This window comes from Dipteris shenzhenensis, chromosome 14 (genome assembly GCF_047967505.1).
Source record: "Dipteris shenzhenensis isolate YYH24624 ecotype China chromosome 14, Dip_SZ_1.0, whole genome shotgun sequence".
NCBI classification, from domain to species: Eukaryota; Viridiplantae; Streptophyta; class Polypodiopsida; order Gleicheniales; family Dipteridaceae; genus Dipteris; species Dipteris shenzhenensis.
The window spans coordinates 23,674,785-23,818,963 of record NC_141609.1 but is presented as its reverse complement, the minus strand read 5'-3'; the positions used below and the strand labels follow the sequence as shown (position 1 = coordinate 23,818,963).

The window sequence follows — 144,179 nt, the reverse complement described above, 5'->3', positions numbered from 1 at the left end:
AAGGAGATTGGATGAAAGTCTATGGATGGCAACAAGTAGGATGCATCCTTAAATGTGCAAAGGGGTAGATCACAGTTCAAGGGGAAGTACCAAGAAAGAGGGAAGTCTTGTAGCAAATCCAGGGCATGGAACATTGAGTGTTACCATTGTGGCAAGAAGGGCCACATGAAAAAGGATTGCTACAAACTAAAAAGAGAGCAAAAGGATAATAAAAAGAATTGGGGTGCAAATAAGAAGGAAGAGAATCCAAGGGAGAACAAAGGAAAAGTGAAGATCGAGGAGATCAATGTAGTCCACCACTGATGAATGACATTCTCTTCATGTCTAGTCTACTTGTAGAGTTTCTTACCACTTCAGATGATGCATATTGCCAGGATTAGATTTTGGATTTTGGTGCTTCATTCCATGTTACTCTGCATAAGGAATGGTTCTCCACTTATGACAATGGAAATATAGGTTGTGTGCATCTTGGAAATAACTATGCATGTGACATAGTGGGAGCAGGTGACATAAAATTTTGTTTTGCAAATGGGTCTACATTTGTTTGGAAAAATGTGATACATGTGGCTAAGCTGACCGAGAGTCTCATTTCATCAGGTTAGCTAGATGATGCTGGTTATCAAACCACCTTTGGTTTTGAGAGTTGGAAAATTCAGAAGGGCTCTATGGTTTTTGCAAGGGGTGCCAAGTGTGGGACTATGTATCCCTTACACGTATCGAGGGTGTATGATCATGTTGTTGCAATAATTGAATAGCCAAGTACTTCTTTGTGGCATTGCTGGTTGAGTCGTATGAGCCAAAATGGAATGAAACTCTTATGTTGTTTGGGTTATCGACTGCATTTGTTTTTTTTTAACTTTGAATTTTGTGAGCATTGTCTCTATGGGAAGCAGACTAAATAAGCCCATAAAATAAGGGGAAAGAAAGAGCTTGAAAAGCTTGATTTGGTGCATTCAGACGTATGTGGTCCCATGCCTACACAGTCATATGTGGGGCTGAATACCATGTGGCATTCATTGATGATGCAACGAGGAAAGTGTGGGCTTATGCTATGGCTCGAAAGAGAGATGTGTTCCAGGTATTTAAAAAATGGTTGGCTTTGGTTCAAAATTAGTGAGGTGGAATGTTTAAATGCCCATGGACTGATAATGGTGGAGAGTATCTCTCTCATGGCTTTCAACATTTCTGTGATACATGTGGGACCAAGAGGGAGCTCATGTCCCCTCGTACTCCAAAGAAAATACCAATTCCAAAAAAGATGAACTGCACCATTTAGGAAAGGTTACAATGTATGCTTTCCAATGCAAGTCTTTCTGGTGGTTTTTGGGCTGAGGCAATGAAGACTGCAGTGCATGTGATACATAGATCACCTAGTAAGATTTTGGATGGTGGTATTCCTGAAGTCATGGAGTGGCAAGAAGCCCTCTTACTTTCATTTGTTTATATTTGGGTGTCAGGCATATGCACATGTGCCAAAAGAGCTTCGGAAGAAGCTAGATCTTGAGTCTAGGAAATGGGCATAAGAAATCAATAGGTATTTCTTTCAATGACATGGGATCAAAGCCAGTAACCTGTGGTAGAATAAACTGTAGTTATAACTATGTGCCCTAGGTAAGGCCCACAGGTTACCAATTATCGAAGTAATACTCAAAGTAATGGAAGGCTGACCACACTCTTTTCCATGTTTTTCTTTCTTTGATTTCCTACTTATATGATCCAATATGATTTCCTACTATCGTGGTCCATCAATATGTTGACAAGCCTGAACAACACAAGGGTCCTCAAAGGGATGTGTGTGTGTGTGTGTGCACGCGCGCGCACATGCATGGCCCGTGCCCACGTGTGTGTCTGAGAGAGAGAGAGAGAGAGAGAGAGAGAGATGAATTGGAATTGCTCTTCTCCTATTACTTAGCCAAAATGGTGCTTAAGATACAATTAACTTAGAGGCTACAATCTACAAGCATAGACCTAGCTCTTGTAATAAGCCAACTTGAACTCCTAGGACTCAAACTTTATATACACGACTCTCTACTAACATTGGTAGTGGTTACTTTGTATACACGACTCTCTACTAACATTGCTAGTGGGTACTTACCACGGCATTTAAACCATTTGTAGTAGCTATCCATCAAAAGGGTAGGTGCCATTACATAGTGGCTTAGTCTATCACCCTTAACATCTTAGATTGTATGTTCACTGGATTCTCTAACATCCATCAAAGTCATTTGATAGTCAAGGGCCCTTGTTGCCTTGCTGTTTTCATGTAGTGCAATGGCTATCTTGGGTTAGGAATTCTATACATGATGTTGATGTGTGGGAAGGAGCTTCTCCACACTTTTCCCTACCCTTTGTCCATATTCTCTTTGGTCAAACATTCACTTTGCTTGCCCAATTCTTTTGTTCTAGGCCTTAGTTGAATCTCTAATACATCAATTTCAAAACTCAAAATTCTCCCTAAATCTTGCTCAAGCCAATTCCTCCTAGCTTGGATCTCCCTTTGTTTCCCATGGTCTCAGTGTGATGAGTGTTGCTCATCCACTGTGGTGCTGATGACTTGCTACATTTGCACATGAGATTAAAGATTGTATGGCCTCTAGTTCTAATACTTGATGCATCTTATAGTATTGGTCCTTCGCAATATTTAAGGCAAGGATCAATTTGATGGCTCCACGTGCCTTTTGAGTTCGCTACTACCTCCTAAATATTCTTTGCTTTGTTGACCCATAACTTCATGGCTTTTGCCATGCCTAATTTATGTTAAGTGGAGTGGAAAGGGAGTTGGGATAAATGAATCCCCTTATTTTCACTCTCCCCTAATTGGCTCATGTTTATTGGTGAGTCCTTGGTGTGGTGGGAATTTCTAATGGTCTCAAACCCTATGGATCCTCATTAGAAGATACCAGAGCTCTCTCCTTGAGGATATCATAGGATCTCTCCTACTCTTGGAGCTCCTTGATTCACATTGCTCCATTCATAGCTCAGTTTCCCATTCAACCTTTCATTTTTCTTTATGTTGTGCCCTTTTTGGGCCCCATCCTCCACCTTGGTTTGGTTTGGTACTTGGTATCTTTTCATTGGGGCTTCCTTTGAAGGGTCTCTTAATGTCGTCAATGCATATGACCCTATTTCACCCTCATAGACTTCACCTTCATCATCTTCATTTGTTTGTGGCTTTGGCTTCTATAGCTCCTACTTTCGAGTAGGGGAGTTGATTTGATCCTACAGCTCATCCCTTTGGCAAAGAAGTCCATCAAAGTTACTAGAGTTATCATTTGTTAACTTGGCCCAGACTTTCATAATCTTTTCCTTTGATATAGGCACTTTATCTTTGGTTGGTTCAACTCTTTTCTCAAGCATGCCGATGATTTAGGGCTTAAATTTTATGCTTTCCTAATCTACCTAGTCACTACATGCTTTGGATTCCTTGGCTTGGTTCTTCTTGTCTTGATGTTTAATTTTGTTTCATTTCTTCCCTTAGTGCTACCTATGCCTCTCTGTTTGCTTCAATTGCTTTGTGAAATGATATTGCATGCTCCTCTATTGCCCTTGTAGCTTTGCTTTATCATTGTTTTTTATCATGCATGCATTGCTAATAGCCTTTCATTTTCCCTTTTAGTTTCCTCGCCTTGTGTTTCACAACCCCTTGGCAACATGGCACATGAGCTTGATGGATAACGAAATAGAAAGTGCAAAAGCATAGTGGTATTTGCTGAGCTTCCCTTGTGTGGCAATCATTGTAACATCAATTCTAGGTAGTGGCGCATTGACAAATTGTAGGCAACCATTCTTCCATGGGGAAGAAAGTAGAGGGTCCCACTCTAGTGGCTTTATTTGCTGGTCCACTCTACTCCAAATGGATTTCTTTTTCTTTGCTCTGCTAGGATGTTGTGGCTCAGTTGGGCTTTTCCCTTATCCTCTAGATTTGGTGGCTAGGGTTTCTCTTGAGTTAATTGGGCTTTTTTTGGTTGTGGCTATTGTTCCTTGCTACTTACTCTGATTATTTGAGCAATTCATTAAACAACCCTTCAAGGATGTTTATTGCTAAGGGTGGTGGTTGGCTTCAAACCTCTTCACCAGTCCATGCCAAAAGGCATAATTGTTCTTGACTTATCTTGATTTCTAATTCCCAAACTTGAGCTTTGCTACCTTGTCGTTTATTTGCAAATTTATTAGCTTCGCCCAATTGGCCCTCCACACTAGTATTTGGGGCACATAGGTGTCTAGTATCTTGAGTTATGTTCTTTTGGACAAGAAAGAAAAGAAATCATTTTCCATTGCATCCTTGACTTTGTTGTTGACATGCCCATATCCTTACAACCATGCATCTTGATCTCATTACACTTGATTGTAGAAGGGTCAATGGAGTGTTCGCCATCACCTATGAGTCCACCAGCACATAGGCCAAATACACTAGTCCACCTAATGGCACAATTGTAGGTATCAAGTTTGAAATGCAAATTTTAAAGATCCAAATAGTCATGTTGCGCAATTCGAAACTCGATGGCGAGCCAATTTTTTGACACCTTGTTTGGAGATTTGCAACAATTCATGGGCACACTAGCTGGAAAGGCTATGCGATGGTTGGAGGGAGAAAAAACAGAGGGGCATGAGCGACCACTACAAAAGGTATTGTAGCTAGGAATGGAGGGAGAAAGACAATTTTTGGAGAGGTTTCGAAAATAGAAAACCCCCAATGATGTTAAAAGAAAGATAAGACAATTGAAACAAATGAAATTATCTATAGAAGACTATACCCAACAATTTTTGAACCTGAATGCATGATTGGATGCAGTAGAAAACTCATCCGCTTCCTCTAGGTGCCCCACAAACATCCCAACAACCTGCTTCCCAGACAGCCACATTCTAATGATGGAGTTGATGGACAAACTAGAGAGCTCAAACAATTAGTTCTGAGTGAGCGGGCAAGTACCGCAGGCAACATTCCTCAACCAAGGGGAAGACGACACAAACAAAGGGGCCAAAAGGTTTCACGGTCCAAACTTTATTGATGTTGCAAGTAACATATATTGAGCAGGTGATACAAATGGATTGCAATTTTGATGCGTCAATGTAGATCCGAGTTTTGGCCGAGGTGTCAGATTAGGAGGTGCAGACTTCTCCTATCCACTAAGTTTAGCCTCTATTCTAAGACATGTCTAGTGACTCTAACTTCTTGTAAGGCTAGCAAAGTTGGAGAGAGAGAATTGGACCTTAGCTGGGATTACTTAACCATTTTTGTTCTTCACCTTTTTAGCCTTTTGGGTAGGGCTCTTAGGTGAAATAGTTGCTCCCCTGACTTTAGAAATCCTTCTTTTACTTTGAATGGTGGCAAGAGCACCGTAAAGTCCTTCTCTCATGTCTTCGAAGCAGAAACCTCCTCTTCTTTCTAGCTCTTCATCATTTGCACAATTAGCAACCATGGCATCCCTATTATTGCATCCTCAAACTCATTTGACCAACCTTGTTTGACCTGAGTCAACCTCATCAAGATTTTCTTGAATCCAATTTTTAGTTTCTATATCAACCAAAGTCCCAAAGGCATTCTAAGAAAGAACTAAAGTTGGCTTTGGCTTAGGTTTTCTTAGTGCAGAAGGATTCTTAGCTTTCCTCCCCTCAGCTTTTGAAGGATCTCAACTAGAAGAGGCATGATCCTTTTTCTCCTTAACAGTCCACTTGGTTTTGCATGCAAGTCCAAGAGGCTAAGGATCTTTTCCTAGTTTCTTCTTTCCCTTTCTATGAGGACAATCCTTCACAATGTGGGTGGCTAGACCATAAAAGAAGCAAGAATTAGGGAGATTTTTGGAAACTAGAGGCCTTGTAGCTTTCCCCATGTCTAGTCATCATCACTAGTCTAGCGTCAAGAAATTCCTCAGCTAGATCCATCTAGACACAAACTTAGGAGTACCCCGAGAGTAAATAAATTGCTCTTTTTGAACCCCTACAACTTCAGTCAAGCTACCACATAGCTTGGCTTGCAGAGGGAGAACGGAAAGTCAAGGAGTTTCACCCACACATGAATTTTAGTGGATCTGGGTTTATCTTGGGAGAAATTTGGAGTCTACATTTCAAAATATAAAGGATAATTTCTCCAAGTCCACAAAACTTGGTGCATGGCTCTATAAGCCATATCCTACTTATCAAAAAGGAAAACATAATAGCCATTTCATATCTTGTCTAACACTGGTGACAATCAAACCCTTTCTTATCCAATTGGTATGGACATAATTTTCAATATAGGTAGTAGAGGATCTAGAACCTAGAAAATTCCTATCAAATCATGTGTCCTAAGCCATTCTATGGACTCACAATATAGATCCTCATCAAGGTAAGCAGTGGCACACTTACCTTCATCTCCATAGCATGCCTCCTTTTAAGATTGCATGCTCGAAGCTCAAAATCGGCATGTATTTGATAAAGTGGGGGGGGGGGAGAGAGAGAGAGAGAGAGAGAGAGAGAGAGAGAGAGAGAGAGAGGAGTGCACACGATATAGCTACCTATACACTATGTTGTATTGAACATAATCATGAGTATATACATGAGAATCCCTTAGGGATAGGGTTATGGTTAGGGTTAGGGTTTGCCCCCCCTAATGTCCTCTCTAGATGGTGCAATTTACACCATCCTTAACACCCCCTCTTAAATTGCATTGGGTAAGTAGAGGGTGCATGTACAAGACCTTTTTTATGGATTTTGCTTGGAGGATATGATAGCATCCAAAACTAAAAAGAATAAGAGTAGATGTGCATGTGTGAGCATAGTGACTACATAATGTAAGCCTGTATAATGAGTACAACTTATGTGATCCTATACAAGATGTGCATTTCCCCCTCTTAAGTTATATGTCATCCTTCACCTTTGGGAACAAAGCCTAAAAAATAAGCTGAAGGAAATCCAAAAAGTAAGATGCCCACATGGACCAAAAAAAGATGATTGCATGAAGAACAGTGTTGCATGCCGAACATGTCAAAGTTGAAAATGTCATGTCATCGTGGATTGTGCAGCTGCTCTGTAGAAGAGGCATTTGGATGTGAAGCTAGTCGATGTAGCTATGGAGAAGGAATTCGGTGGGTTGTGAGAAACAAGGGTGTCACCAACCCAAAAGAACTGATAGCAATATGTAAGGTATGATGCAATATAACTATAATCTCTGTCAAATGATGCAGGGTGAAAGAAGACTGCATAGTCGTTGTGGACAAAGTGATCCAAGGGCTGAAAAAAAGATAGGGTTGATGGTGCAAGTGTGATACTCTGCTCTAATAAAGAAGAGGCCCGTACAAATGACAAGGTATAGGAACCTGTCAAACCTGCATGCTCAACTGTCATGAGCTTAAGGTGAACATCCATCGGCATGGGATGTAGCATCTGTTAAAGACTCAAGGTATGCCTAACAATATAAAGGCCTAGAAGCCTGAAATATCATTGAAAATGCATAAGATGTCCCTGAGGCATATGAGGAGCCGAATGTTGATGTCGGGATACATCTATAGTCCTGGATCCCACCACTAATCTATATCAAGTAAGGACTATACGCTACAGCCATAAGTGCATATGCTGAAACACTAAGGCTCCCCAGGTTGTGCTATGGCTAAACCTGATGATATCCACTGCAGTGGGGTAAGAATGCATTGACACATAAATGTCCTCGTGCTGAGGAATGATCTACTGATGTGAGGTGGTGGTGATAACTAGATCCAAGTATGGTGCAATGTGGCATGACTGAGCTAATGCTAGAATGTCCTAAAGACTGATATGCCGATCTGAACTACTAGTAGAAACCGTGTCCATAGCCAATGCACTATGACATATGTGAGCGGAATATGATGTAAAAACATCCTGGTGATTGATCTGATGATCATTGCTGGTAGAGATTGTGTCCAAGGTATGCTTCGTCTCAGAGGTGAAAGCATCAATGATGGATGATGGAATGGAAGCACCTATGGAGTGAATGCATTATGGCATGTATCTCTGCATGCTCTGAGAGATATGAGTGCCTCATACTGAGGACTCAATTGCTGAAAGACTGTATGACCATAACTGAACTCCTGCTATGTATCTAAATCTGGTGTCACAGTAGATGGAGTAGGATCCATGCATGAATGTGATGGTTGTACATCACTCATATTAGACTATGCTAATGTAGATGGAAGTGCCTCATGCTAAGGCTTACAGTCAAATGTGCCTCGTGCTGAGAGCTTACCATCAAATGTACATGATCAGAAACTATGGGCTGATCCATGCTAACATATGATACATCCGCATCTGATCTATCAAGACCAATGAGGCTCGAGTCACCATCGTAAATAGGTACATACCCTTTGGCAACGAAACGTCGAAGAAGATTCTCTTTCTGGTTCTTATCCAAAGTCATGACTGAACTATGTGATGTGGATAACTCGATGCTGGAGGTGGTCTGGTGCTTTGTGCAAGAGGCTTACTAGTGTACCAACGAGAGTATCTACCCATGAGAACACTGTATGAAAGCTACCACTGGGGTGTTATGCTAAACTATTAAAACCAAGTCATGGTGGAAGAACTGTTGTGTGCCAAAGATACAATGATGACAATAGTGTGTTGGACGTAGCCAAGAGGTTGTACAAGGTTGATGTATGTGTGCAAGAACCAATGCAAAAATAGTCAATAAGTATGATTGTGCATGGGTGGCATGTGTGCATGCAAGATGAATAACAATCCTGACCCAAGGAGGAGAACTCTGTCAAGTGTCACACTCATGTGTTACAGTGCCAAATACCAAGAGACTGAGCTGGTGTCAAATGTGTGAATGTGTATACCGATGATAGATCCGAAGAGGCTGAGACCACTGGGAACTAATAGAGTCATATGGCAATGTCTTACTTGGCTTGGTGGAGTTTAATCTCCTCTAAGGATGTAGTAGTCTACAGCTAGACTAGCATTAGCTCGTGACACATTTATTGATATATGCAATTGGATACACACTCTTGTTACAATGGATAACTATAAAACTCAACACCTAGTACTTCTAGATGTAAGCACTAAAATTGTACAACCAAGCCTGCCCAGTTAAGATGTAGCTGAAAGAACTAGAGATAAACATGGAAGTTGGATAGGATAGTGACCTAATAGAGGCCATCATAGACAATACAGAGTAAATTTGATATGGGATTAGGAAAGTGAAGCTAATAATGCTCAAATGGAAGGACAAGTATGGAAAAATGGCCTAGTCATAGTACAAGCTCATGGCATTAGAATTCCAATCCTGGATCCACGAAAACTGATTAATAGTATGAGATCCAAAAGTAAGAAAGGAGGACAAACCCACATGGATGTACAAGGCCTTGAAGGATTCTGCACTGTAGATTTCCTTAAAGATCCTCCAATAATTATCTATTTTTTGTGCATGCCAATTCGCAACTAACCTCGCCATGTATGTGTCCACACTTTCATTAGCCTTGTGACCTTGTACACTTTTTTGTAGCATATAACATTCTTGCCTTTGGGTGTTTCAATCAAATCTAGAGCATTGTCCTTCAGCATGCCATTTTATTCTTCCATAGAAAGATAAAGGAGGACAACCCTCGCAGTGTGCTCATTACCTTTCACAAGACTTTCCAAACATGAATGCATAGGATCCTCTAAAAATAAAAAGGAGGAAGTGGAGTACGGGGTGGTGGGTGTTCTTGGTTGTCCAATCACCACGCTTTTGTTTTTGGTAGCGAGGATTGTTAGAACTAGCGTGCTTAACACAAATATGATAAGGCAACCAAGACGATTAGGCTAGTTGAGTCAATCCCAACTCTAGCCGACTAAATGTTGTTTGATATCTAGCCAACTAGATCTGTATGTGGCCAACCTACTACTGCATATAATGGCCTGCTATTGTGATTTGTTGTTGTAAGCCACCCTAGGCAACTGCAGGTAGATGCTCATGGATTTAAACATCTATTAACATCTTGTTGTAACTGGAACTATATGGAGGAACATAAGCTATGTAGGGTTAACACTAATTGACATCCCACTGAAGCTGGAAAACCAGTTGTATTAGTAGGGTTAGCACTTGAGGTAGCATGACGGAGAGAGAAAGATGGCAAGAGAAGGTGCAAAAGACTTTATAATAAATGAAGATTCTTAAAGTTTTAATTTACAAAATAAAGAGAAAAGTACAAATGATGGTTTCTTCCACCTGTACGCTCTAGTGTAGAGCTTAGATGGCAATCTAGACCAACTCTAGATGGAGGATATACTAAGAGCAGAAGGTATGCGTGTTCACAAGCATTCGATACATTGGGAGCTGCCCAACAAGCCTATATGTAGTAGTTAGGCAGTGATCAATCCTCAATCAACCCCATTGTCAATTATGACTAAACAAGTCAAAATCGGGCCGAGAACTCCCACTACAAACCCCTTGCCCCCCCCCTTTCTTGCATTGCCCTAGGCCCCAATTAATGCTTTAGGCCTACATCATGACCTTGACTCAATTTTTCCCACTTAGAAGTGACCTATGTCTTCACAAGGTACTCCCTTGGTCACAACAACCCTTCGGCGTCCAAGCTGATGTTCCCAACAAAATCACGTGCACCAATGGCTAACTCATAATGGTAGCTCACAATTGTGCACAATACACCAATGATAGATACATACTGAGAGGTGGGCATCAAGTGTACACTAATAGCATGATCTCGAGGAGTACAACATAAGCCTCACCTCCACCTCAAATACTCATGATGTGATTTGACATCTCACTCCAATGCTAATCTACTCTAGTGCTTTGCTCTCCCCTTCCAACCTCTCTCTTTCTCTCTCTCTCTCTCTCTCTCTCTCTCACACACACACATTCATTTGTCCAACACAAAGCCATAGCTAGGAGAACACAATGGACCACACAAACAGACCCCCATCAGGTGCTCTATCATGGTACACCACAACTCCCATCCTCTGCATGGACTCAAACACTTTGTACTAGTGTTTCTGTTTACATTGAATTTGTCTTGGGTGCAAATGCCCGCTTAAAGGCTCCACCCATTAAGCTCATTGCATCTGGTCTTTTCAATATCGTAGACCCTTTGGTCTTTCGAAGACTTTAATAATCTCTCTCTCTCTCTCTCACACACACACTCACACACTCCCCTCTGCTACATTAATGTTCAAGTTTGAATCTACTTCCAAAGCAATCGTTTTTCTGGTCATTTTTCAGGAAACTCAACAAACATACTCGTTTCTACTCACATTTAAACAAGCTTTTCATTACAAAGTCATGATCTGCTCTGATCTCAGGAGTACAATTCAAAAGAAACTATTTCAAAGAAAGACATAGATTAAAAGACAACTTCCATAATAAAGAAGCATCAACCAACACCATCACCTTCAAGACAAACTGAGCATGTTCATGTCTGGTAAGCCATGACTAAAAAAATCCTATGTCAAAATCCAGAAATCTTAACAGATCAAACAGTGAGTATTGAATATACAGGAGACGCACAGAAGACATCATGGCTAAATCTACCATAGTATCATATCTAATCCTACTGTTGTTACGACAATATACCCATCAATGCTATACTAAAAAACATGCCAAGCTGCAAAAACTGGAGAGCATGGTAGGTTACCTATTCAGCACAAATCACTCGATTCCTTAGCATAGATGATAACAAATCCTAAGCCTTGCCAGAAAAACAGGCAATCAGGAAATCTGAAACTATAGCGGGAACGTCTTTGACAAAGTTCAATTGAAAAGATGGGGCCAAGTGATGAGGTCAATTAATGTGAAAATCCTCCGCCACAAAGCACAATGCTCCATAAAACCTTTTCCAGAGGGCCATGACTACAAAATAGTACATGCACAGAAGGCATTATATAAGTACCAATAAAGAAAGCCCAGAAACAAGGGTAACATATGCATCAAGTACAAAACTTTGGCTACCAGCTCCTGTTGCTTTCATGGAGGACTTGGGGAATAGGTCGCTGCATAGGATCCACACTTGTGATCTCTACTGAACCTCCTGTTTTCTTACCATCTTCAAACAACCTAGACTTGCGAGCTGCTGGAGTACTTTCAGATGGCAAAAATGAAGGGGGAGAGGAAGATAAAAATATGGGCGAAGATGCCTCTGGTTCAAAAGGGTATGCACCAGGTGATGTCCAACCTGAGGAGAGGGACAATCCTGATGACACTTCACTTGAAGCCTTGCGCTCATAGAATTTATGTTCCCGAATTTTGTAATACTCTGATGTGCGCACTTCCTGGCAAAGTGAGCATGGTGCACAGAAGAGCCACTGGGTGCAATCAGTGAGGATAGGTTTCCCAAAGCACCAGTATCGTGCAGGTAATCCATAAGTCTTGCGCATTTTAACCCTCCAAAAGCCTCCATAAAGAAGCCCAAAGATAGATAAAATAATCCCTAAAACACCAAGACCCCTTCGGACATGCGAATTGTCTATGTTGATGGCTGCCAAGTTAAAGATCCAGTATGGAGCTGTGCATAAAAGTATGAACGTCACTATATGAACATATCGATTGCCAAACCCTAGCCTTTCCATGTTCCAACCGAATACACAAAAGGCACACACTGTAGACAAGACTGCAACTGGAGGATCACCACAACAGTCAAAGAGACCTCCTCTCCATTGAGGTTCTTGTACAAGAGCACCAACATCTCTAGAGGCAGAATACACTTCTCCACAACAGACCTTGGGCGCTCTTCCAATCCTCAAAGATGGCGTGTGATCAAGTTTTTGTTTCTGGGCAAATGCTATCTCCTGCATTTGCAGTTCATCTTCTTCGTCCAGTTTTAAATCTTTTCCCAAGGGACTCAGGATACTGTAGATACCAGCCACAGCAGGAGCACCAATAGCAACTGCAAGACACAAGCCAACTCCAACAGCGGGTCTTTGTGATCGCTTGAAACCCCAATTAAGGCCACATAAGGCATATTGAGCCAAGCAATTGACATGCAGAAGCAACACCACCACCAACATATGAGCCCACTCATGCGGTTTATAAGTTCCGTTTTTGCAGTATATTTCCCGAAGCTTACTGATATCTTCCTGTCCCCATCTGAGAAGCATCACCAGATGCAGACAACGCTGGGGATGGAGGTAAAGACACATCAAAGTGAATAAAGCATTCAAGATTTGATTATTCACTTCAAACCATGCATCTCTCTGGCTCTTGTGGGGAAGTTGTTTATCAAGAAGACCAACCATCACCAAGAATAGCAGAGCCCCTGAAACTCCTACAGCTAAGCTCCATATCATTAATGCCAAATTCTTAGGGTTTTTCAGCCAGTCTTTTACCGCAGCCCTAAGCACGTGCCAGCTTACTTCTCCTAGAAGGGGCAGGTTGAAGCCCTCTGCAGGGTTGCTGGGAGGGTTGGAAGGTGTCACGAGGGATACTTCTTCCTTTTCCTGCTTCAACTTGTGGAAGGCCTCGACAGGGGCAAAGAGTCTATATCTCCATGACAATGAACCAGGTGATGAGGACGATGCCTGAAATTTTTCCTGAAGATCTGGGGAGCCTACTTCTACCAGGACGGCAGAGCTATCCGTCGAAACTTCACCAGATGTTTCGCTTTCTTCATCCTGTGATTGCTGTTGGAAGGCGTTTAGCGAGCGACGCAGCTGGGGCGAATCGTTCCTGGAGCTACTATCCGGAGGCATCGGAAGCTCAATGAAACCCGATCAAAAACTCCCAAATCACGCGCAAGCGTCTGCCCACGACGCGACTTCGCTGTTGGATAGAATGGGCGGAACCATTGTACTACTGCAGAGGCAGAAGATGCACAAAGAAAGGTGTTAACCGCGAGCTTCCTGGATCTTTCAGACGCGCACATAACATTACAATTCCTGGATCCGTCGGACGCGCACAGCACTCGATACGCAATGGGGCGAACAGAAAAGTTACCGAGGATTGTGAAGCGGGAAGGAAAGATGGGTTCTGTGCAAGAAACCAGTTTGCCGAGCTGTTGGCGGAATAGATCAAAGTCTAAATCCGAGGGGCGATGCTGTGAATAGGGTGAGCCGATTCAAATCCAGAGTGAGCTACAAGGATGAATGGCGAAATGAAGCATAGCCGTTATTGTTGAACAAGAGGGAGATCTGTGAGGAAGAAGACGACGGCAGCGAGCTACAACCAATTAATCCACCATAGACATGAAAGCACAAGAACAGGTCGAAACTTTGAATAGGAAGAAGAAGAAGAAGGACGGCATGCAAAAGACGCCACGCCCTTCCACCCTGTCCTGCTCCCCCCCTCTTTTACGATTCATTTGTGGGGTGTTTCCTCTTTTCAAATCAGCATTTTGAATTGCTCCCATGTTCAATCATTGGTTCTTGGATGTGTCCCTCCACTCCACATGGGAGCACTTTGTTTTTGTGTGTGTGTGTGTGTGTGTCTATGTGTGTATGTAATTCCACAAAAAGTGTGTGTGTCTATGTGTGTCTCTCTTGACAGAGAACATTTTTGTCAACAAATCAAAGAGCACCTCCCTCTGAGTGTGTGCGTGTGTGTGTGTGTGTGTGTTGAGAGAGAACTTTTTTATCAACAACCTTGGGCAAGTTCTCGTTGAGAATCTGCAAGTTCTTTTAGCTAAAAATATAACTAAATGGCCTAAAATTTTGCATATTTTACAAAATATTCTACAAGTGAAAATCAAAATGTTGCAAGTTCTCTCTCTCTCTCGTGTGTGTCTGTGTGTGTGTGTGTAAGTAGAGTTTTTACAAAAAGCATGCGTGCATGCTCATGCTCGTGTGTGCGTGCGTGCGTGTGTGCATGTGTGTGTGTGTGTGTGTATTCACTCTTACTAAGAAAGTCTTTAGAGTGTTCTTGAAAAACCAGCCCTTCTTTATTGTTTTTGCAACTTGGATTTTGTAAAAAAGTAGGGCTCTAGGAGAATTGCAAATTTAAAACTTTCAACTTCAATGTCTTTGTCTAATGTTTTCTATGAACACTCGTGTGCACGTTGGTCATTCACCCAAAATTTAAAAAAAGTGTTTATGTTTGTCAACATTTGTGCACAAGTGCTCATGTGTATGCACTTGTGCTTGCACGCATCCTTGGGCATGCATGTGTATACACCCAGGTAAATTACCAGCCTTGTGAATGGAAAGTTCTCGGAGGCTCAACTTGGCATAATTGCAAGGTATTTGCTAGCAAAGTCACTGAGTAATTGCGGGTGGATAGGCAATTCTAGCTTTGCACGGCACTTGCATTGAAAGCCCCCAATCTAACCTATGTGAAAGAAAGTGCAAGTTTAGTGGTTTAGACCCCTCACATGTAACCATTAAAATATTGTGTGGACTAAAACCAAGGGATGATTTGACTTTTAATCACGTCATTTGGACCCTTTTGAGAGCCTTGCGTGAACATGTTCTCACTAAAGACCACTTGAGAAAGGGGGAGGGAGGCATCATCCTGAAATATCCACTTTAAGTTCCCTTTCATGCATTTTGAATGTACGTCCCACATACTCTTTGATGTCCTTGTTTTGCCCTCTCTACAAGGGCGGTGGGCCAACATATCGTGGCATCTTAAGGAATTTTCAATTGCACAATGATAAAATATTTTTCCCAAGTTGAAAGCCATGTGACCATGACATAATTATATAAAACTAAAAGCATGTAATAAAAAGATTTTTGCATGGATTGCATCCATTACTAATAAGTGATATTTCTAGAGATAAGGGAGAGTGCAAGATACGATGACGTCTTCAAAGCATTGCAAGTTTCTTGAGTGTGAGCAACCTACAAAGGTGAGAAAGAGCCATAACCCAACTTAAGCATTCATTCACCCCTTTACCTTGAGGCTTAGAGGAGGGCTATTATGCATTATCTATCGTGTTCCAAAATTGTATGTGCTAGTGCGCATCTACCTTTCATGGAGGCACATGTGTAAAGGGTGAGGACATGTACCTTACGAGACTCGTGCCTCTTGATTGCTTCCTTTAATCAATATTCCTACTCTTATGTCCTCGTCATGGTTCTTAGTAGTAGTTGTTGGTTGCACACTCATGTGCCCTTATTCCATGAAGCTTCAACATCACAAACTTCATGGTTGATGATTCCATATATACTCTCATTTCCCAGGTCAACAGCATTCCTAGTCAATATATGACTACTTATAGTCTAGTTATTACTCTCCATGTACGTTGTTCTTTCCATATATATGGGCCTTCGACTCATTGCTGTATTATTTTAAGCTTCCCTTTGCAATGGATGCTACACATTACCAATTTCATTCAAACTGGCTTCTACACCTTGAAGCATGTATAGTAGGTAAAGGGCAATATCGAGAATGCACTTCACAATTGTTATGTGAATCCATGTTTGCATCCATTTTCCATAGCCCACCTTATGTAGTGATGCTTTTTGGCAAATCAATGTTAAATTGCAAAGCCTGCAATTTCCCCATCAATATGTAAATGCATTATTTGCATCCATTTTCCATAGCCCACCTTCTCTAGTGATGCTTTTTGGCAAATCAATGTTAAATTGTAAAGCCCTCAATTTCCTCATCAATATGTCATGGTCATGGAATTCATGTCTACAGGGACTCCATTGCATCGTCTTCGGCATGGAAGAGTATCCATTGTAAGTTTGATGGACAACACCATTGCATTTCAATTAAGAGAACGTTGATCCGTGCTTTCCATCTCCTTTCATCAATGTGACCATGTCATGCAGCTAAATATCAGTCCTTGGCGAATCATGAGCCAACACCCTCTAGCTCAACACGGTGAAAATATCCTTCACCAAGCATTGAAAGACTTCTGATGCATTGGTTACATCGGACATCATCGATGTCTCCATGAAGAAGAAGTTCTTCAATTGTGCCAAGGATGGTCCTTCATCCAATAACACTTGCCTCATTGGTACGAGATGACAGTTGTTCCCCACCAGCATCATCACAACTGCAGCATCTACGTGCACTATTTATAAAAAATTTATTGGGTTTTGTTTCGGCTTTGAATTTTGTCTCACATATTAACTTTCATGTGAGCCTAGATCGCACAACAATATGTGCATGCAACAAGCAAAATGGAATTCAAGCTAGAACAAAGGATGAACATGCAATTCACAAGCTACGGATTGGATCGCGATGAATCAAGATCATATTGCTTGCATAACACTAGGTGCAGGCAATCGAATTAGCTCAGAGTGCAATTCACAATGCATAGTCCGTTGGAAAGCATTCAAAATGGAGATCGAAAGGAAATTTTAGGCAAATTATGAACAACAGTCAAAACTAGGAGCATAGGAATAATTCCAAACAGACTTATGTTGCCTTGAATCAAAGGCAAACTGATGCCTCCAATGTGATAATCAAACTGATGTGGAAGTCTAAGGTTTCTACATCCCAACAATTTTGCAAGGTGAGAATTTTGAGGAGAACCCTAGCGAGTTTGGTGGAGGCCTTTTGAGCCCATGTTTACAACGTAGAGTGGAGATAGATCCTTTTTTAGAGCCATTGGTGGGTAGTAAGCCTTAAGGTTAGGAACGCCACCTCTACAATATTTTAAAAGATGAGCTATTCGGTAAGTGTGCAGGTCAGATGGGGCTGGATTACAAGGCAAGGTGAAAAAGGATGCACACCCTTGAATTGAACTCAATGAAAGCTGAACGATTGCCCAAGTCAATATTTTCAAGCATGGCAAGGAATTAGACAAAAATGTCACAACGCACTATGAAGAGTTTGCATAGGTAATACCCTTATCTACCATGATCTTCTCTCAGAGCATGGATTCACCAATCAAGACCATGAATCTCCAAATTGGAAAATTATACATTTTTGTCAAGTCCCCAAAGTGGTATGTTCCTCAAGTCGCTAGTAAGCTCAAGGTGCAATGGAGTGTGATAGGATAGATAATTGTTGGTAAACATTAATGGATCTTTCTTTTTGGAGGGAGTGGTGGTGTCTACTTAGCCCGTGGCAATAATTCATGATGGGGGAGGATGATTGAGTTCGATGAAGAGTAGAGATTGATCAGAGAAGGGAATGTTTGCTGACCGAATCTCTCATGTCGAGGAAAATCCAAAGTAGCCCTCCTATTTAATATACAAGGCAAGCCCTTGTCTGGACCTAGGAAAAGTGACTATTTTTCATTAAAGAACTATTGATATCCATGCTTCTAAAATGTGTAGCATTCCTATGAGACTAAGAGAAAAATTGATGCAATGAGGGGATAACAAATGCAAAACTCAACCGACTTCTCTGGCATTATCCTCGAGGTTCACATGTTAGAGAACCAATGATAACTAAATGTGAAACCAATGATCAAAGACAATACAATGTAAAGATGGGATAACATGTCTCCATTTCTCTCTCATGCAAATTTCCTCTAGCTCATCGATATAAATATGGAAGCTATAAAACATGAGCCATAGATTGTGAGAATAATGGTTCTCATTAATGGTGCAACTTTCTGGTGCCTGGAATGGTTATGACTTTGTAGGAGTAGTAAATCTTCTTGGTACCTTTGGCACATTCATGTAGTGGTGGTTGAACATACATGGCTTCATCCCCACCAAGTGATTCACTCTTGTAATCCTTTTCTTTTTTCAAATTGATTACATCCTTAAGTTAGTATCAATGTGGTTCGCATTGTTTGAAATGCAATAGCATAGGCGCGCATGAAGTTTGAATAATTCACTTGCATGTTAAAGGTCTACATGGTACAAATATTTAGACTTTTTAGTCCTAACCATATTCACATCTCTTGGCCATGTCACTTTGAGAAGAGGTAGCCTCTCCTCTTTGAACAACTTTCATGAGAGAACTTGTGACAATAGTGGCTTGAAATGATGCTTCACTGGTAAATTATTGTTACCTTAGAAAATGTCATTATAGTTTAACTATGTCATTGAGACTCTCTCTCTCTCTCTCTCTCTGTCTCTCTCTGTCTCTCTCTCTCTCTCTCTCTCTCTCCCCCTCCTTCCTCCCTCCCTCCGTCCCTCCCTCTCTCTCTCTCTCTCTCTCTCTCTCTCTCTCTCTCTCTCTCAAGCAAATTAAATAACTACCTTAAGATGTGCATAAGAATTCGTTGGAGCAAAACTTCATGTTATCATTGTAGGCCACTGAGTATACAAACTTGAGGACATTTTTGGAAACTGATGGTCTTGCAGAAAGTGAATGCGGATGTGGTGCTCTTATAGGAGCTTAAGTGTGGAGACGATGATCTATTCTAGTTTGTTGTTAGGAAGCTGGGGTACGATGCTTTTGAGAATTGCCCAAGAAGGAGTAGGGGTGGATGTGTTGTGTTGGCTAGCATGTCTTTGGGAGCGAAGGAGTTGTTTCATCATCCTAAGGGGTGGTTTGTTGCTATCTCAGTGGCAGTTGAGGAGTTTATGTTTAATGTTGTCAGTCTGTATGTGTCTCATGCGCAGTTGGAGAGGGGAGAGTGTTGGTCAGCCCTTAGTTCTTTGATCTCGGGTGAGCGTTGGCTTTTGGGTGGTGACTAGAATTTGGGGTTGGTTGATTGCCTTGAGTTGGTTGGACCAGGATGGTCTTGATGGTTTGTCGTGGGGTAATAGAAGGAGGGAAGAGAATTTTAGGGCAAGAAGGTTGGATAGGATTTATTCTTCTGATGAGGGGTGGTGGATGAGAGCTCCTATGAAAGGAGAGTCCCTTTTGAGAACCTCAGTTTCGGACCATGTGGCTATGATCTGGAGATTCAGTTTGCCGATGTTTCATGGGCAATCATTTGACTCTCGTTAAGTTTAATAAGAAATTCCTAGCTTCTAAGAAATTTTACAGGTGGATTTGGGAGATTTGGTGCGAGTCTAGAAGTCTTTTGGATGACCCACGTGATCTGTGGGACGTGGCTATAAGGACAGTAGTGAAGGAGGCTATTGCCTGTGGGCCAGGTTGGAGAAGGTATCTAAGTGGAAGTTTGAGGGTCTGGTCTCGCTTACAAAGTCGTTGAGATTGGCTCTCAATAACTCTCCTAAGGATCAATGTTTAGCCACTTTGGTTACTGAAGTAGAGCAGGAATATATGTCCCGAGAAATGGAGGAGGCTAGTTTGCCTAGAGTTCACAGTAGACAAGTGTAGTGGAACTTGGGGATTGCTCATCTAAAATTTTCATTTAGGCACTTAAACGTAAACATCATAGGGAGATTGTTGACAGGGTACTTGACACTAATGGAAGGGTTGAGACAGAGTTTTGGCACATTCCTGGCATTTTTTAGGCACACTTACAATAAGATTGTTGGGGCTCCGATGCACCTTTTTGACTTGAATAAGAAATGGGGTCTTAGGCGCTCACCGGTAAAGAGATTAAGCATGGTTATAGGTGGGAAAGCTGAGTTTTATACTGTGAAAAATTATGCATTAGTGGCTTCCTCTTTGGCAAAGAGAGTCCATGTAAATCCTGCATGCTCGTTGTGTGGGAATTCTGTTGAACGTATTCAGCATTTGTTTTGGCACTGTCCTACCTCTAGGGGAGTGTGGCTACCGATTGAGGCGACAGTGCGAAAAGTTGGTTTGATGGTGAGATAATTTGTAGATGGCGTTCCTAGGATGTGTTACAGGGTGTCCGTCAATGCTTTAGGCGTGCTAGCCATATGTGTGGGGAGCGGTTTGTGAAGCAATGTGGATGGTGCGTAATCAGTGGATGGTGGAGGGGTTGGCTACAAGGACTCTCTTGTGACTCTTGCTTGGGGGATATTATCTCTAAGATTGTCTAGATGTGCTGTCTCAACATAGGCCTAGGGCAACTAGCCCACCTTTGGGCAATTTTTCTATAAGGTTGGTTTGTGAAGCAATGTGGATGGTGTGTGATCAGTGGATGGTGGAGGGGTTGGCTACAGGGACTCTCTTGTGACTCTTTGCTTTGGGGATATTGTCTTTGAGATAATAAGTTACCTTTTATGGTGTCCAGATGTGCTGTCACAACGTAGGCCTAGGGCAACTAACCCACCTTTGGGCATAAGGTTGGTTTTCCCCCTCTAACGGCACCAAATTTTAAAAAACATATGAGCCACTCATGCAGGTTATAAGTTCCATTTTCGCAGTATATTACTGATATCTTGCTGTTCCTATCTGCGAAGCATCAGACAACACTGGGGATGGAGGTAAAGACACATCAAAGTGAACCATATCACCAAACTCCTAGAGCTAAGCCCCATGGCAATAATGCCAAATTCTCAAGGTTTTTCAGCGAGTCTTTTACGACAGGCATGCTAGTGGGGCGGGCTAGCACACAAGGCTCACATCCCCACGGAGAGCTACGGCTGGCTGAGAATGCTGGGCTAGCAATAGAGCTCTAGCCCAAGATCCTGAAATTTCATGATGTTGGCTGAGCCTTGAAATGCCAAAAGCCCCTCATTGGCCCAAATCGTCTCATGGCTACATCAACGAAACGTTAAAAAAACATCGGAACCTTCATGGAGGGGAAATGGCCTGCTAAGATTTCAGCACTCCCACCAGCCCCGGAGAGCACCTCCCAGCAGATTGAAGCTATCGGCAGGGTTGGAAGGCGTCAGGAGGGATACTTCTTCCTTGGCCTGCTTCGACTTGTGGAAGGCCTCGACAAGGGCAAAGAGTCTGTATCTCCATGCAGACAATGAACCAGGTGATGAGGACGATGAAGATCTGAGGAGCCTAGTTCTACTTCACCAGATGTTTCGCTTTCTTCATCCTGTAATTGCTGTTGGAAGCCGTTTAGCAATCGACGCAGCTGGAGTGAATCGTGCCTAGAGCTACCATCCGGAGGCATCGGTGGCTCAACGAGACCAATCAAAAATTCCCAAATCACGCGCAGACGACGCGACTTCGCTGTCGGACAGAATCAGCGGAGCCATTGTACTACTGCAGAGGGAGAAGATGCACAAGAAAGCTGTTAAAACCGCCAGCTTCCTAGATCTTTCAGACGCGCATAACATTATAATTCCTAGATTTTAAGACACTCATGACAGTAGTTTCGGAGGTATTCTCGAAATGGGCCAAGGTCTAAGTCGCACTAGCGAAAGCGGATGGTTCTGAGAGGCGATTCAAATCCTTAGTGCGCTGTAAGGTAGCCGTTTATCTTGACCAAGAGCATGCGTCCTCTGGAGTGGCTGAAGAGGACACAGGCTGTGGTTCTCGAAATGGATGAGCGCCTCTTTTATCTGCTAACTCGTTGTTGCCTATTTCAAATTCGCATTTTGAATTCTAGACTCTAGTCATGTTCAATCATTGGTTTCTTCCGGGTGTGCCTGCACTCCAAATAGGAGCACCTGGGCGTGTGTGTGTGTGTCTATGTGTGTGTTTTTCCTCACAAGAACACATTTTGCTCAACAAATCACAAAACTTGGGCGCGTGTGTGTGTGTTTTTTTTTTTCACATTTTCACTATTAAAAAAAAAGCGTGTTTTTTCACAAGAACACATTGTGCTCAACAAATCACAAAACTTGGGGCTTTGGATTTTCTAAGGACTTTTTAGCTAAAATTTTGCAAACTTTATAAAATTCAGAAAATGTGTTTTACAACTAAAAATAAGAGGACACAATTTGTGTGCCCGACACAACATTCCCCATTATCTATGATCTATAATAAATCGTGGAAGCTTGGAAATTATCTATGACCTATAATGAATGGTGGAAGCTTGGAAATTATATATGATCAATAGGGGGGCTATGAAGACGAGATAAAGTGGAGGAAGGTGCATGAGGAAGGTTGCATGCCACAACTTCCAGAAAACTTGAGACTTAGTAGGTACATGGCTAACAAGTGTTACATAACCCGATTTCAAAGGGAAATTGAAACGATGCTATAGCTTGCCCCTAAAAGGGGCACTGCTAACAAAACATGTGAGTTTTTGTGAACACTTGTGTGTGTGTGCATGCACGTGCACACGCATGTGTGTGTGGTTTTTTACAGAATGTGTGTGTGTATAAAATGTTTTTTACAAGTGAATGAAAACTGTGCGAGTTTTTTGTAACACTGGTATGTGTGGATTTTTTACAAAAAGCATGTGTGTGTGTGTGTGTGTGGTGTTCACTCTTACCAAGAAAGAGTGTAGAGGGTTCTCGAAAACTGGCCTTTCTCTATTTTTTTCGACCTTGGATTTGTAAAAAAAAGTAGGATAAGGAGAATGGCAAATTTTGAAAATCAACATAACCTTTAAAATTTTCAACTTCAAGGTCTTTGTATAATGTTTTCTATGAACACTGTGTGTCCGTTGGTCGTTCACTCAAAATTTTAAAAAGTGTGTGTGTTGGTCAACATGTGTGCGCGATTGCTCATGTGTATGTATTTGTGCTGGCATGCATCCTTGGTGTGTGCACGCCTAGGAAAATTAGTGACCTTGCGAATTAAAGTTCTTGAGGCTCCACTTGGCATCATTGCAAGGTAATTGCAAGCAAAGACACTGAGCAATTCTGGGTGGATAGGCAGTTCTACGTTTGCATAGCTCTTGCACCGAAAGTCCCCAATCTAACCCATGTCACCCCCCATCAGAAGGAGGTGCAAGTATGATAGTTTGACCTCTCACATGTAGGCATTAAAATTTTTTGTGGCCCAAAACCAAGGGATGGTTTTAATCCTAAACACATCATTTGGACCCTTTTGAGAGTCTTGCATGAACATGTTCTCAAAAAAGACCATTTGAAAAGGGGGGAGGGAGGCATCATCCTCAAATATCCACTTTTAAAGTCCCTTTCATCAAGACGTCCCACATACTCTATGATGTCCTTGTTTTGCCCTCTCTTCGTAAAGGGGCCAATATCGTGGCATCTTAAGGAATTTTTAATTGCACAATAATATACAAATTTTCCCAAATTGAAAGCCATGTGACCATGACATAAATATATAAAACCAAAAGCACATAATAAAAAGATTTTTGCATGGGCTTGCATCTATTAGTAATGTTTCTAGTGTTTCTAGAAACAAGGGAGAGTGCAAGATACAACAATCTCTTCAGAGCATTGCAAGGTTTTTGAGTACAAGCAATCTATAAAGGCGAGAAAGAGGGCGGGGACTCAATCTATTTCCACAAAACAACTTAATCTTTCATTGACCCCTTTACCTTGAATATGCGACACATTCTCTTATTTAAGCTTATGGGTTGACTCGTAACATCATTGCCAAGGGTCTAAGGTTGGCTAGATGGTTAAATCTTATTGGCAAGGCCTTTTGTGCATTATGTCATGACACGATTTTTTAGCCTAGAATGTATTAGGCTAGAATGATAAAATGTAATAATTAGGAGGTAGGCTAGGTGGGTTTAAATGGCTAAATGCCATATTGATAATGTATTGGATATGTTAATTGATTAATATAAATGGTGCACACACACATTTAGGTCCTAGGATAGGAATGGGTAGGAATGCATTAATAAATGGTAGGCATAAAAGAGTCATAGTCTAAGGGTAGAATAATGGGGCATGTCCAAGGGATGGATCCCAAGAGGCATGAGAGGTTGTGACCTCTCATATGCATGGAATGTGTGTGTGAGCCATCATGCATTCATATGTGGTATGTGGATTGCATCAGCATTCTAGGAGTTGTCAATAGCAAAAGTACACTCACGTGGGTACTCCTTCCACCCCATTTGGAGGGCCAATGCTTCCCAATTTATGCATCATTCATACATGTGCATCCTCCAACCGGTACATGACAAGTGGTATTCGAGCAGTGATCCTCTGCTTGTGTGAACCGCCATGTGGAAGCTGTTGCATGGGTCAACATCAGGGGACCATCAAGAGCAGAACTAGTGGGTCCCTCCTTCCATTTTCCTCGTTAACTGTTACAATATTGTTTCTCTTCTGCTGTATGTTGCACAGTTTGCGAGTTCCTCAGGGTGGCGTCAGCACACTATCCCTCCCCCTTCCATTAAAGGAACCGTCGCCTCCAAACGCCCATGTGGGGCTTGCTTTCTAAAGCTGTGCCCTATAGGTAGCGAGCCTTCTGAGCCTTTAATTAAGGCTGCGGTAGCCGCATGTAGTAGCACATCAAACAGCCCTAGCACTCGGCCCCTCGTTATTAATTACTTCCCCCCGTCGAGCAGTTTTATGCTCTTTTGCTGTCTCGAGCTATGCCTACTGGCTCTACGCAGTGTGCAATGTTGCACATGGTACAGTGTGATACCACTAGCCGGCCTCTCTCTTGAAGCCCAACCACGTGTTGACGTCGCCAATCGCCTCTACCACGTTAGCCTCCCATCCGTTGCCGACTGCCACCTCTACCCACTACCTCTGCAGCCTCTGCCCCGCCAGTATTAATGTCCCTCCCCTCCTTTATTATTTTACTATTCAAACCCCCCCCCCCCTCTCACCTTTATCGAAATTTCAAACTTCCCACCCCTTTCCTTAGTTCCCTCTTAGTTTTCTTTCCCCTCCCCCCCCCTTATTAAAGACGGCATGAAAAAAAAAGAAAAAGATAAAAGATGAATTAAAAAAAAAAAAGAGGAAAAGATAGAATAAAAAGGAGTTAAAACAAAGAGCTTAAAGGAAAATTGAGGATTAAAATAATATAAAAGAATAGAGATTAGATAATATTTAAAAGAAAAATAAGAAAGCAAAAGATTGATGAGAAAAAAAAAAGGGGGGGTTAGACATATTTGAACTAGATTGACGAAGCATGGTAGCTTTGCAAAAGAAAAGGGAGAGAAAAGGCAATATAATACTACTATTAAAAAATTTGGTAGACACTAGGAAAGGATACAAATCAAAATCTTGGGCTAACCTAGGTGTTGGACTAGGTGGTGGATATGTAAGCGCTTAGTAAGGTCTGGTGACCTTAGAGGGATCTCAAGTAATTGGTAAGTCATGGACGCATGACTATGGGTGGATCCACAATTAGACCTGGTGGTCTAGAATGAGTACTCAAGCAAGATCTGGTGATCTTGATCTAGTAAGTTTAGGCCGATCTTATAAGTTTTTGTTTTGATCAACCTAAAACTAATGGTTCCAAGCTGGTCACTTGGAACTTGGACCAATGCATGCATATGAGAGAGATAGATTAGGAAATGGTATCCTATTGAAAAGGAAAAGTAGAACGCCAATGGATAAAGTTGAATTAGTCTTTGTAGGAATGTCCAAGCAAAGGAGTACATGGACAACACAACATGAAAGATAAGTACTATGTCTTTCTTACTGATTTATTTAGAAATTTGATTTAAAGGAACATGCTAATGTTGGACTTGTTTGGTAGGAGTACGAAACATGAAGATGAAAGATTGAAGTTGTTGTATAGAAGTTTATACAGGAACCTAAAGAGTGCTAAAAACCATGAAGTCAAAGAAGAGTACCTAATAGATGAGGACATCAATGTCCCAAGCAAGAGGGCATGTCATGACATGATTTTGTAGCCTAGAATGTATTAGGCTAGAATGATCAAATGTAATAATTAGAAGGTAGGCTAGGTAGGTTTAAATGGCTAAATGCCATATTGATAATGTATTGGATATGTTAATTGATTAATATAAATGGTGCACTCACGCATGTAGGTCCTAGGATAGGAATGGGTAGGAATGCATGGGTATGCATTAATAAATGGTAGGCATAAAAGAGTCATATGCTAAGGGTAGAATAATGGGGTATTCCCAAGGGATGGATCCCATGAGGCATGAGAGGTTGTGACCTCTCATATGCATGGAATGTGTGGATGAGCCATTATGCATTCATATGTGGTATGTGGATTGCATGAGCATTCTAGGAGTTGTCAATAGCAAAAGTACACTCACGTGGGCACTCCTTCCACCCCATTTGGAGGGCCAATGCTTCCCAATTTATGCATCATTCCTTCATACATGTGCATTCTCCAACCGATACATGACAAGAGGGCGGGGGCTCAAGGTTTTTGAGTGTAAGCAACCTATAAAGGTGAGAAAGAGGGCGGGGACTCAATCTATTTCCACAAAACAACTTAATCTTTCATTGACCCCTGTACCTTGAATGTGTGATACATTCTCTTAGTTAAGCTTATGGGTTGACTCGTAACATCATTGCCAAGGGTCTAAGGTTGGGGTCTAAGGTTGGCCAGATGGTTAAATCTTATTGGCAAGGCCTTTTGTACATTGTCTATATGTTCAAAAATTACATCTTCTCATCTTCCCACCCTCTCTTTTCCTCCAAAAAAGATAGGTGCACCTTCAAAAGCATGCTAACATTTCCTACCTTATCTACACAACTAGGTCACAACACCTCCGATCATTGAAGAATCAATCTCTTACAAAAGCATGATAACATTTCCTACCTTATATGCACAACAAGGTCACAAGACCACTAGTCATTGTTGCAGAATCGATCTCGACCAACCAAATCTCCTAGCTTTTTCACATACCTAGTAATTGTCTCGTAATTGGTAGTGCCATTTTATACCCCTCACTCTTCAAAAATCTCTTTACACCTTTCCAAAATCCCCATTCCTAGCCTTGCACTCTATACACTTTTTACCTCATATCATGGTCCCTTGCTTATTCCATGAAGCTTCAACATCACACATTTCATGGTTGATGATTCCATATATACTCTCATTTCCTAGTGCAACAATCTTTTTAGTCAAGATATGCCGACCTTTATTCTAGCTATCACTCTCCATGTACTTTGTTCTTTCTATAACTAAGGCCCTCAAATTCATTGTTGTATTGTTTTAAGATTCCATTTGCATTACACATTACCACTTTCATACAAAATGTCTTCTACACCTCAAAGCATGTATTGGACATAAAGGGCAATGTCAAGAATGCAAATTCATAATAATGTGAATCCATTATTTGTGTCATTTTCCACAGCCACATTATTTAGTGATGTTTTTTGGCAAATTGATGTTTAATTGTAGATCCCTCAATTTCCCCAATTCAGTATGTCACTAGTGTCAAGACTTCTATATAAACATGATCCAAGATTAGCAATCATACAATGGAACCTTTCTATAGTAAATTTTAAAAGATGGTCATGGCATTTATGTCAATGGGGACTCCATTGCATCTTCTTCCTCATGGAAGGGTACCCATTATAAGTTCGATGAACATCATCTTTGTATTTCAATTAAGGAGAAGTTATTAAATTTTGTTCCTTTTAATTTTTTAAAAGACGAACAAGAGATAGTACTATATTTGAAAACTTACAAGAAGGGATAGACTCATTACCCAAAAATTAGACTCAAAGAGGAACCTTGAGAGAATTATTAAAATAATAAAGGGATAAATGAGACAATGTGGAACCCTCCAATGAGATTGAAGCATGCGGAGACGTCTATAAGAGGCTCCCCAATTCTAGGAAAAATAAGTTTATTCATAAAATCCCTGAAAAATCACAATAAAAAATCATTTTGATAAGTTTGACTTGACCACCTAGATCTCCTCTTTTTCCGCACCCACAAACCATCCCCAAACTAGAACCATACTCACATTTTCCTTTGGTTGGACCTTTTGGATCAAAACTTTGAATCCAACCAAATCTTTTCGAGTTTCCCTCCATGTCTACAAGTTTTTGTATTTCTCTTGCAGCAAATGCAAGCTCCTTCCTTACCTTTGTAGCCACTTTCAAAATAAGCTCAAACTACTTCTCATTCATGGTTTTTCTTTGTCATTCTTCCTATTTCTCTATCATCTCTTAGTCTCTTTGTAAGAAAGTTTGTATCCAAGCTCCATGCATGCCTCTCCCTTGTTTCTTATTATACCATCTTCTAGTTTCATCAATCTCTTTAAGAGATTAAGGGTTGCAAAACTTTGGATAAGATTGTAATAAGGAAGCACCATCAAGTCATGTGAGCTTCTTGCAAAGAGCATGATAATCAATAGTTAGGAATCATGGATTGATGATATTGCACTTCAAGAACCAAGTACATATGAAATTCCACTACCAACTACAACTCTCTCACAAGATATGGGACAAGAGAAATACTGATGAATTGCCAACAACCATCCGTATAGGTCCATATCTATATCAAATATCAAAAGAATATCTAGAATATTATCTAGCCTTATGCAAAGGGAGTAGAATTTCTAGAAAATAAAGTGTTTTCAAAAGAGATAATCAATCCTAAAGCACAATAATGGATTTGATTTAAATAGTTTAGATGAACACAAGCAAAAGCAGTCACCAACATTACACTAGCACGCAACAATCAATTAGATTTTTCAACTTAAATCATGAAGCTCTCAAAGCAATAGATGATATTTTGTTGAAAATGTTGATCCTCAGCTATAACCCCTCATCCACCCCAATCGATGATAATTTAGAAAGTTCAACCTTTGAAATTTGCAATGACTACAAAGATGAAATCCATGCGATGCAAACAACCATTCAACTTATGATTTAGAACCAATAGTAGTGCAATCAATTTTTAGGGGGTCTTGAAAAAATTCTAAGAGGTAGTCCTCCATCCTTTCTGATACCCAAAATACTCTACCAGTCTTGAGAGAGGCCTACGCTAAAGCTACTAAAGAATTTCAAGAGTTGTAATTGTACCTTGTACAATCAAATAGAGTTCTTTCCACTAGTGAGAACCAAGTGTAGGACTAAAGGAGAATGTCAAACTCTCAAGATAAGGTAGGAAGAAATCAAGTATTTGAAAACTCCTCTTTGGATTAATGTCTTCAAATTCCAATGTCAATGAGATCCATGAAGTCACATTCACTCACCTATAGAAGGCCTCATCCTCTTACAACGTTATCTCATAGATTGGAGACTAGTAGCCTCCAAAAAATCGTATTATGTGGACCTAAAGTGAGGGAATTTGAAAGGGGAAAGTCCTTAACTCTACATTACATGACTCTCCTATGTATACTTGTCTCTTTTTCTCTCATTTCCAAATTTTGAGGCTTTGGTCACATTGTAATAGAGTGATCATAACTATAGCAAAAGGCCTCAAATCATATTCCAATTAGAAATGTAGCCTTACATGTAAAACTATCCTCACCCTTATCATGGGTGACAAAGAATGGTTGTTCATGAAGGTTGATGGAGGTTCTCATTTCCTTCAAGATTTTTAAGGGTAAGGAGTTGTAGGATTCAAGAAAAGGTTATAGGGCTTAGAAAATGTTGAGAAGTTTTGAGAAGGGGATAAGGGTGAGGGGATAAAGGTTTTAGGGCTTAGAAAAAGGTTGCAAATTTTGGGAAGGGACAAGGGTGAGGAGTGGAGATCTTCTCTCATTGATCAAAAGGGTTAACGGTTGAGAAGTATAATCTAGTAGTTTAAGGGTTGCAAGGGTAGAATAGGACTAGAGAGAAGGATTGTGAAAGTAGAAAGAGGTTTGGATTTAAGGGGAATAGTAGATCAAAGAAATGGAGAGAAGGATAATGATAAAGTTCATTGACCTATGCCACACAACACCCAAAAAAGCTTATGGAATTAGAGGATTCTGATGACTCCTTGTTTTATTGCCATTGGGAAACACTCACCCCTTGGACACCCACATCCTATCTTACAATGGGACACTAATTCTATACATGAAGATCTCGTTAACATTGACCAACCCATGCCTAGGTTTGCCTTCTTCAAAGAGGATGCCGACTTTGAAGGTGGTGTCTCTAGGACAAACCCTTATCAAGATTTCAGGCTTGTGTCAAAGAATATTCAGAAGATCTTGACATAGCAATATCATTTACCAATTGTGGGGTAGCAGTTGGGTGCATCAACAAAAATGTAGGAACATGCATGATGCAAGTGTCGAAGATGGAAGCTCCCCCTACCTCACATGCTGGTTAAAGCCAATTATGTTGGAGCGGTTCAAGGGAGGTGATCTTCCTTCAAAGGGTGAAGATATCAAAAGGAAGTGAGTCAGAGAGTGGCTCTCCAGTTACCTTATACAGGGAGATAGTACTACAGATGGAAGTAACCCAAACAAGAAATTTCAAGTACTCTTGAGGAAGAAGGAAGCAATTTACAAGTAAATTCTTGACTATTAAGATTCACACCGATCATCTCAATTAAATGATGAAGCGGTTAAACTCACATGTAGGTACATCCATAGAATCCTTCTGCTTAGCTTCTTCTCTTGAGGGATGGGTTAGAACGTGATGGGTGAAGAAAGGGATTAACTTATTGATTCATAAGGAGTGACATTATGGCTTTTATCTTAATAACTAGAGACAGCTAGGATGATAGTCAAGAATGGCACCTAGACTATTAGAAACTAGCCTCTGTCTGTACAAAATGTGGGATCTAGGATTTAGCCTCAACATGCCATCTCCCTCAAAATCCCTAACTTGGGTAGAGCTTTCTAACCACACTTTAGCTTTGTTTCTTCAAATGGAAGCAATGTGTGGCCCCTTAAGGTCAATAGGGTTAGAGCAAGAGACGTTTAATGGCCCCTAGAGGCAATCCACAAGCATGAATCCTTATAAATTTGGAAATTGATCCACCATGTGGGTTTGTGTTTGAAGATGAAAAAATGGGAAATTTGCTCCATAAAATATTTTATTAAAACATTCAAATCTCTTTCTTTTTGTGTGGTATGGGAGGCCATTTTACAAGAGTTTGCCCACAAAGTGTGAAAACGAGGGATGCTAGGTGTAGGGAGAAGGGGGAGAGAAAGAAATCAAGGGAGTAGAGGATTAAGGTAGAGAGACCCAATAGAGAAGAACAACTAAGGCAAGCAAAAGGAATTGGACACTAGGAGAACCACAATGTATAGAAAGAGGTAAAATAGACATGATCACGTGGTAAACAACAAAGGTTCTTAAGAAGGTTATGGTAATGGAAGCAGTGGAAAAAGAGTCAAATAACCCACTTGATGTCCTCCAAGATCAAGAAATGGACTCAAGGTTAGAAGATAACATTGAGCTCCCCCCTAATTCACAATCCTTCAAACAAAAATTAGAGGCAATGGACAAGACAAGGTAAACATGCCCCCTTTATAGAAGTAAAGGGGAAGAAAGTTAGACCCCAAGGGGAGAAGTTGGTTTCAAAAGAGCTTAATGGGAAAGATGGAAGGAATAGGCCCAAATGAGTCTACTAGACAAGTATTGCAAAACCCTATGGAGGCTCTGCATTGGGGGTAGCCCTTCCTTATGAGTGAGAAGCCTTTGAGAAAATCCAATTGTAGGATTGTTGCCACCATCCTCTCATGTTGGGGATGTTCTTAAAGCTTCCAGGGGCCTTGTATGACTAGTTTGCCCAAAAGGGCTCTACTTTGTAGCTTTGGGTCAATGATGCCAAGTCCACCAAGCTAGTTTTTCTTCTATTTTAAGTCTAGTTAATCTATGGTGGAAAATCAAACAATTTTTCCTTTCCTCAGTGTAAACATACATGGTTTGTCAAATGACTTTAGACCTACAATTTAAAAGAGATGGTCAAAGTTTGTAGGGTTAAGATAGGATCTCTTAGGACTAGTTTTTAAAAGTGGGATTTATGGCAATTGAAGAAAGTGGATAGGGGAAAAGTCTTGTCACAAATAAAATGTTTGGAAGGTGGCCAGCCCTAGAAGTAAAGAAGAGCTTACCCAATTCTATAGGCTGGGTCCTACCCTTTCTAGGATAATGGGATTAGCATAGAATCTAGGCACAAAGGGTTGAATTGTGACATTATGGTCCACATTTACAATTAATTAAAGCGCACCACAATGACACCCATTTATTGTTAGCGCTTTGCATGCACATAACACATTGTGGACTAAATCTAGTTATGATGGGCATCCCCACTGAACACATGTGCACACATAACAAATATAATAAATATATTTATTCTCTGGTTGACCGAAGTCAACACTCTTGATCATAATTAAGAGGCTTTAACCAAGGATCGAGGCGCCTTAATTATAATCAAGTCTCTCCAACCGAAGTTGGCACAACTCTCCAACTGAAGTTGGCACATCTTGGTTAACTGTGGTTAACCCTCTTGGTGCATGCCAAGTCTCATTGACCAAAGTCAACACTCTCTTACCGTAGTCAGCTCTGTGGTTCTCTGGTTAACCGCAGATAACCCTCTAGGTAATAAACCAAGTCTCCCTGACCGATGTCAAGTTTACTTGGCTAGAGTCAAGTATCTTTACTTGACCGATGTCAGGTTTACTTGGCTAGAGTCAAGTATCTTTGACCGTAGTCAATTCTTTGACCATTAAAAGATTTCTTTGACCATAATTAATACATATGAAAACTCTTTAATTATGATCAAATAAATGGCAACTGTACTTTGACTTAGGATATTTACATGATGATGACAATGAGGGATACGAAATCAGACTTTGGCAACTTTGGAGGAATTGTGAGTGGTCCAAGGTTACAAAGAAGGTGCTTAAGGAGTTACAAACTAGAAACCTTTGTCATATACATATATTGGATGGGCACCATCAGATTGGCTTTGCAAGAAATTATGATTGCTATCCTGAAAGCTTGAATGAGGAAATCCTTGTTTAGTTCTTAGAGTGAGCGTATGCATTAGTAGCATGGATATCTGGATAATAAATTTCTGAATAACCTTCTTAAAATGTATGGAAAATGTGAAAGCTTTGAGTATGCACAAGCTGTTTTCAACAAAATACTCCTAGAGTATTATGATCGCTACGTAAGCCCAGAATGAATTTGGCAAAGAAGATTTACAATTGTTTAAAGAAATTCAAATACAAGTCTAGAAAAACAAGATAACTTTTACTTGTGTATTAGATGCATGTGCTAGTGTAGCTGTTAGAAATTACCCAACAGAGGATGCGCACAGTGGAAGACTGATAGTAATGCCCAGGAGCTCACACACTGTGGTGTGGGGTGTGGAATCACAAACTTCTTAACTTATGTACATAAAATAGATGTGCAGACTCATCAAAAGACAATGAACCAGCCAGATAGAGAAACCACCAAAATAATATATTTCTGTCCAAAGCTATGGACACAATACAAAAGAGATAGATCCAGAGTCCCACCAATGGTGTGGTCCCCTGATCTTACCACAAGGTCCTTCTCCTATCTACCAGTTATCTCTAGACTCGAGCCCGCGGCATGCTCCACCTCGAGCGTCTGTAGACTTTCCATCGAGAACGATCCTCTCCACCTTGCTGTCTGGAAACCAGCCTAGGTGGGCTGCCACTCAAGCTCAGTCTATAGCTCCTTCAGGGTCACATTCACCTCCTGTGGATAGGCCCAAGACTTGCCTTCTTGCTGCTCCTGTCTGCTATTAGAGGGCTGCTTCAAAGAACATGATGATCACAACACCTTGCTGCCCTAGAAAACAGCCAAGGTCCAACCTCTAGGGAACTTAGTCTCTGCAGCACACCTTCAACTCTCCTTCACCTCCAAGATGAGGCCCAAGGGAATGTCTTCAAGCTGCTCCTGTCTGCTGCTCTTTCTGCTGAGCTGTTGGATAAATTATGAGGCCCAGGGCCTCTCCTTTTATAGGCCCCAAGGCCTACTGCAAAAACCGACTGGTAGACCCCTTCCTGGCTGACTTTTGTCTGCCCTAAAAACTGACCTGGTTGGCTGCCCCTACCAGCCCAATCAGGGCCCTATATAAGGGTCTTTTCTAGGCCCTTTTTCAACCTTTGTTCTAGGGATTCAGCCCCCTTGGCCAGCCCATCTCCAGGCCTGATTTGCTGGCTCCAACTAGACCCACCAGCCTCTACCAATGGCCGACCCAGGTGCTACTACTCCCTTCCATGGTTGCACACCTATAGGCTCTGTCACAGGCTATCCATCTGCACATAGATGCCCTCCACATAGGTGCCTTTGTCTGTGCAATCCTGTGCCATGTCTGCTGCCCCTGATTGATCTGTTGCCCCTGATTGATCTCCTACCTCCCCCTCTTTCTTTTCTGTTGGGCATATCCTACCCTAGGTCTCCCTCCCCACGCTCTCCTCATATGAGGGCTTACAAATGGGGAGGTGAACATTCCAACAGTAGCAACCTTAGAGAAAGGTCTAGAGATATATGTTCTTATTTTTGGCAATAGATGTTAGTCAGATGTGGTGGTGGTGATAGCTCTTGTTAATATGTATGTTAAGTGTAGCAGCATGGATGATTCAAGGGCTATGTTTGCATAGATGCCACTTCGGAATGCAACCTCTTGGAATGCCATGATTACAATGCGTCTACACCATTCAATGGTTTTTTTTGCAAAGATTGCACTACAAGATGCGATCTCGTGGAATGCTGCCATGATCACAGCTTGTCTCCAGGAAGGGCACAACGAGTAGGCTTTACAACTATTTGGTCAAATGCAGGGTGAAAGCATTGACCATAACAAGGTCACTTTCATTTGCGTTTTGGATGTGTGCACCAAAGAAAAAGCCTTGGAAGATTGGGAACTTATATGTTTTGTTGGTTGTAAATTGGAATCTGATGTTGTTGTGGGGACAACCCTTGTCAATATGTATGACAAATTGGGAGTCTAGATGATTTAAGGACTTTGTTTGCAGTGATGCTTGTGTGGAATGTGGTCTCATGGAATACCATAATTTCAACATCTGCTTAGAATGGGTTTAGCAAGGAAGCCCTACAGCTGTTTGGTCAAAAGCAGGCTAAAGGTGTGGAGCCAGACAAGGTAACCTTTGTCTGTGTTCTTAGTGCTAGCATAGCAGCCTTAGAAAAAGGTTGAGAGATCCATGCTTCTATTGTTAGCAACACATGGGAGAGTATGCATGAGGTGTCCAACAAAGGGTTAGAATGCAACGTGGCCATGCATGGGGGAAAAAACTGACAGCATTGGTAGGGATGCAACATGGGCAGCATGCTAGCTGCCATGTGGCAAATAGGAACTGCACAAAAGGTCATTAGCAGATAACTGCAACTTTATAGGAGTACCTTGTGGCAGTGAAAGATATCAATGCAAAGTTGTTAGGCTCAAGTCAAAGGTCTGGAAGTAGACTGCAGCACCCAAGCTATGTTGGGAGCAGGGCTGTCTATTCCAGGACAGAAGGCAGCAAGTAGGTCTGCAGACATGTGCAGCATTTGGAGATGTTCTATAGGGAAAGAGTCCATAGTCCATTGCTCTCCTCTCTTCCCCCGTTTAGAAATGTGATTCCTCTCATAGAGAGAGGCAGTGCGTAGCTTATGATGGCACCATTTTCTGACTAATGGTTTTGGAATTGGATCCTTATTCACACAGCTGCAATCCTCCTCCTCAGTCCTTTCGCATGGCTACTGATCTACCACTATGTTTTCGATTTGTAGGGCCTCCATCCACGGCCTGCAAGCTCTTGAAATTTGCCTACTTCAATTGATAGATAGCTCAATAGATACTAAACTAGACCTGACAGGTTTGATATTATACATATTAAAATTTGATAGCTCGTCACTTTCAGCATGTACTTCCCCTTCATGTTTGGCTATGGTTGCAAGGGTGAATTGGCCATCAAGCTGTCCACACATTATGAGATTTGGTTCTGAGTCCATTCCTCAATTTTCTTGACGATCAACAAATGAAACATGGGCAACATGATAGCTACCATGTGGGCACCAAGTCTCCCCTTAGCTGCCTAGTGGAGTTGGTCCCATAGATATCATACACAGGTCCATCTACTTAGATGGACAGTCAATCGATTGATAGCTATCTAGGGGACTCTTCTTGGTGTTTGCTTCACCTTTTGGGTGCTATTGTAGCGATATCGTGAGCATCACTCTTGGCAAGGGCTAGTAGAGTGAAGAAATCAATGTGCCCAAGCCCATGTGAACCAACTTCCCAAGGAAGAGCCTATGGATGTGGGCTAGGATGAGTTCCAACAATACTTGCTGCTATGTGCAAAAGTACTGCTCATGAAAAGGGGAAACTGCCTTTTAATAATGGAGAGGGCTGAGAATCTACTTGACTAGTATGTTGGGAGGCCAATTGGCCTCATTTGGAGGGTTACTGCCCTATATAAAGTGCCCTAGGCAAGGGGTCAAAAGTACTTTAGAGATCTTGCATTGGGCGACATCGAGAGCCCCAGTTGATGTAGAGTGCAATGATCAAGCATGTGCCCCTCTTGATCACAAACCTCTAGATGCCAAATCAAAGGCTGGCACTAAAACTTCTCTCTACACTATGGGCTGGTTTGGAAGGGGAGGGGTACCATCCCAAGCAACAAAGGATTAACTGATGTGGAGGACCTGGTGATAAGCCTAGCTTCATCTATACGGGCCTAGCTGCATGCTATGTATATATTATATTTAATATCCACTGCTGCTCAGGATCTCAGTTTTTATTGCTACTAGCTAAGGAGGATTGCAATATCCAAAAGAATTGGTGTGGAGTTGTCATCGTCACCTAGCATCAGCATGGACAGTGGCTGATATCAACAATACAAGTCTTCATCAACAGTGCAAGTTGGTAGCCAATTCGAAGTTGCCATAGGGCCTACACAATAGATGGCAGTACATAGCAGACAGCCAACTGCCACGTGGCAAGTTGGGGCTGCTCCAGATCAGTTGAGAATCACCAAGGATCCTACACTTAACATACATAATGATGAGAACTATTCCCATGACAACATCTTACTCCCTTCCTATGCAAGCAATTGTAGCATGAATCTCTCTACTCTCTTCTATACTTGCCACACTGGCATAGACATTAAAAACACCAAAGAAGGTGATTTTTTTTGGCTTAATGCCTTTGGCTTGCATTTGAACAAAATTTGTAGGGCCTCCTTGCGATGCCCATTCTAGGCACAGACAGTGATTATGGCACTCCAATGAACCACATCTTGCAGTGGCATGACACATCCCTAGAATCATCCAGTCTCCTGCACTTCCCATACATATTGATGATTGCATCCCCTATGACATTATTCAACTCCAGTCCATAGCCAACAATAGTAACATGGAGTTCTCGAGCCTTTTCTAAGGCTTCCATTATTGTCACACGCATCTAAAACATAGATAAAGGTGATTTTGTTTAGCTCAAACCTTTCAACTTGCATTTGACCAAATAGTGTCACACTTTGTTTTTACGTACAATTGTGAGCCTAGTGCAATCTGTGTGAGGCCCCAAACGAAATGTGAGAGAATGTTGGGTTAGTTTGCAAAAAGATAACGTTTGTGAAGAACTACTACACTGCCAAATGTTGCATGAGAGCTCTTTGTGATCAAGGTCTAGAGGCAGAATTTGAAGTGGTAATCTTCCCACAATTTGGAAAACTTAACATGCGCCAAGCTTTCCAAATTGTTTAGAACATCTGAAATTGCAGCACCACCGGTTTTAGCAGTAGGGCTAGGCCAATAAAAGTCCAAGCCAGGGTCTTTATGCAGCCCTCAACCTATACCAAAATCTGTTTTAATGTACATGCATGCTGCTCCAGTCTACTCCTTAAATGCTGTTCTAGTGGATCTGTAGGCAGTGAGTTATGCCCCCTCGAGGGGCTCTTTTTATAGGTCCGAACGTCTTGACCCCTCCATATGGACTGACTTAGTAGTATGGGAAATAGGCTGTTGATCCAGGTAAGCTCGCTGAGCCACCTAGTTGTCTATCTTCTTTGGGCTTTGCAAGCCCTGCCTGTCCATGTCGCAAACTGCAGCAGCTAATAAAAACGAGCTGGATAGCATAATTTATAAGACCTCTGACCAAATGAGGCAATCTGGGTCTTTGGCATAACGAACAAATTCACGGGTGAACCTGCAAGATGCTCCTCTAAGGTACAAAAATTGAAATAGACAGTTGAATGGCCTCTTTGGCATGCCCATTCTGAACAGACACTCCGATCATGGCATTATCCCACAGTGGGATCCTTGCAAACACAACCTTAGAATCTTCCAAGCTCCCACACTTGCCATACATATTGACAAGGGCTATCCCCACAACAACATCAGAGACTCAACCATTGTGAATAGTGGTGGCATGCTTCTTGAAGGGTTACCACATTAGCACATGTATCAAAAGCACAAATAAAGCAGACCTTGTTTGGATTGATGTCTTCTAGCTGCATTTGCAAAGACATGTAGGGTGTCCTTTCCATGCCCGTTCTCAATGGACATTGCAATCATGGTGCTCAAAGAAAACACATCTCATAGGAGCAGCTCTGGATACACTAACCATGAGTCATCTAGACTCTTGCACTTGCCATATATATTGATGAGGGCATTCCCTACTATTTCATGCGACTCCTATCTCTTGTTAGCCATAGTTCCATGAATCATCCAGTCTCCTGCACTTCCCATACAATTATGAGCCTAGTGGGATCTATGTGAGGTCCCAAACCAAATGTGAGAGAAAGCTGTTAGCAAGGTGGATGGTAAGTCAACAGCAGCATGGAGCTATTCTCATCAAAAAAATTTGGAATGCTCTGTGCTTCAACCACAAGCGAAGTCTTTGAAACTTAATGATCTCTAATCCCAATTTAACCATCGCTTGACAATCGCTTCAGCCCCTACCCAAGTCCAAGCAACTCAATGATATCCAATCCTACTTTAACCATCGCTTATCAATATCTTTGAAAGGTGCAATTGATAAAAGACAGGCAATAATAATAAGTTTCATCATTGCCACAAGAACTTGATGCAAGAAAGGTACGAGTTACCACAAGAACTTGATGCATGAAAGGTATAAGTAGGGCCTGAGAGAGGGTATCCCTTACAAAGTGTAATATAGACAACCTTAAGATTCACTAGTCTCTACATAATTCCATCTCATTATTACATCGCAAGAATCATAACGTTTGAATGGACATTACTTACCTAATCTCGTCTTGTTGGTGTCTTAGAACTTTCTCAAAAAAATATTCAATGTTAAAGATAGGCATAAGCTATAGAGAGAGAGTCTCTTTCCAAGTGAGCTTTGCTTTAAAATCGCCCAGTAAATCTTTTACCCATCATTCTGCATCCTTTTTGCTTCATTTGTAAGAGTAGATCAAGGAGCGAGTTTGTGTGCAACCTCTATTGGTGACTTTGATACAACATGATTGATATGAAAGAACCCAATGGACTTGCTTGTAGTGTCTCTTGCGCAACACTTAGGATGGAATTTGGATCCCTGCTCCAAAAGTTTGCCAAATTGATGGTGGGAATTTGATGAGCTCTTAAGACCTACTTGGGCAGCTTCATTAGACGATGGAGTTGTAATTGACCTTCTCTAGCTAAAAACAAATGATTTGAGCCTGGCAATGCTTCAGCGATACGGCCTAGGAGAGGAGCCTGAAAAGAACCATATGGATTCAACCTATTGGCGTGGTAGCTTTGGAGGAGACAACAGCATGTGGAATATAGGATCGGTCCTAGACTACAACTTCTTAAGAAGAAACAAGATCAACTCATGCTTCCTACATCTCTTTCAATTGATAGACATGAAAGACCAAATGGACTTTCATATTAGAAGGAAACTCTAGTTTAGTTTTCAAGATCAAAAGAGGTTCACAGTACTTAGAGAATATGATCTATCACCTTTTAGATTCATGTGGACTATAGGATAGGTATATTTCAGTTTTTCTCTCCTGTAAGGTTCTCAAATGATGAAAAGCAACTAGCATGAAAACTTAGGTGAATATGGGATGCATGTCCATCATTAAGAAGCCATTTGACGTCAAAATATGTGGAGCTGCATGTGGGGGAGTGCTCCAAGCTGTCCAACACATCTCAAGATGTCCATTTGTGTGCAAAAGTGGCCCATAGCTACCCAAGATGTTGATGTTGATGTTGATGTTGATGTGGCATGTTGGCCATGTGGACAGCAGGTCAAGGTGGAGTGATTGTCAGACCACATAGAACTATATGGAATTAGTACAGATATATGGATGCTGAACAAAATTCTAGACCAGAATGTTGTTTCATGGACTACAATGATTGCTGTGTGTACTCAACATGGGCAGTTTGAGGAGGCTGTTGACCTTTTCAGCCAAATGTATCAGAAAGGAGTGCTTCCAAATGAAGTCAGTTACATTAGCATCCTTGAAGCTTGTACAAATTAGAATGCACTAGTGAAAGAGAAACAAGTGCATGTGCACATTGTAAATAGCATGCACGATCTAGATCTCCAAATCTAGATTTTGAACATGGTCTTCTACCTTCATCTCATAAGGACCTTGACAAAATCCTTGATGAAACAATCACGGTAGGAGAACAAGAATTTCCATTGAAGTGGGATGTGTCGAGTGAGTTGGGTGAAGGATCTCATATTGGTGGATGTGTCAAGGACAAAAGCGGCGAGGGAAAGGGGGGAGATGTCGACGATATGGGAGGGGTGGTGGTGCCGTAATTCAAGGGAGACACGACCCAGGATGCGGAAGAGCTGCCTAAGCGACGGCTGCATGGTTCCAGGAAGAAATGATGCACGAGTTTGGCAGGCTTTGTGCATCCCCACTGACGAGCTCGAAGAAACCCCTCTCTCTACAACCTCCAGGAAAGGGGCGTTATGCTTAGGAAATACATCCACATCACCCTCAAAAACTGCTCGCCTAGCGTGCCCAGAAATCTGCAGTCTGTCTTTTGAAAACGCTTAAAATGACAGCCATGCCTTATAGATTATACGAGAATCACCACCGCTGAGAGATTGGTGCTGAATCACCTCCATTGGAGAGATTCGTGCTGTATACCTTCTGCCTCTGCTGGAAAGATTCGCGCTGGTTATAACCCCCAATGAATCTGTTTTTCCTGAAAATAAAATTCCAAAATTTTCCCTTTCCAGCCCTAACCCTTTGGGGGCAGGCCAAAAAATAGCTATATAGACAACTCATTATTGGCTCATAATCTACTTACAATTGGAAGACGATAAAGATAGTTCTTTAAGTTAATCACAGGTACAAAGAATATGAGATTTCTATACAAAGGAAATCGAACAACACTTATGTGGATATTATAAGAATGATTATGCATAAGATTATGACAAGAGGAGATCAACTTGTGCTTGCTTGTTTCCCCTTGGAAGAGAAGCAATTTCTTGGTTTTCTAACTAGTTGATTGATAGCAATTTTATTATTCATAGAATCTGAACATAAAGCATTAGCTGTACAAGAAAGTGAAGCTACTAGAGTCACAAGTGTGGAGAAGGTAGCATGAATTTATATCTTCATTTTGGTTCTCACTTTACAACACTTTGATTTCAACGAGTAGTCCCTCCATATGTGAAAATTTACAAATTGTTTCACGATTTCTCTTATTTACATCTAACACGTTTTCTATGGTATGCAAGTGGTGGTACACTTGGACCTCAAGTTTAAGCCCAAGATACTCACAATTTTTTAAGATATGCCTGCATGATTTCCAAGAAGCGTTACTTTTCAGGACCATACACTCAAGAGCATTCGCATGAAGCACATTTGGGCACTCATGCTTCTCATTGCAATACTAGGGTCTCTAAATAAAAGGTTTCCATAACAGGCTCTACATAACTTCACCTCAGTTGAAACAGTCATCTGGCAACATCCCCTTAACTTCAAACCAAGTGCTTATCGTATCGAGGCGATATTGTCACCATCAAGTTTGTGGAGAATCTAAAAAACAGCCAACCTCAACTACAAAAAATGCAGACAAATTTCAAGCAAAGAATCCAGCCGTGTTGCAAGGGGAAAATCGGTAACAATGGATCTCTACCAAAGGAGAGCAAATTTGACAATGTACATTCGAGCTTCCAAAGCTTCCTGCAGCTAATAAAATATGCATGCCTCATGGAAGAAACTACCGAACCCTTTCAAAAACCATATTATTTACATGGATCAAGCTTGGTACAGCATTACCTAGCTGGTTAGCACTTCTGGAAAATAAGAAATTCTTGAAAGAATGATGGGGAAGACTAGGCTCTGTATAGGAGCTAACATGTGCTAAATTGCAGTTCTTAATTTTACCAACAAATCTTGCATTGTATTTAGTTGTCGTGTCAATGATTCCAACTCATGTGGCACTTCATCTTCTCTGACAGAACTTATTGTTTCAGACAACTTTGTACTCAGCCTACCACAAATGTCCTGCGACTTGGACACTGCTTGCTCAAGCCTGGACATATTGGAATCAAAACTGGAGTTTTCATGCAAGTTGCCATTATGGGATGGTACAGAAGCAACACTCTCAATGCTGCTCCGCCGTCCTAACTTCTCTGGAGTAATCAATCCTTCCAAGCCGCTGCTTCCTGATTTCATCATAATGAAACCATCAACAATATTCACAAAAAAGGGTTCAATGCATAGGGCCTCCACATATTTATGCTCTAGTCTTATGCTACTACTGACATTCTAATATCAGCACAAGTATCATATGATAAAATCACAGTTGTCTCATTCTAAAAGCCCAATTTCTACAAAAAATGACATGATATATAAATGGAAAAATTCTCCCGAAATTTTATTACCGATGCTACTGAGCTGTTGGATTGCAGCTTGTCCAATGGAACCTTGTAGCTGCAGCAGCTGCAAAAATCCAGCAGCCATTCTACTAGCTGACTCTATTTCTAACTTTAACACCTCAATCAGATATTCAACCTCATCTTTTGTAGCCTGGACTTCAACCTGCAGAGAAAATTTCAGCACAACATCAATCATGATTTGTTGTTGAAAAAAGACTCTGATTCCTTGAATCTTGAGATCATTTGTTTTCTCAACCTATGTAGAAGCACCTGATCAAAGACATCTAACTACATTTTGACAAACCTTAAAAACCTACACAAGAAAAGGCTGAGCACATATAAGAAAAATATATATATGAATATTGCCTGCCACATGCTCAAAATGTTTGAACAGGAAAATAACTTTTCTTGTTCTTAAGGATTTATATAGCTAATAGCTTGAATTAAGCATACCGGCTTTTTAATTCCTGCCCTCATGCTCTTGATGGCCCATTGACCCATGCCCATATCAGTGTCGGCTTCATCTTCTCTCAGTCCAAATAGAACTTCAACATCAAGACCCCCACAAGTGTCACACCCTCTTTCCTTTAGCCCATCATCTGGAGTACCATTAGTGAATGATAAATCTTTCACTGATTGTGCCAGGGTATTGAGAGAGGAATCAGGCTTGGTGACTTGAAGCCCCTCTATTGCCACCTACCCTTCAGGAAAATGCAGAGTGAGAACATAAACAGAGAAAGAAAGAACTATTGGGATGCATCTTGCTCCTTCTGTTCCCTTCCACATTTGACAACATTGTATATAGCCTAGTAGCAAGAAAATTTTCCCTATGTGAAGAATTCCACAAAGAACATCCACTCATCTACACAACACCAAAAATAATCGAGCTCTATGGACATATTCTACCACAGATGTCCTACCTTTCTTAAAAACATTGTCATCCTTTGTGTCATTGATGCTATAACAGAGTGTGGCTTCTTATCTACACTCGGAGATGATTATGTCACTCGTTTAATGTATAGATATGTGAGACACATTATTCTTACTCACAGTCGTCTCGTCCCTTAAAAAACACCCCCTCTTCAGGAGACCTCACGAGCCTATCAGAGAAAGTACGACCAAAAAGAGTAACGATTGTAGACATGAAATCTCCTGGGAGTTAATAGACCGGAGAGAGAGAGAGAGAGAGAGAGAGAGATTTCAAAAAATACTAGAAACTGAATTAGGAAAAATGTTAGATTCTTTTTAGCAAATGTTCTGTAACAGAGTCTGCAAATGTTGTGATTTGCATATAGTTGTAGGGACCAGAATGGGTAGCATAGGTACTAGATCACATCATTGGCACTCAACTCATTCACACCACAAGCCATGCCAATTTAAAATACAAAGCCTTGCAAAACTTCTTTTGCATCACAAGAATGGCACAGCTAGTTAAACTAGCAAGATCACTAAAAGCAACATTCAGGTATGATTCTTGAAATTTCATAACACCATGAAAGCAGACTAAAGCCTTTGCCCCTTTTCATAAAACCTCAAGAATCCTACAACAGTCAGTGTGGGTTTGAGGCAATATAACTTACAATAATTTTTTGGACAGGATGTTTTGTGGACAGTTTGTGAACCGCCCCAGCATTGACATCATTTTGACAACCTTGAGCCGTAATGCCAAAACATTGGAAAGCTGCATGCCAATGTCTCTGTCCTCTCAAAAAAGAATCCGCAATTGAAGTTTTAATTGTAGTCGCTGATTCAGCTTCTGAACCTTGAAGAGAAAAGATCCAGTCTTTCAATTGTAGGTTGATATCAATATCGTCAGGGCTGCGCAGGTCCCATTGTTGATTGTCATCAATACTGGAGCCTTCACCTGTGCATAATTGGTGGGGGTGTTGTTATATAAGTACATTTCAGTAATTCGTTTGAACAAAACATGAGATGCCTCAACTTTCCTTTGCTAAGAATTCAAAATCAAAACTGCCAGTGTTAAAGGTACACCATGCAGATACCTTGCAATGGTGAGCTGAGAACTCGAGGTGAAGGCTTTAATATCTTGGCAAATGGCCCATTTGAAAGATTCTTCAAAATCTTCTTCACTCCCTCCCCGGGTCCACCATCTTGCCCAAGAATACCAAAACGATGCAAGAGTGCTTCACTGTAGACCAAACCACCACCTAATCGTACACCAGAAATTTTGGCCACAATGCTGAGCCTGTGACATTCTGCATCCTCTGGTCTATAAGGGATTACATTGACAACGTCTATGTCAAGAAAGTAGGGCTCAGTACTGGAAAGAGCATGATCAGAATTTGCTTCACATTTCCCATTTTGTACCCAGAACACTGGTCTTAAAGAGCTTCGTAGCTCTGGTCTTCCCTGTGAAGGAAGCTGAAAATGATCGATATGTGCAATATGAGACCTGACTGACTGATTGCAATTAAGATCGTGAGCTGGGGAGAGCAATGCTGTGGCATCACCACATTCATTCACCTCCATACATTCCACAAGAATACTTTGCCAGTGTAGTCTTGATGCTATGGCAACAGCACCACCTAGTGTTCTATGGGTCATCTTTAAGTGGATTCCACGCCCAGAAATTTGTACCAATGGTAAGCTCTGCAGCCCACATTCTCCAGAAAGTGATTCCAAGAACTTTACTTCAAAGAACCCGATACTCAGGTTTACTGCAGTATCACTTGGAGCAATCTCTATTACACTACCAATAGATCCCAAGTTCCTGAGAGATGGTTGCCTTGAGATCCCACCTGGTGCAACTCTTTTCCCTGACCTTGTAACTTTGAGGAGAGATTCATTCACATTTCCCAGATACTCGTAAGTTTTTAAAACAAAAAATAATTGCTCAACTGAGGTATTTGAGATAGACTGCTTGCAATCAATACCAATACGAACAATCCCTCCCGGAGGAGGCACAGTCACCAGTGGATGACCATCTTCAGTTATCATGGCAGCCTCTATACATGGTTCTGTCATCTCAATGCATCTCCATAACCCAGCAGACCAGTCCAAATCCATCTGGCTTTGTACAGCATCATTATACCTGCACTTTTCAAGAGCAATACTTGCATGCGTTGCACGCATCACCCACCGTCTCTGGCTTGCATCAATTGGCTGGCCTTGCCACAGCATAAAGCATGCTGGGTCTTTCTCTAAGTTAAGAATTTTAAATCTCAAAGATGGAGATTGGACAAATACAAAATCTTCAGCATACAACCTTACCCCTGTAAAATCATCATTACCCAAAATATCTTGAAACTCTGCAGCCTGCTCTGCCACTTCCACAGGAATTTTCAGCTCCAACTGCTTCAGACTGAAGTACATTGAATCAACAGAACTGGCTGGGGTAACAACACCACGTTCAACAACAACACCATCCACCAAGAAAGAAGCAATTCTCAAGCATGACTCTTCTTGTAGATAAATCTGTAGGGATATTTCCATTTAATATTAGCATTGACCAATATGAACCTTAACTTCGAATTAGCTGTCACTGTCACTGTCATAAGATTTCAACACAGCAAGAATTACCTTCAAAGGTTGGCATTGCACTACTGTCTGTGATGCTAGAACCGGAGGTTCTGGTGAAGGGACTGTCTGAATCGAATACATACATAAAAGGGGTACCGTAGCTCCCGAAGATGTTTGATTGCGCAAAGGATATATTCTGGGCCACAATTTTTCGCTAGCTGCAGATTAAATGAAACAAAACATGAGTAGTGAGACAAAACATTAACAGTAACAGAAATATCTTGCATGAAAACTAGCACATGAAGGAGAAAAACCAGCAAGATAAATGATGAAGCCTTATAAAGAAGAAAGAAAAGGGGATCCATTAAGAATTTAACTGTTTAAAGGGACTTGGTCGTATCATGTGGCTATGACGGGGGATACAAGTGTCCACTGAATGTATACCTGCCATGGATTGTTCTGATGAGACACCAATAGATCTCTTGGTGGATCAAGCATGAGAGAGAGAGAGAGAGAGAGAGAGAGAGTTCTTAATGTCTGCAAAAGTCGAAAAAGGGCCTTCCGAAATGGATGCCCGTGAAATTGCAAACATTGGCAAATTTTGCAGTGTTTTTTTGGCAGTTTTGGAGAGCATTTTCAGGATAATTGAAGTGCATTCTGAGCCTTTGACAGGCTGTGACAGTATTTGTCACTGTGGGCAGCTTTTTCTTTGCAGATTTTACTTGTGCATTTTATATCCCAAAAATGATATTTTCTAGTATAAATGGCTCAGGGGTTCTCACACAGGAGGATAAGTTGGATGGCACCAACTGCTCCTTGTGGAGTTTCATGGTTCGCAATATCTTGGTTGGCAGACATCTTTAGGATTATGTCAATGGGGATGAAGCAAGACCAGATACAGCTACTACACCTGTCACTCCTACAGCTGGAGGCAGGGGTAGAGGTATAAATGCAGCACAGGTCGTTGGAGCAGCCGCTCCAGGAGCTCCCACAGCAGAGCAGAAAAGATGGGACTCTAGAGATGCACAAGCTCTTTTAGTAATTTCTCTTTCTGTCAAGAGGTTCATTATACCTCATATTCGGTCATACAAGACATCTATGGCAGCTTGGGAGATACTAGAGAGTATCTTTGCAGCAAGAAATGATGCCAGAGTTTCCTTTCTTCCCATACACATATGGAGGAGGGAGATTCCATGAATTCCTACCTCACAAACCTTCAGGACCTCAGGGAACAAGTGCTACATATTGATGAAGTCATTCCGGATTCAGAGATGATCACCACCACTCTGAACTCTCTTCCTGAGTCCTATCTTGGTTTCCACACCTCGCTGAATTTGTCATTGAGGAGGGGAAGCAATCCTCTCTCCTTTCACAAGTTGGTAGGACTTCTGTTGCAGGAGGAACAAACTCGCAAAAATATGGCAACCCGGGCTGACGAGCATGCTATGCTCTCCAAGTTCAAGCCCAAGGGTAAAGGGCAACAAAAGCCACATGCCAATCAGTCCACACATCAGCATAAAGCTGATTCTGGACAACCTTCTTATAAGGCAAAGGGTGATACAAATAAGCAGAAAAAGAAGGTCATCTGTCATTATTGCAAAAAGCCAGGTCATTATATTGGAGAGTGCAAGAAGCGCATAGCCAAAGAGAAGAAAAGGGATTCCGGTATGGCTGTGTCAAATGCATCAGTTCCACATTCTCATGATGGAAGAGATGTTGCAGCCAACTTGGTTGAAGAGCACTATGCCTTTCTGTCTTGCACTTCAGATTTTTCAGTGGATACTTCTGATATTACAGCCACTAAAGATGATGACCCATATGCTTTCTTGCTTGCAGTTACGATCCTTCAAAGGATGAATGCTCCTTTAGTGTTGATGAGACACTTCATACTTGGTATTTTGACAGTGGTGCTTCAAAGCACATCACTTCCAAGAAGAGTCTGTTTGTAACTCTGCATTCTTCACCCACCAAGAAGAAGGTAACTTGTGTGAATAATTCTTCTTATTCAGTGTGTGGAGTGGGAGACATTATTCTCACATCCACTGATGGCACAAATTTCAGAATTTCAGATGTACTCTATGTGCCAGGGATAAAGAAGAATTTGCTTTCAGTGTCCTCACTCAATAGAGGAGGATTTCAGGTTGTTTTTTATGATGACAAGTGTGCAGTCAGAGACAAAGAAAATGACTATGCTTTGATGTTGTCTCGCACTTTGTATCGGGGTCTTTTTCAGCTTAATTTATATGAAAAAAGATCCCATCTTGCATTATAAGTTAGCACTCCCACTGCTGCGATGCAAAATGCGGGGTCATGGCATGCCAGCTATGGGCACATGAACTATGGCAGCTTAATGACACTTCAGAGGCATGATATGGTTGATGCATTGCCTCCCTTGGAGTTGCCTCCTCATCATGCATGTGAAGGCTGCATTCTTGGCAAAATGCATAGACTTCCATTCAAAAAGGATGGTGCAATGAAAGCTACACGAAAGTTACAGCTTATTCACAGTGATGTCTGCGGTCCCATGAGGACACCTGCTTTTGGGGGTTATCTCTATTTTGTTACATTCATAGATGACTTTACCAACTACACTTGGGTCTATGGTCTCAAGGTAAAATCAAAAGTGTTTATGCATTTCAAACACTTTGTGGCTATGGTTGAGAATGAGACAGGACTCAAGGTGCAAACATTTCGAACAGATCGAGGGGGGAGTATATGTCTCATAAATTTGAGACATTTTTCAAAGAAAAAGGCATCATGCATCAACTTACAGTGAGGCTTACGCCTCAACAGAATGGCAAAGCTGAGCGGAAGAATCGCACCGCCATGGAAATGGATAAATGCATGCTCACAAGTAAGAAGTTACCTCACAGGTTTTGGCTGGAAGGCCTCATGTGTGCCAACTATATTTTAAATCGGGCTCCTACAAAGGCTTTAAAGACAATCACTCCCTATGAAGCACGGCATGGGAGAAAGCCTTCCGTGGACCATTTCAGAGTTTTTGGTTGTGTTGCATATGCCCACGTGCCTATGGAGTTCAGACACAAGTTGTCAGATAAGGCACTCAAATGCATTTTTGTGGGATATAGTTCACAAAGCAAAGGCTATCGTCTCTACAACCCTGCTACACGCAAGATTTTTGTTAGTAAGATGTTATATTCTCTGAAAATTCTGCACATATACATGCTGAATTTCAGATTCCAGCCTCTTCAGATGATGTGTTTGAGGGGATGCTTCCTATAGCATTTGGTTCCCCCGCTGAAACTCAGAATTTACAGCAACCTCCGCCAGATCCACATGTAGAGATTCAGCCCCCAGCTGAATTAGTACAACCTCAAGGTGTGGATGAAGTTGTCAGGCAAGAAATTCAAGAGATACACGCAGCCAAAACAGTCCTGCATTGGTTGCTTCAGACTCTCAGGGAGAGTAAGCTTGAGGCTCCATTGCCTGGCAGAACTCGTAGTGCAATAAGGCACATGGGGGGGGCTCTTTCAGTTGAATCAACTTATGCAGGTACTCTTCTTGATGAGGAGGAGCCTGAGACATTTGAAGAAGCAAAGGATAATGTGCATTGGATGAATGCCATGCACGATGAATTGCAGTCCATTCATGAAAATCAGCCTTGGGATGTCGTGGATTTGCCACCAGGTAAGAATGCTATAGGTACATGTTGGGTTTTCAAAGTCAAAAGAAAGCCAGATGGGTCCATTGATCGGTACAAGGCAAAGCTGGTTGCAAAAGGATATGCTCAGAAAAAGGGCATAGATTATGAGGAGACTTTTACTCCTACATCCAGAAAGACCACCATCAGGTCAGTATAGCAATGGCTGCAAATTTTGAATGGAATGTTCATCAGTTGGACATTAAAACAGCTTTCCTTAATGGAGACTTGTTGGAAGAGGTTTATGTCAAACAACCTCCGAGCTTTGAAATTTCAGGAAATGCATAAGCTGAATAAAGCTTTGTATGGGCTGAAACAAGCCCCACGTGCACATTTCCTGTCCACAATTCTCTGTGTGTCCTTATCCTCCCTGCTCCAACAATTGATATCAAAGTATGCTATTCCGGTCTTCATGCTTCAAGTCTCCCATGCTTGGCTTTCATGTTTGCCATCACTCGGTTGGGAGAAGGAAAATCACTTAGCAAGCCTAACTGAACATTTAGGGCCATCCCCGTTGGTTAAGATAGGCTGCACCTCTTTCTGAGGTCGTTTTTGTTCTTCGGAGCTCTCTCTTGCTGTTCCCAGCTGGTCGCCCTGTTCTTCAACTCAAGCAGACTCCTTCATGCTGGGTGAAATCGGATATGTGAATGTTTTTCACTAGTCATCCACAAGCTACCTACAGCAGGCCGCCCTGTTTTGGGAACTTTTTGTGAGCAAATACACTGTGTTCTGAGGTTGCCCACCTCTATTTGCTGCCCAGCTTGTTCTCCCAGCTTGTGGGAACAAAACTGAGCTGATTTTTGCTATTGTGGAGCTGAAGCAGTGGGTTGTTGCTGAGGATTTGAAGTCTTCTACTGGCCTCTCTACTTCATCCAAGTTTTGGGGCTGCTACTGAGGTCTCCCTTCTTTGGAATGGACATTGCATGATTTGGAGCTGCACAGCAAAAAGACCTGCTTTTCTTCTGTTATTTTATTGTCTGAGCAAAAGCGACAATCAATATGCTTGCATTCTACTAGAATGATCTATTTCCTGCCCATCATCTTCTTCTAGCTCGTAGGTACAAAAACGAGCTGTTTTAACACTGTTCTGAGCTGCAGCAGAGGTTCCTTGCTCAAGAGAAACCCATGACCTGTTTTAGATGTTTGTTGCAGTCTTGGTCAACATCTCAGGTACATTTGTTTGCAAACCTATGCAAATTTGCTCTCAGACATTCCTGGTAAGTGTATTTATGTTGTCCTCATTTTGGCACATTTTGCCAGGAAAAGTTTTGAGCTTTTGTTCTATTTGGTATTTGCATTAGGCCCTTGTGCTTCGGGGTTTTTATTTCAGATCTATATAGTGCTTGGTATGGCAAGAAGCCTTCAAAGGCACACCTTAGTGGATTCTTGGCATATGCCTTAATGCTAGATGCTGTTATACAGGATGGTACAGCACCAATAAGAATGTTATGACTGATTTACAGCCAGCACTTATGCTTCCTGAGATGCCCATGGATGAGGGCACTGTTGAGCATACAGTGGACGAGGGAATAACAGCAAATCAAGCCCCCAAAGGATGCCTAGATGGCTATTAGATACAATCCGTGACAGCGGGATGGGTATTCCATTACCTTACAGAACACACTCAGCATCTCATCGTACATCTGGATTACTTAATGATTATGCTTTTGAGAGCACAAGCAGTGAGGAGGAGCCAATCTCCTTTGAAGATGCAAAGGAGGATAAAAATTGGATGGCTGCCATGCAAAGAGAATGTGATTCCATGATGCACAATGATACATGACACTTGACTGATTTGCCTCCTGGCAAGAAGGCCATTGGTAGTAAGTGGGTGTACAAGCTGAAAACGAAAGCAAATGGCTCAGTAGACGGTTACAAGGCAAGGCTTGTAGCAAAGGATTATGCACAGCAGAAGGGAATTGACTAATGTACATTCCAACCACGATGAGGTGCCATTGCAATCATGCATCTGATAGTCGTCATCCTGGAAGTGTGAGCAAAGGTCTCCTCAAAGTTGGATGTTTAAGACTACATTCTTGCACAGAGACTTGCATGAGGAGATATACGTATCTCACCCCCATGGTTTTGTGCAACAAGGGTAGGAAAATAAGGTGTGTAGGCTAAAGAAAGTTTTATATGGCCTTAAGCAGGCAGCTAGAGCATGGTACGAGACTATCCTAGCACATCAAACAACTTCACGAGGTTGTTGATATGATGTAACTCAAATCAAACAGATTTTGTTGTCCATGTATTTCATTGAGTCTCCAGTGGACTTTAATAGAAATGAGAAGATTCTTTCCTTGTGACATGGTAGGGTAGGTGCGGACCTTGAAGCAAATGGCCCAAGTAGAGCAAGAAGTCCTTACAGAGCTCGCAGTTCCAACTCTAGGGCAAGAATCCTATGGTTCGGAGCAGTCCTCCAAAGCCCATAACTTTCCTCATCATTGTGATCCAAGTTACGTGTGAAGACCAAAATTGATCCCCTTAGGATCCCAATAGCAACATTGCTTTATGACTAGACCGACATGCTTTTTCAATTGTTATTCTTTTTTCCCCCTAAAACCTGAGTTTTTTTTTCCCACAAAGATTAAAAAGGAGGATTACAATAGTTGAAGAATACTTTACGGTCAATTTTCACTTCAAGTCTGATGTTGTTAGGCCTTTTTGAAGCTTTTAGATACTTCAGAACACCCTTTTTTCACGATCTTCAATTACCGATTATGTGCTTGCAGAGCGACAACTCAAAGTATGGTGTCAAAGAGCTTATGGTCACTATCTTTATTTCTCTCGATCTTAAGAAGGAAGAGTTAAGTTTCATGAGAGCTCTATATAAATACACTTCACTAATCCTTTAAAGGAATTGGGAATCATCCTATGTTTGCTATGCAATGCATGAAAATGGGGACCATGGAAACAAAATTTTGAGATTCTTTGAGAGAGCCGAAACAGGGAAACGCCACATCATCAAGGATTTTTAAAAGTTTAGAAAAGAAGGCACCAATGACCATTCAGAATTCAGAAATAGTACTTACATTTGAGATTACATTCAGCATTTGCCATTGTTTGAAGATTGACAACAAATCAATGAAGTAGCACAAATTTGAAATGATTGAAGATTCATTAAATCCATGAAAAAGGCTGAAACAAGTAACAAAATGGCAAAGCAAGGGGACACATTTTTCTTGGGAAAATGTTTCCCCACGCCGTTTTCCCCTAGAAAAATGTTTCCCCACAAAAATGGTGGTGTTGTTTTGCTCCTCCAAACAGCATCCCCCCCCCCCCCAAAAAAAAAAAAAACTGAAACGGTGTTTTCCAAATTCCCATAGCTATGAATTCAGCCGACTTAGTCGCCTTTGTCGTTGTATTGTAAAAAGATTGCTTCTTTGTCGAAGGTTCTTTGAGAGACGATGATGTGGCTGCTTCAATCCTTCCAACTTAACTTTTCTTGCAATGGAAAGACCTTCTTCTGCCACTAAAGCGCCTTAGAGTAGACAAGTGGTAGGAGAAGCAAGCAATAGTACGACAGCAGATCTGCCCCTAGATTTATTCTAATTTCGATCTACTTTACAGTTGTAGGTGTTGAGAGATTTCAAGGGCTACACTTTGAGGACTAGTCTCGTGAGGATGAGTTGAAGATGAGAAAAAGCCAAATGTGGTCACTGAGGAGTTTTCTCAGAGGTGTAGTTGCCCCCCTTGCAGCTACTGTTGCTAACCTTATTTGCTACATTTGAGGCTTTCCACTTCAATATTTCCAACATAGTCTTATGTCGACTTTGACTCTAGTGTTGGATAGGCTTCTTCCTATTTGGAAAAGAGGTGGTCACCTCCCCATCTGCGAGCCCCCAAATGAGGAGTGCATTGGGGGGGTGAACCATAAGGAAAAACAAGAGGATATGGGGCTGCCACATGGGCAGCAAACAGGCTGCCATGTGGGCAGCACAAAGACTGTGGAGTACCTGGCAGTTGGAAGCCACCATGGAGGGCAGATTTGAGGTGACTATGCCACGTGGCTGCCCGCGTTTGGAGAGGGCCTGACTGGGCAGGGAATCCAGCAAGAAACAGGGTGATTACATCGGTGATGATATCAGCAGTAGTATGGGATAGTACGGAAGGCTGTATGGAGCTGTTTGCAGGTGATCCAGAGGCTGGAATAGGCCTGCCAGAGGTCGGGACCAGCAAAGCATCATTGCACCTTGGAATAACCTGAGCCGTGGCTGGATGCCACGTGGCCAGGCAGGCCAGCTAAGGGCCTCAAATTGAGGACCGTGCAGGTCAGTTAGACAGACTACTGGGTTGGCCAGTAGGGGGCTGCTGGGTCGGCTAGTTTGCCCTACTGGGTCAGCCAGTTCGAGGGGCATTCAGCCCTATATAAAGGGGGCATTCGGGCCTCACTTGACATCCACCAGAGCAGCAACAAAGTAAGCAGGTTGGAGCAGCAGGAGTAGCCTTCCTTGGGCCTACATCCAGGAGAAGGAGGGACTAAGGGCTGCAGACAAAGAGCTTGGCAGGGCTGTGCACATAGGCTGACATCCAAGGCAGTAAGGTACGGGAATCGGCACACGATGACCCAGTAAGGTACAGGAATCGGCACACGATGACCAAGTCTATAGAAGGTCAGACAGGACCATGCGGGCCAAGGGATCTAGAAGTGCCAAGGAGATAGTAGAAAAAAATTTGGTAAGACCAGAGGGCCACGGTTTGGTGGGACTCTGGATCTCTCTTTTGTATTGTGTCCTATTGTTAGACAGAAATATAAATTTTGTGGAATCTATATCTCTCTTTTGAAGCATTGTCTATTTATTGGCTTGCAGACATATACATGGTTGTGAAGTACACATAAGGAAATAAGTTTTGGATTCCATATTTAAAAACGTGATTCCTAGGATGCTCTTAAGTCTTTTACTTCTGCGAGATACCCTCTGTATAGGTTCATTTCTAACACTTCCTGCTTACCTCCCTACCTGCTAGCCCTCTCTTCCCGTCATCCTCTTCCCCTCTCCAGCATCTTCCCGACCTTGCTAGTGGCAAGTCTGGGCACAAAAACCCGTTTCAAGCAGTCTTCCAACCCATTCAAGGGCTGCCCAAATCCACAACCACTGCCTCTATTCGTGCAAGCCCGGGTTGCCTTCTCAGCCGTTTTGACTTGTGACCCTACATAGGCATCGCTTTTTTCTTCACCCTATTAGTGGGCCCATGCGCAGGCCAAATGGGACAAATTTGGCCCCTTTGCACCCCTTCTAATACCCAAGAACCAATCCCACAAGGATGAGTAAAAAACAAGAAAAATCAAAATGCGATCACCGAGGAGTTTTCTAAGAGGTGTGGTTATCACTCTTGCAACTGCCATTTTAATGTTTATAGTTATATTTAAGGCTTTCTAGTTTGACGCTTCTAATTGTGTATGATGCCGACTTGGATGCTAGTGCTGAATAGGTTTTGCTCACCTCCCAACCTGCTAGCCTACCTCCCCCCATCGACCTCCTCCCATCTCCAACATATTCATCTCCTTGCTTACTCTCTTGCCGCCTCTCCTCTTCCTCGGCCATCTTGCAGCCCGTTTGAGGGTTGCCGGTTTCCACCACATCACCTCTGTTCACGCCAGCCCTTTCGTCTTGCGGCGGCAAGGCTGTACATTACGCCTTACTTTCCCTCCACCTACCAGGGGCCATTGCTACCCATTGCGCTGGCCAAACGGGCTAGATTTCAATTGGATTGGTGGACTCCCGTGGTATGGACATGGGGATTGTGGTCATGGATGCAGTGTGGTACTTGGCTAACCTCAATTGTTTGTTTGGGGGGGGGGGGGGGGGGGGGGGGCGTGCAAATAGTGGTTCTTCCAATGGAGCCCTCATATGGATTATGTGGGCCACCACTATTACATTTTGTATGCGCGTTCAGCATATTACGTTGGAGGTTGCCTTAATGACCCTATGAACAAATTCTGTAATCCACAATATATTAATAAAGACAAGTAGCTTTTATCTCATGATGCTTTGACGTCTTTACTCTTTAACTCAATGGAAGTTGACTTGGTCCTGAAGTTATAGTTCATGTTTGTTTCATTAAATCAGATTTTACATCTCTTGTGAATTGCATAATAGTTGTAAGTTGAAAAATAGATCTTTTTCATGTATTAATGAAGCAATCCATTCTGAAATATTAATAATCATTTGAAATTTTTGACAGCTGTAAATCTTTTATGCATGAAGCTCATTCATAGATTGGAATGTCATCCAATGGATCCTGGATGTACTAGCAGGATTGTGAATTCCATTTAGGGTTTAATTCCCATTGCTAGAGCTTCTTGCAAACCATTTTTTCATACTATGATTTCAAATTCTCAGGCTGTTTCAGCCGTATCTCTTGGACCTTCAGTGGATTCTAAAGAGTCACAGTTGCACCATGGTCTGTTGGCTGAATTTTCAGATGTATTTCCATCTGAGTTACCTTATAGTTTCCCACCTCAGCTGAGTGTGGACCATAAGATTGAGCTTCTACCTAGAGCCTAGCCGGTTTTAAACAACTATACAGACCGTGTCTCAAAGAGGATGAGATTGTTGGGCAATTGTCTAAAGATGTTCATATGAGACATATTCGAGCCAGTAAATCTGAAGCGACAGTTATTTTGGTGGGTAAAAAGGAGAGTACAATGCATATGTGTGTGGATTGTAAAGGTCTCAATAAGGTGACCATCAAAAATAAATACCCTTTGACCATCCTATTTCATTGAGCTTGATCTACATACCATTAAATCCATATTAGGGAGGAGTATATCTCTAAGTTGATGTTTCGTACACGTTACAGACATTATCAGATTTTGGTGTCACCATTTAGCGTGAATGCACCCGCCTACTTTTCAACAAATAATGAGTGATATATTTCATCTATATCTAGGAAAGTTTGTCATCGCATTTCTTGATTAAATACTGGCATACAGACGTAGTTTGTCTGACCATACAGAACATCTGGAAGAAGTAGTCCTTTGAAGAGAGGTGATATATGTGAAGATGACTAAGTGTGAGCTCTTCAAAATGGAACTGTTATATCTTGGCAACATCAGCTCTGTTGACAGTATTTGTATTGGTTCTAAGGAGGTCACGATTTTCACGAAACTGATATCCTTTCTAGTATTCACTGAGTTTTTCTAGATTTTGATCCATGCATATGCATGCATTGGGCTACCCCCCTCTAATCTTTTAAGGGAGGAGAAAAAGAAACGCCTTACAAGCAGATAGGCCCTTTGTGTGGACGGATGCTCTAGATGCATGCCTTGAGGCATCCATGCTGCATATAGTGGATCACATAAAACCATTTGTGGTTGAAACGGATGCCAGCAACCATACTATTGGTGCATCCTTGTTCGAAGAGGTTCAACCCATTGCGTTTATCAATCAAAATCTCACTCCATCACAAGCCAAATATTCTATGTATGAAAAGGAACTTTTTTATGTAGTTCATGCATTGAAGAAGTGAAAGAAATATTTATAAGGATCTATGGAGAACACAGCATTTCAATACTTTTGTACTGCTTCAGACTTGCATGGTCATAGGGCTAGATGGTGTGAGCTTATACAAGGTTTTGATTTTGAAGGGTCACTAATGTGGTAGCCGATGCCTTAAGTCACATCGGTTTTGTGACCTTTATTAGTTTCCCTGAGATCTGGACTGCCTCTTCCTATCCTTTAAAGGCTTATGTGAGCATGATCATTATTTCAGCCATGTATGGCAACAGGGTCCATGTTGGGGCATGCCCAAATGAACCAGGTGATTCAAATTTGAGGAGGAAAGAAATCCGAGATCAATATTCCATTCAAAATGGTTTTTTTGTTTCGAAAGGGTAAAGTCTGCATACCAGATGTCAAGGACACAAGGAATAAAGTTCTCTTTGAGTGTCATGACACCCCTTGTGCCGGACATCTTGGCGTCCAAGAAATGTTGTCTCAGCAGGATTTTATTGGCCAAAGATGCAAACTGATGTCGAACGATATGTTCGAGAGTGTCCACAATGCTAAGACAATGAAGTGGAACCCTTGAGACAAGGAGGCTGGTTGCATCATTGGAAATCCCAAATAAGAAATGGGAAAGCATTTCCATGGATTTTATTGTTGGCCTATCCTGCAAACTAGGCATGGACATGACGCCATATGGGTGGTCAATGCATAAACTAACCAAGATGGCCAAGTTTTTATTCCAACCATGACAACAATTTTTGCTCCACAACTAGCACACATGGTGGTGGAGCAATAGTTTAGTATTTATGGGCTTCTGGTTGATATTGCAACTAATAGTGAGCTCAAGTTCATGAGCTGCTGCTCCTCTCCGTGAGCTACTGCCCCCCCCTCTCCCTCTCTCAGCCAGCCCCCTCTCCCTCTCCCTCTCCCTCGCTGCCCCCCCCTCTCCCCCCCTCGCTGCTCCTCCTCTCCCTCCCCTCTCGCCAGCCCCCTCTCCCTCCTCCCTCACCCTCCCTCTCCCCTTCCACCACTCATGAGCTGCTGCTCCTCCCCGTGAGCTACTGCCCCCCCCTCTCCCTCTCTCAGCCAGCCCCCTCTCCCTCTCCCTCTCCCTCGCTGCCCCCCCCTCTCCCCCCCTCGCTGCTCCTCCTCTCCCTCCCCTCTCGCCAGGCCCCCCTCCCTCCTCCCTCACCCTCCCTCTCCCCTTCCTCCCTCCCCGCCCTCCCTCTCCCCCCTCCCGCTACCCCCTACCTCTCCCTCCCCGCCCAACCTCTCCCTCCCCACCCAACCCCCCCGCCCCCCTTCTCCTCCCCCGTCCCCTCCCCCGTCACCCCTCTCCCTCACCAGCCCCCCCCCCACTGCCCTCCTCCCCGCTGCCCCTTTCTCCTCTCCCCTCCCCCGCTGCCCCCCTCCCCGCTGCCCCCTTCTCCTCCGCCCTCCCTCTCCCCCGCCAGCCCCCCCGCCCCCTTCTCCTCCCCCGCCCCCCTCCCTCGCCCTCCCTCTCCCCCCCCCGCTGCTCTCCCCCTCCCCGCTGCCCCCTTCTCCTCCGCCCTCCCTCTCCCCCGCCAGCCCCCCCGCCCCCTTCTCCTCCCCCGCCCCCCTCCCTCCCCCACGCTCTCCCCCCCCGCTGCTCTCCCCCCAAGGTGTGTCACGATCTGTGACGTATTCCTTTCTCTATTTCTAGACTTATGGATGGTTTGATGAATGGACACTTGTGGAAGGGTATGCCCTTTCGACGGGACACTTCTTAATGAGGCACAACCCTTCACAAGAGACATCCTAATGAAGAGACATTCCTATTGTAATGTACCCTCTCATCAAGGGTCACACCCTTCACAAGGGGTACACACCTCTTCATGCACATACCCTTTGGAGTACACACCTTTTCATGTGTGACTCTTCACTCTCTATATAAGAGAGGCCCAATTGTATGGATGACACAACATCCACCCTACAGACATTCAAGCAATACAATTATTCCTTGTTCTCTCCTATCTCAGTCTCCTTTCTGTTCCTTAGCACATTTCTAAATATAGTAAATCTAGGATTTCTTACAGTGGTATCAGAGCAAAATTCGCTCCTGCCTGTAGGAAATGCCCCCACCTTCTAGCGCTGATCTGATACATTTTTGCCACTAGAAGGACATCCGTGCACATTGTGCATGGAAGAGATGGAGAGGATGAGCGTAAAATTTTTAAACGCCTACCCGGCCTAAAGTCATCCTGGCCTCTCCATCTCCCTCACATCACAAGTTGATGTGAATGGACACGACCAAAATCGTGTCTTTTCAGGTGCTTGGGCTGTCCCAAAACCAAGGGACGCACCTTTTCCACCATGGGACACACCTTTTGGTGACGAGTCTCGACTCCTCACTCATGGGACATACCCCATCGTGGACAAAAGGACATACCTATTCACAAAAAACTGCTACGTACGGAATTTTCTGCCAGCCCTGCGCAGCACCTGCGTCAACCGTACGGATTTCCGTACCAGCCTGCGCCAGCCATACGGCCAGCCACCAGCCTGCGCCAGCCCCGCCATTTCTTCCTGCGCAATCCACCGTACAGTCCGTAGGGTACCTCCCGCCAGTCTGCCGTACCGTCCGTACGGTCCGCCAGCCTGCACCGTACAGTCTGCGCAGCCCTGCATCAGCCCTGCGCTATACTGCACGACCAGCCCCCCCTGCGATATCATTGGCCTCGCCAGCCCCCCCCCTCCTGTGCAGTCCTTGCCAGCCAAGCCCTGCCTTTTCCTGCACAGTCCAGCCTTGGGAACTGCCTTGTGCTTCGCCATTGCCAGCCTGCAGCCCCCCCCCTTGTTTCACCATCCTTGTCCTGCCAAATCAGCACTAGTTGTAGCCTCCTCGCGCGATGAAGACCGCCTGTTAACAGCCCGGACCAGACAAGCCTCGATCTCTCCTCGCAAACCACTGCAACATGGATCTCCGGACAGCGATTTGCAGCCTTCTTCTACGCAATAACTTGGCAGATTAAAGTATTGCCAGGTGGAGTCTTTCCAATCTGCTTTTTAAGGATTCTCTTTAACAAATTACAGCAAATGAAAGAATCCACATTAAAGCATGGAAACCCCTGGTAATTCACCCGGCATTTCAAGGACACCTCAGGCATCAGCTACCACACAATATCGTGTTCAAATTGCACAGCCAGCCCATTTTGGAGCCTTTGCATCTTGGGTCTTCTGTGTCACGTGCCCTCCTAGTGACTTGGACCACATCCTCTACCTTCTGCGTGAGGCACCTCAGTTACATTATTTCCTCAGCACAGTACAGGTTGTGTTCCACGAGACACGAAGATATCCGGAACACGATATTCCTCAGGAGTTTGCTGTTCATTTTTGGAGAGAATTTTACCCTTCACCTTCGGCATCTCCAGGGTACTCTCCACCTCCTTCAGCTCCCAGATTTCCTCCTCTACAGGTTGTACCTTCTCCAAGTCAGTATTTACACTCTGAAGGCACTCCCTCTCCTGGATATCCTCCACTTCCGACAGCAGCTCCTTACCCTTTTTCAGATCCGTGGACTCTGCTACCTACCCCTGTCCTATCCCGAGCAGTAACACCACTTTCAGCATCACCAGTGTTACCTCAGACAGGACCTCCCTTACCAGATTTCCACGGGTGGTTCCATCCTGCCTCGCCTGCCCCCTCCAACATGAGCAACCTCAGGGAGCAGCCCGAACCCTCTTCCAGGAATGGTACAAACTAGAGCGCAAGTTCGCGCTTTTCTCACAAGGATCTCCGACATGTCGCACCGCTCGCGTGAAGCCTCTCCAGAGATTAAAGAATCAAGTCCCAAAAAGACCCCTGAAGTCAACGTCCAAGGAGAATCACTATTGCAACTTCAAATATCTCAGCTTCAGGACAGCATCTCCGACTTGGTTCAAAAAGTTCAACAACTTTAAGATTCTCGAAGTCCCGCACATACAGAGGATGACGTGACGCAACCAGACGACGATGCGGACTCTTTCCCACCAGAGGTAGAAAACACTGAACTACGTGCCCTCTACCGATTACTTCAAGCTTCCAAAACTAAAAGACTTGACGTCAAACTTCCGGAAGCCTACACTGGTCAACGTAATCGCCGAACAGTTGACCAATGGCTCGCTAAAATGCGCATGTATTTTGACACTGTTGACCTCACTGAAGGCAAAAAGATCGCCTTGGCAACCTCCCTTCTGAAGGATACAGCATTTCTATGGTGGCAAAGACGCTTAAAGGACGGAAAAAGTGTGTTAACATGGGAACGTTTTGAACACGTGCTCCGTAAGCAATTTGTACCTGCCAATGCGGACTTCCAAGCACGTTCAAAACTCTGACAGTTGGAGCAAACGGGTTCCCTGTCTTCCTATATCTCTCAATTCACCACATTGGTGCTGGAGATTGATGGTTTAACTAAGGATGATCGCCTTCATGCTTTCATCTCAAGCCTAAATCCCTCGTTACGCATTGATGTTCTTAAAGCAAACATCACCACCACAGATGGCGCTATTGCTTATGCAGAGCACATTACAGATTTCCTAAACACAGGGAAGCAGAGTGCTAATCGCACACAGAACTCTCCTATGGCCAAAGGTGCTCGCCCTCAAGATAACACCAGGTTTCAAAAAAACTTCGGTAATCAAGGTCAGCGACAGTCTCAAGATCCCCAGAAGCCTCAGAAATCATTTGCTGGATTCCAACAAAAGCACTCCCCCAAGGATCGTGTTTCTTCTTCTTCACAAAGTCATTACCGACATCCCCAACATAAAGGTGCGGCCACTGACAAGAAGAACAGCTCCAGCACAAAAGGACTTTGTACCATCTGTACAGGCGACCATAGATGGTTCGATTGTCCCAAGCGACCAAAGCAAAATTCTAATATGGAACCTAGCACTTCCCAAAAAGAAGATGCTACCTCAGCACAAGACAAGAAAGGCAAAGCTGTTTGAATGGCGAATACCATCCACCTGAGCCTTGCCAGCAACCCCGAACCTTCCCTGGCTACTCAAGTACTTTGTGTTCAAGGATCGATTCGTGGAACAACGGTCACTATCCTCATCGACAGTGGCTGTTCTCATAATTTCCTAGCCAGTTTTGTGGTCGATAAACTTCGGTTGACCACCAGTCCTAGTCTCATGGACTATCAGATTGAACTCGCAAATGGAACAACTTTCTTGTGCAACACCAGGATCAAAAACTTGTCTTTTCACATCCAACATTATACGGACAAGTTGAACTTCGACATTATGCCTCTTTCTCGGTACGATGTCATACTTGGACAACAGTGGCTTTACGACTATGATCCATCAATCAGTTTTCGCAGCCATACTATCCACTTTGTCCACCAGGGAAAACTAATTGAGCTAACTAGTTCTAGGGACTCTCCTTCAACCCCAGTTGCCTCTGCCCTACAAGTAAAGAAGTGGGTTCGTAAACGCCAAGTAAAGACTTCACTTCTGTTGGTTACGGCAGTAGAGGAGACACCAACAAAGGATCCTCCTGAATACCTCAACCAACCTTTTTTCCAGCCCTACCTGGATCTTTTTCCACAGGAATTGCCAAAGCAATTACCACCTCGACGACCAGTGGATCACCCAATTGAACTTATTCCCGGCAGTAATCCACTGTCGAAACCTCCTTATCGGGTTTCTTACACTCAAAATGAAGAAATCCAAAGACAGGTCACCGAACTACTCGACAAAGGTCACATTCGGCCCAGTCGCAGCCCTTTCGGATCTCCTGTACTACTTGTGGAAAAAAAGAACAAGTCAATGCGCCTCTGCATCGACTACGGAGCCCTCAACAAGCTCACTATCAAAAACAAGTATCCATTGCCTCGCATTGATGACCTCTTCGATCAACTTCTACATGCAACACAATTCTCCAAGATTGATCTTCGTTCAGGTTATCATCAAATTCGGCACAAGCCAGACATAGCCAAACTCTTTATACAACACATCTTCCGACACCATGGATTACCCAAGAATATCATATCCGACAGAGATCCTAAGTTTACCAGTCACTTCTGGATTTCACTGTTCGAATCTTTGGGTACAACTCTACTGTTCAGTTCAACCTACCACCCAGAATCAGATGGCCAGACTGAAAGAGTCAACCAAGTTCTGGAAGAAATGCTTCGACATTATGTTCAGTCACGCCTCGCAGCCTGGGAAGAGTATCTACCACTCCTTGAGTTTGCTTATAATAACTCTTTCCATAGTGCCATCAGCATGACTCCATTCCAAGCAGCTTATGGACACACTCCGATTGTACCAACAAATTTTGTACTTCAACATCGAGTGGCCCTAGCTGATCAACTGGTTCAAGAAATGCAAGACATTCTACTACAAGTCAGGGATCATATGCGAAAAGCGCAAGAGCGGTATCAACAGTCTGCCAACAAACATAGACGTCACCTGAAATTTAACACTGGTGACATGGTGCTATTATTTGTAGCCCCACATCGCTATAAGACGGTTAAGTCTGTGTTTCCTAAGTTGCGACCCAGATACTATGGACCTTTCCGGATCGTCAAGAAAAATTCACCTTTAAGTTACAAATTGGAATTACCACCATCATGGGGTAAAATCCATCCAACATTTCATATTTCTTGGCTAAAGACGTACATTCCAAGCGATGAAGCAGTTCCTCCTGCAGGTGATTATGTCCCAGAAATCGAAGACGATTATGTTCTCCTTATTCCTGAGCATATTCTGGACCATCGACAGCAAGAGACTCGACATCGACTTATCACGGAATTCCTTGTTCTTTGGCGAGATCTGGACGACTCCGACGCTACTTGGCAGTGTGATGAAGATTACAGCAGTACCCTGATCTTTTACAGCAGTATTTTCAGAATCTACCATGATATTTTCTACATCAGTTCATTATCTCCACCAGGGTCTTCTTTTGAGTGGGAGGGGATGTCACGATCTGTGACGTATTCCTTTCTCTATTTCTAGAGTTATGGATGGTTTGATGAATGGACACTTGTGGAAGGGTATGCCCTTTCGACGGGACACTTGCCCTTTCGACGAGACACTTCTTAACGAGGCACAACCCTTCACAAGAGACATCCTAATGAAGAGACATTCCTATTGTAATGTACCCTCTCATCAAGGGTCACACCCTTCACAAGGGGTACACACCTCTTCATGCACATACCCTTTGGAGTACACACCTTTTCATGTGTGACTCTTCACTTTCTATATAAGAGAGGCCCAATTGTATGGATGACACAACATCCACCCTACAGACATTCAAGCAATACAATTATTCCTTGTTCTCTGCTATCTCAGTCTCCTTTCTGTTCCTTAGCACATTTCTAAATATAGTAAATCTACGATTTCTTACAAGGTGACCCCCCCTCTCGAAAAAAAAAAAAAGGAGTTATATTTTTATTTTTAAAAAAAAACCTCCTCCCTCTCCCTCCCGGCCCCCTTCCTTCCTATCTCAGCTCCCCACGCCTCCCCCTCAGCCTACCTCCGTCTCCCCTCTCTCCTCCCCTCTCTTTCTCCTTCTTCTTGCCCCTCTCTTTCCCTTCCCTTCCCCTCTCTCCTACCCTCTCTTTCTCCTTCTTCCTGCGCCCGCGTTCAAGGCGTCCTGGGCAGTAGTTTCACGGACGGAGCTTTTTCAGTGTTGGAATCGGCCTTTTCACATCGATTGGCGAATGGATCCCCATTCAGCCAATCTCCGTCCACCTCCACCGGCCGCGAGAACCGTCATTTTTTCAGAAGACGAGCTGCAGCAGCTCAAGAAAGATGTGGAATTAGAGGGCTCCACATCACTTTTCGCCCGCATCTTTGGGTCACACCCTTCCAGATCACAGGCTAGAGACTGGATGCTAGCGGCGTTACCAGGAGACCTCGCCCCTCACCTCACGGATATTCGAATTTTGGGACGTGGATTCTTCCAAGTGGTTTTCGACTCCCACGAGTCCACAGCCCTTGTTCTCAAAGCTAATCCCCTGGCTTTGGGTTCGAGAGGATCTTTCTTTTGCCCTACACCTTGGGCTTTGATCCGGTCGAGGAGGACAGGCAAGTCACATCACTGTTCATTAGGTTTCCTGGTCTTCCTCACGTCTACCATCCACTGCTTGCCACTATCGGAGCCACATTCGGAGTGGTCATGGAGATCCCCTCCCTTCCTAGCATGCCTTCTTCCTTGGCAGAGGCAGTCAGTGTAGACGGGGTGCCTCATGTTAGGGTCATTGTCTCTGACCCTAACATCTCAGATGACCACATTATGCTTCAGCGTCCAGATGGCTCTCTCTTTCGACAGAGAGTCGAGATTTCAGGTAGACAGGACCAGTGCAGGATTTGCAGGACCCTTGGGCACTTTGCTAGAGACTGCCCAAGGAAGAGAAAAAGACCAAAGAGGTCTTCTGGTGCGGCTCCTTCACGTACTACCACGACTGCACCTCCCCAGCACCCTGTATCACGCACTCCAGGACCACCAAGAGCAACAGGGCGCCCTGCTTCACGCACCCCAGGACCACCAGGGGCAACAGGGCGCCCAATGCCCGCAGCACACCCAGTACCACGATGGAGAGCTATCAGAGCGGCTCCCTTACCTCAGGAGGAGACTTTTAATCCTGTTCAGACAGACGCATTCCAGACTCCAGAGGTGGATGTTGCTGCAGCCAAAGACACTACAGTTCCACATCAGGAGGGGCCTTTAGATCCACCAGCCCCAGTCACTTTGGTCTCTGACCCCTTGGTTTCTGACCACGAGGGGACTATAGGTACTTCTTCCCCGCAGACTCTTCCTGCCACAGTCAGGACAACCGAGAAAGTGCAGGCGCAGATGAGGGCTCCTGATTCCTCTTCACCCCAGCCACAGGCCTCCTCAACCCCCAGCTCCAGTTCTGCTGATAGAGGCCCGGCAGGTCCTTCCCCTCCATCTTCCACAAGTGCAGGTCTTCTTCGCACTCCTCGGCCTGACTTGCTTATCAGGAATTCTTTTTCGGCACTGGCAAATTCGGCGACTTTCATGGATGATGAGGAGTTTGTGCCCTCTACCTTAGGGGTCCCGGTCATTGGGATTCCTTCTAACAGGGCCTCGCTTTCAGCAGGTGTGGGGATCCTTTCACCTGTTGAGTTTCCTGCCCTCAGCAGGAGTGTTTCGGCCAAGGGGAAGCTGGTCTCCTCTACTAGGTCGGGTAAACCTTTCCATCCAGCATCCTCCTGTCGATGAGGATAGTCAGCTGGAACATAGAGGGCCTAGGCGGAGTTCCACACCATCGCCATAGGCAGCTGATCTGGAATCAACTTCATCCAGGCGTCACTGGAGGTGCTATTGATATCCTTTTTATCCAAGAACACAAGCTGGATGCCAGTGATTGCTCTAAGTCTGGCAAACTGCTTTCAGGACATACCTTCTGGTCGCCTGCTATGGGCATAAGGGGAGGTACTTGCATTTCGGTCTCTCTTTCTATTCTCCCCTTGGTTGCTGGTCATGGTATTATCTCCCCTTCTAGAGCTCAATGGATCATTATTTTGATTGGAGGGTGTAAGATTGGTCTTCTCAATCTTTATGCTCCCAACAACAGAGGGGAGCGGATCTCCTTTTGGAAGGAGTTACTCTCTTGGGCCCCCATTGCAGATTCTTGGATCATTGGTGGTGACTTCAACATGGTTGAGTTGCCTTCAGACAAAAAGGGAGGCAGACAGGGTGGAATTCATTCTTTGGAGAGGGCAGCCTGGGATGCCTTTCTCTTTCAGTTCAGTGGCAGAGACACTTGGTTGGATGATGCCTTTCATATTATGCCACAGTCACTCCTGTACTCTTGGTCAAACAAGAGAATACACATGCCCATTCACGCACGGATTGATAGATTTTATGTAGATGATTGGGCACTTGACAAAGGAGGATCTGTATGCATTTCTACTGGGGTTTCCACCTCAGATCATTTTCCAGTGGTGTTGCAGATTCTTGAGCCTCATCGGAGAGGACGCTCTGCCAGTGTTAGGATTCCGGATCCTTTTTATGCAGAGGAGAGCCTCACGGAGGATATTTTACATATTTGGGTTTCTCACATACAGGGTGGAGCTGTCCATCCATCTCAGGTAGCTGCAGCCTTATCCGGAATTAGTGACTATTATCATTCAATCGCTGATTCTAGGAGACGTGAGATTCTCAGATGTGAGATTGGTATACGCCAGTAGTTAGCGTCCCTTCAAAAGGAAGAGCAGAAGAGGCCCACAGATGCTTGGATTCAGGAGCGCCTTGCTGCAGCAAGGGCTCATTTACAGACATTGTTGGATCAGAGAGCAGAGTATGCCTTTCATGCATGGGAATCCTTTTGGATTCAGATGGGTGGCATGGTCAACAAACACTTTTTCTCTACTCATGGGCCCAGACATAGTAGAGATAGTGTTTCGCAACTTGTTGACTCAGACGAGGTGTTACATTCAGATCCTAATGCTGTCATTGTTGGAGATAAGTGCACACTAAGTGTACTATTTCCCTAGTCTAGATTTGTCTAGTCTAGTCTAGTCTTTGTGTCTTGAGTGTGTGCCATGTGGCACCTCTACAATTATCCCATAAGCACTCTAGCTCTATGTCTTGTACTTTGGCCCATATATTCATGGGTCACATCATTGCAATCTATCTAGCTTGTGTCTTGTCTACACTCTTCTCAAGGTACTTCTTTGTCTTTCAATCTTGTTATTATTTTACTTCTAGTTTTCTAGTTTCTAGTTCTTGCTTTTATATTCCTACATGGTATCAGCGCCATGTAGATCCCTCTTCTCTCTCCTCAGTCTGTTGTAGCCATAGCTGCACCTCTCCCAGCTATCCTCTGCTTCTACCCCGATCTCGTGAGCTGAAGGAGCCGCCTCTTCTCAGATTTCTGCCCCGCTCAGCTGGTCGCCATCATCTCCGAAACGGGCTGCTCCTGTCTGCCCTGCCACTCTCTACACCACCGCTTCTCTCTGCCAGATCTGCGCGCCAGATCTACACGCCATTGCGCTGCCAGATCTGCTGCGCTCAATGCGTGCGCCATTGCTGCGCAGTTCCGCTCTCTGCCAGATCTGCATGCTCACCTCTTTCAACAGGCTGCACCTCTCCAGCTGCTGTTCGTGATCTGCGCCATCTTCTCCCTTGATGCTCAAGCTCAAGGTCTTGCTGCTGCGAACCACAGAGATTTCCTGAGAGCTGCCCACGTCTTCCCTACGGCATTGCTTTGGAGCTCGCGCTGCCTGCACCTCCTAGACCGCGGCCCTTTCTGCGCCTCTGCCTCTGCCTGGGATTAAGGTACTGTGCATTGCCTCTTTCAGTTTGCTTAGCAGTCTTTTTTGCTGGTTCCTCATGCTTTGATGGGCTGTCACATGCTATGGCCTTGACAAGTGGTGAGCGAGCCGCCTTCTTGGATCTCTTCTTTCATTCATTTCTGCAATCTTGTAAGGGAATAGACACTACCCTTGCATCTTAGCAAGAGGTAAGACCTTCCCACATGGCCTCTTCTACTCATTCTCTCATGTCTATCGACAAATTCAATGGGTCCAACTTTCATACTTGGCAAATCAAAATCAAGTGCCATCTTATGAAAGGTCTTTGGGACGTTGTTCACCGTGCTGCTCCCGAAGATTCCGACATTCTTGGCATTTGTTTGCACAATCTGAGCCAAGTTTTCAGTCAGTTGAGTCAAAGCAGTCACTGCACTTGCAAGCTGTGCATTCAACATAGTAGCATCATCTGACACCACTGTTGAGCTGACTTGTAGCTTCATGTGTGGCCTACTCAAAAGGCATTTGTTGTGCTCCCTGTAGCTGTACACTAGCTGGATCATTAAGGCTTTCCCGCCTTCTCCTTTGAGGAGTTGTGGAGCTCTCTTGCTCATGGGTACTCACCATGTTTATGGCTGTAATATTCAGCTGTCAAAGTGTGCAGCAAAGATATCCTTCCACCAAACTACCGAGGCCCACCTCTTAAGGAAGAGTGTGTGGTGTCCCAGCAACGGAACCAATGAAACCGTCCTCTAATCACTCAAAGGGCAGTGAAACTAAACCTTTAATCACTTCAGCACTTATTTACAGCTCACAAAGCATATATCACAACCATTAACCATTGCATGATAACCATTTGGCATTTACCCATTTGTTCACAAACAAAACCACTAAAAAAGGGATGGAGGCTACAATGCCCCTGCTCAACAAACATAGACAAGTGCACCCGATTGGCCCCAAACACCGTGGCGCCCCTTTAGGTATTTCTTTATATTTCACGGTACAAGTTGCATCTGGGAGACCTTTCCTACAACTGAGCACGCAGCCCCAATTCATTGAGCCTTCGCAAGGCTTTCAAGCATAGAACACCATCACATAAGTGCACTTAACCCATATGCTCAATCCAAAGGCATTCTCTTTTCCAAGTGCAGTTCCATTGGCTGTCCAGATGCAATCACACTGCATCCCAGTTGCGCTCTCTTTGACTCGTTTCAAGATGGCATTCACAAAGCTTTTCAAAGCTCCAAAATAAAATCAACAAAGTACCCAACCAAAGAATGACTCATGTAGCACTCCTTGGACACCTGTGAACCAAGAAAGAGTCGGCACACGAGGCCAACCAATAGCTTATGGCAAAAAGAAATTGCAGCAGCAAAATCACAAACTCACCAAGCCCTGAAAACTCAAACCAAGTCCTCAATCGTCAAGAGGACATAGTAGCCAATGCCCAATTGCATTCTCAGCCAAAGAGGAGTGCAAAGGCATGAAGAAAGAGCATTTACAAGAGCCAACCAACAAGAATTCCACTGAAAAAATGTGAAAAGAAACACTTCTGTCGCAAAGAAGTGGGAGTTCTTGGGCTCAAAAGAAGCGTGCTTCAGAGAGGAATGCATTGAGAAGGTTTTGGAGAAGTTTCATCACCGGAAAGTCCTCCAAAACTGAGAAAAACCAGTCAACTAGTGCGTGGGACCACTCGAAATTCAACAGAAAGCTGTAGCTTTGCAAGAGGAGAGGCCCAGGAGGCTGTAGAAGCAAAAAGGTCCAAAAAAAGCCACTTTTGCAAATTCGACCAGCAAAAGAAGTGCTCAGCTCTGCCCGTTCTACCAAACGCACGAAGGGAAAAGCATATCACTGCGAAGGGGAGGCAGAGGGGAAGCCATCCGGCCAAAAGGAAGTCGAGGAATCCAAACGGGTGAGGAGTTATAAAGAAAAACGGAATTCAGCTGAAGGAGGCTGAAAAACCAGTCCAAAATCTTAACAAAGGGAGAAGATGAGAGAGAAAACCACACATGTGAAATTTAGAAGGCCCAGGAAGGTCCAGGAATGGCAAAGGAGCATGTAGAAGGCACTAGAGCCACCTGGAACTCTAAGGGGGCCACTGAAGATACATGGCCCTCTAGGGGGCCCATTAAAAATGCCACGTCATCATTTTTCAACAACCACTCTTTTAATTCCTTGGAATGCCTTTGGGCCTAGGGATTAATTACGCTTATGTGCTAGGCACCATGCCGCGTTTAATTACACATTATTAAGCCCACCCTTAGACTTTTAAAACCAAAGTTGTCACAGTCTTGTAGTTACATTAAAGTACTTAGAATTTCACACCCCCGTGACATGACTTGTGCAAATAATTATGCCAAAGGCTATGCACAGAAGAAGGGCATAGATTATGAGGAGACTTTTGCTCCTACATCCCGGATGCCCACGATAAGGTCAGTTATTGCCATGGCTGCAAATTATGTTTGGAATGTCCATCAGTTGGACATAAAAATAGCTTTCCTTAATGGGGACTTGCAGGAAGAGGTTTATGTCAAACAACATCCTGGATTTGTAATTTCTGGCAATGCACTTCGTTTGCAAGCTAAACAAAGCTTTATATGGGCTAAAACAAGCTCCATGTGCATGGTATGCAAAGATTGATGCATTCCTAGCAAGTAAGGGGTTACATAATAGTCCCATGGAAAGCACCCTCTACATCAAGAAGGATGGGGGGGATATTCTGGTCATCATTCTTTATGTAGATGACATGCTGCTCACAAGGTCAAATGAGGACATAATTGCAGATTTCAAAGCTAAGTTGAAAGCTGAATTTGACATGACAGATTTGGGTATGTTAAATTTTTATTTAGGGATCCAATTTATACAAGACAAGCTTGGCATCGTTAATCCAAGTATGTGCAGAAGCTCTTGGATAGGTTCAACATGCATGATTGCAAGCCTATAGCCACTCCCATTGAGTCGAGGCTGAAGCTTACTATGTATGATGCAGGTGAATCAGTGGATGTCACACTTTATAGCTAGGCTGTTGGATGCCTCATTTATTTGTGCAATACTAAGGCCATTATTCAGTATGCAGTATCTCAGGTGAGCACGTATATGCACAGCCCAAAGACAACAGATTGGCAGGCTGTAAAAGGCATCTTCCGTTATTTGCAAGGCACAAAGTCTTATGGCTTGATGTTTCCCAGGGGGGGTGACTTGCAGATGCATGATAACAATGATTTAGATTGGGCTGGAGACTATGATACCAGGTAGTCCACTAGTGGTAATTGTTTCTTTTTGGGCAAAGCTTGCATTTCTTGGCTGAGCAAGAAGCAATCTACAGTGGCTACTTCCTCATGTGAAGCTGAATACAGGGTAGCTTTCACAACGACATTTGAATGTGTTTGGCTGCGAGTTTTGTTCGTTGATCTTCGTCTCATATTGGAGGGTCCTTCTCCAATTCTCACTAATAGTCAGAGTGCTATAGCAGTCGCAAAGAATCCTGTGTTTCACGCTCGCACGAAGCACATTGAGGTTCATTATCATTATGTCAGAGAGAAGTTGCAGGCACGGTAGATCAGTATGATCGACGTGTCAACACATAACAATGTTGCAGACATCTTTACCAAAGCACTTCCACATGAGAAGTTTGAGGCATTTCGCAGTGCTTTAAACTTCTCTCCTTTTGGTGATTGATCACTACCTTGTACATCACATTGACACTGCAGAGGGGTGTTAGAATTATTATCATATTCTAGGCAGTGGCCAATGTATTGTAATAAGTAGGTTAGGGGCACTTTTCCCTCTATGAGGTTTTTCCCCCTAACCACAATCTAATCCCTAACTACGGTTAGTGGATAAGATAGGGTTTTGTCACTTAGACAAAGCCCCTCACTTCTCTTTTGTACTCACTTCATTTCATTCCACTATTCAGTACACTTACATTTGCACACTCTCACTCTTGCTCATTGCTCTCATTGTGCTATCACATAGGAGGAAGGGGATTTACTTTTGTATTTAGGAGGGTGCTTTTGTCTCCTAAGTCATAGTGTATACCCAAGGTGTTTATCGAGTTGTACTCCTCTTCTACTGTTGGTCATATCAGTAACATCAAGACTTCTAAAGGAATTGAAGACAGTTTCAACTATGGAGGGAAGATAGAGGATATCCCAAAGTCGACAAGCAAGAATGTATTTTATTCCTTTGCTCCCCATTGCATTTTGAGGATATGATGGTACATACGTGGTTGATGTGAGACTCACTAACTATGCCTGTTTTATACCTCATGAAACTACATGTACAACATCCCTAGGGCGCAAAAAATTTCATGACATATATATTTCAAATTACAAGGTTTGCCTCAGGAAACAGTTTGTGATAGGGACATGAAGTCTGCCTCTCATTTCTGGATAGCATTCATAGATGCCTTGGGGACAAAGATGTGTTTCAATACCTCCTACCATCCTGAAATTGATGGCCAAAGAGTGGGTGAAACAATTCCTTGATGCTACCTTAGACACTTTGTGGGTGATCAAAGGAAATGGGTGCACCCTGCTTCATTTTGTGGAACTAGAAATAACATCATCAGACATTCTTACTTCCATGCACTCTAGGGACATCATTCTACCTAACCTATCACTCTTGATTTGATCTATATCAGAATTCCAGCTGTGGTTGATCGAAAGGATGTCTCAAAGGCTAACCAAGATCATATGAAGGTTGCACAAGAGAAGTAAAAGTATTCGAGGGGGACGGGGTTCGGTAGAAGGAGATTGTATGTATCTTAGAGTTACGCCTCACTAACATTCATACTTCAAGAAGACTATAAGTCAATAAATAGATCCAAATTTTAGTACTTGAGAAAACTGGGAAACTATCTTATAAGTTGGACCTACCTCCTCCAACAAAGATGCACAACGTAATCCATATTAACATGTTAAAGGAAGCTTGTGGGAAAGAAGGTATCACATACTATTGAGCTACCCGCTCTCAATGAAGATGGACACTTGATCTTCAGCCTGAAAAGTCATTGGGAGTTTTGTGGGTTGGTGTAGGGAGGGCAGTAGTGCATGGAACCAACAATTAATAACATGTTCAAATGGAATGGGCTAGCAACCCACCTGGTCCACCTGCCCCCTGCCACTTCAACAACTTCAACCCTCACTCCAGAAATAGACCCAAAAAAATTGCAGACCTCAAAGCTTGTTGTAGTTCATTACATGGATTGTAGAATTCTGGAATTGAAATGATGGCAACCACAATCGAGCTTAATTCCCACAATTAAGACATTTCAGCAATGATTGTTTATGCACAGCATTCATCATGCAAAGAAACCCAAGGCATCTAGAAAATCCTGCCCTTACCAAAATTTGGAACAGGAAGTGGCTCCCTGCACGCGTCCTGCGTGCCTGGTTGCACCAATGTGCTACAAGGGTGTGAAAAGGTATCTCTGCAAAAAAATCAAAAGGTTGAGCACACAGGAGGCATCACTCAAGATTGGATCCTCTGTTAAGAATTCTCATTTGCCAAAAATGTCAACACTCATGAGGCAGATTATATCGGAGATATAGAATAAATGTTCATGTAAGCCCCATAGTAATGAATAAGCAAGCTTATATTGCATAATGGAATGATGCAAAGCAAAAAACTGCTTGTTAATTCCATCTTGCAAAAGCAACGTATTAGATTTATCTCAATGGCAGACCTTACAGCCCACATGCCATAAGGCAAAGCAACATCAGATCAACAAGCACAAATCCAGACATGGACCCAACTAGTGCATGGAACAATAGTGGATTCATTAAAACTACTTCCATTTCTACAGTACCTTAAAAAAAATCCACCAATGGAAATATGAGCCATCGTTTTTGTTAAGTCCACATTTGTTGCACTTGACTGCACATAAATAGTCAACCATATTAGGAGTATTACCCTTGCATATCGGAAAACTAAGCATATGCTATGCCAAAGGAAGACATCCTGTCATGAAAATTCAGTTCAACAGTAATGACGATGGAAAAAGTAGTACCCTCATGTACTGCAAACTTTGCAACAGGATCTCCAACTGAAAGTCTTCACATAACAAATCAAGCAAACAGAAATTCAGTTCATCCTGATGAATGACATAGAGCTATGAAAGAAAATGTCATATATTTGGTGACTGGAAAACTCGACCTGCATCTTTGATGCAGAGAAAAATGTGATCGACAGTCACCCCTACCATAGACCGCCCTGCAGCTTCTGCTGCTGACTATAAACACACCAGGTAATTAAAAAGATAACAGCATCCTGACAGCTTTTCAATAGCATATACAAACAATGTCAGACTACTTTTGAGATATTCCCAACCTGTAGAGATCTTGGGCCCACATCCCCTCTATTCATGCAGACATAGATACCAGTCATAAAGCGCAGAAGAGCTCTCAAACCTGTCAGAGAATAGATCGCATAAGAAAGTATAGACGTATCAGTGCGGAAGAAATGCAGAAGATCTCTTATATATTATCTTTTCTATGATTCAGACATACACTAAAACATTAGAGAAGAGTGTACTACATAAAAACCTAGTCAAGCTTAAGAAATGCCACCTGGCTCACTCAAAGCAGAGCATACAGCCTCTGGCAAATGCACTTGTACCTCAAGTCCAAGTGGGTTGTTTTGTTCTGTTCTGTGCATTGTTATCTGAATAACCAGCTGAAACCAAGTTACTAAATTGAACCACCTTCTGGTAATTATTGCATTCAATTGTGCACCCTTTGAGAATCTTGATGAAGAGGCTTCTTACATGAGCTTTCCCAGAGATATTGTCCAAAAAACGTTCTCCACCAAAAAAAAGCCTCTTTGCACCATCATCATCATGCTTAGAGTGTTTCACGTTAGAGCTCGTTAAATGCTCATCACTGAACATATCTGGATGAGGAAGTAGATCCACTGATAGAGACTCCCACTCCAATGTCTGTAATTAAATGGACATGACACAGCGTATGGCACAACATAACAAATTGCATGTATTAAATTGAAAAGGTGGTGAAATTGAAGTAAGGGATGTATAGAATATGTCTAGCATTGTCTGGAAAGTAAAGCTAATTTTTTTAACAGGCATTGCATTTAACAGACCTTAAAGACATAGATGCATTTCTTGTTGCTCGAGAATTCACGTGCCTCTTTCAAATTTACCACCTGATCATCCCACTCCTCAATATCTTATCAAGTATATCAAAACTTAACACTTCACAAATTGCAGCTTCACCAAAAGCTCCAAAATACCTGCCACTCTTCATTTGTAGTGTACAACAGCAAATTACGAATGGTTAGGGCAGCAAGGGGGGGGGTCCTGCTTTCACAATGCAAAGAAAAAAAGGTGAGATGATGGCTCACTATAATGCAAGAAAAGGGAGACATCAAAACCACCAGAGGCAAGGATAGGATTGAACAAACGTTCTACAAAAGACAAACTCATTTACCAGGAAGCACCCTCATGACCAGCAGCACCACCACGTGTTTCCAACATGAGGTTCACTGTCCCCACTTGTAAAGTCATTCCATCAGCAATCTGTAAGACCATGAGATATTCAACTCCATGAATCAAAATCAAATATAAAAAGGACAAGTTCACTGATGAGCATGACCACTCTTCCCATTAGTTTTGATAAATACGTAGAAAGTATTAATAAATGTGAATTTAAAAAAAAGGACAAATATCATAAATAACTATGTACAATACATGGACAGTTTTATCATGACTTATGTGGCACTTATACTAAGACTTGTGTGGCATTTTACTCCATACTTTGCTTTCGTATGTATCATGAGTTGCACATTCCATCCTCGCACAAGTCAAAAAATGCATGCATTGTCCGCTTTTATGCATATAGTGATTTCTTATTGGCTGGCCTTCATCCATTCTCACACCTCTCCCCCCTTCAGTCTTTTGAAGACTTTTAATAATTTTCTTTTTTTATTTCTCTCATTCCCCATTTGTTAGCATGAATCTCTACCTCCTCTAGTTTGTTGCATCCTCCCATCCTATTTCCTCTAGTGCTCTTCTTCCCTTTCTGCCTATGCTCTATCAGTAGACTTTCCATGAAATTTGAAAATGAAAATATTCAACTTTAATACAAAGCTAAAGGCCTAACAATCTGGCCCAATTATGGGCCATCACAACTATTTGGGACAGCATTGGATATACAAATTAGTGTGCTTGTAGAGTCATGTGGTTCAAGAGCATAACTTCCAATAGCAATGCTCCTACAAACCCTTAGAGGAGGCAAAAGAGAAATGGATATGTTGTTGTTTTGCTGACTTCAAGGACAAAGTTAATTCAGTGAATTTTTCATCCATGTTGTGGCTTCCTGATATTGCAATGAACTCTTTCTATCTTGAGTGATGTGTTGCCCTATCAGCTAGATTGTCTTAGACTGTTCGTTTGGGAGAGACTAAAATAAAATTATGTAGTCTTCATAAGCACTTGTAAGTTGAATGAACAAGCATTCGCCTTTAGCCTTTCACATCCAGAGTGCTGACAGAAACTCAGTACAAAGACCTTTGTATAAATGAATATGTGGACCAATGCTGCCAGTAATAAAGATATCACCCACACTTAAGGTATGTACATCTATTATGGCATATCATGCCCTGTGTGCCTGCTTTAAACCATAAAGAGCTTTTTTGGTTTGCACACAAGCTGCTCTCTCCCTTTCTGCACAAAGGCCTCAGGCTGTTGACAGCACATAGACTTCCCCAGATAACCATTCAAAAATGCTGATTTCACATCCATCTAAAAGATTGGCCAGCTTTTGTGCTGCAATAGAGCAAACTGTTTTGATGGTACTGAGTTTTGCTAGAGGTGCAAAGGTTTGACATGTTTGTAACCCTTTTCGACAAGCTTTTCTTTGTATTTCTATATTTTACCATCAGAATCCCTAATGATCCTCTTAACCCCATTTAGTGCCTATTACTGATATACCATGTGGTAACTCACATAACTCCCATGTTTGATTATTCATGATGAATCTATTCAGACTCATGGCATCCTGCCATTCCTGGCTTTTGACAGCTTTTGTAAAAGACACACGTTCTTGCCCGTCCATTGTATCTCTCATGTCCCAAAAGGCCTATCAGACTGGGTTGAAAGCACGATCGGAGTAAAGCAGGAATGCCCTCTCTCACCGAGTCTCTTCGGGCTCTACATTGATGAGATTACATCTTTCATAGACCGCCTAGGAGGCGAGGGAGCACCACTAGCAAACTTGATGATACAGATTCTACTATATGCGGATGACATGGTCCTCCTGTCATCTTCGGCAGAGGGAGGCTGACACTAGAGTCCTCCATAGGACTATCTGAGAGTGGGGCAGGTACAGCATGGTTTGCACGCATTGGTTTGCTAGTCACAGCATTCAGATGGATCGGCTGCCCCCATTTCAGTATAGCATGGATGCACCGCCCGAGTCGATCCCACGAGATGAGATTAACCCCATCATACAGTTAGATCTCCTCCAGCGCCACACATCTCGCACTTGGGGGGGGGGGGACCAGGAGTTCCCCACCAAGACCCAGCTCTACTATGGCCACTTTCTAAGAGTATCGAAAGATGGGCTCATCATCAGACCTCAGTATCTCGAGGACAGGGGAGTCTACGAGTCTCGTCCCATCAGCTGAGGATCGAGACAGGGAGAGTTGCACGCATACCCAAAGAGCAACGGACTTGCAAGTTGTGCACGACGGGGGCGGTCGAGACAGAGGAGCACTTTCTATGTGTCTGCCCAACCTACTATGAGATCCGAGGGCGCTACCACTGCCTTTTTGAGGAGGGGTACGGCTTTGGCCCACTCTCACGATGACTGATCCACTTCCACGACCAGGTCTGTACCTAATGGAGATGCGACGACACAAGGAGATACTACTACGACATATCAGAGAGCAAGAGGATGGGACCACCCCACCACAGGGTACTGAGGTAGACCGAGCGCAGAGGCAGGTCACAAATTTCTATGCATTTGACTTGGCCCCAGGGCACTCTGGGATAGAGGAGGAGGAGCTAGCCAACAAGAGAGATATATGGATCAGTGGAGGGAGCCAACACAGCACTACCAGACGAGGGACACAGAGACCATACACAACGCGACAGGCAACCAGAGCACACACGATCGAGGTTCGACCTATTTCAGCTCTCCTTAGGGGAGATCGACCGAGGCGAGGCATCACCCTTAACATAGCCCATCGGATCCAAAGATCGAGGAGACCATGTCCTCCACCACCACGGGAGACATCCCGACAAATGCATATATGTGAGCTCTTTGCATCTCATCAAAGAGCTATCATGGAGCCTAGATACGTGGAGCTGGTTCATGCACTTGGGACTCTGGCTCTGAGCACTTGATATCTTCATGCCACTCTCATGCTATTTTGCTACTTTACATTTTCCAATTGAGATGGTCTCTCCAACCTATAGGACAGATGGTTTCAATGTCACTCGCTTGGATATCCAAGACTTGGTCCCTCCCTCTTGCCAGCCACCTCTGCTCTCTCCCAAGAGAGACTGCATCTAGGAGATGGTGGCCAGCATTACAGCCTGGAATAGCTCGATAGGCGCTGCAGTATTGCTTTTGTGCGCGTGTGCGTGCGTGTGTGCATGCGTTGTTAGAATTATAGATATGATTCAGCAGTGACCAATGTAATATAATAAGCCACTTTTCCCTCTTTAAGAGGTTTTTCCCCCTAGCCGCAGTTAGTTCACTAACTATGGTTAGTGACTACTAAGGTTTTGTCACTAGGACAAAACCTTATCTCTCACTCATTGAGTTGTACTCTTCACACTCTTCTATTGCAACTCAGCTTTCAGCTTCCAAGCTTTCAGCTCTCACTCTCTTGCTCTCTCTCACTCTCCATTCTCACATTTGGTATCAGAGCATTAGATCCAGCTCCCTACGACTTCCCCGTTGAGCTCCAGCTGCAACTCAGCTTCGCTGCTACACCTCGTCCGTACAGTCCGTACGACTGTGTGAAATCTGTACCTTCGTACCATACCTTGCCTGCTCATCCGTACAGCGCATACCGTACCTGCTCGTCCGTACACCCGCATACCGTACTTGCTCGCCGTACATCACGTACCGTACCTGCTCGCCGTACAGCACGTACCGTACCTGTTCGTCGTACAGTGCCGTACCAACAGCCGTACAGATCGCTGTATTTCGTACTTCCGTACAGCACGGAGTACCTCCGTACAGTACCTCCGTACAGCACGTATTGTCAGCCATACAATACTTCTGTACTGCCAACCGTACAGTACTTCCGTACTGTCAGCCGTACTGAACCTGCTTCCGTACAACAGGTAGTCCTTTGATTTCGTACAGGAGAACAAGCAGGTGATCTTTGGCAGGCAAATTTTGCAGATAGCCATTGTTTGGCTCAGTCTTTGGGAGTACATTTGGGGCATTTTGATGGTTGCTGACATTGCAATCGAATTGCAGGATCTACTTCACAAATTTGGGGTATTTTCAAGTTCACAGTTACTTGCAAAGCAAACATTGCAAATAGATCTGCAAATTTGGTCTAAAATTTGGGGCTTTTGTTCAGAAATTGCAAATTTGGGGCTTTTAGTGAATTTGCCCCTTTCTGATTGCAATTTCAAGCTCGAAATTTGGGGCTTTCAGTTTTGCAGTACAATTTCTAGAAAAAATTTGGGGATTTTGTGATTACACTGCAATTTTGCAGTAAAATTTGGGGCTTTTGCAGACAGAGCGCAATTCTTGCAACATTTGGGGCTTTTGATCAATTTTTCCCTTTCCGGTTGCAATTTCAGGCCTATTTTGGGGCTTTTGTGTTGGGAGAGCAATTTCTAAAGTTTTCAGTTCATACTGCCTTTCTTGGAGTGTTTTGCAGCACTTTTGGCAGATTCTGGAGAGTTTTTGATGCTTGGACAGATTTCTGACAGTGCAAGTACAGCTGAGTTGCATTTACAGCCCGTGCTTGGCTGTGTTTTTTGGGAGTTGTGCATTTCATTCCCAGTAAGGGAATTCAGTTTTGTATCTGCTTCAATCTCTTTCTCAGATATGGCCCGTCAAAATCAGAATGACTTCCAGTTCGGTGGTCTTTCACAGGAAGACAAGTTGGATGGTACCAACTACTCCCTCTGGAGTTTCATGGTACGCAATATTCTGATTTCTCGCAATTTATGGGATTATGTCAATGGGGGTGAGATCCGACCAGCAGATATTGCACCTGCTACCCCTCCCCAGCAAGGAGGTGGAAGAGGTCGTGCACAGGGTGCAGCTGCAGGACAAGTTGTTGGTGCAGCTACAGTCACTACTCCAGAGCAGAAGAGATGGGATTCACGGGATGCCTTAGCTTTGTCATGCATCTCTCTTTCAGTGAAAAGATTTATCATTCCGCATATCCGGTCGTGGAAGACCTCCAGGGCAGCGTGGGATATTTTGGAAAGCATGTATGCAGCTCGGAATGATGCAAGGGTATCTTTCTTGAAAAGAAAGTTAAGTAATACACATATGGAAGAGGGTGCTTTCAGTGTCCACTCTTAACAGAGTTGGATTTCAGGTCATCTTTGAGGATGACAAATGTGCTGTCCGAGACAGGGAAGATGACTATGCCTTAAGGTTATTTGGTACTCTGCTGCGTGGGCTTTTTCAGCTTGATCTTTCTGAGAAAAGAGCAGCCCATGCTCTTGCAGTTTCTACCCCTACAGCTGCCATGCAAAATGCAGAATTATGGCATGCCCGATATGGCCACATGCATTACAACAGCTTGATGACACTTCAGAAGTATTCCATGGTTGATGCATTGCCACCTCTTGAGATACCTCCTCCACATGCCTGTGAAGGGTGCATTTTAGGCAAAATGCATAGATTCCCCTTCAAGAAGGATGGTTCAGTTAAAGCTGTTCGCAAATTACAACTTATACATAGTGATGTCTGTGGTCCCATGAGGACTCCATCGTTGGGTGGTCATCTCTACTTTGTTACATTTATTGATGATTACTCCAACTTCACTTGGGTTTTTGGGCTGAAACGCAAATCTGAAGTGTTCACGGTGTTTAAACACTTTGCAGCCATGGTTGAAAATGAAACCGGACTCAAAATATAGACATTGCGCACAGATAGAGGTGGGGAATACTTGTCTGCAGAATTTGATGCTTTTCTAAAAGACAAGGGTATTGTGCATCAGCTCACAGTCAGACTAACCCCTCAGCAAAATGGCAAAGCTGAGAGGAAAAATAGAACTCTCATGGAGATGGACAGATGTATGCTGAAAAGCAAACACATGCCTCACAAATTCTGGCTTGAGGGTTTGATGTGTGCCAATTACATTTTGAATCGGGCTCCCACTAAGGCTTTAAAAACAAAAACTCCTTATGAGGTCTGGAATGACAGGAAGCCTTCAGTGGATCACTTCCGAGTCTTTGGATGCCTTGCTTATGCTCATGTGCCAGTTGAATTTAGGCACAAATTGTCTGATAAAGCCATTAAGTGCATATTTGTTGGCTACAGTGCAGAAAGCAAGGGGTACCGTCTCTACAATCCTGCTACACGCAAGATCATAGTCATTAGAGATGTGATATTTTCTGAAAATTCAGCTCACACTCAGGCTGAATTTCAAATGCCTTCGTCTTCAGAGGATGTCTTTGAGGGGTTGCTACCCATTGCCTTGGGTTCCCCGGCTGATTTTTCTGATGCAAATCAGAATTTACAGCAACCTCCAGATGCTTTAGTTCCGCCACAGGCTGTCTTGCCCCCTCCACAGGCAGTGGAACAGGTGGTGCAGCAAGAAATTGCAGACATACATGCAGCAAAAACAGTCCCAAACTGGCTGTTACAGACTCTCAAAGAGAGTAAAATTGATGCTCCGTTACCTGGCAGGTCTCGCAGTGCAGCAAGGCACATGGAAGGTGCTAATTCAGTGGAATCAGCATATGCAGGTACTCTTCTTGATGAGGAGGCTTGCCACCGGGTAAACATGCCATTGGCACACGATGGGTTTTCAAGGTCAAACGGAAGCCAGATGGCTCCATTGACAGATATAAGGCAAGGCTGGTTGCTAAAGGCTATGCTCAGAAAAAGGGCATAGATTATGAGGAGACATTCGCTCCTACATCCCGGATGACCACCATCCGATCAGTTATTGCAATGGCTGCACATTTTGAGTGGAATGTTCATCAGTTGGACATAAAAACAGCCCTCTTAAATGGGGACTTGCTGGAAGAGGTGTATGTCAAACAACCTCCGGGCTTTGAAATTACAGCAAATGCACTTCAAGTATGCAAGCTCAACAAAGCTTTATATGGGCTGAAACAGGCCCCTCGTGCATGGTATGCCAAGATCCATGCCTTTTTGACCAGCAAGGGGCTGCACAATAGTCCTACTGAGAGCACCCTCTACATCAAGATGGATGGGGGGGAAATTTTAGTCATCCTTCTTTATGTCGATGAATTACTGCTCACAGGGTCCAATGAAGACAAAATTGTAGATTTCAAAGCTGATTTGCAGACCAACTTTGACATATCAGATTTGGGGCTGCTTCACTTTTATTTGGGGATCCAGTTCTCTCATGAGAGACGTGGCACTGTTATGTCTCAGTCCAAGTATGTTCAAAAACTCATGGACAGATTTAACATGCATGAGTGTAAGCCCATAGCCACTCCTATGGAGCCGGGGCTGAAACTCACAATGCATGATACTAGAGAATTAGTTGATGCCACACTTTACAGTCAGGCTGTTGGATGCCTCTTATATCTCTGCAACACTAGACCTGATATTCAGTTTGCAGTATCTCAGGTGAGCAGGTACATGCACAGCCCAAAAACTATGCATTGGCAGGCAGTTAAGCGCATCTTCCGTTATTTGCAGGGCACGAAGTCTTTTGGCTTGCTGTTTCCCAGGGGGGTTGACTTGCAGATGCATGCCTACAGTGATTCAGATTGGGCTGGTGATTATGACACTAGGCAGTCCACTAGTGGCAATTGTTTCTTTTTGGGTCAATCTTGCATTTCCTGGCTGAGCAAGAAACAATCTACAGTGGCTACCTCATCATGTGAAGCTGAGTACAGGGCATCCACTAGTGGCAATTGTTTCTTTTTGGGTCAATCTTGCATTTCCTGGCTGAGCAAGAAACAATCTACAGTGGCTACCTCATCATGTGAAGCTGAGTACAGGGCAGCTTTCACAACAATAGTTGAATGTGTCTGGCTGCGACATCTATTTGCTGATCTTCATCTGTCTTTGGAGGGTCCTTCTCCAATTCTCACTGATAGTCAGAGTGCCATTGCAGTGGCAAAGAATCCAGTGTTTCATGCTCGCACGAAGCACATTGAGGTTCACTATCACTACGTCAAAGAGAAGTTGCATGCAGGAGAGATCAGTATGATCTTTGTGTCCACACATGACAACATTGCAAATATTTTCACCAAAGCACTACCACGTGAAAAGTTTGAGGCATTTCGCAGTGCCCTGAACTTATATCCGTTTGGTGATTGATCAGCCTTGTACATGACATTGGCACTGCAGGGGGGTCTTAGAATTATAGATATAATTCAGCAGTGACCAATGTAATATAATAAGCTAGTTAGGGACACTTTTCCCTCTTTAAGAAGTTTTTCCCCCTAACCGCAGTTAGTTCACTAACTATGGTTAGTGACTACTATGTCACATGCGTGTGTGTGTGTGTGTGTGTGTGTGTGTGTGTGTGTGTCTGTGTGTGTGTGTGTGTCTGTGTGTGTGTGTGTGTGAGAGAGAGAGAGAGAGAAGAAAGAAAGAAAGAAATTTTATTAGAGTCTTCAGAAGACCGATGGGTCTATGAGACTGAAAGAAAACCTGATACAAATCACAGTAAGGGTGGAGCTACTGAAACGAGCATCATCAACCGTGCTGAATCCTAAGTCTGATTAGGCCTGCAGCCACCCTCGGCAACAGATGGCATGATACCTCCTACACCCTATGGGCCACAAGGGAGCAAGGCGCGGAGGGATCTAGGAAGACTACCAAAAAAATGAGATTTTCTGCTGGGCATGGCCTACAGGAATTTTTGCTGTTCTAGCAGATCGAGGAATCCACTGGTTCTATAGCTCCTCACCCTGGTTGTTGGCACCTATTTCTGGGACACTCTAGGCAGTGAGCTGGGGTCTTGAGAAGTAGTAGCATAGCAGCCAGCTTTCCCTTTTGATTGATCAATTGTCCCATGGGATGGCTGATATGTATCTCTTTCTCAATTTTCTAATAGAAGGTTCTTTTGTAATAGAAGCTTCTGTTTCTCTTTCTCAATTTTCTAATAGAAGGTGCTTTTCTTTGGAATATATAATATCTCGATAGAGAGAGAGAGAGAGAGAGAGAGAGAGAGAGAGAGAGAAAGAAAGAAAGAAAGAGAGTTTACTAAAGTCTTCGGAAGACCGATGAGTCTATGAGACTACGAGAAACCTGATACAAACAAGCTGAAAGGGTGGAGTTACTAAACGAGCATGAGCACCCATACTTCATGCTACATGCTACATAGCCATAAAGACATCAATATAGAGTTATAGCATAACATCGATATGACCCTCCTCATCATCACTATCATCACATGTCATCAAAGTACAAAGCAAAATCCGGCCCAATGTCATGGAGGACCAAGTGACTTGTGAGGCAGTGGTAGTATGAAGTCGAAAATAGAGTGTTGTCAACTATTTGTGGGCGCTGCTCCATGTGATCTCCTGGCAGAAGCTTTGCATCCGACTAGGGATACAATAACCCCTGTCGGTCGTGTCCCAACCCTAAACATGAAGGGGATGTCTCCACTTATATCTACATGTCAATCCTCTGTCAGGCGTGCCGCGTCGCCGGCTCCGGGTCTCGCCCATGTCGAATGCTCAGGGGTTGATAACCTGTGTTGTCTGGCTCAAAAAACTCTATGATCATGCTCTGAGAAGAGTCTATCAACATGTCTCATCCCCATCTCTATGATCTAAGTAGGAGCTTTCAATGTCTAACTGCCACATGGATGAAGGCGGCCAGGCATCTTTGGTCTAGGAAGGAGAGAAAGCGGGAGAGCAACCCAAAGCTATCTCTGCAAAGACAGTAAAGGTGGCCTCGGATCTCGTAGTACATTGGGCATCTGAAGATGAAATGCTCCTCTGACTCGATCTCTTGTAGCTCACCGAAGGTACATAGGCACATCTCTCTGGGTACTCCCTCAGCTCGTGTGGAGTAGATGTGAAGAAACCTAGAACTACCTAATAGAGATCCTCAGTGAATGGGGGAGGTGAATCCGAGTATATTCAGGAGGATCAATAAAACCCTCGGCAGAGATACGTAGCAATGATCTCTGTAGAAACCAAGCTTCACCAAGAGCGCACTCGGTTCCAACTAGGTCATGAATGTGTGTAGCTATAGTAGGCCCTTAAGTATGGCCTGGTTGACCTCGTGGTACCAAGTGGCGGGAACGGCGCATCAATGTTGTACTAGAAGGAGGGAAGTCTATCCATTTGGAGCCCCAATCTCTTGAACCACCTGCATGTGTGGGCGTACCAGCGCCTCTCATCACCCTCAGTTGCTAGGGCCATAGAGGAGGACAATGCAAGCCACGGTAGTCTGCGGCTTCCTGAAGTGCAATCCCCGTACCCTCTAACTTATTATAGATACATGATGACCTAGAATGCTGCATCAAGCTGTAGTTGGAGATGATCCAAACTCAGCTTAAATGAACTAGTGGGGAACCGATGACTTACTGTGAATCATCCGTGATAACATGATGCTCCACTCGAGCCCCACTTTGCATCTGAGAGGTCCGGCCCCTAGCATGGGCTGCCACAGATCCAACCTGGTCGGACCAAGGAGTCGAATAAGAGGGCCTTGGTCTGGGGGTCCTGAAAGTGCGAGTGGAAGCACTGCCTCTCCAGCCTGGCTAAAGAGGCATATCCTCTGTTGGGACGGGCCTGCATCGTTGGTCTCATCGTAAAAATCAGGCCCGAAAAGAGAAACCCTAAGTATGTGTAAGACGAGATAGTCTCAACCAATGATCCATCAAAGGTAAACTGATCTCTATGCATCATTGCTCAAGAAGTATTGAAGATCATAACCTTTGTTTTGCCAAGATTGACCTTCAATCATGTGACTCACAAAAGGATTGCAATGCGTCTACATGCCTCTGAACGCCCTCTGCAAAGGAGGACAAAAGCACCACATCAATTGCGTACCGTAAGATCTGAATCAAAAGTACCAACAAGAGAACAAACAGCCCCTCCCAACGTCTACATAAAGACCTTGAGCTCATCTATGTAGAGGCCAAACAGGGTGGGTGAAAGTTGACACCCTTGTTTGACCCCAATCCTTGCATCCAGCCCCTGTCTAAACTCTGCTTGAGACTCTCTCATAAAGTGCCATGACATCCCAAATGATCTCCTAGTCATACCCCAACTCCTGCAATCATCTAATGAGGCGGGCCCTCAGTACCGTATCAAAGGCTTTACAAAAATCCACAAAGCAACAATAAACCCTCTACTTCCATGCCCTAGCCTCCTCGATGATACATCTGAGTGTGAGTATATGGTCCATGGTCTCGTGATCACGCCGGAGCCCAGCCTGCCCCTCTGCTCTAAGCCCTGCTTCTTTGTGATACGACTGACCTTGATGTCAAGTATTGAGGCATAGCTCTTAGACATGACATCTCCAATCATGATGGTCCTGTAATTCTCCACGTTCATGGGATCCGCTGCCTTGTGGATAGGTGAAATGTGTGTTAAAGGCCCAAGTACATCGAAAGCCGAGGCAAACTTTTTCATTAAAGAGCTTCGCTAGGATCGGAGCCAAGATATTAATCCCGTATGCAATAAATTCAGTGCACATGTCATAAACCCTCATGATCTTTCGCTCGGCCATTATTAAGCTTCGTTACAGCATCCTTACCATCACCCTTAATGAAGAGAGCGCAAGAGGTGGGGTGAGGTAAGTGTGAGACGTTAGGGGTGGGCTAATGTGGAATGTCATATAACGTGTGCATAGGCGTGCCAAACCTGAGTACCTGTGAGAGGGAAGGGGGTCCGCCACTCAAGAAATTTCCGCTAGAAGTCTTTGGAGTTATTACTAAACAGAATGTTTGGAAGCTCTTCCTCGTTATGGTGAACCGAAGCCTGCTTCTTCTGGCAAACCAATCAACGATACTCACATGTCGTCTTCGGTTTGTTCGAAAGGTTATGGTTTCGAATTTGAGATGGCGGCATAGAGCCTTACACTCATCATCATACCAACTATTGCAGGGGACGGTCCCAAGAGGTGGTGGACACATGGAACGAGTAATGAAGGCAAAGGCGTGAAGTGACCAAATCTACGCGATCCTCTAGGAGAGGTATGAAATCTATGTAAGTGAGCAAAGCATAGAATCGATCAGAGAAAGTAGGTGAAAGATTGTGGTCAAAGTGTATATCGTGATAAGTGGTATGAACGATCGGTGGTGTATGTATTACTTCCCTTGAAACAATGTGACTGGCATTCTATTCTTTGGCCAGGTCAGGTGTTACGCTCTAGCCGAGGTAGCATGACCTCGGAAGAATCAGTCGACATTTCCCTTATAGGATCTATCTTTGTAATATATGTGTTTGCGCTTTATGTAAATGATCGGGAGGGATTAATGTCAAGGTCCTAGGTGAGGGCTGATAGCACCGGACTAGATAGATCTGAGACCAGGGGCCTAGTGCAAAGAATGTGCCTAGGGGCAAGGAATTAAATGCATCCCAAGAGAGGGGTGAAATGTTGCATTAGAAAGGCCCTATATGGATGACATGTGGCATCTAGATCTATCTAGGGAATTGGGGTCTGTCAAGGCTTGTGAGTGAATGAAGAATTGTGATTTTACGTGATTTTTGTTATGGTTCTCTCTCTCATGCTGGAAGCTTTGGCAGTTTGGCTGGGTGGTAAAGAGAGGTGCTACTCCCGTGATCGGAACTAGAGACTAAGTTAGAAAAGAGTGGTAACATTTTGGTATCAGAGCGGAAGGTTGGAAGAAAAGGTAGAATCGACGAACGGGCTGGTGGAGCGATTCGTCGAGGGTTGTGACAGTGTGACGCTCACGTGCGGACCTGCGTATTGGCGGGGTGCTGGATTACCATGAGGGCAAGGGTCCGTCTGACGATCGCGTCAGTTGGTATTACGATTGCGTAAGCTGGACGGAGCTTCTTTGGAGAGGAAGCGAACGAAGAAGTTGCTGACGAGCGACGAAGGATAGCAGATTCGCCATTCTTTTACGTACGCGTCCGAAAAAGGTGCCTAGGCCCTTGAACGATCGCCTGGCGTGGAGCGTAGACCGTGTCACGACGCCTTTTGGGAATTCAACGGAGACGTGGTGACGAATGGCTTCGGGTAAAATTGGTGTGGGCATCGCTGAAGGCACGGCGCCAATCGGAGAACTACCGACTACAAAGGGTAGCCAAGGGTAGACCAGGCCCGTAGGTGATAACAGACAGTCGTGCAGGCTGCAAGCTGCAGAATTCGAATTCCAGGGGGCCTTCTACCTATTTTCCCTTTTGGGTTTGGATCAAAATTCATAGACCAGGAAGGTTCTTTGTCATTTCTGTCGATTCTGTGTTTTTTTCCCTGGTTGGTTGCTGATACTCCGTTTGCGTGAAAAGCGACAAGTATGCATAGAATTTAATGCTGTAGTAAGGACAGACTATGCTTGAGAATATGCCTGTGGGCTTTAGTCAGAGTGAAATGCAGTAGTTTCCCTAGTATAGGGAAAGGCGGGATTGAATATATATGCCTGTGTCAAATACGTAATCAGTGTGCATGTTAGATTGCAGGAGTTCCCTAGTATAGGGAATTGTGTTCGGAGTGTCAGTACCCTGAATTGTGTCGGCTTGTGATTACGGTGTTCTAGGGGTGTTTTTAAAATAAAAAAAAAAAAGGAAAACCCAAGACAAAACACCTATTGAACTAAATGGAAGCAGAAGAAGGAGCTTCCAGGAGGGACCCTGGTGAATCAGGAGTCCGGCCGACCCAGCAGGGATCGCGCCCAGTAGCTCACACTTTATCTGGCAGAATTGCATTGTTGGAGGATGCCTTACAACAGTTGTTAGCGCAGCAATTACAAGCCAATGCAGGGCAGTCCGAACTTAGGAGAGCACTACAGAGTATGTCTGCCAGACCTTCTCGAGAGGAGAAGGGAAAGGCTCCAATGGAACCGGAGTCTAGTGTTCATACGGTCGAGCCTAGGAAGGCTAAAGTGCCAATTATTGCCAATTACAGACCGGAAAAGTATTCTGGTCGGATGAACGACCGTAGTTCTGATGTCATTGAGACCTGGCTACACAAATGGGACGAGGCGTTCGCCATTTGTGAGATCAGAAATGACATCAAAAAGATCCGCGAGGCCACCCATATGTTTAGTGAGGCAGCGGATCGGTGGTGGATTAAGCAACAAAAGGATGGCATAGCATCCACTACCTGGGAGGGGTTTAAAAGAGAGTTCAGGAAACACTTCTTACCTCCTGACGAGGCATCCCGAGCTTGGGATCAATATAGGAACCTGCGTCAGAGAAATTTATCAGTGGCAGAATACACTGATAAGTTTCGAGAGAGTGTAATGAAGGTTGACGAACCCCTGCCTCAATCAATCCAAGTGAAAGATTTCATATTTGGATTGAATGACCGAATAAAAATGGAAGTTCGGGCTAAGTACGCGAACACGCTAGATGATGCAATAGCTATAGCCTTGAACTACGAGGATGCCAAAGGCAGCAAGCCAAGTGGGTTTGCACAGGTTGGAACCCAGTATGGGTATCCAAAGAAATCTGGGTTTAAGAAGAAGTGGACTAGTAAAGGGAGTGGTTCGCAGCCGAGTGGTCAAGCCAAGCAGGTGAGACCGGCTGAAACTCCTAAACCAAGTACCACCATTGGAGTGAAGAGAAAAGTAACTCCAATGGCAGCCCGGGCTTGGTCTAAGTCTCCCTTGAACCCGGAACAAAGGGAAAAAGCGAGGAGAGAAGGCTTATGCTTTGGTTGCCTTCAACCTCATCAGTGGAGAGATTGTCCACGTAATAAAGATCGTCGGATGGCTGAGATGGTGATCTCAGAATGCGACGTGGAGATGCAGGGAAGTCCCAGAGCGGAAGAGATGCAGATTCAGCTAGCGGGATCTTCTCAGAGGTTAGTACCTTGTTTGTTATGTGTGTCTGTTGCTAAGTTAGTGACGAGTGCACCTGATAACATCCTATCTAAGCCCGCAGCAACGGGGTATACAGCCTTCAATGATACGGAGTTAATTAGAATGAAAGGGCAAGTGGCCAGTCATGATGTCATTGTGTTGTTTGACTCCGCGTCAACTCACAATGTGATTAACTCCAAGCTCGTGAAGAGGCTGAGATTAAAGACAAGTCCATCTGACTATGCGTATACAGTCAGGATGGCTGATGGAAGTTCAACTGAAGTATGGGACCAAAGGGTTACCCAGTTGGAGCTTCGGATTCAGGACTATGCTGAGAAGCTTGATTTTGAAATAACCAAGCTTGCTCATGCGGATATAGCCCTGGGAATGGCGTGGCATTCTAGGAAGAATCCAGCCATTGATTGGAAAAAGCACGTATATCAATTCAAGATGAATGATGTGCTTTATGTCTTGCGAGGTGGAAAAGATATACCTCAAGGACCGTTGGTTTCCGTAATGGAAATCAGAAAGGCTCAAGTAGAGTTTTTATACCTTTGCACCGCATCGGTAGAGTCGGTGAATGATTCTTCGACTAGCACTGATGTTACGCAAAGTGATGAGATGGCCAAGCTGGCTAATCTTATAGCAGAGGAGTTCTCTGAATGCTTTAGGGATGAACTACCTTATGGGTTACCTCCAGAGCGGAAAGTTCAGCATAAGATTGAACTGATCCCGGGGGCGGAACCTGTAAATAGACCTCCCTATAGAATGAGTTTTACTGAAGAAGCGGAGGTGCGTAGGCAACTGGAAGAATACCTCAAGTTGGGGCAGATTCAACCAAGTTTCTCACCTTTTGCTTCACCAGTGATATTAAAGAGGAAAAAGGATGATACGTTTCGCCTCTGTATAGATTACAGAGCATTGAATAATATCACTGTTAAGCACAGGTATCCGATGGCTCGGATTGATGATTTGCTAGATGCATTACATGGAGCCGTGATTTTCAGCAAGATAGATCTTAAGTGCGGCTATCATCAGATCCGGATTAGAGCCGAGGATGTGCATAAAACCGCTTTTAGAAGCAGGTTTGGTCATTATGAGTTTTTGGTAATGCCCTTCGGACTTACCAATGCTCCAGCGACCTTCGTCATGCTTATGAACGACTTACTACGACCGTATATCGGAAAGTTCGTAGTACATTTTATTGACGACATTTTGATATTCAGTAAAAGTCTTACTGAACATCGTGAACACTTAAGGATAGTGTTCAGTACTTTGAGGAAAGCCAGTCTTTATGTGAATAAAAAGAAAACTATACTGTGTATGGTTAGGCTTGAGTATCTAGGGTTCATAATTACTCCACAGGGGGTAGAAATGGATCCAAAGAAAGTGGCTGCGATACTGACTTGGCCAATCCCTCAGAGTCTGACCGCGTTGCGATCATTCTTGGGATTTGTCCAGTTTTATAGAAGGCATATCAAAGGATATTCCGAAATAGTATCGCCATTGACTGATCTGACCTCAGATAAAGTACCTTTTATTTGGGGACAGAATCAACAGGAAAGTTTTAACACCATAAAACAAGCTGTGGTCTCAGGACCGGTGTTAAAAATAGTTGATCCCCAGAAACCGTTGTTCCTAGAAACCGATGCAAGTGGCATTGCGGTAGGAGCAGTCCTCCTTCAAGAGGGAAGGCCAGTAGCCTTCGAAAGCAAGAAGCTTTCTCCCTCTCAAAGGAATTGGCCAACTCATGAATTGGAGTTGTATGCTGTTATCCATGCTTTGAAAACATGGAGGCATTATCTGTATGGTTCAGAGTTTTATGTGGATGTGGATCATGATACTCTGAAACATTTCTGTAAACAGCCTGACTTGAGGGGCCGCCAAGCTAGGTGGGCAGAGCTCATGCAGGAATTTAATCTAACGATTCGGTACCGAAGAGGAAAAGACAATAAGGTAGCTGATGCGTTGTCTCGCATTATGCACAATCTGAGTTTCACGGTATTAGAGAGCGCTCTAATGGCCGAGATCAGAGAAACTCAGAAGGTGGACGAGTTTGTCCAGAACTTATGGCCTAAGGCTCATGTGTTGAAACCCGGGGAAAATGAAAAGGATGACCTGGCATCCAGAAAAGGCCAAACTTATGCAAGATATACCATAAGGGATGGTATGCTAGTTAGAAATGGCAAGGTTGTAGTACCTGGTCAGAATGATCTCAGGCAGAGAGTCATTCGACAATGCCATGATAGCCCGTGTGCGGGACATCCAGGTGTCGAGAAGACATATGATCTCGTGAAGCGAGATTTCTTTTGGCCAAAGATGAAAAAGCATATTCATGAATATGTGACACGGTGTTTCTCGTGTCAGGTAAGTAAGGCCGAGCGGGTGAAGCCACCCGGACTTTTACAACCCTTGGAAATACCACTAAGTAAGTGGGAGAGCATTTCCATGGATTTTATTGTAGGGTTACCTGCAACACAAGGAGGGTATAATTCTATCCTTGTGGTGGTTGATCGTCTAACCAAGATGGCTCACTTCATTCCGACTAGAGAGTCTGTTAGTGCCCCGCAAGTAGCGGATTTGTTTATTAGACATATTTTTCGTCTGCATGGATTGCCTAGATCCATAGTGTCAGACAGAGATGTCAGGTTTACCGGTCACTTTTGGACTGCGGTATTTGAGACACTAAGGACTGAGTTGGGAATGAGTAGTGGGGATCATCCTGAGACGGATGGTCAGACGGAGAGAGTCAACCAGACTTTAGAGGATATGCTGAGGGCATATGTGTCATTGAGGCAACATACATGGGACAAGTGGTTGCCATTGTTGGAGTTTGCCTACAATGACAGGAAACATTCATCTACTGGGTTCAGTCCGTTTGAGCTGAACTATGGTTATAGGCCAGTCAATCCAACTATAGTTGGAGTACCTCAGAAAGTGCCTAGTGCCGCGAACTTTGTAGTTCAGATGAGGGAGATGCTAGCACTTGCGAGAGCTAACATCCGCCAGGCTATGGATAGAGCCAAGGTGTATGCGGATGAAAATCGGTCTATAAGAGTATTTGAAGAAGGAGAAAAAGTTTTTCTCAGAATTCCTTCGCACTCGAAGTCGTTGACTTCAGGAGAGTGTGCTAAGTTATCACCTCGATACTGTGGGCCGTGGTTAATTCTAAAGAGAATAGGCAGTGTAGCCTATAAATTAGAATTGCCACAGGGGTGTAAGGTGCACCCGGTTTTTCATGTTTCACGTTTAAAGAAATTTTTACATACTGGTGACTCACTAATCGAAGGTGTGGTTTTGTTTCAGGAGATAGAGGATATTGCAAGGCGCAAACCAACAAGAATCCTGGACCGAGGAACAATGCAAATACGAAATCGGAAGATACCCACGGTGTTGGTTGCATGGCATGGTCAGCCTCTATCCGAAGCTACCTGGGAATCCGTATATCAGTTGCGGAGAGTGTTCCCAGACTTTATCATCGAGGACGCTGATGTCTGAAGAGGGAAGGAATGTTACGCTCTAGCCGAGGTAGCATGACCTCGGAAGAATCAGTCGACATTTCCCTTATAGGATCTATCTTTGTAATATATGTGTTTGCGCTTTATGTAAATGATCGGGAGGGATTAATGTCAAGGTCCTAGGTGAGGGCTGATAGCACCGGACTAGATAGATCTGAGACCAGGGGCCTAGTGCAAAGAATGTGCCTAGGGGCAAGGAATTAAATGCATCCCAAGAGAGGGGTGAAATGTTGCATTAGAAAGGCCCTATATGGATGACATGTGGCATCTAGATCTATCTAGGGAATTGGGGTCTGTCAAGGCTTGTGAGTGAATGAAGAATTGTGATTTTACGTGATTTTTGTTATGGTTCTCTCTCTCATGCTGGAAGCTTTGGCAGTTTGGCTGGGTGGTAAAGAGAGGTGCTACTCCCGTGATCGGAACTAGAGACTAAGTTAGAAAAGAGTGGTAACATCAGGTAGTGCATTCCAAAGATGTAGTCAGGCATTTGGGATATCCCACAGGATGGCATATCACCAGGAAGCAGCAGCTAAAATGGATCTTCCAAAGACTTCAACATAAACTGGAATACTGTTCTACTTGGCCTCTTCATGTCAGGCTCAAAATAGTACAGTCCATTGTAATGTCCTATGTCCAGTTCTATTTGCCTTTGCTGCATTGGTCCTCCAAGGATATTTCAGCCTTTATGTCTCAAGCTATGGAGATGTTATGGAGGACAAAAACTGTTGTGAAAGCATTGAGACTGACGAAGATGGAAATGGTGTGCTCTCCTAGGATGCATGGTGGACTTAATGTCCTCAATATAAGATATCATGTACTTGCAAGGAAGGCGACTATGCTGCATACTTTTGTCTGCCAACAACAGCCATGGACTTGTATGCTAGCATCCATGTGTGTCAACATGAGGACTTGTGCTTATGGTCATTGGATTACTGATCATTGGGAGGTTGTCATTGGGAGATTTGTAGGGAAGATACCTGGCTGTCCTTTCTCTACTGCTCTGATACTTGACTGGAAACAAGTACTTTCAAAGGTCAAATGGGCTCCTGATAATTGCTCGGCGGGGACAAACTCAATGAGGAAAGAAAGTATTCATTGGAGTGCCATCTTTGACATTCCACTCGCTTTACAGGAACCTGTTCGGGCATACAATCTCATGAAATTGGGAATTAGATACATACATGATGTGGTAGATGATCAGGGCTATGTCTTATCTTTTCCTCAGGCCACTGCTTCCTATGCATTGGGAATGCATCATAGGTCTATATGGAAGAAAATTGCTGATTTATTACATCCTTTTCTACCTGTTCCTCCTATGGCTGACACAGACAGGCTTACGGATTGGCAATTGCAACCCTCTGCTACATGCACTCATCCTGTTCCTCTTCCTTCCTTAACCTCCATCAAAGCCTACAGGCTTCTTCAGCCTGCTCCATGGATTCAGCAATATGCTAATTCTCTGTGGCATAAAAGGAAGCCCCTCTCATGGTGGCGGAAGAATCTCAGGATGTTATGGAAGTGTAAAATGCCATTGAAACAAAGACTTTTTCTTTGGAGATGTATGACAAGCACATTGTCAGTGGGGGTCACACTTGCTAAACGTCGCATTGCACCATCCACATGTTTAAGATGTCAGGCTCCTTCAGAGACTGTTCTTCATTTGCTTTGGCACTGCCCGTGTTCTAGGATCCTCCTCAGGAGAATTTCAGATTATCTTCGGCTCCGTTTCCCGAGTCACAGATTTGGGAAACATTTCTAGCTCTTTGGCAGATTTATAAGGTCTTTGTCTCAATACTCATTATTTCTCTCTTGGGTGAGATATTGGGCTCTTTGGACAATCTGGAGTGAGCATAATTTGGCATACTTGGGTCGGCAGATTCACAAGTCATATGAATCTTTCCGAGCCTCATTGCAGCAATCCTTTTATGATGCCTGCCATGAGGGTGATATGGATGCTTCTTGCATAGAGCTTTTCTTTTTATGTTTCTGATCTTTGGGATACTCTCCATTTCGGAGACCTCCCATCATGTAAATTTATGAGCATATAAATATACTACACTGGATATTACCAAAAAAAAAAAGTATGTAGTATTGCGAGGTGCAGAGTAGAGATGCAGAAGAAGAGGAACGTGTGTTTTGTTCCTGGAGGAGGTGGTGCAATAGTGAAGTCAATGATACGAGAGGCGGAGGCAAGGGATCCCATGATGTAATCGACTACGCTGGAGGCCCCCCCCCCATGTGGGAGACAGGTGAAACCACCTGAGGAGGGCCATCGGCGGAGACTATTGTAGATAATGAGATCATGCATCCTACCCAAATCCAATAGAGCCTACCCATACGATGTGACAAGGGCCCGCCTGTTAGTTGAGACTCGTGACATACCTGCGTCATCTAAGTCGATGTCTGGCAGCAAGATAGAGTCCTCCCTTAAATAAAGAAGTGGCACTGACGCACCACTGTCCTCACGTTAAAGTCCCCAACAAGAAGTTCTCTGCAACTTGAGAAGTCCACATGTCTGGATAGAGTGCTACATAAGGTGACGTCTCAATCTCCTCCCAAATATCTCGAGCAAAGTGGGAGGTCTCAAGCGAGAAGTAACACATTGCAATGAACAAGTCCTGGCTATCTGTACGCCAGATCCAAATCCAAAGAAATCTGGAATGAATGTCTCTCCTCTCTACTGAGATCGTCCTGAAAAGAGAGGATCTATAAAGTACTGCCACTCCTCTTAAACCTTGTATTCCACCTGTATCCCTCATCTCGTCTCTATAAGTAGTCTCCCAAGTGTACCCGCTGCTAGCTGGTAGTGGATGTTCTGGGATCTTGTGTCTCTCTGTGTAAAAGACTATGTCTCAACCTGTATATGACTCTGGGAAATTCCCTAGTTCTGACCATAAGGTACCATTATAGTTCCAAATGGTGCAAGACAAGGTTTCAATATTCCGAGTCTCACGGACCCGGCCCCCCTAGGTGGGGGAGGGGCCGGTACTCTACGGGGCCCTATGAGGAGTCGCCCATCTCGTACGGCTGCCCACTTTCCCTCCTTGTGGGCCAATCCCGCAGAGTATGCCTCTCCTCAACCTGTAAGGGTGCCAAATCCTCATCCATGGAGATCGAGGGGTGGTGCGTAGGACCGACCTACGGTGCAATGCTACTAGTCGAGCCTAAGCATCATGAAATCATATGATGAGGAGCTGCTCTCAATTGGGGTCTCTCCCACTCGCTAGGCCCTCTCAATTGTGTGCTCTGGGACCCCCAAGGTGGTAGCCACAAAAGTGGTCGCATTGTACATCGGTGTAGCAGTGCGAGGGGTCCCACAAACTCTGATGTTAAAAGCCTTACTAGCCCTTTGTTAATGCCACATGAGAGTGCCGAGATACTTGGCTTTGCACGTTCCCGTTTGGCCACATCCACCCATCTAGATGTCTCCTCGATTATAGATTGCATGCTAGCAATATGTGCCTCCACCACTGGTGTACTCCCTAGGACTGTATGTAGGGCAGTGGACTTCTTCTGGAGCTGTGAAATGTCCTGTTTGAGCCCTTAGATGAGCCTCGCCTACTCATGGCCTGCTCTGTATAACACGATCCTAATCCTGAGTGAAGCGGTCTTACTCCTGTGCGAAGCGGGTCAGCTCCACCTCACGGGCTTGTATACTATGCACCTCCATGAGGAGAGACTCCCAGACATCTAGCGGATCAGCTCATGGAAACTCGTGTCCTCGAGGGATCTGTAACTGAAAAGGTCGTGGTACGAACGTAGGCGAATAGTCGGTGGTGACTAGACCAAAGAGTCCATGAGACTTTTAAAAATCCAGATACAATGAAAGCTAATGGCTAGGACTGGGCACCCATAGCCAAGGCTGATGTCTTTGATGCGAAAAAATATATACATCAACGCTATTGCTGCGAAAGAGAGAAAACCAGGAACGACGACGGGAAGCCCCTAGTCATTGTAGGCCATCTCCTGGTGGTTCTAGTGATGCCCTATAGGCCATGGTATGTGCCTTGTAGGCATAAATATAGGCACTTGTAGTGTTAGTGCCTTTTAGGCCACCTAGGACACTTAGTCCTATGTGACACCTAGGACACTTAGTCCTAGGTCTAGGTACTTGTACCTTGTGCTCCTTTTTTTCATGATCTTAGTTGACGTGACGGCAGACTCTATCGACTCCTTTGCAATCTGCACTCTCTCTTTGCCTATCGATCCTACAGTGGTATCAGAGCCCGGATCTGCTTCCTGTCCCCGTACAGTCCGTACCAGCTGCCCCGTACATCTGTTGTTCTTGCTCAACGTCGTACCTACGATCCGTACACTCGCTGCACATTGTTGTACATGCATTGTCATACAACATACATGTGTCGTACGTCCGTACTTGCATACAATACTGCGCTGCACTTTCCATACAAAAGTACGATGCATTCCGTACACGTTGCCATACACTGTACCTACAGAGTACCTGTTCCGTACAAGTATCTGCAAAGTATATGATACGTACATTGTACCCGTGACGTACCTCGTACTTGATCTGTACTCCGTACTTGTGTCATACATGTTCCGTACTTCCTTCACCGTACAGACCGTACCTGCATTGCCGTACATCGTACATCGGATACCGTACTGTCGTACAGCCATACACGTACAGCCATACACCGTACAGTCCGTACACTGTACTTTGGATCTATTCCGTACATCCGTACACTGTACCTACTTCCATATAGTTATACTTGTTTCGAGGTTTCCGTACACGTTTGGCACGTGTGAAATTGACAAGACACTCTCAAAATTTGGGCTTTTGAGAGCTTTTGCTATCATTATCTCCCTTCTACTGTTTGAAATTTTCTCAAGCCATTTCAACAGTCTGGAAGGTCTACATTTTGAGATCTATACTTTGGGACAGATGCATTTTTGCAGTCAATTTGTGGACAGCAAGTCCTAATTTTTTGGTAGTTGCAAAACTTGAGGCTATTTTTTGGGATTTGGTCTACAATTTCTATTTTGATTGCACTACATTGAGTCACTTTTGCAGGACATTGAGTCAGATTCTCATACATTGGGTCACATTTGCAAAGATCTCAGCAAAATTTGGGGCTTTTCTGCATTTGCCCTCTTTTTGGCCTATTTGCCCTCATTAAATTTGGGGCTTTTGCCAGATTTGCTGTTTTTGCAATGAACATTCCCTGCCACAGTCACATTTGGGTCAGATCTGCATTTGCCCGTTGATTTCGGTTGGAAATTTGCAGATATTTGCTGTCATTTTTGGACAGCCAGCTTTTGCAGTGATAGCCTTGAGGCTTTTGGGTTTTCAGGTCTCTTTTAGGGTATCACATTTGCTATGGCTGGGAACAATCAAGATCTATTTGGCGTTCTTCATGAAGATGATAAGTTGGATGGCACCAACTATCCGATGTGGTCTTATCTCATGAAACATATTCTTGTTGCAAAGCATTTGTGGAATATTGTTTCTGGGGTTGATCTGAGGCCAGCCAATGCTACAGTGGTTGCCTCTACTGCTGGTCCCTCTGCAGGGGGTACTCCTCCTGATGCCTCATCTTCTAGCACTCCTGCTACTACTCTTCCAACTCAGGAACAGACAAGATGGGATGCAAGAGATGCAAATGCACATTCATGTTTTGCTTTATCATGCAAGAGAATCATTATTCCACACATCCGGTCTTGCAGGACAGCAAAGGATGCTTGGGATAAATTGGCTTCTCTCTATCAGATTCGCAATGAGGCACATGTTGCATATTTGAGAAGGCAATTACACGAAGTCAGCATGAACGAAGGTGACTGTATGGATGCATACCTGACAAAGGTCAAGGACCTCATGGAACAACTTGCCAACATTGATGAGGTGGTGCCAAATTCACAGCTTGTCAGTACCACATTGAATGGACTGCCAGATACATATCAAGGGTTTGCTACGACCCTTCGATTAGTGGCCATGGGTAATCCAGACCACTATTCTTTTGATTAGCTAGTTACTTTGCTTTTGCAGGAAGAGCAAAGTCGAGCTGATAGACAAGCCATTATTCATGATCATGCATTTGCTTCACAGCAGACAAGAAGAGGCAAGGCTTCCAAGCCTATGGGCAAGCCAAAATCTGCGCATAGCAGCTGCAATTCCTCCCATGCATCCAAAAATACAGCAGATAATTCAAAGAAGAAAAGATGAACTATTGTCGCAAGCCTGGACATGACATTTCAGAATGCAGAAAGCGCATTGCTTCGGAGAAAAAGAAAGCAGGATTGACACTTAATGCCTCACATGCTATTGAATCCCATGAGCCAGCAGATGCTTCACATGCACATGCTCTTCTGGATGATTGGGCATGGGCTGTCCATTGCTCATTTGATCCCTCCAAAGCTGATGCACTCTTTACTGCTGATGATGCCCAGTCCTGGTACTTTGATTGTGGTGCTTCAAAGCATGTCACATCTTGCAGACGGTTGTTTCACTCTTTAGCTGATGCACCTCGAGGGGGGACTGTCACATGTGCTAATAATGCTTCAAATGCTGTAAAAGGAATTGGAGATGTGCAACTCACATCTATTTCAAGTCATCCTGTCACTTTGACAAATGTTCTCTTTGTGCCTGGAATTGAAGTCAACTTGATCTCAATTTCAGCAATTGCTACTTCAGGTTTCAGAGTGATTTTTGATGGCTACAGATGCCTAGTTTATGATCTTCATGATGACAATGCCATAGTTCTCACTGGCACTTTGCAAAAAGGGCTTTATCACCTTGATCATCACTAGCCTTTTGCTGCCCGGACAAGATCAGGGAATAGACAGCATGGTCACTTTCTTGAGTTTGCACTCCTTGCTACAGCTTGCAATGAAGAGCCTCAGTGCCATAAAGATGCTTTTGACAGCAAAGAGTGGATGGATAAAATGAGAGCTGAGTTACATTCCATTGCTAAAAATGACACATGGGAATTAGTAGATCTCCCTCCCGGCAAGCATGCCATTGGTACCCAGTGGGTCTACAAATTAAAAAGGAAATCTGATGGCAGCATAGATCGATACAAAGCCCGTCTTGTTGCAAAAGGGTATGCCCAACAACAAGGCATTGACTTGAGGAGACATTTGCTCCCACATCCAGGATTACTACCATTAGATGTGTCATTGCCATTGCAGCCCATCATCATTGGCAAGTGCACCAACTTGACATCAAGACTGCTTTTCTTCATGGGGATCTACAGGAAGAAGTATATGTCACACAACCTCCTGGCTTTGAGGTTGTTAATTCTGAAAATAAGGTATGCTGGCTTAGAAAAGCCCTTTATGGTTTGAAGCAGGCACCCAGGGCATAAGGTATGCCGGCTTAGAAAAGCCCTTTATGCTTTGAAGCAGGCACCCAGGGCATGGTATGTGAGGGAAAGAGTGGGGGAGTGGAACGATGAAGACAGAGAGAGAGAGAGACACAAAATGTGTGGGTGTGTCAAAAAAGTGTTGAGCCACACCACAAACTCATAGGTTTTATTAGGATTAGGCTTTCACCCTATGACTGTCTTAAGACAGTCATAGGTGTCATAACTTTAACAAAAGGGTGGCAATGTGCCTTTACCCCAACAACCTCCCACCTAAAGGCCAATGTGCCTAAAGGGGAGAAAAGAATAAAAATTACAGCAATATACAGTTACTGTATACAAGACCATAAAATAAGAATGGTCTCATCCTAATCCCATGATGTGGCGGCAATGTGAAAACCGCTCTGTAGGCAAGCTCTTAGTGAGCAAATCTGCAGGATTATCATCAGTATGCACCTTCACAAGCTCAAGTCGCTTGTCTTCCAGTACCTCCCTAATGAAATGGTATTTCACATCTATGTGCTTGGTCTTCTGATGAAAAACCGGATTCTTTGCCAACATGATAGCACTCTGACTATCACAATGCAAAACTGGCATATCTCCTGTAATGCCCAAATCTCCCACCGGCCGAGTAAGCCATATTGCTTCCTTGCAAGCCTCAGTGGCTGCAACATATTCAGCTTCAGTGGTTGACAGTGCAACGCATTTCTGCAACCGAGACACCCATGATATAGCACCTCCTGCAAATGTGAAAATATAACCGGTAGTAGACTTCCGGTTATCTGCATTCCCTGCATAGTCTGAATCTGTAAAACCATGTACCAATGCATCCTGCCTACCATAGCATATGCACAAGTCTTTGGTACCCTTGAGATACCTCAAAACGCCTTTCACTGCTTCCCAGTGCCGCTTGCCTGGATTTGCCATATACCTGCTGATGACTCCAACCGCAAAAGCAATATCCGGACGAGTGGCAACCATGGCATACATCAAAGAACCAACTGCAGACGCATACAGAACCTTGGCCATCTCAGCCTTATCATCATCTGGATCTGGGGCTGTCCTTACTGCTGAGTTTTAAATGAGGAGGCAACGGGGTACTAATAGACTTCCCCCCCTCCATGTTAAACCTCTGCAGTACCTTGCCAATGTACTCTTCCTGTGACAGAAACAAAAGTCCCTTAGACCTGTCACGAGTAATTCCGCATACCTAGTATGTGATTTGCATCACCCAAGTCTTTCATGTCAAAAGACTTATGTAGTTGCTTCTTCAAAGCAATAATCTCCTGTTGAGATTTGCTGGCAATCAGCATGTCATCCACATATAGAATGAGTAGCATCAAACTGCCATCCTTTGCCCGTTTGGTGTACAAGCAGTGATCGGTCTCACACCTATGATACCCTTGGGACTGCATGAAGGCATCAAACTTCTTGTACCATTCTCTTGGCGCCTGCTTGAGTCCATACAAGCTCCTCTTGAGCTTACACACAAGCTGCTCTTTCCCTTTAACAGCATATCCCTCTGGCTGACTCATGTAGATCTCATCATGGAGATCTCCGTGAAGAAAAGCAGTCTTCACATCCATCTGGCATAAATCCATGTCCTCATGAGCAACAAGAGCTAACACTGCTCTCAAAGTAGTCATCTTGACTACAGGGGAAAAGATCTCATCAAAGTCAATGCCCTTCTCCTGCTTAAATCCCTTGGCAACCAATCTGGCCTTATTCCCCGGTAAAGCATTTGAATCCACTTTGACTTTGTAAACCCATTTGCATGGCAAAACCTTTCTGCCTGTAGGTAGCTGCACCAAGTCCCATGTATCATTTTGAAGTAGGGAGTCCATTTCTGACTGCATGGCTTTCTCCCACTTCCTTTTCTCTGTTCTTCCCATAGCTTCCTTGAAGCTGGAAGGCTCACCACAATCTGTCAGCATGATAAAATCAGCCACATTATTGGCTCCTGGAACAAACCTGTCAGGAGGCCGTTGTACACGGGTGCTCCTCCTAACAAAATGTTCCGGATTAGGCTGCTGTCTAGCCTGTTCGTCATGCATGACGGGTGGCTGTACCACCATATTTGGCTGTTCTACAACCCCATTTGCTGGCATATCCAGTGGTGCATCATTGGCAAAATTGTCTGGCTGATTTTCAGCCTGTATACCCTCTTGAACAGGGTTATCTACAGCAGCCTGCTGCTGCATATTAATGGGCATTCTTTGCTGTCCGACATCATCATAAACAACCCTCCTGTATTCCACAGGTTGCACGGGTTCTTTGTGTACACTATCCTCTTTAAAGATGACATCATTGCTGCGTATAATCTTCCGTTTGACGAGATCCCATAACTTGTACCCCATTTCACCTTCGTCACCATAACCCATGAAGATGCATCTGAAAGACTTTGGCTCCAGTTTGGTGCGCAGTTCTTTGCGTACATGAGCAAAGCACTCGCATCCAAACACACGTAAGTGCTTATATGAAGGTGGCTTGCCAGACCACACCTCTTCTGGCACTTTCAACTCCAAAGCCTTGTTCGGCGACCTGTTAATTATGTGAACTGCTGTTTGCACGGCTTCTGCCCAAAAGCCATGGGGAAATGCAGCATAAGACAACATACATCGAACCTTCTCCTGAATAGTTCGATTCATCCGCTCACTCACACCATTTTGAGATGCATTGTGAGGGGCTGTGAGTTCCTGTTTAATGCCCTTAGCTTCGCAAAACTGTACAAAAGCATGTGACACATACTCACCCCCATTATCGGATCTGAGGCATTTCAGCCTGCGACCTGTCCGATTCTCAACCTGAGCGACAAACTTCTTGAAAGCATCTAAGGCATCGCTTTTATGCTTCAAGAAATAGACCCACACTTTGCGTGTGGCATCATCAATAAAAGTAATGAAATACTTTGCACCCCCTAGTGATAGCTGTGGCATCTCACACAAATCAGTGTGCACTAGATCAAGCGGTGCTCTATTTTGGGGAGTTCTCCTCTTATGAGGAGTCATAGAATGCTTGCCAAATATGCAATGATCACAAGTAGGCAAATCTGAAAATGAAAGAGACGGCAGATAACCCAAACGTGACAATTCTTGCATTCCTTTAACGGACATGTGTCCCAACCGGCTATGCCACAATGAAACCTTTGGCAGCTCGGTTATGGCAACAACATGATTACCTACACTGGAAACATAAAGAGGGTACAAGGTATCACTCTTATAACCCTCAGCCACTACACCCTAGCCATCAGTAATCACCCATTTGGAATCCCCAAATGTGGTGTGGTAACCACTGTCATCCAACAAGCCAGTGCTAATCAGATTTTTCTTGATTTGCGGCACATGACGAACACCATCAAGCATAAATGTGCGTCCATCAGGGAATACTATCTGTATACTGCCAATCCCTGCAATCTGACATGCATAGTTGTTCCCAAGGTGAACAACTCCATGAGTACCTGTGTAGGAAGTAAACCACTCCCTATGAGGAGTAACATGAAAAGAAGCACCTGAATCCAAGAGCCAAGTGTGCATGTCATGGCCATCAATAACCAATGTATGTGCAATTACAGCAGAAGAGCATAAAACATCATGTCTGTCACTTTCACTGTCCTCTGCTGCAACATTCACTGCATCCAAGTCATCTGCCTTGGCCTTGCCTTTGCCTTTGCTTCCACTGCCTGCATCCTTTGTTTCAGCCTTTTTGGCTTTCTAATCCCGTATAAACTTGAAGCACTTAGACTTCACATGTCCCTTCTTTCCACAGTAAAAGCATTCAATATCCTTTTTGCCACGGGACTGACTGCGGGATTTGGACTTGCCAGCAGATCTCCCCTTCTGCTGAGTCCTACCTCTTTCCTGTACCTGCAAAGCATTGGAAGATTTGCTGCCCATATTATTCTTCCTGCTCATCTCCTCCATAAGGAGAGAGCTCTCCACATCAGCATACATAAGAGTGACATTTGAATTAGACAGGGTCGTCTTGAAAGCGTCCCAACTCTCAGGGAGGGTACACAACAAGAAAGTAGCCTTGAACTCCTCATCAAGGTTCAATCCCTGTGCAATAAGCTCTGTAAAGATGGCATTGAACTCACTCAAGTGTGAGGTCATAGCTGTACCTTCCTTCATGCGAAGGTCTACAAGCTTTTTCAACCAATAAACCTTACTGGCTGAACTCTTTTGGGCATACAACTCTTCTAGCCTCTGCCATAGGCCATAAGAGGTCTTTTCAGCCTGAACATTGAACACAAGAGAATCACTGAGAGTAAGCATGATAGCAGCCCTAGCGGACAAATCAAGCTCCTCCCACTCATCATCTGACATCCCAGATGGCTTGACACCCTTCACCCTTATGGGCTTAGAAATCTTCTTTAGCAGAAGTACATTCAAACACTGTTCTGCCCATAATGCATAATTGTGTGCCCCTTCCAATTTCTTTATGTTCAGAATTGAAGATTCACTTCCCCCTGATGCCATATCAGATAAGGAAAGTACCTGACTCCCTGTAAGTCAAAAAATGACTAAATAAAATTCTGATTTCTCAGAAAACCTGCTCTATCAAGAGCCAGGAGCACTCACAATAGTGCTGTTTTTACTGTCAAAAATCTGCAGCAAAACAGAAAGTTTTCCCTCCAGTCACTGTACCTTCTGACACACTGTACCGTGCTCAAATAGGCATAAAACAGTAACTTCAGAATGCTGCAGCTGTTCCACAAGTGCTTTATCAGTGCATCATCAGCTGACGAAGCACAAAACACTGCTGTCCTGGACACTTCTCCCACCTCAGATGAGGTATTGCACTGATTTTATATGCATAAACCACTTGTCATACACTGTTTTGTCCACTGAAAAAGGTTCCAAACACCTCAGCCTGTCACAAACCTGCAACAAAGGATGGGACAAATCTCAAACAAGCACCCTTCTGCCAAGGGGATAAAAGGCATCTGAAGTGCTTAAACAGTAACTCAAGTGCTCACAAGCAAAATCTGGACAAAAGCCCCTTGATTTGACACCTGTACCAAGTGGAAAACACCTCAACACTGAGGTAGCATACAAAATACAGCGCTCTCCTGGCACTTTCACCTAACAATGTAATGCATAAACGGCCCTGTGTACACAGTAGCAACACAGATCCCAACGTACAAACACTGAAGAGAAAATCTTTTGAGCACTGTCAACGATGGACAGTTAGGGACCGAGTAAACTCGATGCGCCCTGGCCAAGCGTGGCTCAACTGAGATTTTCAAAGTGTCGTACACAGAATGTGACCTGCAAGAAATGTCACTAAGTACACTGCGGAAACAAGACCAATGTGGGCACCCTGGCTCCACACTGCCTCAAGGCATACACTGCATAAACTTCCAGGCAAAAGCCCTTTGAAATTGTCACCCGAAAACTGAGATTTGCACTCAGCAAAAGCATAAAAGCCCTCTACAAAATCAAGGCATTTGACCTTCCCAAAACAAAATAAATGTGCAACCACCACACACTGTGGCACTAGTCACCTCAAGCACGAGGGACACGAGGGTATTTGCTGTACCTCCAACACACAGTTTTGAGAACTGAACAAATTCCGGGAATGAAGAGCAGAGTGCTCTCTCTTTTCCTTCTTCCCCAAAAAAATATATATATGTGCCTGCTGTACCTGCTGTACCTGCGCAGGATACTTGCTGTACCCTGTACCTGCAAGGGCACGAAATTCCCAAAAAAAAAATTTTGACCAGAACCCTGTACTTCGGCCTCCTGCCGCAGCGTCCGTATGGCAGCGTCTGTACGGTACGGCTGCCTTGCTGGTCACGCGACCGTACAGCCGTACGACGGCCTATACGGATTCTGTACAGCCGGTATGGGTGGCTGTACAGGTCGCTCCTGTACGGCTGCCCGTGTGCAGCCTGGGTGCGCACCGGCGCTGCGCGCTGGCTGCGCCCGCTTGGTAGCGGGTAGCAGCTAGCAGCAGCTAGCTGCTGCTGTTGCGGCTGCTCGCACGCGACCTGCGCGCGGCTGCTGCGCCCGCTGCCCCGCGCTGCCCTGCTCTGCCCGCGCGCGCTGCCCGCTCCTGCTGCCGCTGTCCGCTGCTGTAGGGTGCGATGCCCGAGGGGAGAGGAAGGAGTAGAGGGAGGGGTAGACCGGAGTGGAGTGGGAGAGGTAGAGGCTCTGATACCAGTTGTGAGGGAAAGAGTGGGGGAGTGGAACGATGAAGACAGAGAGAGAGACACACACAAAATGTGTGGGTGTGTCAAAAAAGTGTTGAGCCACACCACAAACTCATAGGTTTTATTAGGATTAGGCTTTCACCCTATGACTATCTTAAGACAGTCATAGGTGTCATAACTTTAACAAAAGGGTGGCAATGTGCCTTTACCCCAACATGGTATGCCAAAATTCATGCACACTTACTATCCCTTGGTTTTCAAAATAGCCCCACAGAACCCACTCTTTATGTCCGCGGGAGTGGATCTGATTTTTTAGTGCTGATTTTATATGTGGATGATATGCTCATCACGGGCCCAGATACTCAGCAAATTGCAGCTTTCAAGGCTGATTTGCAGCAGGTTTTTGAAATGTCAAACATGGGACAGCTCCACTATTATTTGGGCATTCAGTTTGCTCATGTTGAGGGGGGTATCATGATGTCTCAGTCCAAGTATATTGGACAGCTCCTTGATCGTTTTCAGTTTGAGGATTGCAAGCCAATCTCTACTCCAGCCCACCATGTGATCACTCTTTATCAGCAGGCTGTTGGATGCCTTATTTATTTATGTCACACCAGACCTGACTTACAGCATGCAGTATCTCAGCTCAGCAGATTCATGCACATGCCCAGTTCACAGCATTGGCAGGCAGTGAAGAGAGTCTTCAAATATCTCAGAGGCACCTAGATTTAGCCCTCTTCTATGGTGATCAGGGTTCACTTACCATGCATGCTTACACGGATAGTAACTGGGCAGGATGTTCCAACACCAGAGTGTCACATACTGGCAATTGTTTTTTGCTTGGCAATTCATGTATCTCTTGGGTCAGCAAGAAGCAACCAACAGTTGCCACATCTAGCTATGAGGCTGAGTACAGGGCAGCTTTCACCACTACAATAGAGTGTGTTTGGCTTCGACAATTACTTACAGATCTTGGTATTCGCCAGACATCCTCCACTATTGTCTACACTGACAGCTAGAGTGCTTTGGCCATTGCGCGTAACCCAGTGTTTCATGCGCGTACCAAGCATATTGAAGTTCACTATCATTATGTTCAGGAGTGGTTGTCAGCAAGAGACATAGAGTTGTCCTATCTTCCCACAGAGGACAACATAGCAGATATGTTTACAAAGGCACTTCCTCATCCCAAGTTCGAAGTCTTCCAACAAGCTTTACACTTGGTTCCCTTTGTTACATGATCCGACATCCCTTGTACATTCATAGGTGGCTATATCCTTTTGGATGAACATGTGCCACCATGACCAAAAAATACTAGGTATTCTGAGACGTTTCCAGAATACTTCAGCCCATCCCATGGAGGGGGGTTTGTAGGCCATCTCCTGGTGGTTCTAGTGATGCCCTATAGGCCATGGTATGTGCCTTGTAGGCATAAATATAGGCACTTGTAGTGTTAGTGCCTTTTAGGCCACCTAGGACACTTAGTCCTATGTGACACCTAGGACACTTAGTCCTACGTCTAGGTACTTGTACCTTGTACTCCTTTTTTTCATGATCTTAGTTGACGTGACGGCAGACTCTATCGACTCCTTTGCAATATGCACTCTCTCTTTGCCTATCGATCCTACAGTCATCTACCAAATGGTCAACTATCCATCCGAGTGACTAGACCTATGTATGTTGTCTATAGGACCACCTCCACCAGACAGCTGAGAAGAGACAAGATAGCTCGTCTGACGATGGCTCTGGATCTGATGAGGGCTGGTGTTGAGGAATAAAATCAGTGACGGACCGTTGCTAATGCTGAGTCTATCCAGGTCCCTCCCTCCTTGTAGTCTCCATGAGGTCGCCCATCGTCTAACAAGTGCTATTGTCACTCAATTTGTCTGTCTCCCCATGTCGAAAAGAGAAGATATGTCTACAATCCTCGTGTGAGTGTCCACCCGGGGTGGGGCCTATCGAGTCGTGCACCCTATCTCTCTCCTATGTTTGGTTCCTCGTTGTCCCTACCTTGGGTAACCAAAGAAAAATCATGGTTCTCTGATTGTGCTCTCCTCTGTGCTCGTATGAACTGAACTCTCTGTCTATAGGCCTCAAGAAGGAAAGTGACCACACACCATTGATCAGAATGTGCCAAGAATCTCTAGTCGGCCAAAACTACTGTTGAATAAATAGTGACGTCATCCATGGATCTCATATACAAAGGGCATCTGAATGCAAAGTGCTATGTTGTCTATGTCTCCTGTATATCACATAAAGTGCATATCCATCTCTCATGTGGAATGCCCTTCGCCTGCCTTGTCTCAACCCAGAAGAAACATGAAACTACGCAAACGAGATCCTCAATGCACGTGGGAGACGGATCTGAGTGTAGCCCAATGGTTCGGTAAACCCCTCCTCTAGGATCCGCAAACAGTGATCCTTGTAGAAGCTGAGTTTAGCCAAAGCTCAAGAGGTGCCAACCAAGTCAAGGCTATACTGAACGATAGTGGTCTGTCCATGTGTAGTCCCAAGCCTGTAAACCATCTGCGTGTCTAGGCATACGAAAACCCCTAAACCCACTCTGCCTCTAGTGCGATAGATGAAGCCAAGGCTAGCGAAGGCAATCTGCACTATCCAGATGTCGTGGTACCAAAGTCTCTAACTCTATGGAGATACTGAAAGTCTACATCAAGGTGTAGAGGAGTAAACCAAACTCTACTAGTAGAATATAATGTGGGATCGATGGCTTGCTCCAGATCCTCTGAGCAAGAAGCAGAACTTGTAGTTTCTCTACTACAAGACCAATTTGTCTCCGATGGATCTGTCGCCCAAAAGGAAATTTGGACATTGCCATTGGGCGGACAAGCGATCCAAAGAGAAGAGACTTGGTTCTAGGATCCTGAAAATGTGAGTGAAAGCGCTAATGCTCGAGTCTAACTAGTGTGGCGTATCCTCTCCTCAAACGGGCTTGCATAGCTAGTCACATTATGAAGAAAGGGTGTGCAAAGAGGAGCCCTAGGTATGCAGAGGATGCAACAATGTCCATCGGTGACCCGTCAGCAATAAACTACTCTCGGTGTGTGGCTGCTAGAGATGTGGTGAAGATCATGACCTTGGTTTTACCAAGGATGACCTTCAAATCACGTGTCTCACAAAAAGACTGTAGTGCATCCAAACGCCACTGCAGACCCGCAGAGCTAAGGAGAGTAGGACCACACCATCTGCGTATAGTAGAATCAGATCAAAAAGCAGCTAAGGAGAAACCTGCACCTCCCAAAGTCATGATGACGGACTCAAGCTCATCGATATATAGGCCAAACAAGGTCAGCGATCACGGACAACCTTCTTTGATCACAATTGTGCTCATGATCTCCTCTGTACACCCAGTCGAAAAAACATCTCTATCTAATACCCACTCATATAGTCTCTAGACTGCCCAAATGATGTCCTAACTATACCATAGACCAAGCAATCGCCTCAATAGTCAGGCTTGTCAAAGGCTTTCCGGAAATCCACAAAGCAAGAGTAAACACTTTGCTTCCATGCTCGAGCCTCCTCAATGAGAGATCTCAATGCCAAGATGTGGTGCAGTATAGCATGATCTGCTCGAAAGCCTACCTGCCCCACCACTCTTATCAAGTATAGTGGAGAGGCAGGCAGCATAGGTGGGGCTAGTGTGTGGTCAAAGTGAATCTCTTGGAAAGTGGTGTAAGTGGGATGGAGTGTGCTTGGTGGTGGGAGTGGGACAGATAAGCTAAAGAATAGGTATGTATGATCATCTCTTGGAAAGTTGTGTAAGTGGTGGGAGTGGGACAAATAAGCTAAAGAATAGGTATGTATGATCAGCTCAAGAGAATAGAGAAGTCTGTGATGTGAGAGACAAAGGTAGGGGATCCCATGAGATTCTCAACTATGTTGGTCTAGTCATGCATCCTACCCATATCAACGGACATGTCCATATGAGGGGACTAGAGACCGTCGATGTGCGGAAACTCAAGAACTATCTAACCCATGTAGATCAATGTCACCTAGCATAATAGATTCATGCTGAAAATCATTGATCAGTACCCGACGGTCAGCAGCCTTGGCATTGAAGTCTCCAGAGCCAAAGGTAGGGGATCCCATGAGATTGTCAACTATGTCGGTCCAGTCATGCATCCTGCCCCTATCAATGAAGGCATGTCCATATGAGGGGACTAGAGACCGTCGATGTGCAGAAACTCGAGAAATATCTTCCCCATGTAGATCAATGTCAAGTAGCATAATAGATTCATGCTGAAAATCACTGATCGGTACCCGACGGTCAGCAGTCTTGGCGTTGAAGTCTCCAAAAGTTTCATAGGAACTCAAAAAGTCCATGATATCCAAGTATAAGACAAGTATGGAGATGCCTCTCCCTCCTCTCAAAGCTCCCTAGCAAAAAATGAGGTATCTATGAGAAAGTAGCAAACTGCAATGAAAGTATCTCTCAATGATATGCTCCATACCCGAATCCAGGAACCTGGAATGTGGGTTGCGTCTCTCCACGGTGAGCATCCACGTGAGAGATGATCAGTACGAAACTGTGACTCCGCCCGATCCACGTATGCCTCCAACCTCTTCTGACTCATGCCGATAGGAAAACTCCCATGTATAGAAGCTGGTGGTAGCAGATGCTTTGTGCTCTAAAGAGTCTCTAGGTAGAACACAATATCTTGTCCTATGTATGACTTCGAGAAATTCTCTAGCTCTAACCATAAGGTTCCATTACAGTTTGAAATGGTACAGATAGCGTCTCAATTATGCGAATCTCACAAACCCTGTAACCCTATGCAAGTGTTGCAACGGGCTCTCGCCTAGGTTGGTCTTTAAGTATCATAGACGGAAGGGTCTACGTGACTAAAAGACTGAAGGGTCTGTGATCAAGTAGGCAGGGGCCTGAGAAGGGAAGGAGGGAAGGAGGCGGGGAGCTGGGGAGAAAAGAATGAAAAATAAGAAAATTTATGAACCTGTACGAAAGACCAAAGGGTCTATGAGACTAAAAGATACCAGATACAATTAAAGCTAAGGGGAGATGTATTTACTCAAGTCACAACAAACTTAATTAGGAGAACTTGAATGAATATATGCCAAATCCAGATTCAGTGTATAAAAGAACAGTTGCAAACTCCATATGTCCAAAATGCAATGCCCATCAAGAGATTCTTCAGTTAGATATCACCTTATCAGCAAATCCATAGCTGCTACTTTTTGTAGTCGATGGTGTTCCCAGAGTTCTGGAAGGCAATGCCATTCATGTCAGAGGTAATGACGAGCAGGAAGACATGAGGTCACATATAAACCCAGAAACAAGACTGGAAAACTTTGTTCAGACAAAGTTAAACTTGTCTGTTTTCATAGAAAGGAGAATTAGATTACACGTTTGACGCAGCCTCGGTCTCAGATCCATATTTCTCAACAAGCACAAGATCCAGTGTGTCAATTTCTACGACCACAGGCTCCATTTGCACATTTGAAAGTGAAGGTACCTGCAACATTGCAAATCCAAACGTAGATCCAACAGAAATGCTTGTCAACTTTGCATTTACAGCAGAGAGCTGGGAGATTATGCATTCACTAGAAACATGCATCCTTCCTGATTCATGCCAAAGCATCCAAATATGGGAAAGTCGCCACTCTACACAAATGCAGTACACACACAGAAACAGATTTTGAGATTTCTGGACAACCATATAGCACATGTTCAAACTGCCTGAGTTTTGCCACATAAGATGTCCAAGAACAAAAAGGAGAATACCTATGTACCAGAACATGCAGCCTTTTTAAGAATGCATGCTCTACTACAATGGCTCTACTACAATGGACTCAGTATAAATACTATAACCCCTCAATGTAATTTGAAATTTTGCGACATTTTTGTTAGAGAATGAATAAATACTTCATAAGACTAAATGTGTGCGAGGAAGCAAGGCCACCTATGTCATGTATCGTTTCAAAAGAAATTGATGGCACCTTGGAAGAGGCTCTTCATCAGCTCTCCAGTATCATATGACATAAAATGCCAATTCTTCAGTATGGAGAAAAATGTGTAATGAAATATGATAGGTTCCCAACAGCAAAATATGTTTTGTCTACTAGACAATGCGGAGGAAAGGAAAATTTGGTGGACTTACATCCTAATCCTACGATGCGTTGTCTACTACATAGGAAAGGAAAAATTGGTGGACTTAGACCCTTATCCTAAGGTATTTCTAGCATCGACAATGGGTGACCTATCTTCACGTGCATTACAGAGAGGAAAGGAAAAATCGGTGGACTCAGACCCTAATCCTTATGAGGAAGGTGAACTGTGTTGTATATTACAGAGGAAAGGAAATTTTGGGGGACTTAGATCGTAATCATAAAGGTATTTCTAGCATCAAAATGGACGACCTATCTTCACAAGCATTGCTTGCTGACTAGAAGCAGCATCAACTATATTTAGAGCACAATGTGAGGCCTGAAGAAAAGCCATCACAATTCCATATGAGATGAGCTCCACTATCAACATACCATGGGCCTACAAGACTACATTCTTGGATTCTCTCAAAGGTTACAATTTTGTAAACCATTCCTTATGATTAGATGATGCTTCACTATAAACATACCATGGGTCTTGAGTAATTTCTTTTGCATTATTGACAAGGTAATGACCTTCACCATTTGATTCTATAATAGGAAACATTTATTTTCCTTTTTCAATGAAAAAAAAAATTTATTGGCGTCACTATAAGTTTCAATTGATTGATTTACATAATGACTATGACTTTGTCATGTAGATTTCCCCTACCTCTCAAATTCCTTTATTGTATTATTGACCACCTTGCTCAAATTATTTCTTTTTGCAATCTCTTTCATGATTCCCATTTTCTCTATTTGTATTCTTTTATGTTATTTTGATCGTTTCTCTTGTGTATGATGTTACACATGCCTCTGTTGGAATGGTCACCTCCCCATTTGTAAGCCCCCGAATGAGGAGAGCATGGGGGAGGGAGACCTAGGGCAGGATGTGCCCAAAGAGAGATTACCTGGATGTGTGGATCTGGGACACATCTGGAGCATTCATGGTTGGCAGGGTGTCCCAGGTAAAAGGTGCGATGACATCAGAAATGTACGGAACAGTACGGCGCTGCATACGTGGCTGGAGAGAGCCTAGCAGAGGGCAAAACCAGCAGGGAGAACAGGCGCTGACATGGCGGGGGATGAGGCAGCACATGGCAGCCCATATGGAGGGCTAGTTGGGCTGGGCAAAGCCAGCCAACCAGACCCTATCTAGGGCTGGCCAAGGGCTCAGCCCCTGCATAGAATTGTGGGCCAGCAAGCCATGGAAAAGAGAGCCCAGGAGGGCGATTTTCGGATGCCAGTAAAGGGCCCTATTGGGGCTGGTTGGGCTGAGCCAACCAGGTCGGTTGGGCCAGCCAACCTGGTCTGTCCAGTCGGCCCAGATTGGGACAGACTGGTCGGTTTTCTCAGCAGGCCTTAGGGCCTATATAAGGAGAGGCTCTTGGCCTCATTCATGATCCAGCAGCCAGCAGTTCCAGGGCAGAAAGGAGCAGCAGGAAGCCTACTCTCTGGGCCTATCTACAGGAGGTGAGAGAGTGCAACAGGTGCTGCAGACTTAGCTCTAGGGAGACGCTGGACCTTGGCTGTCTTCTAGGGCAGCAAGGTGCTGAGATCATCATACCTTCAGGAGCAGCCATTCACAAGCAGGTTGGAGCAGTGGAACAGCTATCTTGGGGCCTACATTCAGGAGGACCAAGGGGACCTGTGTGCTGCAGACAAAGCTTGGCAGGGGCTGCCCACCTAGGCTGATTCACAGGCAGTAAGGTGGAGAAGAACACACGGGACAGAAAGTCTACAAACGCTCGAGGTGGAGCACTCGGGCTCGAGTCTAGAGATAGCCAGCAGATAGGAGAAGGACCTTGTGGTTAGATCAGAGGACCTTACCATTGGTGGGACTCTAGATCTATCTCTTTTGTATTGTGTCCATAGTTTTGGACGGAAATATATAAGTTTTTTGGTGTCTTCTATATCTGGCTGGTTCATTGTCTATTGATGAGTCTGCACATCTATATGACGCACATTAAGTAAAGAAGTTTGTGATTCCACACCCCACACCACACTGTGTGAGCTCTTGGGCATTACTATAAGTCTTCCGATGTGTATACCCTCTGTTAGGTAATTTTCTAACAGTCTCTACCCTGGTTTTGACTGGCATATAGTCTAGCGGTCTTTACAGACTTGATGCTTATGACAGATGTTCAGATCATGATGATGCACTTGCAAATGCACATGCCTTTGCTATTGATTCTACCATGGCAGATACTCATTTGTGGCATGAGAGGTTTGGACACCTCAATTTTGGAGCCTTGGTGAAGTTATATAAGGAAGATATGGGTGTGGATCTTCAAAAAATGCATATGCCTACCAAACATGTTTGTGAACCATGCTTACTTGGTAAGATGCACCGTGCTACGTTTCCCAAGGATGGGAGAGTTGGTGCTTCACGTAAGCTTTATCTGGTTCATAGTGATGTTTGTGGACACATGAGGGTTGCAGCTCTTGGGGGGTTCTACTATTTTGTTACTTTTATTGATGATTTCATGTAACATGCAACGGTTATCTGATCGTGTAAGACCTTCTTTAAACCTTTAGCAAGGAATGAGCGTTGTTTAACATAGAGAGAGAAAGGAGATGAGGGTAGAGAGAGAGTAGAGTCAACAACCGATTGGGTCCCTGTACCCACTGAGGGCCCCCTCTCCCAATCAGGAGAGAATTTGCTTTATACTTGGAGAACTGAGAAATACAAAGAACACTCTTCGAGAGAGCACGGACCGCGCTTCTGAAGAGCTCAATGTGCACACATATAACAGAACCAAGGACCTGAGAGGCAATGCCGACCAATACCGAGACCTTGATGTTGTCCACACTGACGATGTAGGACGCTTCTACAAGGCAAGGAAGAGGCTTGTGCTGTCTACCGGAATGCAGGGTTACTACGTGAGTGAGAGAGTGAAAACTAGAAGTGATAGATCCTATAAGAGAACACAGAGATGACTGAAATATAGAGCTGAGAGTGAGCTATGTAAACTGTAAAAGAGAGCTGAGAAAGCTGAGGAAACAATGTCCAAACCTCTCTCTGTTTGCTGGTCCAAACCTCTGACTGTTGTGCTGCGTGGTCACCTTCTGATGGCCAAGGGACTGAGGCTAGAGCAAGGCCATATCTAAGGATCTCAAGCGCTGCACAAGAGGCTGAAGTGGAGCTGTAGGAGAACTGAAGGCAGGAGCAAACTGAATGAGAAAACAGGGCAGCCAAGGGGCCCTTTTATAGGGCTTGATTGTGTGTCCTTTTCGGATCTCAGCACAACCATACACTCGCGGTGGTCAAGCTGGATACAAACCGAAGCTCTAATACCAATGTAACATGCAATGGTTATCTAATCGTGTAATTCACACCAAGACCTTCTTTAAACCTTTAGCGAGGAATGAGTGTTGTTTACCATAGAGAGAGAAAGGAGATGAGGGTAGAGAGAGAGTAGAGTCAACAACCGATTGGGTCCCTGTACCCACTGAGGGCCCCCTCTCCCAATCAGGAGAGAATTTGCTTTATACTTGGAGAACTGAGAAATACAAAGAACACTCTTCGAGAGAGCACGGACCGCACTTCTGAAGAGCTCAATGTGCACACATATAACAGAACCAAGGACCTGAGAGGCAATGCCGACCAATACCGAGACCTTGATGTTGTCCACACTGACGATGTAGGACGCTTCTACAAGGCAAGGAAGAGGCTTGTGCTGTCTACCGGAATGCAGGGTTACTGCGTGAGTGAGAGAGTGAAAACTAAAGTGATAGATCCTATAAGAGAACACAGAGATGACTGAAATATAGAGCTGAGAGTGAGCTGTGTAAACTGTAAAAGAGAGCTGAGAAAGCTGAGGAAAGAGTGTCCAAACCTCTCTCTGTTTGCTGGTCCAAACCTCCAACTGTTGTGCTGCGTGGTCACCTTCTGATGGCCAAGGGACTGAGGCTAGAGCAGGGCCAGATTTGAGGATCTCAGGGGCTGCACAGGAGGCTGAAGTGGAGCTGTAGGAGAACTGAAGGCAGGAGCAAACTGAATGAGAAAACAAGGCAGCCAAGGGGCCCTTTTATAGGGCTGGACCGAGCCAACCCAGTCTGTAAACAGACCGACTCAGTCTGTTTTACAGACTGGTTGGCCTACAACGAGCCTAGTGAAGCTCACATAGTCATCATCAATCTATTTGAGGTTCTCAAATGAGAGAGAAATGTAATCCTTGGCTTCCATCTAGGCTAAGTAGAGTTTTCCTTATACTTGGAGAACTGAGAAATACAAAGAACACTCTTCGAGAGAGCATGGAACGCGCTTCTGAAGAGCTCACTGTGCACACGTATAGCAGAACCAAGGACCTGAGAGGCAATGCCGACCAATACCGAGACCTTGATGTTGTCCACACTGACAATGTAGGACGTTTCTGCAAGGCAAGGAAGAGGCTTGTGATGTCTATCGGAATGCAAGGTTACTGCGTGAGTGAGAGAGTGAAAACTAGAAGTGATAGATCCTATGAGAGAACTGAGAGATGACTGAAATATAGAGCTGAGAGTGAGCTGTGTAAACTGTAAAAGAGAGTTGAGAAAGCTGAGGAAAGAGTGTCCAAACCTCTCTCTGTTTGCTGGTCCAAACCTCCGACTGTTGTGCTGCGTGGTCACCTTCTGATGGCCAAGGGACTGAGGCTAGAGCAGGGCCAGATTTGAGGATCTCAGGGGCTGCACAGGAGGCTGAAGTGGAGCTGTAGGAGAACTGAAGGCAGGAGCAAACTGAATGAGAAAACAAGGCAGCCAAGGGGCCCTTTTATAGGGCTGGACCGAGCCAACCCAGTCTGTAAACAGACCGACTCAGTCTGTTTTACAGACTGGTTGGCCTACAACCAGCCTATAAAAAGCCCTCCGTGGCTCATTTGCCAGGGGAGTTTTTGGGCAGCCTTTGTAGGCTGCCTTCCCTGCTTACCTGTCCAGCCTTTGGGGACCCTAAAGGGACTCCTAACCTAGGCTAAGACCTAAACTATAAGATGGAAACACTTAACCTACTGTTCTCCGGTGGGTACTAGTGAACAAGAACTGACTACTGACTTGACCTAAGGCTGAGAGACTGACCTACGTAGCTCGTGCCTGACTGTCCCTGGACAAGGGGTCACAACATACGACAAAATCTCCTATCTGGGAACTATAATGCACTTGTCGATGTAGCCAGTGTGTCACCTTGCACCCAAGTGCAGGGGTGCAGGTGACATTTCACCAGGTACACTTGGATTTTCGCATTAAAATCCAAGTCTAACGTTTCTTCATGCTTCAAGCACTTTATTGCCTTGGCTGAGAATGAGAGTGGGCTGCACATTGCTCACATTAATACAGACAGGGGGGGTGAATACATGTATACATGTCGAAGGAGTTTGCTGTTTTTTTGGCTTCCTGTGGCATTAATCATCGATGCATGATGCCTTATACTCCTCAACAGAATCCCATGGCTAAGTGGAAGAATAGATCAACGATGGAAATTTCCAGATGCATGTTGAAAGGCAAACATTTGCCTAATAAGTTGTGGTTGGATACGGTCATGTGTGCAAATTACATCTTGAATAGATATCCTGCAAATGCATTGCAGACTATCACACCTTATAAGGCTTGGACGGGTCGTAAGCATTGCAGACTATCACACCTTATGAGGACTTTTGGATGCTTAGCTTATGCTCATGTGCCTTCACAAAGACGCACTGCTCAGAGAGCAGGGGCTATAAGCTATATCAGCCCCGCATGGGCAAGTGTTTTGTCAGTCGGGATGTTGTGTTTGATGAATCTTCCACTATGCCTTTGCTGGACTGTCAAAAACAGCCCGCCGTTGATGCCTCAGACATATTTGACAACTTGATGCCTTTGTTTCCATCCGATGCTCAGGATGATGTTCCATCTGAGGTTGTCCCTCCTCCATCTGTTGGTCATTTACAGCCCCATGTGCATGCAGAAATTCAGCTTGATATGCCTATCATTGATCTGGATCATTTGCACCGGCCTCTTGACCTGGAAAGAGCAGAAATTCAGGAGCCTAAAAAGGTACCCCGTTGGCTCCTTGATACTAAAAGAGAGCACACAAGACACTCCTCTGCCAGCCCGTACGAGAGCAGCTGTCCTTTCAGAATGATTGTTGGATGAAGGCCATGCAAGCTGAATTGGATTCTATCCATCAGAATGACACTTGGGAGTTGTGTGATTTGCCTTATGGCAAGAATGCCATTGGAACTAAGTGGGTTTACAAGATCAAACGGAAAGCTGATGGTTCAGTGGACCGTTACAAAGCCCGTCTTGTTGCTAAAGGCTATGCTCAGCAGCATGGCATTGACTTTGAGGAGACTTTTGCTCCCACTTTCAGGATCACTACCATTCGCATTGTTATTGCCTTTGCTGCCCACTTTCATTGGCATATACATCAGCTTGATATTAAGACAGCTTTCCTTCATGGGCATTTGCAGGAAGAGGTCTATGTTTCCCAACATCCAGGCTTTGGGGTTGAAGGTTCTAAAAGCAAGGTATGCCACTTGAAAAAGGCCCTCTATGGATTGAAGCAGGCACCTCGGGCTTGGTATTCGAGAATTCATTCTCACTTGCTCACACTTGGCTTTCAGAACATCCCTACAGAGGCTACCCTTTACATCCGCAAGCGTGGGACAGATTTGCTGATTTTAGTCCTTTATGTGGATGACATGCTTGTAACTGGGACACATGCTCAGCAAATTGCAGATTTTAAAGTTGATTTGCAGCAAACATTTGCGATGTCTGATCTTGGTCTTTTGCACTACTATCTGGGCATTTAATTTGCTAGCAGTGAGGGGGGCATTTTGATGTCACAATCCAAGTACATTGGACAGCTTTTGCAGCGTTTTCAGTTTGAGGATTGCAAACCAGTATCCACACCATTAGAGACTGGTTTTCACTTCTCGTCTAAGAATGGCAGCAGTACATGTGATGTCACTCTCTATCAGCAGGCAGTTGGTTGTTTGATTTACCTATGCCATACGAGACCTGATCTACAGTATGTTGTCTCACAATTGAGCAGATATATGCACAGCCCATCTATGCACCATTGGCATGCCGTGAAGCGTGTTTTAATGGTGCATGCCGTGAAGCGTGTTTTCAGATATCTTAAAGGCACTCAGCGTTTAGGCCTTCTTTATGGGGCTGATACTTCACTTGTCATGCATGGGTTTACTGATAGTGATTGGGCTGGTTGTTCTGACACTCGTGTGTCACATAGTGGCAACTATTTTATGCTTGGTACTTCATGTGTTTCTTGATTCAGCAAGAAGCAGAGTACAGTTGCTAATTCTAGCTGTGAAGCTAAGTACAGAGCGACTTTTACAACTACAGTGGAGTGTGTTTGGCTTCGGAAGCTACTTGCAGATCTATGTGCATGTCAGACTACTCCTACTGTCATCTTCACTGATAGTCAGAGTGCTTGGGCTGTCGCACGGAATCCAGTTTTCCATGCTCGCACAAAGCACATTGAGGTTCACTATCACTATGTCAGAGAGCGATTATCAACAGGTGATATTGAGTTGTCTTATGTTCCCACTGAAGACAACTTGGCAAATCTTTTTACGAAGGCTCTACCTCGACCTAAGTTTGAGACTTTTTGGCAAGCTTTAAACTTAGTACCTTTTGTAACTTGATCTGTTGTACTTTGTACAGTCATAGGTGCTATATCCTACGGGACGAACATGTGCAACCATAACACTAGATATTTAGGTATCCTGAGCCATGTCCAGGATACTTCAGCCCATGCCATGGAGGGGGGTTTGTAGGCTATCTCATGGGCTGTCCATAGATGCCACTTATACCTTGGTATGAGCCTTGTAGGCCTAGTTATAGTCAGTTAGGACTATTGGTACAGTTAGTTTATGTACCATCTAAGTCAGTTAGGACACTTAGTCCAGTTAGGACAGTTAGCCCTAGGGCTTTGTTATGTTGGCTCTCCCTTGAGCCTCCATACTTCAGTTTTGCAGCAATCTATTACAGCATCTCGTTTTTCTCCATTGTGCTTCCATTTTTGAGCTTCCATTGCTTCCAACACCCAACAAATTTGTCCATGAGGGGAAATGCCGACCCTCTCGCCTTTCGGAAGTTGATGGAACTTTTATTGCAGGAAGAGCAGACTAGAAAGAGCATGTCAATGACTGCACGTGGTGGAGAGATAGCTTTTGCTGCAAAAGATACGGGCAGAGGCAAATATCAGCCCAAACATGATGCTGGTCATACTTCTGGTAAGGGTAGAAAGGATGTTGAAAAGCCTACCAGGAAAGGCAGATGCCGCTATTTTAAAAAGACTAGCCATTTCATTCATGAATGCCAAAAGAGCATTGCAAAATAGAAGAAGAAAGAGTCTGGAATTGCAATTTTTGGCCACAAATGCAGGAAAAGATAACACCTCAGCAAATCTTGTAGAGCATGATTGGGATTTCTTCCCATGTAGTTATGATGCCTCTTGGTTTTCAAGGGTATTGACATTCTATGAAGGACTTATTTAACATGCTATAATGTGCTGCTGTTGGCAAGAAGGTATCTTGTGCCAACAACTATTCTTATCAAGTTGGAGGGATGAATGAGATTTTGCTTACAACCACTCTGATGGTTCAGATCTCCACATCCATGATGTTTTGTATATCTCGGGGATAAAGAAGAATTCACTTCCGTTCCCTCATTCACTAGAAGAGAATATCAAGTGATCTTTGAGGATGGCAAGTTTTAGAAGTAACCATAACAGAGGGTATACGCAACGGAAGATAGATTATGTGTAGCCCACAAACTCACACAGTGGTGCTTAGATGGAATCCAAAAACTTCATTCCTTAGTGTGCTCAACATACATGTGCAAGCAAGTAAATAGACATTGCTCATGTACAACCAGTAGAAGATATATTTCCATCCAAAAGATGGACAAAATATATATTTCCATCCAAAAGATGGACATTGCTCATGTAGAACCAGTAGTAGATATATTTCCATCCAAAAGATGGACAAAATACAAAATACAAGTCCAGAGTCCCACCAGAACGTGGTCCTCTGTACAACCAAAATATGTTGTTCACCTACCATCGTGGCACTTCTAGAACACTCAGCCTACGTGCTCCCATAGAACTTGAGTTGGCTTTGTTACCATGCCCACAAACACACCTCCAAGCTATCCCTCCCGGACAGCCACGTGTAAGGCAATGAATGCTCCTTTGATCCATACACCTTGCTGCCCTGGAAGGCAGCCAAGGGTGAAGTCTCGCACTGAGCTATGTCTGCAGCAATCAGCTCTTCTCTGGTCCTCCTCGATGTAGGCCCGAACCCTGCTGATCTGTTGCTCCATGAAATGAGTGAACCCAAGGCTTGCTTTGTGGGTACACCCCCATATGTGGCCTAATGGCTGCCCCTATGGACCTGCCTGACCACGTGGCAATCTGCCAATGGGCCAAGCCGTGTATAGCCCCAAGTTGGGGTCTTCTCAGGCTCCAAACCAGACCATACCTTGCTCCAAACAAGTGCCTATCAGCTCCCACTATCCCAACTGTGTTTTGGGACCTGTCCGGGTCCTGGAACACCTGCCCTTGCTCCATAGACACCTGCAGGCACCCATACAACGGGCGCCTGTTCTATACCATTTCTACAGGATCCAGATGTGCTAGCCTCATCTCCCATGCTGGGACACCTGCACAAACCTGCTCCCATCTATTCCTGACAGTCTTGTTGCAGTCCTGCACCCTTTTGGAGAGCTTTAACATGCCACGTACTTTCCTTTGTGTGCTGCCCACATGGCAGTCTATGCACTGCCCACGTGGCAGACCCCGTTCTTTGCTTTTCTCTGCTTGTATGCTGCCCACATGGCAGCCAAATGCTGCCCATATGGCAGCCCCAACACACCCAATTCTACGTCCCCCATGCCCTCTTCATATGGGGGCTTACATGGGGAGGTGACTTTTCCACACCCCCTCTCACCGTCACATCTTGGCCCAATCCCTCGTCGATGAAGATGCTCCATCAGCTCCCATGTCAAGGCCCTGTGGAACAATGAGGTGTTGATGTGGATTCCTGGTCTTTCAACCTGTCTTGACTCTTTTAAAAGTGCTCAATGTGTATATGTGTATTTGAGAGCTCTTTTAAAGAGAGAGAGAATCTGAAGATAATTATTTATGTTTTATATATAATTCATATAAAATACATTTTTTAAACCTATTTCTAGAAGAAACACCTGTCAAAATCTAGAAACGTTTTTTGTGACTATAGTCCGACTCAGCGCCAAGTGGGAAGGGGGGGACCTATGAAATCATGTACCCCTCGTCACAAAAGCTGGGGAGCCCAAAGTAGTCGTTCACTGTGCTACTGCCCCCTCCAAGTGGGAAGAAGGTAAGCCCTCTGGATAACTAACGGCCATCTGTGGAGGCCATTGTATATATCAAGTCGTATATAGCTCCCATCTCAAGTAGGTGTCTCCCATACCATGTCACATGTGGTGCATCATCTAACTATCTCTCTATCCTGAGATCTAATGGGTCCATCTCTGGTACTCGGAGAGGATCTGTCTCAAAGTCTAACAAACCCACTTGTCTATCCCTTGTGCATGTGTTGAAGTCACCCAAGAGAAGGACCTCTCCCTGCCTGGAGAACTCCATGATGTCATTATAAATCGTCACATATGGGCTGTGGCCCTCTACAATGACTTGACACGCTGCAATAAAAATCGGTTTGCATCAAGTGGCTGAATCCGAACCCAAATGTGCCGTGCATGCTCCTCCTTCCGCAAAACTGATATGAGTGCTCTGAGGTGTGATCTGAAGAGGACAGCCACGCCCCCAGAGCCTCGCGTCCCTGTATCTCTCCTCAAGGCTCATCTCTTTTCTGTAAGCTAACTCCTAACCGTACCCTGTCACAATGGGCAATCCTCTTTTTGGTCTTTCATGTGTCTCGGTATAGAAAATAATATCTCCATCTGTGTATCTCTGTAAGAAAGCTCCTGGATCAAACCACAGGGTACCATTACAATTCCAAACAGCAATGCTCAATCTGTCGTGTCTCTATTTCAAAGGCCCGACACCGTCATGCACTATCTGTAGCTCTCCCTCCTCTTTCTACCTTCTCCCGAATGATTACCTTACCATCTTTTTGGCTAGGACGAGTTGAGTCATTAGGATCCACATTGGACAGAAATACAATGATAGATGTGGAAGAAGTAGAGCAATGCCTTTTACCCCAAAAACATTGTGGTGGGAAGGGTGACATACCCTTACCAAAGTTTGTACCATTTGATGAGATTGAAGAGGGCTTGTTTGTTGCAGTTTGATCAGCTGATCCAAACTCAAACTTGGATGACCAAGGTGGCCCAATTTGGGTGGAAAATATTGCTAAGATAGCAAGGGATGAAAATGAAATTCCCATAGCATTCACACGTTTATGGTATGAACCAAAGCATTTAAAAGTCTCCCAAAAATATATACAATAAAGCAACTCTATGAGGGTTTCTTGTCGAAAAAACGTGAAAGAGGGCCTAATAGAGGTGGAAGTGAATAGCATTATTCATTGTTAGAAATAAAGGACTCAAAGCTTTAAAATATACTGCCCATGTTCCCTTCTGCCTTGCAACCAGCACTCGAGTCATCCCTTCTCTTCTGTGTTCTTGTTGCAAGAGCATGAGATCATCATTCAAGTATGGCCTAGTCCCCTTCAAGGCTACCCTCATGCTCATGAAGGTAGATTTGTCTACTAATGTCTAGAATTTCACTATCATAGATTTGGTTGGTTTGTCATCCTTTCCCACTCTCCAAGCTGCCTCGAAGGTAAGATTGACTCCCATCGTAGTGATAAATGCTTTGGCATCTGCCATCGCAATGTCCCTAACTGCTAGGCCTCTAAGAAGGACATTTAGAGCTTACTTTTTCTTCTCCTCTTCTTCTAAGGCATCAGAAATGAATTCTTTCTTTGTTGAGGCTGATGTGCCCTTACTAACCACCTCCTTCCATTCCTTCATTTCAGCCTTTCCTTTCATCATGTTTCTTTTGTAGTGTCATACGTAGGGCAGCCATCTGTTTCTTGAGCTTTTCATTCTCCGTCTTAGAGTATATTCAGCTCCTCATTAAGGGGTGGTTGAATCTCCCCTTCTTCAAGTGGATTGCGAGCCTTTAGCAATACATTTTCTTCCTTGAGATTGGCAACATGAACTTCTAGTTCTTTTATCATTGATGTGTCATCATAGCTGGTCTTGGCATCAACCATACAGGTCATCTCCTCTTGCATCTTACCAAGTTGGATCCGCATTTGTATGTACATTTCAGATTACCATTTGTCAATTCCCCTTCCAACGAGGCACACATATCCTGCATGATTGCATCAATGTCCATCTCTTTCTGCCCCCAAACTTCTTTTGCAAGTTTTCAATGTCCACATACTGCATTTTAGATACTTCCTTTATGGTATTTATGTATGATTTAATGTGCTCGTCGCTTATCTTCTGGATACTAGCCCAAATGGCACTGTACTTCCTCTCTTTTTCCCCTCTTTTCTTTCTGTCCGGTGAGCTGTCCATGCTGTGGCCACAAGAGAACAAGTGACCTACGATAGAGGAGTGCCATGTGGGCAGCAAACAGGCTGCCACGTGGGGCACACAGGATACCATGTGGACTTGGTGGGACTGAACAAAGGGCCCAGCATGTAGGGCTAAGTGGCCGTGGTAAAGGGCAGTTTTTAGGCTTAAAAGGCACAGATTTGGGGCATGCAACCCCAAGAAAAAGGAGCCACTGAGTGTATATCCAGGAACATTCCCAAACTCATCCTCTAAAAACACAACATAGTGCAGTTTCAATCTCACGGGAGTCACTCATAAGATTGAAAACCACAAACTCCATCACGCATAGCAGGGACTAGCTACTATGACATCCCCACTGACGTCATCAGCGCCCAACAGTGGGTGCAGACCATAGTATAAAGATATGCTCTCAGACATACAAATCCACACACCCACACATACTTGAGCATCCATTTATACAAAGTCTTCGTACTGAGTTTCTGTCGGCACTCAGGAGGTGAAAGGCAGACCCAACCATGACGAAGGCTAGCACTAAAGGAGAAGGCTAATCAAAAAGTAGTCCAAAATCTCTTCATTCAAGCTACAACTGATTGTGAATTCTATACGATTTCATTTTAGTCTCTCCCGAACGAGCATCTAAATCTAGCTGATAGGGCAATGCACCATTTAAGATAGAAAGAATTATCGCAATACCAGCAGGCCGCAACTTGGACGAAAACTTCACAAGGTGAAATTTGCATGTCTGCTAATACGGCAAAAGCATATACCTAGATGAATCCAAGAACATTCCTAAACTCATCCTCTAAAAACACAACATAGTGCAGTTTCAATCTATAAGAGTAAAAACCATAGACTCCACAGAGTGGGCTGGTGGGAGGGTCTGGTCGCCCACAGAAAGGCAGGTCATCGGCCAAGCATTAGAAGGGGCTTGGAATACCCTGTGTGGGTTTGATCAGGTCTGTGACTGGTTGGCCCACATAAGCAAGTCTGGTCATCCCATGAACAGACTGGGTGGGCCAGATGGGGTGCAAACAGCCCTTCACCTATATAAGAGGGCATGGGCCCTTAGTCCCCTAAACCAACCAGCAAGGCAATGAAGCTCAGAAAGTGCAGCACAAAGAGGGCATCAGTGGTGGCAGCATAATCTTTGGGCACCAGGCTGAGCAAAAGAGCTGCACAGATGAAAGGTATTGAGGGTGCCTTTGTAACAGATTTGCTCACTTGGAGCAATACATATGCATGCTATTTTGGGTGCTACATTGCTGTGTACATAACTCTTCCAGATCTGCTTGTTTCTTTGAAGTATACTTGTGTGGACACGTCATTATTAGTAAGGTTTTGAGTGTTGCTAAATCTGGGAACATTCCGCTATGGTATTCTAGCATGATATTAGAGCTCCGTCTCTAGTCCACCTGGGCGTGAAGGAAGAAAGCATATCTTGCCATCTTCATGGTGGGAGATTAACTCCTAAGCAGACCGCTACTTGCAAGGCCATGTGAAGAAATCCTTGGTAAGACTGGAGAGCCCTAACGATTAGTATTGCTGCATGGTCCTCCTTGATAAGGTCTTGGCGATTAGCTACTAATTATGAGACCTTACATGGACATTTCTACAAACGGTCCTCTCCTTTTGATCTAGGTAAGGTAAAACCTGTAGATGAAAACTTTACTTAGCCCAAATGGAAGCCAAGGACTACATTTCTTACTCTCATTAGAGAACCTCAGATTGATTGATGATGAGTATGTGGCTTCACTGGAGTACACACTCTTTCGAAATCCTTTGTGACACTAGAGAGCCCTAGGATTAGTATCGCTGCATGGTCCTCCTTTATAAGGTCTTAGCCATTGGCTACTAAATAGGGATATTTCTACAAAGGGTCCTCTCTGTTTTATCTGGGTGCAAAGGCAAAAACGTGTAGATGAAAACTCTACTTAGCCTAGATGGAAGCCAAGGATTACATTTCTCTCTCATTTGAGAACCTCAAATAGATTGATGATGACTATGTGAGCTTCACTAGACTCACACAAAACAGTGTGTACTCCATCTTGCTAGAAATCGACCAACAGAGGGTACGCACAGCGGAAGACTAATAGAATAGCCCAGGAGCTCACACAGTGTGCGTGTGGGAGTGGAATCACAAACTTCTTAAACTTATGTGCATCACATAGATGTGCAGACTCATCAATAGACAATAATCCAGCCAGATATAGAAGCTACCAAAACAATATATTTCTGTCCAAAACTATGGACTCCCACCAGAGCGTGGTCCTTTGATCTTACCACAAGGTACTTCTACTATCTGCCGGATATCTCTGGACTTGATCACGCGTGCTCCAACTCAAGCGTATGATCTTACCACAAGGTACTTCTACTATCTGCCAGATATCTCTAGACTTGATCCCGCGTGCTCCAACTTGAGCGTATGTAGACTCTCCATCTAGATCTCAGCTTCTTGCTGCTCTCCATCTAGATCTCAGCTTCTTGCTGCCCTTGTAGACAGCCAAGTCCCAGCCTCAAGGAGAACTCAGTCTGCAGCCTCTATTGCACTCTTCTGCCCCCTGGAAGTAGGCCTGAAGATGTGTGCACTACTGCTCCTGCTGCTCACAAAACTGCTGGTGTGCTGGATGTGTTTATGCCCCCCAAGGGGCCCCTTTTATAGGGGCAGATGGCTCCTCAAAGTCCACCGACCAGCAGGGTGCTGGCCGACTTAACTGCCCCTCCAACCGACCCCACAAGGCCCTATTTATTGTGCTTGTTTTAGGGCTGTGTGCTGGCCGACCTGGTTGGCCAGCCAACCAGCCAGCCCAGCCCTATTTAAGGGCAGGGCCATGCCCATATGCAGATCCTTTTGGCCAGCTCTGCTTGCAGGTCATGTACCTGCCTACAGTCTCCTGCCATGCTGCCGTACTGCAGCCGTACCTGTGCTGATGTCACCCGCCACGTGTCGCCATGTTCAGGGCCTGTTTGCAGGCTATGACCTGCCGACTACCCTCTCCACTTGGCCAGCCATGCAGGCGCCTCCAGTTGCACCATCTGTCACCTCTACCAGGTCCTACAGTGCCTAGATCCCATGCTTGTATGCTGCCCACATGGCAGCTCATGTGCTGCCCATGTAGCAGCCCCATTCTCTGTCCATGTGGTAGACTATCCATGCCTAGGTCTACCTCCCCCATGCTCTCCTCATATGGGGGCTTACAAATGGGGAGGTGACCTTTCCAACACCCCCTCTCACCAACACATCTCGGCCAAATGCCAACACGTCGATGACGATGCTCCAATAACTCCCTGGTCGTAGTCCTCTGGAATATTTCGATGTCGAAATTTTTTCCTAGCTTTTCGTCTAATGGCTCCTGCTCCACCAGGTCTGGTTCCACTTCCACACACCATCCTGGTACACAGGTCCATCTTTGGTAGCATCTCCTAGCACCACCACCTTCAGTCATGTTCCCGCCTTTGAACTCGAGCAATCTGGACACCAAGATCTTCTAGTTCGTCCCCTCATAATGGAGTCTTCCAGGCACCATGCTCTAAGGCTCTGTCTCTACCCGTCCTTCCTTTGGCAAGGTCCGCAACAAGAGAATATCTCCAAATAACCTGGACCACGAACTCTCACTGAGCTCTCAAGCAGGTACTCTTCTAGCTTCAGTAGACCTTGTCCATCAACTTCCAGCAATCTGTGTCAGAGATTTGAAGAAGAATATAACTGAAATGTGTGAATGCCCAAAGGGCTGAATACAACTGTATGGAGGGGCTGAAACCCTCAACTGCAAAACTCGAAAGAAACTAGACTACCTAGATGAGGTGAATCCTCCATAGATCCTTGAAGAGGCTAAGGCTATGAAGGCCTGAGGAGTGGAGGACTCGTGCCAGTTGGCCTTGATGGTACTGAGGAGGCTACCTCGGAGTTTCAAAAGCTTTGTTACATCTGTGACAGCAGGACAGAGGACCAAACCTTTTGACTTTTGAGGAGTTGGGTCCATTACTGCTCCAGGAAGAAGCTAGGGAGAAGCTCTACAACGACGACAAAGATGACAAGGCTTTGCTGGCAAAGGATTACACTGGCAAAGGAAAGGGCAAGCCTAACGGTAGCAAGTCCAAGAAGGATAACTCTGATGATGAGGACACTTCCCAAAAGAGTCTATTGTGACACGCCAAGCCATTTTGCGAAGGATTGCAGAAAGAAGAAGGCGGATTAGAAAGACAAGGAGTCGTCCGACTCAGATTCAGAGGGTAACACAAAGCCAAAGCTAATGTAGTAGTCCAGTCCCTCAGGGTGACAATGCAACAATACAAATCCCAAACTGCACAAGTCATTGAGGGCTACAGCGAGCTGCTGCTCCTCCCCGTTCCCCTGCTGCTCCCCCTCCCTCAGCCCGTCTCTCTCCCCCCTCAGCCTGTCCCTAGCCCTTCCCTGCTGCTCCGCCCCCTCCCCCCCTGCTGCTCCGCCCCCTCCCCCTGCCTGTCCCTCGCTCCCTCCCTCTGCTGTCCCGCCCCCTCTCCCTGCTGTCCCGCCCCCTCTCCCTGCCTCCGTCCCCTCCCCCCTGCTGCTCCGCCCCCTCTCCCTGCCTCCGCCCCCTCCCCCCTGCTGCTCCCCCCTCCCCCCTGCTGCTCCGCCCCCTCTCCCTGCCTCCGCCCCCTCCCCCCTGCTGCTCCGCCCCCTCTCCCTGCCTCCGCCCCCTCCCCCCTGCTGCTCCCCCCTGCCTCCGCCCCTTCCCCCCTGCTGCTCCGCTCCCTCTCCCTGCCTCCGCCCCCTCCCCCTTGCTGTCCCGCCCCCTCCCCTGCTGTCCCGACCCCTCCCTGCTTGCTCTCCCGCCCCCTCTCTTCCTCTCACTCCTCCCTTTCTTCTCCTCTCCTTTCCCCTCTCAGCCCCTCCCTCCCTCTCAGCTTGCCCCTCTCCCCTCTCAGCCCCAGCCCCTCTCCTCCTTCCCTCCCCTTCCCCCCTGCTTCCTCTTAGCCTCCTTTCCCCTCCCTTGCCCCTCGCAGCTTTTTTGGAACGGAAGGAGCTTTTTTTTTCTGTTCGAGTCGGCCTCCTCACCTTGATTGGCGATGGATTCTCCGTCAGCCAATCCTACTCCATCTCCACCGGCCGCGAAAACTATCACTTTCTCTAAAGACGAGTTGCAGCAGCTCAAGAAGGATGTAGAGATTGAGTGCTCTACCACTTTGCTAGCACGCATCTTCGGGTCTCACCCTTCCAGATCCCAAGCCAGAGACTGGATGCTTGCGGCTCTCCCCCCAGACCTCGCTCCTCGATTGGTAGATGTTCGCCTTCTGGGACGAGGTTTTTTCCAGGTTGTTTTTGACACTCCAGAGGCTGCGAGCACTGTGCTCAAGGCCGAGTTTTTACACCTGGGACACAGGAAGATCTTCTTTGAAGCCTTTCACCTTGGTTTCGACCCAGTAGAGGCAGATAAGAAGTTCTTCTCGCTCTTCATCAGGTTCCCCGGGCTTCCCCAGGTTTACCATCGACTTCTTTCTGTTATTGGGGAGCATTTTGGGCAGTTGCTGAGATCCCACCCCTCCTTGATTTGCCATTGACTGCAGCAGAGGCAACCAAGGCTGATGGGGTTCCTAGAGTTAGGGTCCTTTGCAAGGATCCTAACCTCGAGATGGACCACGTCATGATACAGCGCCCGGATGGTTCCTTTTTTCGCCAGAGAGTGGAGATTTCAGGCAGGCAGGACCAGTGCAGGATTTGCAGGACCTCGGGACACTTTGCCAGGGATTGTCCCAGGAAGAAGAAAAGGCCTAAGAAGCCCTCTGGTACAGCTACCGCCTCAGGGCATCGACAGGGGGGACAGGGGGGGGATTAGACCCGGCACTTGCCCCTCGACCTCGACAGATGGGTGGTACAGGTCCAGCTCCTGCTCCTCGTTCTTCACGTGGCGGTCCTGCTCAGTCAGGTGGTGGTACAGGTCCAGTACCTATTCCTCGGCCTCGTCAGGGGGGTGGTACAGGTCCTTCACCTGCTCCTCGACCCCCACCTCCCTCAGGCACACGCGACGTTTTACAGTGGGTTCCAGTACGTGTGCAGGTCCCTCCTTCAGTTCACGAGGGTACCTTAGTAGACTCTGCTTCACCTCGAGCTGTCCTTCCTGTCCCACCTTGCACAGTCCGAGACGCTGAAGCTTCGACCTCCTCCCCAGTTGCAGCTTCTTCCTTAGATCCAGCACTGCCAGATGTTCCTCTTGAGGACGGAGAGATTTCCGCGACTGGGCAGACACCGTGTAGAGAGCCTTCCTCACTCCCTCCCTTGGACAGGGGGAAGGGGATAGCTTACACTGTTGATCCTCTTCCCTCACAAGGGATCCTTCGTACTCCGGTGTCTGGATTGCTCCACAGGAACTCGTTTTCAGCCTTGGCAGAGAGTTCAGATTTCCCAGAGGAGGAGTTTGTGCCCGCTACTTTTGGGGAGCCAGTGGTTGGATTTCCTGTTGACAGGGCTTCTTCTTCAGGTGCTAGGATTCTTTCCCCTATTGACTTTCCTCCACTGGGTTCCTTCCCTCCTTCCTCGAGCAGGAGGTCTTCCCCTGTTGAGGGGTTTGTTTCCGCCACTAGGTCGGGTAAGGTGTTCCACTCTACATCCTCCCGTCGATGAGGATTATCAGTTGGAACATACAGGGCCTAGGTGGCGTCCCACATCGCCGCCGTAGACAGCTGATCCGGGATCAGCTTCATCCAGGTGTTACTGGGGGTCCCATTGATATATTATTTATTCAAGAGCACAAGCTGGATTATAGAGATTGTGCCAAGTCAGGCAAGTTGCTTTCAGGACATACTTTTTGGTCGCCTGCTTTGGGCACTAGGGGTGGCACTTCTATTTCAGTTTCGCATTCGGTTCTCCCCTTAGTTGTTGGGCACGGAGTCATTATCCCCTCTAGAGCTCAGTGGATTATTCTTTTGATTGGAGGGCGTAAGGTTGGCTTCCTCAACCTATATGCCTCCAACATTAGAGGGGAACGTGTCCTTATGTGGAAGACTTTGCTCTCCTGGGCCCCCATTGTGGATTCTTGGGTGATTGGAGGTGACTTTAACATGGTCGAGTTACCTTCAGACAAAAAAGGGGGTAGAGAAGGCGGACTTCACTCTTTGGAGAGAGCAGCTTGGGATGCCTTCCTTTTCCATTTCTGTGGCAGAGATACTTGGTGTGATGATGCCTTTCTTATTCAGCCACAGTCCCTCCTGTTCTCTTGGTCGAACAGGAGGCAACAGATGCCTATTCATGCACGCATTGACAGATTTTATGTAGATGACTGGGCACTAGACAGAGGTGGATCGGTATGCATTGCTGCGGGGGTTTCCACCTCAGACCATTTCCCTGTTGTTCTGGCTATCTCAGAGCCTCACTTGAGAGGCCGATCTGCCAGCATCAGGATTCCAGATGCCTTTTACACAGAGGAGGACCTTACAGAGGCAGCCCTACGGATATGGTTTGCTCATGTCCAGGGAGGGCAGCCACATCCTTCACATTTAGCCGCTGCCCTCTCTGGTATTAGCGACTTTTACTGCTCAGTTGCTTCTACCAGAAGACGAGATATTCTCAGACGTGAGATTGGTGTTCGCCAGCAGTTAGCAGCTTTGCAGAGGGAAGAGCAGAAACGGCCGTCAGATGCTTGGATTCAGGAGCGCCTTGCTGCAGCGAGGGCTCATCTGCAGTTATTGCTTGATCAGAGAGCAGAGTATGCCTTTCATGCACGGGAGTCCTTCTGGATTCAGATGGGTGGTAGAGTCAATAAACACTTTTTCTCTACTCTTGGCCCTAGACATAGTAGAGAGAGTGTATCTCAGCTTATTGACTCACATGGGGTTTTACAGACAGAGCCAGATGACGTCTTACGCATAGCTTCAGATTTCTATGCCACCCTCCTTACTGCTGATCCTGAGACACACGATATAGAGGATGCTAGACAGGCTATTTGGCAGAGTATCCCAGTGTTGGTGAATCCGGATATGCAGGTTCTACTTGACGCACCTTTCACCAACACAGAGTTCAGGACTGCACTTTCAGCCCTTCACAAGGGCAAGTGCCCAGGTTTAGATGGCCTCACACCGTCCTTTTTCATTGCATTTTGGGATATGATTGGAGACTATATTACTTCAGCCATGCAGGCCATTTGGGACTCTGGCGAGATGCCTGAATCGCTTACAGAGGGCCTCATCCACCTTATCCCAAAAGGAGGTAGCAGAAATTTATTGTCCCAGTGGAGGCCTATCACACTTCTGGGGACTTGTTACAAGATTCTGGCCAAGGCTATCAGCCTCCGATTGCAGCCACTTCTCCCTGATCTTATCCACGACACTCAGACGGGATTTGTGCATGGCAGAAGTATTTTTGATAACATTTTTTCTTTCTGGGAAGCTTCAGAGTGGGCCATGCAGAGTGGCCAGAATCTTGCCATTCTACTGTTGGATTTTGAAAAAGCTTATGACAGAGTAGATTGGAGTTTTTTGGAGGGCACCCTTCTACGCTTTGGATTCACTGATGTTTGGATCAGAGGTGTTTCCTCTTTGTACAGATCAGCCCATAGCCAGGTACTTATTGGTGGGGTAAGGGGTGAGAGATTTCAGATTTCGAGATCAGTCCGTCAGGGATGCCCCCTTGCTCCTTTCCTTTTTTTATTCGTGGCCGAAGCTATGAGCATCTATGTTAGATCTCAAGCTGACATCTTTGGGCTGAGACTTCCTATCAGAAGAGAAGAGGAGCTGCTTGACAGTGAGTTGGCTGATGACACAGCGATTTATTTGGATGCCTCTCCACAGACATTGACTTCTTTCAGGACAGCATTGGATTTATTTTGCTTGGCGGCAGGGGCGCAGATAAATTGGCATAAATCCAATGGCTTTTGGATCAGTGATGAGGACACTCCAGTTTGGGGACTTGACATAGGGTTCACTTGGGTTCAGAGGGGTGTGCCTATCAGGTATTTGGGCTGCCAGGTCGGCTTGGGTATTTCTACCACGCAGCAGTTTGCTCCCGTGTTGGAGAGCATCAGAAGGAAGCTTCTCTTTTGGAGCTCAGCCAAGCTGGATCTTGCCTCTAGAGTTGTGGTGGTCAACCAGGTCCTCTTGGCCACGGCCTGGTTTATTTGTTCATGTTGGTGCCGTTCCAGGGACTGCATCATTCAGCTCAGAAGACCGATCAGGAACTTTCTCTGGAGTGGGCTTGATGGCACAGCAGATGCCTTAGCCAGAGTGGCTTGGGAGACCCTCATCCTCCCTACACAGGATGGGGGTCTCAATATTATTGATCCAGATTTACAGTGCAGAGCCTTACTTTGCAAGATAGTGGTGCGAGGACTTATGCCAGGACAGGAACCGTGGAAGGACTTTCTTATCAGCAGCATACAGAGGTGCACACCTTCCTCAGGAGGAGACTGGATGAGCAGTGTTAGATGGATCTTCACCTCAGCACACCTCAGATCACCTTCATCCCCTCTCATGGTTGCCATTCTGAAAGCTTGGGCTAGTTTCAGAAGCTCTCTTCGGAGGATTCCTCCTTCCTCCCGGGAAGAGATTGATAGGCAGCCCATCATGTGGAACGACAGTATTTTAGATGATCGTGGCAGACCACTGGGTGCCTCACCCTACATGCAGTGGGCCAGGTGGGAGAGGGGACCTGCTTCTTCTTTAGGATCTTGGAAAGCCTTCCGTAGGCTTCCAGAGGAAACCAAGTCAAGGTTGACAGGACATCTCAGAGGGAGTGCAGGGAGGATCTTACAGATTGAGACAGCCCTTCCAGAGGCTTGGATAGACACAGATGATATGCCTCTCACTACCTCCACTTGGGCAGGTACTTTCTCGAGAGGCGGGGTTCCACTTCAGGTCTTAGCCTTCCGAGATGCACAAGAGGATGCTTTAGTTTTCAGTGTCCAGGATGGTGGCAGATTGCTCAGATCTACAGATGATATATTGCTTGAGTCTGCTTTTCAGCCTATCAGGGTCATAGGCCTTTTGATGCAGGGATCAGATTCAGAGTGGTTCTTGGACCCTGACCCCCAGTTACTCTCCACCGGGTCTTGGAGACTTTGGCTCTATGGAGGAGTTCCCATCAGGTATTTACAGTGGGACCCCGGAGAGTGGGAGTGGATTGACGCGGGGCATCGAGAGAAGACCATCCCCTTCTTTCGTTACACGGTCAGTAATGCCAGAAGATTTCAGCTCAGTAGTAGAGGCTGGAGACCCTCCAGAGTTCCTCATTGGGAGACTTTTGGTATTACTGCAGATCAGCAGAGGTACTTCTGGAGGAGGCTCTGGAAATCCCACAGGAATAGAAAGATCACTATCTTCTTTTGGCTTTCTATTCATGGAGGGATTGCAGTGAACCTTTGGAGGTCCAGATTCGGAGCCGACCCTACTTGCCCTCGTTGCCTTTCTGCTTCGGAGTCTATTCAGCATTGCTTATGGGATTGCAGACAGGCGAGATTGATTTGGATGGGGATAGCCAGGATCTTCAGTCACTTTGCCCATTCCCCACTCTTTATGACTTGGGGCTCGGTGGCTTGGCTTTCTCTTACAGGACCTCAGGTTTTCTATGAGGGACTTGACTCCTCCCGGGCCATTTCGGTTCGACGTCATCGGGTTGAGCTCTGCTCGTTGGATGTGGTTCCACACCGTCCTTTTACAGCTGTACATGCCTCTGTGGATACTTCTTGGGAGATTATAGCGAGCATAGCAGCCTGGCATATCTGGAGATCCAGATGCACAGAGGCTATGGAGGGTACTCAGGTTCATCCCTCGCACACATTGGCTAGTATCTGGACAGACATCGTACACACTCTGATGGCCGTATGGACGGGTATACAGGGGGACTCCCGTGCAGCCTCAGCTAGGAGGGTTTCTTTCTTCAGGGAATGGAAGGATTCTCCTTTCTTCTCTGAATCTACTACAGGGTTGAGATGGCACTTTCAACCTCAGCCTTGGTTTCTTTCCACCTCACTCTGAGGGGGTTTTTTATTATCCTCATGATTTCATGATGTATTCCGCTTTGAGCTTGCTCTCGCGGGTTTTTGTTCTTACTTAATAGAAGTCTTTTTCATGGAAAAAAAAAAAAAAGCTAATGTAGTAATCGAAGAGTTGTTCTTGGTGACATCTCCGTGTGTTACTGAGGTCAAATATGTCGACCTAGAAACCACAGTGATGATGTCTGACGTTGAGATGTGGGTCGATAGGGAGTCAGAGACCTTTGTGAAGGTAAAGGACAGCATGGAGTGCTTGGAATCTTCCAGGGTGCATGGCTGTTGATACTGACACAAGCGTAGGATTTCATGTTCAGATGGTTGCTGTCATTTAGAAGGGGGTAGTACTGGATTACACTGGTTATTGGTATGTGCCTCGATGAGGTGCATGGTTTGCTTTCAGAGCAAGCACACACGTAGTACGACGATCTGGTATGTACTTGATATTCTTAATTTGAGTCTTAATAGCATGCTGCGGAGAGAATCTTCTCTTCCTATGTCTCAGGTAATGCGAGATTGGAAGGAATGGGCTTGCTTCGAAGGCAGAAGGGAATCCATATCCAAGTTGTAGAGCTGATGCTAAAGAAGCAAGATCCATGATGTGTTATCTGTCTCGTACAGATCCTTCATAATGGCCCACGCCTCTACTGACGTGTTGGCCATCTGGATGTGAGGAAGCACAAAGTTCACCGTAGTCCCTATGATCAATGCCAGGATGTGGGCATCTTTATCTTCCCAAGCTTCGAGTTCCTCTCCATCTACTGGTATGAGTATCTCCCCCTTGTTATCCACCATATTCTTCAGCTTCACCTCGGCTCCCATTGTCAGTTTCCACAACTTCCGAGCCACTAAATAACTCCATACCATCACCTTCCAGGGGTAATTTGTCCCATCCAGTTTCCCAGACTCTCCAAAGTTAGGGATCGTGAAAGCAAGAAATCTAAGGGAGGAGGAAGGGAGAGAAGGGGCTGAAGAGGCTTTTAAAATAGACATCTCTGTTGCTAAACCACATAGCAAAGTTGAACAAACTCAACCTTCCATAGACCAGAACTTCGTATGCACCTAATTGAACCTGAGCCACCCTCCTCGCAAGGGCACTATCCTCCAATTGTGGAAGTCAATTCCCAAGAGCTTCTGAATCAGGGTCATCCTTCAACAAGATCTCTGCTTTCAAGCTCCCACACCTGTGAGCCTCCTACTTGGGCTTTGATACCATGTTAGAAATCAACCAATAGAGGGTACGCACAGCGGAAGACTGATAGAATAGCCCAAGAGCTCACACAGTGTGTGGGGGGGAGTGGAATCACAAACTTCTTAAACTTATGTGCATCACATAGATGTGCAGACTCATCAATAGAAAATAATCCAGCCAAATATGGAAGCTACCCAAAACAATATATTTCCGTCCAAAACTATGGACACAACAAAAGAGAGAGAGATCCAAAGTCCCACCAGAACGTGGTCCTTTAATCTTACCACAGGGTACTTCTACTATCTGCCGGATAGCTCTAGAGTTGAGCCCGCATGCTCCACCTCGAGCGTATATAGACTCTCCGTCCAGATCTCAGCTTCTTGCTGCCCTTGTAGACAGCCACCCCTCCAACCGACCCCACAAGGCCCTATTTATTGGGCTGTGTGCTGGCCGACATGGTTGGCCAGCCGACCAGCCAGCCCAGCCCTATTTAAAGGCAGGGCCATGCCCATCCTTTTGGCCAGTTCTGCTTGCAGGTCATGTACCTGCCTACAGTCTCCCGCCATGATACCGTACTGCAGCTGTACCTGTGCTGATGTCACCCGCCACGTATCGCCATGTTCAGGGCCTGTTTGCAGGCTATGACCCTGCCCACTACCCTCTCCACTTGGCCCGCCATGCAGGCGCCTCCAGTTGTGCCATCTGTCGCCTCTACCAGGTCCTTCTTCAGCACCTAGATCCCATGCTTGTATGCTGCCCACATGGCAGCTCATGTGCTGCCCATGTGCCAGCCCCATTCTCTGTCCATGTGGCAGACTGTCCATGCCTAGGTCTACCCCCCCCAAGCTCTCCTCATATGGGGGCTTACAGATGGGGAGGTGACCTTTCCAACACATCTCCTGCAATGCCTTAATGAAAGTATGCAACTCAAAGGCTTCACTAACACAAAACAAAACAAGCAGACCATGTACATACTTATGGACAGGAGGTTGAAAATGTTGAAGAAATACTTCAATTTTCAGTTCACGATTGTCAATGTTGCAGGGTTATATTTAATGGATTAGTTGTTAGCCCTATGCCTTCCAAGCGTTTGACAGCCTGGAGATGGTAAGACTATCAGATTAACGACAAAGACTTCTCAGCTTACATCTTATTGAGCCCACTTGAAACAATAATTATCGGTAGGCCAATAAATAAAGGATACCGGAACCTTAGCATGCACGTATAAGCATCAATCCATACCAAAAGGAGATGGACAATATGAAAGTGAGGCGTACCTTGAGCTCCAATCTGCCAACCCGAGCCTGTGTAACAAGCAAAGTTGGCGGAAGGCCAATGGCCGCATGAAGAACTTCTCCATTGATGTCTGCAAAAAAGAATACAGAGCAATCCAAAGTATACTACATCATTCCTGTTCTTCTGGTTTCACAATGAAGGAAGACAGACTGCGTGTAGTCAATCATTCGCAATTAGCTGATCGCTTCTGAGATTTTCCAAGTTATTTCAAAGTAAACACGTCTAAATCAGGATATATAACTCCGGTGGACTTTGATTGTAGTTTTGAGACAGAAAGGGAGTGAGTTATAACTTATCAGAATGTAAGGCTAATCGCACATTGTACGGTGTACCGTCCCAACATGACGAGCACCGTTACACTTAGGCCGCAAAAATCTCACGAGTACAACAGCTGCACTAACCTAAACCTCTTCTATATGAGAATAACAAGGTGGCAGAACACACCTAGATTGCGGAGTTGAACTGTGCGGCCTTGTAGTTTGAATTGCTCCCTGGTAAATGACTTCAGCCAATATTTCAGTTTGGACTCTAAAGCTCTTGCGAGAAGTGACTCCATGTCTCATATCTGAAAGACAACAAGCCCTAAACTCGAGCTTTACTCATTGCAACGCTGAAAAGGCGAGAACTTATGTTGTATCATTCTTAGTATCTATCCACCAGTCCAAAGAAATCCTTTTGCTAAAACGAGTTCTTCGACCTTTTGTTGCGACTGTAGCCCATCCAGACTAAAAGAAATTGGCAGTCTCATATTAAGCAAGATAAGTTCTCGCTCAGTGACAATTTGAAGGGGCATGTTGAAGGCGAATTGCCATGAAAGGCTGAGGAAAACGGCTAAGGATTTTCAACTGCATCAGCGATCGTCCACACAGTTATCCGAAACTCATAGAATGGAACTCAACGATGCGGGAAATGAATGACCCGACAAGAATTACTGCTCCCGAGAGGCCAAGAAGAGGTGCATTACGCAGGACTACTCGGAGGAGAGGCTGGCGATGCGAGGAGGAATGCGGGGGCAATCGGAAGGGAGAACGGGACTCCAAACGGTGCCAAGAAGCGACAGATCTCAAGGAAAATGTGGTGGCAGGATGAAAGCTGCAAGAGGCAAGCAACTGGGAGGGGGGAAATTCTTGAGGGGATGGGAAGCAAAAGTGTGAGGGATGAATTGAAAATGCGAAGAGCATACAAGGAGATTACAGATGAGAGGAGGACGGCAAGAAGCTGGTGGCCGCCATAGCCGAGCTCTGAAGGAGCTCGCTCTTTAGAGAAATTGCATCAGTCATCTTCCTCTTTTTCTTTAAGGCCTTTGTTCCCATGTAAGTATTGGAAATTTAATATTAAAGATAAAATAAAGAGGCCCAAGTACGATAAAAAAAGAGTCCCATGTAAGTATTGATTCCTTTGTTAGCATTGCCCCACTAGGGGCAGGCTACAGCAACGATTTACTTCCGAGTCTAAACCGGACTTGCTTAAGTTGCAAAGGAACTTTCCAAAAAGAAACCTCGGCGGGCGTCTCTCTCACCCCTTCCCGTCTCTTGTTGCCTCATTTCTATGCCATTCTCCCCATGATCTTCGATTAGTTTTGCCCACTCTAGTAGATATATGCTTTTACCCTGCTACAAGGGTGGTAGATACTAGGGATTCCTAAGATACTCCAAGGACATTGCAAACACAAGACGCTGGCATTCGAAGCGCAGAGGAGGAAGAGCAGCAAGCAAACCTCGTCAGCCTCAACTATAGACTCGAAGGTAGGAAAGGGTGATTGTATTGTTTGTTGCTTGACTTTGCTTACACTCCAGTATTCAATCATGTAATTCTTTGTAGATGCTGTATCATTGTAGATGGTGTATCACAATGGCACTCATTTCCAAAACGAAAAATTGTGGGAAGTGCTTCCAGCACCTTGTGCCACTTGTTATTAATAATTAAAGTAATGATTGAAGTTCCCCCCCCTGGCTTCACGCTTTCAACAGAGTGCTACATTGAAATGACAACGAAGAGTATGTTGATCGACACTGGAGGAGGACACACCACCTGATGATGCCCACCCACACAAGCGCTCTATGCTGATTGTGACGATGGAGGGCCGTGGTGGCAAATCGGATTGGTAGTTTGCCTCCCCATGTTCTTGGGGGTACACCTGTGCAATGCCCACCCACGTAAGGGAAGGGACCAGCATTGTGCGATTCCTCGTGATGATAAAGGAGAGCATGCTAATTGTTGGTGGAAGAGGGCCATGGCAGATCAAATTGGTGGCATCGATCTCGAGAATCTGGCAAGAGTTCCATCGTAAAAAATGATGTCCATCTTTGTTTTTTGAATAAACGATGATGAAAATGAGATGATGCAATGACCTACTAGATGGGCTAGTGGTTGGAACTCTTAGCTAAGATAAAGAAATTTGCGGGCTCGAGACGTGTCCGTGAGATTTAAAAGCCCCCCCGTATGGACTTTGCCATCATGACTAATGGCCAAGATTGGGCGACATTCGTGGGCTGTCGATCAACAAAAATAGTGTTGTCATCACTACAATTTTTTAAAAAGGAAGTACTGATGACAAGCAAGCATAATGGCCTGCTTGGTTATGCTTCCTATTGGAGGGTTCAAATCCTTTTGTCAGCCCAAGCTCATGGGCACTCCCTATTTTTGTGCAATAAATCAAGTGGGTAGACATGCCGGTGCCATCAAGGGCACACCCCTGCTACCCACGCTTGGGTGCTTGTTGTGTAAACACCCTCACTCAACCTTGGTCTAGAGTTTTCACACGCTAAAGCTTACTTCACTCTCCAAATAGTGGGGTGACCATGCCCCTTTCTTATACATCAAGGTCATTCGTCACACACCAAGGTTGCTCAACTAGATGAACAGCATTCCCAAGAGTCAATGTGCACATGCCCCTTTCATGGCTTGTCCCGTCATCCAAAACATGGTGTGACCGTGCCCCTTTCCTATACATTAAACATTCACAACAATGGGCAAAGTTGTTCTCTGCACTCGATTCTACTAAGTCTCCTCAGCTCATTCCCCCATCACTTGCTAACTTGCACACAACTTTTCAAAGTCTTTACAAGTTATTAGAGGCCATCATAGCTAATTATGGAATGTCTAGGAACATCGTGGACGTAGATGTTGCTACCTAGAGCAATGATCCACAACCAATCACTAGCATATGCACGCTGTTGCAAGATTGATAACATCATCCCTAGCCTCATTGGAGCATTGCTACCCCTTCTCATGTGACCACGAAAAGCATTGCCTACATTGGATGGTGGAGCACATTCACAACACATGGAACTCCATATGGAATCAAGGGTGTGAAATGGATGGTGGAATTTTGGTCTTAGTTCCATAATCTTCTCCTTAAGAGATGGAAAGGTGTTTCAATGCAAAGGTACTCTTAGGTTTTTGTTTAAACACCCATGAACGATCCAATATTTTGCAAGGCACTCTCAACATGCTATTATATCTTATGCACTCACAAGGTACAAACATGAGTATTGATTCACATCTGTCCATCCAAAACTTCAGGCACGAACAATGTCATGAATTCTAATTTATGAAATATATATGTAATGATCTCCCACTAGCACTAACATTGGAACTTGACTAACTATGTGTATATTATTAATGTGGTTGAAATTACATTCAAGTCTTCTCGAGATTTGCAAAACATAGTGCATCTCTATGTGCATCATGAAGGAAATATGGGAGACGTGGGCATGTAGGCCTTTAAATCTGTGTACTGTACACATTTAAGTGGGAGGGTGTGCATAATTCTATGCTTTTACATATGCATGCCTTTACATTTTCAGCCCACATTGCATGCCAAATCTTTATACGCATAATATGAAAGGTGTCTTTTTATAATCGCAAATTGTCTTTCCTTTTTGGAGAACACAAGCACATGCCCAATATGAAATAACAAATTGTCTAGTGTCCATTATTAGATTAATTATTGTCGACCGTGGACTTTATAGCATTGATAAGTATAGAATAATACTACTTTATGATAGCTTAACTATGTGAATCTTTCATAAGGACCATGTCTTGTATGTCCTTGCCTTAACCTTAAGTCGGTTTCACTTCATTGAAAAGATGAAAAGATCAGCAGCAGGAGGAAGAATCATAGCATTTTGTATGTATAAGTGT

General features: G+C 44.5%; 2 protein-coding genes across 4 annotated transcripts; both read right to left on the bottom strand.

Moving 5' to 3' along the window:
- Positions 1-11,655: 11,655 nt before the first annotated feature.
- Positions 11,656-14,194, bottom strand: LOC147894357 (uncharacterized). The gene is made up of 2 exons (XM_087385140.1): positions 13,877-14,194; positions 11,656-13,735 (listed from the first exon to the last, which is right to left on the bottom strand). Exon 2 carries the CDS (start codon positions 13,630-13,632, stop codon positions 11,893-11,895), a length of 1,740 nt encoding a protein of 579 aa, XP_087241266.1. The 5' UTR covers positions 13,633-13,735; positions 13,877-14,194; the 3' UTR covers positions 11,656-11,892.
- A 28,109-nt stretch (positions 14,195-42,303) lies between these two features.
- Positions 42,304-141,303, bottom strand: LOC147894356 (amino-terminal region of chorein). Of its 3 annotated transcripts, XM_087384449.1 has the most exons (21): positions 140,731-141,303; positions 140,478-140,598; positions 140,015-140,103; positions 113,343-113,452; positions 113,146-113,200; positions 76,323-76,411; positions 76,126-76,192; positions 75,976-76,038; positions 75,644-75,814; positions 75,447-75,540; positions 75,208-75,287; positions 75,034-75,109; positions 74,888-74,931; positions 74,687-74,754; positions 74,223-74,308; positions 46,601-46,758; positions 45,064-46,495; positions 44,641-44,924; positions 43,514-43,756; positions 43,067-43,223; positions 42,304-42,847 (listed from the first exon to the last, which is right to left on the bottom strand). In XM_087384449.1, the coding sequence occupies exons 2-21, from the start codon at positions 140,587-140,589 to the stop codon at positions 42,543-42,545; spliced, it is 3,783 nt and encodes a 1,260-aa protein (XP_087240575.1). In that variant the 5' UTR covers positions 140,590-140,598; positions 140,731-141,303; the 3' UTR covers positions 42,304-42,542. The 3 variants fall into 3 exon arrangements, with proteins under 3 accessions (XP_087240575.1, XP_087240576.1, XP_087240578.1); XM_087384450.1 differs by lacking the exons at positions 140,478-140,598; positions 140,731-141,303 and having other exon boundaries at positions 113,345-113,452; positions 140,015-140,098; XM_087384452.1 differs by lacking the exons at positions 42,304-42,847; positions 43,067-43,223 and having other exon boundaries at positions 43,625-43,761; positions 140,478-141,303.
- Between the last annotated feature and the right edge of the window lie 2,876 nt (positions 141,304-144,179).

Excerpts from the sequence above, each read along its gene's own strand:
- LOC147894357 (XM_087385140.1), bottom strand. The coding sequence starts at position 13,632 with ATGCCTCCGGATAGTAGCTCCAGGAACGATTCGCCCCAGCTGCGTCGC.
- LOC147894356 (XM_087384449.1), bottom strand. The coding sequence starts at position 140,589 with ATGGAGTCACTTCTCGCAAGAGCTTTAGAGTCCAAACTGAAATATTGG. Across the intron at positions 113,453-140,014 it reads TTGGCAGATTGGAGCTCAAG|GTACCTTCACTTTCAAATGT; the intron begins GTACGCCTCACT and ends GCAATGTTGCAG. Across the intron at positions 76,412-113,145 it reads GCTATGGATTTGCTGATAAG|ATTGCTGATGGAATGACTTT; the intron begins GTGATATCTAAC and ends ATGGTCTTACAG.